At 45.6% G+C, this 144,179-nt stretch overlaps 1 protein-coding gene and 1 long non-coding RNA gene across 10 annotated transcripts; one reads left to right on the top strand and one right to left on the bottom strand.

Moving 5' to 3' along the window:
* The first annotated feature begins 44,706 nt into the window (after window positions 1-44,706).
* Window positions 44,707-123,338, top strand: cdh8 (cadherin 8). Of its 2 annotated transcripts, none has more exons than XM_029145499.3 (12): window positions 44,707-45,277; window positions 50,117-50,647; window positions 79,522-79,816; window positions 98,722-98,841; window positions 102,945-103,112; window positions 103,198-103,385; window positions 107,509-107,756; window positions 113,549-113,685; window positions 116,319-116,440; window positions 117,174-117,291; window positions 120,820-121,071; window positions 121,276-123,338. In XM_029145499.3, exons 2-12 carry the CDS (start codon window positions 50,390-50,392, stop codon window positions 121,761-121,763), a joined length of 2,394 nt encoding a protein of 797 aa, XP_029001332.1. In that variant the 5' UTR covers window positions 44,707-45,277; window positions 50,117-50,389; the 3' UTR covers window positions 121,764-123,338. The 2 variants fall into 2 exon arrangements, with proteins under 2 accessions (XP_029001332.1, XP_029001330.1); XM_029145497.3 differs by having other exon boundaries at window positions 44,708-45,277; window positions 121,270-123,338.
* Window positions 47,680-50,080, bottom strand: LOC114852828 (uncharacterized). 8 transcript variants are annotated; one of them, XR_008694159.1, is made up of 7 exons: window positions 49,793-49,807; window positions 49,274-49,337; window positions 48,815-48,915; window positions 48,633-48,730; window positions 48,350-48,495; window positions 48,130-48,220; window positions 47,680-48,011 (listed from the first exon to the last, which is right to left on the bottom strand). It is a non-coding gene; the product is annotated as an uncharacterized LOC114852828 (long non-coding RNA). The 8 variants fall into 8 exon arrangements; XR_003785453.3 differs by having other exon boundaries at window positions 48,633-48,733; window positions 49,274-50,080; XR_008694161.1 differs by having other exon boundaries at window positions 48,633-48,733; window positions 48,820-48,915; window positions 49,274-50,080.
* Window positions 123,339-144,179: the final 20,841 nt, after the last annotated feature.

Genomic DNA, 144,179 nt, shown 5'->3' with positions numbered 1-144,179 from the left:
GAAGTGCCAGATGCTCACTAAACATTCTCAGGAAGCAGCCCACCCGCCTGCACTGCAGCGGGTGGTCTCCCGATCAGACACTGGAGGCAGAGCGACCCGACACCAGCGCATGTGTCATCCTCCTGGTTACGGCGCCGCGCGACTCCGAGCTTTATGTTGTGCGGTTCAAAAAGTTATTTATACTGCACGTTCCCCAGGCCGCGTTTCCATCACCATTATTTAGGCCATCGCTATAATTTATATCTCATTTCTGGCTGTCAGTCTGACATTTTTAATAACAGGCAACAATTAACATGTCATTGACTTACGAGCCGTACGGTAAACTTTGGACCAAGCACTTGCACTGTACAGACACGTTGCACTGTGGCATCAGGAGACAGGCAAGGTTCAAAGGCATGAGGCAGGAAGTGCATGGTGTAAATGTATATACTGTATAGCTTACTGTATCCTGAGGATACTCCTGTCAAATTGTGCAAATTGCAATCACATCTTTTATTTCTGTACAGATGTGAGGCAAGAATTATAAAATAACACTTCTTCACTTGGGTTTAATCATTATGCATAAAAAAATAATAATAATGCCGCATGGTTTGACACCGCGTTGACTTTAATTATCTCTTTTAGCACAGATAGGGCTGAAACGGAACGTCTGCCTTCTAATTCATCCGCATTGTTTGTGTTGACAAGACATCCGCCTGATATCTGCAGACAGCCGGCTAGCCACCGCTCGCTACCCGGCAGGGACAGACTAAATAAAGTGGAATCCACACACTGCTCGCTCGCACTGCTTCCGCGGCTCCACATGTGGTGGCCAGAGATAATTCCTCCTCGAAACAACATACAAATAAATGCAAACACAGCTCAGATGAGGGCGCGACTGTATTTTCTTTGCCGTGTTTTCCCGTCACCGGGTCCACAGGCTATTTACCCAACAGATATTAGACTGTGAAGGCGACGCATGGACAGTACGCAGCCAGCCATCGCCTGCTAGTGTTCATATGTCACATTTCATTCACAATAGGCATTTAAATACAACGAACCAACCAAAACACTAACCAATGAGCACACATGATAGGTTTGACTAAATAATAAATCTTCTAAACTGCTAGGATTTTTGCAATTGCCATTTAACCAATATTTTAATTGAATCCTCTTTCAGAAACTGAAGATTTAGCGTCTGACCTTGTTCCAGCTGATCCATTGAAAATGCCCAGTGACATTTAGTCAAACTTATATCATAATACTATATGCTGCCTAAGACAAAACATTCTTAAAGCTCCTGTTTTGATGCTGATTTCTTATTTTGCAATCACAAAATGCCTCTCGCTGCCATTTGGAGCAGGAGACGCGATGATGCTCAGCTTATTAGGTACGGCTCGAATGTCGTTAAATGGATATTGATTTCTGCGTTACCAACGAAACGTTTTGCAACAAAATGCCATTCTGATAGTTCTATATCTTACAGCATCGCATTTAGACATAATACATCACATAGTGCAGGCACATATCCACAGCTGTGGTATTTGCTGTAAAATCTACTGTTATTTAAACCTACACAAAGAAAAGTGGAGTGCGGCTGCTGAATTAGTGGAATGCTGCTTTTATGCCGTCTCCCTCCTTAGCCTGTCATTCTCCTCTCTTTCTCTCTCTCTCTCTCTTGGGTGTTATTGTCAACACCGCTGTTAACTGCCATTTTGCTCGATTAGTTGTTTTCCATACAGTTCTCATGCTCCCCTGTTTTTCTCGGGCTCAAGTGCTATTAAAGGCAATGAACACTCGGCGCCGCGTGTTCCTTTATAAAGCGCTCAGAAATGTTTTGAAAAGTGCAGGACGAGTGTGACTCAGTGTGCGGCGCGGCGCGTTCCTCCACTGACAAACACGACACGGGGGAGGAGGGGATGTGGCAGACTTTGTGAAAGTAAACAAAAATAAAGAAAATAGAAGGAAACAAAAGAGAAAGAGAAAAAAAGCAAAACATGTCATCAACCGTCTGGTGGGTCAGGTTTTAATGATGTGTTAATACATTGCCCGACGTTGGCTTGCTGTTCTGTGGAAATTAGCATCACTGGAGCATGCGTGGAGTTTGCAGATAGGCAAAGTGGGACATGCGTTTGTGGCGTGGAGGTGCAACAGCAGGCAGCAACAGACGGCCCAACCTTCGGAGTAAGACTACATCAGGCCCGATAGCTGCTCCTCCACTGATGCCCGTTTCAGGGCAATCTGACATTTCAAAATGAGAGGAACAGCTGGATTCAGCTTTTTGTTCTCCCCCTTCAACAGAACATATGAGCAGTCTGCCTGTCTTCATTAAACACAAAATGCCCCAGTTTCTGGTGGGTGTGATGTAATCCACCGAACCTTCACCTCAGATCGTCTGACTGGTCTCCTCCTGATGGTGGGAACGTCTTCATCATCGGAATGCACATTGCTACCGTGCCCCTTTGGTAGCGCAGCATGGTGACAGGACCCACAGCTCAGCCGTCGGGTCAGAGGACCTCTGGCTCACCGAGCGCCACCGCTATAACGCACGTAAGCCGCGTCTCTAATTGGCTGAACAGCTGCTTTCTAAATACGTCTCAGTGTCTCTCTCTCTAATGCATCTTTGGTTCGTTCTAAAACCGGGCTTCATAAATGTCGTCAGAGATGGAATTTATTTCCTACTTACTGTAAAAATTGGCTTTTGTGTGCCTCATGGCCCCAGCTGCAGCGCCACGCTGACACTTCATAACGTAGCACTCATACAGTTCTTGACAAGCAATTTTCAACTATCACATTTCCTGTTATAGTACAGTGGAAAACCTAAGCTGAAGTCTGTGCGATGACAACTCTGTGTATGCTTTATACAGCTTTATACAGGCCACAGATGAACCCGCGCGCTGCGGCTCAGGGAGAAGTAAAAGTCGGTTGGTGGTTCAATTCCCAATGTGGGTTTGCCCCAACGAGGCTCAGCTATCCTTGTTTAAGCGCTGTTGGGTTATTTTCTGTGCGTGAATGCAGATTGTTTGTTCTTTAATCATTCCTACAGTACAGTTGGAGCAGCAGAACACTGTCTGGTCACTGTCACCACTGTTCTGTACCAGAGATAATGTTTCATCATCCAAACTCTGATATTTCCCAAACTGTTGTGATTTTTTTCCACAGTCTGTCATCTTAACGACCTTAGTGACAAAATTCGTCTTCTTGCTTGGAGTCAAAGCTTAAAATCCTTAAATTGTTTGTGTTGGCGGATTGATGACAGTTCAAGACTGTTCAGAGTTGCTATGAAAACTCAACCGTGGGGAAATATATTTTACTTCCTTTTTTCACTGCATAGTTAGATATTATTATATTTATATATAACATATAAATATATTTATATATATTTATATATTTAAGGATAAGAACTTATTCTGAAGGAACTAGTTAGTTATGAACTACTAACTGAAGTGTGTCAGAGGACATAAATGTAAAATCAATTCACATTTCATTCATCATTTCTTTATTGAATTAAGGTCATTTCTCAGAAACCTTTTAAAGTTCATCTGCTTTCACATCTGCACATGAATTAAACAACATGAGGGCTGAACCTTTTTTGGGTTTGTATGAGGCTCATGTGGACGCAATCTAGAATAGATTTCCATAGAGAAGAATCCTTCTTTAGTTGTGAAAGGGTCGACCCCAATGATTCCGGATGCACGCAAGTCAAACCTGGTGTGGGTTTGAATACGTTCTGGGAAGGCCTTTCTAGGAGAGTGGCCATCGCCTACTGTGCTGTATCCAGAATGGATACAGCACAGTAGGCGCTAGCCTAGTCGGCTAGCTAGCCGCTAGCCGACGCGGCGCCCTCGGTGTCCGCGATGCTGCCGACACGAACCCAGGCCTTTGTGATCCTGCATTAGCTACTGTAGTTACACGTCTGCTTTGTGCGGCTGCGGTGTCGGGCGGCGCTGGTCAGGTTCCAGATGAGATGACTTGAAAACAGGCTCGCGCACCTGGCCAGCAGAGAACGCGAGGGGAATATGGAAATGGGCCGGGCTGCAGAGGTTATTTGGTGTTTGTGAGATGAATGAAATTCTCCCCTCTCTCTTTTCCTCATTTTCCCCTCCTCACATTTGTGTGACTAGACTAGTTAAGTCCCTGTCACTCAAGCTGCCAAGGTCTATGGGGCACCGGAGCGAGGAGCCGAGTAATATGAGAAAAAGGGGAGAGAGAAAGAGAGGGGAGAGAAAGGTGAGAGAAATTGGGCCAGGGATGATTGCAAATTGTCTGTCTAATGGCTGCCACCCAGGAAGCCATTTCAGGTGACTTGTTATCCGTCATGAAAGAGGCAAACCTGCCAGGATCCCTCTTCTCACTCTCACTTCTCAGTGGGCCACCGTACCTAACAGCTTCGGGCTACCACCGGTGACCTCACCTCTTACAAGCCCTCTGTCTCCAATTTTAGATGCCTTTTCTTTTCCTCTTCCCTCTCTCCGTTGCGTTCGCCGCGACTCCCACTTCGCCTCGTCCTCCCCGCAGTGCGTCTCGCTGGCTCTTGCTCAGCAGCTGTTGTTTAGTGATAGATCAGTGAAGCAAAAAATGATGCTGGGTATAAAAAAAAGAGAGAGAGAGAGAGAGAGAGATCTTGAAGCAAAGCACAACCTCCCTTTTCTCAATACCTATTGTTCTGCATTAGCAGTGAGTCTTTGGGGATTCATTGAAAGGTAATCATTTGTTACTCAGGGGCACCACGTCTTTCAGGCACCGATGATGAAGTCACCTCAGAGGTCCACAAGTGACAGAGAAATCATTTGGCTAACCGATCATTAGCAAAACCGTTAATTCTAAGCCTCTTTAATATTTCCCTAGAAGACAGTGTTGATGGGTGTGTAAATATATTTCGGTTTTTGATTCAGAGCAGTGTGTGCGGTGGAAAGATTGGCGATAATGCGCTCACCATTACCAGGGTAAACATCCCACTGATCCCTTCACTGCCTCAGATTGACGTTGGAGAGGGAATTGACATGCAAGCCGAGTCTGCCCAAAGTTAATCTGTATGTGCACCGTATCACGTGGATCACAGCTTGGAGGCAGCTAGCATTAAAAGGAACCTGTCAAGCTAAGTGTGCTTCTCAACCTTTCTGCCATTACGCTGACATGTTTTGTGACCCGTGAATTGAAGTCTTGTCAGGACCTGGTCATTTTACCAGCTCTCGACACCGACGGGAGGGGGCTCCCAGTAAATCTGCCTTTTCCCGGGGAAACGCTCGCTCGCCTCCTATGCACAGTGGGAGATACTGATTTGTTTCCGCCCGTATCCCTCACTTGGTCAGTTCGTGATGGCTCGAGCGCTGGGTGAGGAAGCCGACGCAAGGCTTCAGCCATTAGCGCTGACGAAGGGGGGCTGTTAATCAGGTCACATGTCAAGACAGTATCTTGCTTGAATATTATTATTATTGCTGAAGCTTTTTGCTATACAGCCATGGACAGAAACATTATCATAACTTGACATCAGCCTGAACTAACGTGTAAAATAAACCTGAAACTCCCAGTGTCTACATCTGTAATACTGCCCTCAATATGCTTTAGCAGCTCAGCTTTCAGCTACAGGTCAATCACACATTTTAGCATCAAAATCCCCCCAAAAACTATCCAGAGTAGGTATCACACAGGCCCAGTGCCATATAATCAGCCTTCACCTAAAGATCTTTTTCGAGCCAGCCACACTGCGTTAGCCTCTCTGGGGATGGTTAGGGAGCATGTTTTGATGCTTGGGGCCTCTCCAGGCGTCTGTCCTGTGGAGCCTGATTGCCTCGCAGCCCCCGCTCTGTGGAGAAAATGACGTGGAGGTGCTCCACTCAGGCCTCTCCGAGGCACAGAGCCATCGCAGTCGAAGTGGAGCCCTGACCCCCAGCGGATTTCCAATGGATTTTAGGCGTCGCAGGCAAACACACAGCTGGGGTCCAAACAAACTCATCAGAGCACTCCAGATTTGTGGCTCCCCCATCGACCCACGCGCCCACCCACACAATCCTGCCTCTTGCACACTTTTTCTGTACTCGTGACAAGCAGCCGCTGCCTTAGAAACTGACTCCACTACCTGCCTGGAGATCAGAGTGACAGAGGAATCGGGATCTATCGCCACTTTGGGTCATTTTCAATAAAATCAACTCTGTTTTCCTTTTGTTTCGCGAAACTCGTGTATTTTTTTTCCCAAAAACTCCCAAGGGCATAAAATTATTACTTTGTTTTCTTTCATGGTTTCCTGCATGCTTTTGTTCTCTGTCTCTCTCTGCCTTCTCTTCAGTCCATGGTGGGTGTATGTTTGTGTGTAATCTTATTTTTGTACAACCCTGTGATCACAGAGGAAGAAGTTCACCTCACTTTCCAGTGAGAATGTGCGACAACAAAGAGGTGAAAGCTGGAACGTGAACTATTATTATTTTTCATGGACACCCTGTCTGCAAATTGATTATTGTTCACTTCCCAAATGGACTAAAGAGAAAGTGGATTTGCGCTAAGCCAGGCTTTGTCACTTTTCAGTGCAGAGGTTGATCCGGTGTCTTTGGGCTCGAGCCGTACATGTGAAAGTCATGACTACATGTCCCTGGCAAAGTGGCTTTAGGCTTGGCAAGGTCTTAGCTTTTGTCCCATAGAAGTCAGGGGTATTGATTCACGCTTGAGGTGTCTCTCTGTGGAGATTGGCTTGCTGTGCTAGCATTATCTTGGGTGGCAGTGTATTCATAGTGTACTGAACAATGGGGCTGAGGGACGATGCAGCTAAATTGTTCTGAATGACTTTCATAAGCAGCGGGGGCCTTTGGGTTGTAGGAGAAAGCAGGTAATAAACTTTAGAGGGTACCGAGTACAAAGAGACCTTTTTTCCATGCTCAAACTTCTCTCAGGTACTTTTTGAATTATCACAAATTGACGTGCTATTTTATTTCTGCCTGAGTTCCACAAACGCTTAATACCAGCAACTTAGCAGGTAGCAGGTCAAAAGGGCCTGTAAAAATATTCACCCTCTGTCGATTTACCTGAACTCTTTTTTGCAGTGGATCAAGAAAGAATATGACACACTCCTGTCAAAGTGAAAACAGATCTCAATTTGTTTATAAGCTGCACTGCAAATACAAAAGGAACAATACAAGGACCTCTATGGAAAGGTTATTAAAATGCAGTAGTTGGAGTGATGCCTTCTGAGTAAATAACTGAATATCAAAGTACAATTAAAGCAATCACCAGCAAATGTAAAGAATAAAGGGAGAGTGGCGAGGGATGCGACTGAACATCGCTCTGGAAGCAGTGATACGGTTTCTCATTCACCCAGTCTCACACTGGTGGCAGAACTGCTCTCCAGCATATCGGCTACAGCTCGGGGCAACTTGGGGTTCAGGTTCTGGCCCCAAGGACACTTCAGCACATGGATGGAACCCCATAGCAGTACTGTATAAGCATATCCTCTTCTTTTGTTATGAAAGCGTTCCTCCTGTCCAAATTATGGTTTGCTGAGGGCCAAAAACTGCATGGATTCGTGCTGATGCCCTGATATAACTTTGCAATTCTGGTGGCGATACAGATGAGCACTTTCTTTATTATTTTAACTTGTGCAATAAAAGTAATTACTGAAGCTTGAATCTGCTTTCAGTGCCTTCATATTCACTATATCGCCAGCCGTAAACCCCCCCACCCTCATTATTTAGAGACACTGCGGAAGATTAATCTCACCTTCATTCCCCCACTATAACCTAAACTGACCTTCTGGCAAGTCTAACATGACATCCACAGAATGATGATGACATTAAAGACAGCATTCCTCATAGAGGATCTTCCAGTTATTTCCATCTTATTAACATGTCTTCATCTCTGGAACATTGCTTGTAGGCTGCCTTAGGCGGGAAAATAAAATTGAAAGAAATGCAGACCAGAATAAGTTTGAAAGAAAAAACAATTTTCTGTATGTTTAACAGTAGATGTGCAGCTGATCTCCACCTGTGACTTTGTCAGTAGTTCCTGGGTCACGCACCAAAATGACCCAAGCCACATAGTTTAATGGTGTAATTAGATACAATCTTAGATATCAGCAACGACACAGTGCAGTTTGAAAACTGCCCAAAGTGTCTTAAAGCTTGACGGCAATAAAAAAGTGAGAGTACTCAAAAGCAGGATCACCATAGAAACAGATGAACAGCTCAAGGTGAGCTTTTCACACAACAGAGCAGGAGAAACAATGCTTTGTGGAGGTGGAGAGCCGAGGTACATTCTGAAGTACGCTGTACAGCTCACGCTTGCTCACCATATGCCTCCGATGGCTGCATCCTCCAGCTGAAGGATTATAAGTGTGGATACTCGCTTTACCTCACCTGGACGTGAGCTCATGTCGCTGGAAAAGCTATCGTTTTTATAGGTTCCTTGGCTGAGAAGCTCCACCGGCGTCTTGTTGATGACATGACCTCCAAATTCATCCGCATCATCCATTATTTATGTGAAATATAATTCCACTGCCTTTATAATGAACATTGCCTGAATAATATGTGTTTTTTAACTCTACGTACTTTTACAAAAGTTATTAAGGTCACAATCAATGTAGGATGGCTTATTTTATATTGTATGCAATGTTTATTTCGCATCTACCGTGAGAACGTATTTCTGATATCACAGTTGTGGCTGTCATTCCCCTGAACCAGGGATGTTTTCTATAGGTGCAAAGCCACCTCACAGCAGCGTAACCCTTTTGCCCTCCAACCTTTATTTGCACCAACATAGTCTGGAAGTCCAGACAAATAGGGGTACAGACACTGTAGCTGTGGCTTAGTTTAAGGCAGTAACCTTTGAATGTCAAAAGTTTAAAGTCAAACATTTGAAATAAATGCCTATTACAGCCCATCTAGTAAATGTCATGCGTTTCTGCATAGCTGGGGTCACCCAAAAGAAATATTTAATTAAGTTCCCTAAGTGTTTTCAGTGCTAGGTAGCCCAGGCTGTGGAGCCAACGGTGAAAGGAGGACAGGAAGAATAATTTGAACGTGAAAACACACTCAGTTTTATGCTCATGCACCTGCAGAGCAGCAGATGAGCTTTTTGGAGAAGGTGCAATGACTTTCGTCCCAGAGGCCTCATATGGGACTACCTGGTGATAGAGCTCAACGGGGATCTGGGGCTGCAAAATCATTATGCTTTGAATCCAATTGCGACTATGCATTTCAGCCTTTTCACTCGGTCCTATATTATGCGGCATGCGTGTGTGTGTGTGTCTGTTTTTGTGTATATGTTTTGCTTTTGAACGGCCGATCAATATATGCACCTGCTGAAAAAACAAGATCTGAAAACCAGCCGCTGCTGAAAAAGGCCGAATGCGCCTGGAAATACCTGAAAAGGCAGTTCTCCGTCTCACCGGCGATTCACGCGATGCCGTACGGCGCGGCGCATGTCAGGACGCGGCCGCGAGCGCGTGTCGGACTGGCAACAGCACCGCGATGCCTTTTAAATCTGAGCTGTGTTCAGAGAGGAGTAATAACTCATGTATATGAATGTGGTCTGCTGAGTTTACGGGGAGGCTTTTGAAGTGAATTTAAGTTTTTATGTTCTGTCTTGAATCAATAAAGGTCTTGGCCTTTGTTTATCCGTCGAGAAGCTTTTTGCTCCCTCTACACAGACGCCTTAGATGTACAACTAAAATACTTTCTCTGTTCCACTTCACATCTCTCGAGTCTTAAGTCAAAAAAAGTAGTTTTATCTCCTTAAGATGCGTTTAAAGTCTCCTTTCAAAGGGATTCTTCAAGTGCTTGTTTAAACGCTAACATGAGCCATGACCCTTGGAGGCTTTCTCATAATGAGCAATAAAGGTACATCAAAATACAGAGGTGTCACTTAATTATAGGTCACCTGTTTGTTTGGAGTCGTTTTGTTCTGCCTAAGTATTTAATACAAGTGTCACTGCCCACATCCACAGATTGTATTATTCAAATCACAATAAGGAGCATATTTAGATTGAGATGTGACTCTAGGGTTTGCAGATCCACGGCGGTACCATTTAATAATGACTTTATCTTCTTATTATTCGCTTTACTGTGTTATTATGCTGTTTCCACGCTCTGTTATTTCCAATTCTCACACTCTGTGGCAGCACGAGTGTGAGAATGTGCAGGTGTGTCCTGACACCTGTCGATCAACTTGTCCCCATGCAATCACTTGACTGACTAATGGTGCGGCCTGACAAATAATAGTGTTTACGCAATGTTGTCGCACCGCCATCAGTCTGCACAACTCACGCCGTGTCAGCGGCGCGTTGGCAGAGGAGCCGCAGCAGGTTTCAACCAGCGCGGGAGGAAACCGGGTCCCAAACAATTCATAGGTCACCGGCATTTAGGAAGCGCTCAGACTTTAATACTCGCAGAGCTCATGTGTGTATATGTAAAAAAATACCCATGCTGCGGTGGTGGCTGTTGTCTGGGCTTCTCTGGCTTCCTCCCATAATCCAAAAACACGCAGTCAGGTTAATTGGACAGTCTAAATTGCCCGCGGGTGTGAGGAGTGCGACAGCGAGTGGTCGTCTCCCTGTACATCGCTCTGTGATGAACTGGCAACCAGTCCAGGGTGAACACCGGCCCCCAAATACAGCTGTGATAGGCTCCAGCACCGCATGATCCTTGAAAGCAGTGGTTTAGGTGATGGATGGATGATTTAACTGATGCTGTTAGACGTTATGATCAGCTACACTCTACAGACATGGTACTGTATAATATACAGTACTGTTTTAACCAGACTCAAAAGATTCCTGTGTAATTGTGGCTGAAGGTCAATAGGTCATTGTTGCCGTGTAAAGTGGTGCCTGGTGCCAGAAGAGGGGACATTTTCTACATTAGTTTATATGTGAAGCGGATATTTCTCATTTGGGGAAATTACAGTGTCCATCGATGGCCAGTGACCTACAGCACTCACGTGTTTTGTGATTTTCAGGTTGGTAGCTTTGGTCGTTTCTACATGTTTCTTTTGTTTATGATGTTGTGCTGAAGGGTTTTTAATTCAAATATTTTATACATATTTAAACTGACATTTAAAAAATAAACGCTTCTTCTGACCCGAACCAAGGTGAGAATAAAATGCCAGCGAAGTGATCCCAAATGTATCCCACTGTAGGTATGTATTTATTTAAATAACACAGCAGCAACCGTGTATAGAAGCAAAAATGCCACCGACATTACAAACCGTATAAACATAAATACACAGTTGTAACTGTTTTGTTTTATCTACTACAATCGTGCTCTAAAACCTTTAAATGTGATGAGAGGCTGTTAAAAGCTTCTGTCAGAGTCACAGCAGCAGCAGCATAAGTATAAGTTCAAGTTATAAGTTAAGAGGTTTATTCAATTCCGGCTTAAGTGATTATTAAACTACTAACTTCCTGTGAGCATCCATCACTGCACCTACAATTTCATGCGTAAAGTATCTAATTAATAAGTCTGCATTTGTGCTCACCTTAACAATTGACTTGGCTTAATTTCCAAATTAGCAACCTCATCATGGTCCATGAACTTGTCAAAACCCGTCACCATTTTGATTTTCCAGTCCAACCACACTGTTATCAGGAAAGTACACGCAACACTGAAGCAACTGTTTGGAAAAATAAGAAATAAAACCCCTGCACATTGTGTCTATATAGGTTATTCACTTTGCTCATTATGTTGCTCAAACTATTTTTCTTCCCCTTGATCCTCTTTTAATGGCTATAAAAACAAATACATCAACCTGGGCTGTTTTCGCCAGTGTGACATCTCATTTGTTATTGCAGGAGATTGTAACTCAACCAAAGGCTGTGACATTGATAAAGACTGATTTCTCACATGCTTTAAAAATATTGTTAGTACCTGTGGTTATTTGAAGCTCTGTGCCGAGGGAGTAGCGAGCATCAGATTGTCTAATAGTTCTTTCATAAATGAGAGGGAATTAAGCATTTAAATATGGAAACTTACCTCGGGGTCTCGACTTGTGAACATTTGTTCATTTGAGCACGTTTGACAATTTTGCGACTGAGCCTTAGGTCAGATGCTGTTGTTTTTTTCACTGCAGGTGTTTATACACGAATGTCAAAACTTTATTAAAGACTCGCACGTCAACGATGAAAGGCTCGCTCATGCATAAATTAATCTTGAAATATTGCACATATGGAAGATGTAAATGGCAGCGCAGGGGTCGCTCAACCCGTTAGCAAACACTAAGTTATAGTCATTAGACATATGATAATAAATCTGTGTCACAGGAAATATTCCTAAATGCAATCTACTGTGTGCAGAATGTCCAGTAATTTCTTATGCAGTGTTATGTGTTTACAGTAGTTACTGTATGAAATGCTACAAAAGATTTTTTTGGCATTAGTATTATTGGTCCTGTCGTGGAGATTTCACTGTTGGCGTCTAGAGAAATGTTTGTGTTTGGGTCTTAATGAGATGCATTTGCATTAAACACATGCAGTGGCAATTTCATTAATATGCAGAAAGAATTTTGTGGTCACACAAACTCAAACCACAATGTTCAGAGAGCAGGTTTAGAGCGTCTTTATATAATCCAGTGTTCCCATACACGGTACTTGTTGGATCTTGGATCACACACATAATATGTTTTATTTGAATAAATCAAATAATATTTGGCTCTAATGCAGTACTGGTACAGTATATGTCCAAATACTGATGCTGTTGTTTATTTATCTATTACGTTCAAGTTGTCATGTGTGCGAACTGCAACATGTCCTTGTTGTCATGAAGCTTCCCTTCAAGCTGCATCCTCTGTTAAAAGGTCCTTACTGTCCACTCATGGTTACTCTGATCAGTCAGTATGTACAGTGCTGTATGTTTTAGTTGATGCTTGAAAAACCATTAAACCTGGACTGAAGTCTCCACATCCTTCACAGCTCCAATGCTCAGAATCTGTTATTTCTGGAAGAATGCAAAAAAAGAGCGCTCATATTTTGTACTGTAGAAGATGATTGACAGATTTAGACACGCCACTGATTCCATGATGATCTATCTCTTGGGTCTTAACTCTAGAAAAAGATTTTTCTCCTTTTGAAGTATTTTTGTAAAGTTTGAGCGTCCTGAATCAAAGTGTTCATTACTTATTTAATAATTTGTTGTTGTTGTTGTTACTAAATCATAGGATTGTATTAAACGTAAAGCTGCCGATTGCTGATCTTTGTCAACTAAAACGATGACCATTCCTCCCTCACACAGCACAGCAACATTTGACGTTTCCCAAAATGCATTTTAAAGACACAGATGTACAATAGCAACTTATGAAAATAAGCTGTTTTATGAAGTGTTCACATATTGTCAAGAAACAGTAATCTAGAATGTCAGTTTTGCCTTTGATGTAGTGTCAGACTTAATCTATTTTCGGGTTAACACATGCATCCGCATCCACATCCTTTGTGGATTTGACTCGTCCCTGACTAAAACTTTTATTTGCTTTCGCTGGAGAGGAGCCTCGTTGACTCACCAAGACCTAAACGCTTAACAATGGCCAAACAAGACACATATAAATATATAATGTGAAAACTTTGTACACATTTGCAATCTACGTTAATATTAATACAGCGTGAAGACGCTTGTCTCCCATTGAGCTGCATTAGTGCATAGACAGGTATGATCCCCTCCAACCCCACAATACACCCAGACAGCACTAATACGTGTAAGACACATTAGGACATTATCCTGAGGATCATTGCGTCATTATACAATCATCATCTGTACGCTAATGCACTTGTATATGCAGCGTTAGGCCATGGTCTGCTACACAGGACAGGAGCCTTTCATAATTGATACCAAACGTTTACTTCCAGCCCAGGTGTGTTGCAGGAAATAACCACTGACCCAATTACAGTTTGCATCCAGCGTGCTTTGGTTAATTTGTGTAAAAGCCATAATTGCTCCTGGATTTATAATTCATGAACAAGGGCGTGGGGCCCTGGCAGAGCACCAGCATCTATTACTCAGCCACCCATGAGTGCATCCCGCGCTCGCTCCGTGCAGGCAAACAGTAAACACGCGCGCGTCCGTCCCACACACACGACCCGCACGAAGCTGCAAACGCACGGGGCCGAAAGGGCTGCAGATGTTGATATTAAACGTGATAAAGATTAGGAACTTGTAGTTGCCACGAGCAGATACTAACGCGTTTTGACTGCTGTGTATTTTTTTTCCTCCTACAGGTGCTGCTGCCAGTAAAAGATTGGCAGCTGCTGGGGAGTCAACGTGCCCCTTGTTTACTGCGTTGCCCATGCAGACGAACCAGCACTACATGCTTGAGGCTCGCTCCGTTTCTGTGGTGGTGGAGAGCAAACCGACAATGTTTAGCAATCACTATTTATTTCTTCTCTTCCACACTCTCCACTTACAGTAAATTGCTAACATAATTTAAGTTGCTGTTTTTCTTTTACATAATGTTACATCACAACACCATTTAAATATCCCCACTTAAAGCACAACATCTACAGTAGCTGTACTTCTCATGCAAAACATTCTATAGATGTTAATTACTAGCTGTGACCTTCATCAACCTTCCATACAGTTTTATTCATAGCTGAATATTCTAAAACCCCAGTAATAACAATGTATCCTACTGTATGTAATGGTATTGAACAACTGTTTATACTAAAAAGAGCTGATTAAGTAAATAAAAATAATAACAAAAATAAATCTATAAATTCTGAAGTATATTTCTTTCTTCTCTTTAAGTGCAAACACTTAAAACTAATCAGCAGGTTTGCAGGTAGGTCTCCTAACAACTACATTTCTATACAGCTGCACTGCAATCACAAATACGCCTTTATTGGCCACATAATTCCAACAGACTGGCATTTTGGTTGACAGAAATATTCATCTGCTTTAATAAATGGATTATTAAAAAAATGTTTTTTTTCATAGAACTTTGTAGTTTTGTGACTCCAATGTGTGTTATGTTTCCTGTAGCACCCAAATGATTCAGACTATATAATTCACTGTATCTAATAGCTGTTGTAATGATGATTACATTACTCTAAAATTTTACCATCGCATCCCTCAATATTTGCAGACCAGTTATCCAAAGCGATGCTTTTTGTGCCGTTCTCATGGATCACGATGCCAAAGCAGTCGATACTGAACCACTCGTAGACCAGCTCCTCAGAGAGCTCTGCGCTCTGACTCCGCCATGAGCAGGACGCTTCTTTCTCACCACCGAATCCAGTAAACTGGGCTGGGAGTGCTTCCTCTTTCACGGCCTCCTCCGGGTAATCTTCTATTCCATCAGCGGCGTCCTCATGTGAAGCTGCTCCCTCAGGCGCGCCCGCTGTACGTTCGGGCCCTGCAGGGCACGCTGGGGATGATTATCCTCAGAGACTCCTCGCACTCAGCCGGCGTCTGATTTGTCTCTTCATCTGCTTGTCAGCAGGTCAACACTTTGCTGCCAAGAGTGTGAGACGCTCCCTCCTACTTTACCACCCAAAGCCTCCGAGGTCGGCAGCTGGCCTACAGACAACAGACACTCAGCTCCATCGCCACAGGTAATGTTAATACAGTAATCATTTACATTTACTGTCAACTCTCCATCCATCTTCTACCGCCTAATCATGATAACTACAAATTCTAGGAAAAAGACACATGTCCTAGTAGATAACAAAACATTGCATCGAAAAAAATCTCCAAAAAATAAGTCATTTCATTAGAGCCAAGCTATTTCTTTTGGCTGTAAAATAGCCTGGACAATTCTTAATTCACAGAGGACTTGATAACACCTGCAATAAGAAGTCACAGGCAGCCCTTCGATCGTTTCAGAAGTCAAAATGCAAATCAAAAGGACCCTTGGTGTCAACAACCTATGAGCACTGTGCCCCACAAGCCCCAAACACACACACACACACACACACACGCAGACGCACACACGCACACACACACACGCACACACACACACACACGCAGACACACACACGCACACACACACACACGCAGACGCACACACGCACACACACACATACACACACACACGCACGTACAGAAAGCTAAAATCTGCTTCATTAGTTAGAATTCTCCCTCAGTCTTAATGAGCTATGATGATTTATCTCTTCCTGGACGGCAACCTACAGCTGGAAACAAGATGCTGTCAACTGATTAAGTGTTAAAGAATAGGAAATAATCCAATCAAGTCAAGTTGTCACATAAAGTTTAGTGTGTGCTTTTATTGCGTGATCATGGGAGTGGCTCCAATTCATTATACATCATGATAAGCACAGTTATACCAAAATTAACTCCCAAACTGCATTTGTTGCCTAAATTATCAATTGACCTATATTGTTTCTGTGACTTTTTTTATATATTTTGACAATGGTTTAACAAACATTAAACAGGTCGCACAATTCCGAAGGACATTTACTGTATAAACGCATTTCCTTGTGTTTGTATAACTTGGACTTGGTTCTGTATTCAGTGTCCTTGTGTTTTACTGCTAAATGTGCATCAGACACGAGGAGAAACTGAAGTCGCTGGTGCAAATTGAACATGGACTGTAGTGCTGTAATGCCATTACTGACTATTGAGTTGTGAACCGAGTGAATCTTGCCGAACTTCTGCCCCATTAATTCACTGAGTATGTGTAAATATCTCCCGTACTCCCACTCAAGCATTGTGAAAGTGCGAGCTGCTGAACACTCGGTCCCTCACGCTGTCCTTCCACAGTTCTCTGCCCGGCGAGGTCCCTGATTTTGGTCGTCTGCAGGTTCGCCCGGTCCAGGTCAAACTGTATCCGCAGCGCTTTCAGTCTGCGACTTTGCTGTGGTATTTTGACAGAATGGGCAATCAGCGCGCGCCGGCTTCAGCCTGGCCGGGGGCTGATTATATACGGCATATCACAGTTAAATGGCATCCTCGTGAAAATGATGAGGACAATCGCGAGCGAGTGAGAGAAAAAGGGAAGGAACAAATGTAGAGGAAAAATGTGTAAAGGATTTTAAAGACTCATTTGTCTGACTCCTTAATGAGCGGAAGCGGAACAAAGACCCCGGCTAATATTCCGAGGGGTCTAATTAAAATTAGGTGTGATCCGATGGAGGAAGGAGCCACAGAGGTGATTTTAGTCACAGCCCAAAAGAGACCGGCTAATTAGGGAGAGTGATGGCCTTTACTTGGAAATCGCTGGAGAGTCACAGGGCGCACACATTGTCCACGTCCCCCTGGCCTGGCACAGAGATTGTTGCCATCCTCCGCTACAACCGGGGCAGAGGAGGGAGGACGTTGCGGGGGGAGCGAGACGGGAACGCCGGGCGGCGCCGCGGTCCGACTCCATCGCCCCTCACCGGTGCGTGCCGGAGGCAGACGTCGGCTCCAGCTGGAACCTGCTCTCCGGCGGCACGAGGACGTCCGAGACTTCACCCTCCGTCCCGTCATATTAATAGAAAAACAACAGGCCTAAAATGAATTAATTAGATTCATCCTCGCCAAATTTGGGCGTAATTCCATCTCAGTGCTCAATCGGGATCCCCCCTTGGCTGCTTCTCATCACTCGCTGTCACTCTCATTGATGAAGAAACATCAATAGCTATTTGTCAATGTGAGCATTATGTATATGAGCTATCAGGTTCTCTTTTTTTCCCCACTGGCTTGTACATGTTCATCTTACCTTTGACATTGAGGGAATGCCATCTTGTTGTTCTTTATGACACTGTGATAGCACTTGGCCTAATCTTAATTGATGGTGCTGTGGCTCATCTGCTAAAAGCAGCCTATATTTATCTGCGTGGACTATATGTGCGCACTAATAGCAATTGCTTTCTCCCGCCTGTCCTTGGGAAGCTGCCAGGAAGACTGCGAGGGGGCAAGAGGAATCATCCTGATGTCGCAACACCGTCGGGCACTAAATCATCCTGTTCGTAATAAAGACGCGTGAAAGGACCACAGGGTGCGAGCACGCCTTCACAAACACGCAGCCAGGCCGCGTAATTAACTGTGGCACTTTTGCTTTATTTAAAACAGAGGAGGTAAAATGTGCATCACTGAGTAATCCTACAGCGAGACCATGCGAGTTAGAGAGAGACCATGGCGAGATCTAGAATCCAGCCAGCTCTGCACTCACACACAGTAAGCTACTGTATAAAAGTGGGGCTCCACCATTGACATAATGCCTTTTCTAGCCCCTCACCCTAACCCTAACCTTCACAAATAAAGGCAGACGTCAACCTTTGCTCTAATCCGAACCAAACCTCAATTCTAACCTTAGCCCTAAAATCACATCTTGCCTCTTATAAAAGGCCTTTGAAGGGCCCCACAAGTGATCATAGGGCCCCACTTTGGTAGAAACTCCGATGTAACCGCAAGGACACACACACACACACACGCACGCACGCACGCACACGCACACACACACACTATCTAATATGACCAGTTAGATTCCACAGGCATCACAGTTGTTTCACAGTTCCTTAAATACAGTACAGCGACTTCAGTGTGTATGTGTGGAAGAGACTCATCAACCTTACTAAGTTATTTACATGAGAACTACGAACTAAGAAAAAGTTTGGTTTGAGTCCATATTAACATCACAGGTATAGATGCAGCATGTAGACTGCAATGTACTGTATTTAAGTTAATATAAACTTAAAAACGTTTCTCATTTCAATGGAGTTAGATCAAAATTGAAAAAAAAAATTCTGTTACAATTTTCCCCAAAACTCGTCTAGTAATGTTCTAAACGTTTTCATCTTGCTTGGCAAAGCTGGCCACACGAAGCTTCTCCCGTCCTTCCTCTGTGAAGCATCACCTCACGCTCCGCTTTCCAGTCCAACTCAGACTAATGCAGTCGCTGCCTCCACGGCGGCGTCGTCCAAAGTGCTCACTTAACTCCAGCGCACCCAGAACACCGCCACCTATCTGCTCACCCACTCCGGCTCCTGCAGCCACTTCTCTCTGGTCCGACGCAACCAACCTCTGCCTTCCCAACCCACAATGCATTTGATTCAAACCTCTCCCCATTAGTCACACATCTCTCCAACACCACCCTCCTCCCACCTGTCTGACCTGGTCCGCTGCCTCGGCACCGCCCGCGGCCTCCGTTCGGCTGATGCCAAGCTTTTCTCCAGGACCAAGCACACCATCTGGAGTGATGGGGGGGTTCTAACGGTGTCCACATTCATTAGAAAATAATCTCACCATTATACAGTAGAACAGTTTGGAATGATCGATGTAATGAGCCCCTTCTAAGAATTCTACACTTTCTACTTCTACACTTCTACAGTGCCTCCTAATGTATGTGTTTATCTTGTTGACAAAACTGTGTTTTCAAATGCTTAAAGCTATTTCTTTAGAATAAAAAACCCAAAGGTACTGTATGCATCATATATTATATTCTCTTTAAAGAGTCAAAGAGACACTTGGAACTGGAACACTTTCATCAATTTCGTATAGCTAAAAATACAACATGTGCATTTTTTGACAGGCTTTTCCATCACCGTGAGTTTCTTTGACAATATGTCATATCATTAGCAAATTGTCACTTCAAACCTACAGGTCCAGACTCTGTTCAAAGAACCACTGTACTGTGCCGCACTCTAGAATCACTCATGCGGGACCTGACGTGCCCAGTGGCTGGGATCTGACAGGCTGCTGGTGCCACAGCAGGTTTACAAAGACCTCCAATGAGAAATTGATCTGACAACCATTCAAGGGTAAATCATTTCCACAAGTTAATTACTTTGGAAGAGAGAGAAGAAAAAAAATTAACAGCAATGAAACTCATCTGTGAGGAGTGTGAGGGCCAGGTCTGCACCGAGGGCACCCCCCACTTACACCTGGTGGACAACACCACCTCTGTTTACAGATGATCACAAAAGCTGGATCACAGGTTATGTTAATCAATTAGAAGTACACTGAAGTTCATTCATGATTTAAGGTTAACTGGATTATCAGATGATTGGTACTTATGACTTTGTCGCTTGTGTCTGATGGAAAACCAAGTCCAAAACCAAACAAACATCCCTATTTTCGCGTGTGTGGCTTACTTGATGTAACATATTTGCCTTTTAGCCCGGCAATTTACACATTGTCTCTTATTAGATTTGCGCATTTTAATAAAACCATGGGTGAACTCCAATCTCCTCTAAGTGACTTTAATCTGCTCAGATTAGTCAATTTGTGCCACGCGTGAGTATAATGCAGTGAGAAGGGATGCATTTTTATGGATAAGTAGTCAATAACATCAGCATGTTACTGCCACAGTGCTCCTTGGCCGGGATCCAACCTGTTAATACCATTACAACAATACTGGTAAAAGGCCTGTTGGCTTTGCAAATTGAGCCACTGCAGGCTCCCTGGGATCTGATTGGATTTCCCCCAGTCCTGCGGCCGGGAACATGTGTTCCTGCGATCCCCAGAGCAGCTGTCAGTTTTCCGACGGCGATGTTCCTCGGCACGAGGGGGAAGGAAAGAACAGAGAGCGGGCGAGCGAGAGGGAGAGAGGGAGCGAAGCACCCGTGGCTATTTACAAAACACTCATTGTTTTATCTGTGCGAGGCAGTCAGGGGCCTACCCCGTCTTCTCCACCTCTCATTAATCAGTGACAAAGCCTTATTTAAGTGCTTGTTGTCCTGACCTATTCGTGACTGACGTTGGCATTTAAGAAATACCAGCGATGAGCGCCGCGGTATCTGCAGGCTGGGCGGAACGGCAGGGTCTGCGAGCTGCGTCGGTCCTTTTTTTTTTTTGTTTGAAGCAGAGCCATTAATATGTTCCTCCACAGAAGAAGCTGTCAGCATGGCCCTCCTCATGCCCATCAGTCAGCAGGTGGAGGAAGTTCACTCCGGGTTGATGAGCTCAATGGGTGATCACCTTGTGTAATGAGAACGACTGAGAAGATAGCAAAGAGGAGCGAAGCGGAGGCAGAGAGAAAGGGTGAATCACCTGTACGGAGAGATAAAGGCGGGCGAGAAGAGAAGAAGAGCGAGAGATGTGGAGAGGAGAATGAGTCATCTGTGCACAAAAGCGGCGAAGAAGAGGAATAGGTGCGAAAGAAGCGACGCCGAGAGGAGAGGAGCAACGCGGGCCGCCGTTACGGATGACGCGGCGACGGCAGCGCCGATGATTATTTTGGCGATGAGGTCGATAATTCCCCCGACTCAACAAGTGAGCCGGGGAAGCGGAGGCCCCCTAAATACATTGAGCTGGCAAAGGTCAACGTCTCATAACTTCCCCTCCTGACTCCTGCACGGCTGCACATCAGTCAGCCAGGCTTCATCATTAACACGTTCTCTGTCAAGGCTTTATCACAGGTCAAGTTCAAGTACGCTCCCGGCAAATAAAAGCACTTCATAACTCAGCCGCTTTATAAGCATGACTGCGTGATTGACAGCGGCATAAGTGGGTAAGCGACAGCCGAGATGGATGGGCGAGGGGAGCGGAGATGAGTAGGAAGGCAAATGGGCAGATATTAAACCTAAAGAGAGGCTGTAATGCAGGAAAAAAAGCCCGGTAAAAGACACTGCTTTGTACGGTAGCACTTCAGTTTGCAGCTACAAAAGGATAATAATGGGCTAAAAATCTAGAAACAAGAGTTTTTAAGATAACACAGAGTGTGTTATGGATTTATACAGTAAATACACCAGTGATATCTGGATAAGAACTAAACCACTCATTCATTTCTTATAATAATAATCATATATAAAATGATGCTATACAACTAATTAGTTAATCAGGTAGTCACTGTAGTTAATTAGTTATTTTAGACTTTGTAATGTTTTTCTGTCTATAGCCCATAACAAAACAAAAGCTCACTTTACTACCTGATTATATTGATATGGCAGCGGCCCTGGCTGTGCCTTAGCTTCCTCGGGATGCCTGGGGCCATGCGGTGCACAGGGCACAGGCATTCTCCCCGAGCCGTAGCAGTAGCTGGCAGGCTTGGTTGCACCAGGACCACGCTCTTTGCTGTCACTCTCATCATCATCGTTACATAACAGCGACCGGACATGCCATGTTTCATCGCAGCTTTCTTTGCCTTCACTTCTTTCTTTTTTTTGACCACACGCATCCATCTGTCATCACTTTCTCTAAGTACGTGCACACAGGAAAGAGAGTCCTTCACTGAGAAACTAACAGACACACATTTCCAGTATAATTTCTGTAACTGAAGTGGATGCAGACAGTGTACAAGAAAGGACAACAAAGAACCCATGCTTAACTCTGTGTATCAATACTCATTTACTGTAGGCCGATATCATCATTGCGGGCTTAGAGTAGATATAAGTGTTTTTCTTCAAACACTATTGACTTATTGCACTTGGACTGCAAATTTAGCTCATTTTTTAAATCGCTCTAAGCCCTTTGATTTATAAAAGAAGACACATTTAAATAAATTAGAACGTAGTCAAAAATCCAATGGAGGAGTAACTGGATTTAAGAAAGTAAATGCAGTAATAAAGATCCAGAATTACTCTACTTAAGCCGTTTTGCGTGCATGTGTGCCTCGCATTATCCTTAGAAACAAAATGCGCAGTGATGTTTTATTTACTGTACAGGCGTATCCTTAACATCTTTACACACACACAGATGATATGGTACAGGTTAGCTTTTTTTTCACATTTTGCACCCTTTCACATCAAATGGCACCATCTCAGGTTCAGTCCAAACTCCACCCAAGACAAACTTGGGCCAAACTTGCAGCTCATTCACTCTGTGGAGCTCACCTGATTGCGATAGAATCCACACGGCACAGCTATTACACTCAAGGGAGAAGTGTTCATTTGTTGGATGTTCCGACCCACGCTGTAGCCTATTTTCTTTCCAGACATGAGGGCCATGTTCATTGCTGCAGTTGCAAGGACTTAGAGTCTGTGATTCCGCTCATCCAATAGTGCGTACCTTTTCCTTATATAACTGTATAAGCTTTTTTGCTAAGTTAATGGCAATGCTGCTGCCTGCATACTGTATGTGGCGTGCTCTACATAAGTGCAAGTACAACAACAACTATTGTTGTGTCTTTCAGAAGTGCACTTGTGACAATTCAGCCCTCCAGCCTTTGGGGGTGCTCTTGTCTCTGTTCTGTCTGGTGTCAGTGTTTGTGGGGTGATGTCATTACTGTTTTGATTCCTGTTTGTTGCTCTTGTACCTGTGTTCCTACATGTATATGATTTCCTGCCTTTTGCAGTGATTTGGAGTTTGTGTAACTTCAGTTTGTGTGTTTAGCTTTTCGCCTTTAGCTTTAGATTTATCATTTGCCTTGCAGTGATTGTTAGTTAATGGGTTTTGTTTTTATTGCTTGTGTTCCTTATTAAATTGAATTATTGAACATGTCTTTGTCGTGCATGTGGGTTCACACCCTTCTGTCCATTGGTCTAGCCACGGCTCCAGGTTGAGCAGGCCTCCAGTTAGTGGGCTTAATATTTCCCAGTTGACCTCGATTAGATATAATCTATATGTTTAATTTACTTAGATTTAATTAATAGTCTAATTTAATATTGGGATATTATTTTCTTTTTCAATATTTGCAATGAACGTTCGCAATTTTTAACTGGCAACATAGAAAAATGTAAAACCATTGCAACATTTGATAGAGATCTGATGTAAGCAGATGCTGTTTGGTGCTGGTGAAGAGAACCACTCAAGTGTCTGTTGCACTGTTCTCGCAGAACAGTTCAGGGGCACAGAACGCTGCCTACTGTAGCGACGTGTAGAGATGTCTTTTGAAATCTGAAGTGGACTTGACTGATTCGCAAATTGAACTTCAAGTAGCTTGATGATTTACTGCTCCAGGCTTTGGTTCTACGAAATGAACAAAGCCTTCGTTCGCCTCAGTCTTCTCTTATGAGCAATCGAAACTTTAGAAAGGGGAGCCTAAGAATAGAATCCCCGCGAACAGATGCTATACCTTTAATCAACAAACATGTCAGCCTGCTGGAGAGATTTCAATATGCGGTTTATTATTTTTTTAAAATTCCTTTTAAATGCTTCAGTCGAATCTAATCTAAATTTTAGAAAATGAGGCTGTCACTATTCACAGCTGAAATAATTAACAGTTTTCTAAATGAACTACAGACGAAAATGATTAAAGTAGTGAGAAAGAAATGCTAATTTCCAACTGCTGCCTCATAGCTGGTACATGACCAGTTTGGTGCGCCTCATCCCCACTCTTTCTCTCCTAAAGCAGTAATCCAGCCCCACCCCTGCTGGGTCCACTCCCTCACTTTTTTTTCCCACGGATCAGCCCCATGTTGGTATTTGGAAACTCTGCTTGTCATCTAAGACCTATCACAGCAAGGCATGTCTTCCTGCCAGAAGTGAATATTAAAAGATGTATGGGAGATAGGCGGATGGGTGATGGAGGAATAGAAACAAAAGGGGCAGAGAGAGAGGAAGTGACAGAGAGCGCCTGCTAATGTCAAGCAGGGCTGAGTCTTCAGATTCAAACAGGGATTTTCACATTATGATTCTGCAACAGTGTATTGCATACTTCAAAGACCTTATTACGACGCTCTATTAGCATTCACACTGCCATTCACATTGCCAGTACAACACCTGCATAGGAAACAGAGGCAGGATTTGCCACGAAGAGGACTAGCTGGGGATAATGCCGGGCCAGATGACTTGGAGAGGAGGATACTTTTCAGAGCGAGGAGTCACAGGACTTGAATTGTAATGAGCAGCACTGTGTGAACCAGGCTGTTATGATGGAGAGGCCGTCCGATTTGTAAGAACGATCGCGCTCGTCCTTTGTTTTGATGTTTGTTCAGATTGTGCACCGGAAACATTTTGCATTACAGGTCTCAGGTGTCTATAATTATGCTGTGTAGCTACAGTAAAGTGGTGTGAATGTGTAAAAGGTTCATGAGTTAAGTTTCTTGAGTGTGTCAAGAAACTTCCTGACAAATAACTGTGATCAGCTAAAATCATTGTGTCTGTGACATATACATTACTGTTATATACAGTATACATATACTATACTTTAGTCCTAAAGTCCTCCTCCTCAGTTACAGACACGCAACAACAGCGCAAATCGCTGTTCACCAACAGCATTTCACTGCTGAGTGTCTGAATTTCCGTGCAGGTGCTTCCATTTAGCTCTAAGGCACATAGGGCAAAAATGTATTTTATTGATTCCAGTGTAATAATTTAAAAATCTGACACGAGACGGCTCGGGTTTTGTTTTCAGAACTGATGATGGTATTGGGTACGTGATGATTACTTGCCTTTGTTACAGAAAATTTCACGCTGTGAGGCTCCAGTATGTGCGCTTTTCACTTTCTTCTTTCCAGCAGGTCCTGTGACAATAAAACTGATTTGCAGGGACCATGAGAAATGTAATTTTCTTTATATTAATAAAATATTCCAGAAATTAATATTATGTCTTATATATATATATATATATATATATATATATATATATATATATATATATATATATATATATATATATATATATATTATATTTTATATAATATATATGTATAATTACCAGGGACTTTAACAAAGACATTAAATTTTTCATTTTATTAAAACATCAGCCAACATCTGCTATTGCCACTCATACAGCAGCTTTGAATCAATTTCTATACATGTATAAGCAGATATAATAATAATACTCACACTGCTATTCAGAATTATTCTTGATGAGGTTACAAATGTATTTAAAATGCATAAAATTGCCCTTTGATTTTATAAATCTAAAGTCATACTATGCAAATTACACTTACTGTACTTAGCAATGAATGAACGATGACTCGATCTCGATTGGAGTCATTTGGAACAAAGGAGCTTTTTAGATTAAAGCAAAGGTCAAAACATTTTTGTTTCAAGTTCAAGTTTTGAAAAATTTGGAATGTGTTTCCAGTAAACTCAGCACTGTATTAATTTGCTACATCTATAACACAAAAATATTACTGTATATGGCGCTGAACTGCTCCTTCAACCAAAAATGAAAATGCATCCCACACAGTACACTACCTTCATCATCTTTGAAAAATTAAGCTGACAATAACACGCGGTTCAATGGAAAGCAAACATGTGCATGCGTAATCATTTCAATGGCATCTTTGTTACGTGCAACATCCACACTCGCGTCCAACACTGTCTCCTTCAGTTGTGCACATGCCATTGTGCTCTGTCTGTTTCCCACCAGCCTTAGGACATAGTTTATTCACTTCAGCGTGCTCAAGCTGCCGATGAAGGGCTTTTGATGCAACCGCTCTCTCATGCTACACCCCACAAGCTGTTTGCTATGGTTCATTAGCTTTCTGTTGAGTTGACTGCTAACACTTGATATTGTTGCAGGCTGTTCATTCCACACATTTCCAAGTGTTGCCCACTAGCAGAGCAACACTGAAGCAAAAAAAAAGGTGCCTGCTTTTATAACGGGACAAATGTTCTGTTCTCTGAGTGCCAACGGAGCCGAAAGTTCATCAAGAAGTATACATTGCAATACATTCCTATGTTTGTTTGTTTGTGTGGTTGATTGCTTTGGTGGTGACTGCATCAAATATGAGAAACTAGAAACCAGAAACCTTTCAGGGAGATGAGAGTATTTCAAACCACAAACAACAATAATACTGCTACCCTAATAGTGTGTCTTCTTTTCTAGCTGCAGGAAAAGAAACAAAACAAAAACCTGTAGGACGTATTATGAATAAAACAATAAACTCATATGATAACTGTATTTAAAATATGTCTATATTTAGCACTTGCTGCACAGCAACCACTCTGGTCACACAGTTAACTTCATAACAACTTCTACAAATTCTCTGAACCAGGTTCCATAATGTTTTCATTACTATAGGTAGTCTGCTATGTATGTTAAAACCCTAATTATGTGCATACTTATGAGCAGCTGAGTGGGAGAAAATGTTCACATCAACCTCCTGCGGTCGCAATTTGCAGAAACAGACAAATCAAGGATTCCGCGCCACGTCTCTGAAATCTTTCACTTAGACAGAAGAACTCGGAACGCGTCAACGCGCCGGCGTCAGGCCGGGCCGCAAAACCGCCGCCTTCGGCACCGCATCGAGTGAAAATTCAATATTCACAATGACACAGTTGATTCAGCCGTTCACCACAAGAAAACAAACTGTAATTTGGTATCGGGTCGCTCACCTCCACGGATTATGGATCTTTTTCTTTTATTTTTTCAGGTTAACTAAACCAGCCTACGGCAAATCATCTCATGAACTGTGATCAGGCGGCAGCACATGGCCGACAGCAGGCAACAGATATCCAATCTGGCACTAAACACACACAGGGAGGACAGTAGGGTGGATCAATATGGCTGCTCGGAATAACTACTACTGGGCTTTTAAAACAGATTGCACTCCTAAATGGATGTGAACGTCCACTCAAATACCTTCCAGTGTTAGTCAGCGCGCACGCTTGGAATGAAAGCCAAGAGTTTTCCATCATTGTCTATCACTCCTATTAAACTGTTAGCTCTGTTCTGCCCCCCTGGTGCATTTAAAGGAGACTGAATTAGTTTAGCTCACCACGATTACCAGCACATCCAGCCCGAAGGCAGCGATGAGAACAATCGGTCATTGTTTGAAACATATGAAGCGTCCCTGCAATTTATTGGGGCGCATGCTGCATGTACCTCGGTAGCTGTTTCTGCCCGGAGATACAGTCCTGTAGGTGAGTGGCGTAGCAGCAATGGTATTATCTTCTGCTGATGTGTGAGCGGCCGCCTCGACAAGAAGAAAGACACAGTTATCAAAGTAGAATGAAAAGAGAGTGGGGGCGAAAAACAAAAAAAAAATGCCTGCAAAGTTAACACAGGATGTATTGCAAACGTTTTAATGAGTCTACTCTTAATTAGTGCCACAGGAAATCGATGGCTACACCAAATGCTTGTCATTAACAAAGGAGGAGACAGCCGACCCGTGGGACCTGTGCTGAATAACTGTTTTTCTGTCACGTGCTGCTGCTAAGGACCAGAAGGAATGTGGAATGACGCGCAACGCGCGTGTGTGTGCGTGTGTGTGTGTGCACGTACACGTGTGACACCGGCATCCTGCTGAGCAAAGCAGCGCATTGACATTTGTAAAGACTGGGGCTAAGTTAATGTCTGGGAGATGTGGGAAGGCCATGATCTATAATGCATTAGCCTTTTACCGTGATTCGTCATTTCTATTTCACACCACACGTGTTTGCGTCTCCGTATCGACGACACAAATGGTTTATTTTTACCCGGTGTGTTACGTCAGATTCCAGCTCCCCTCAAAGTTCGTCTGCTTCTATTCGCCTGTTGGCGCGCGGACACACATTTCAAGCGACTTACATCGTTCCTGCCTGCGTGACAGCAGGCTTCCAGATGTGTTCCAGATGATTCCAAATAACAAAAGCCAGACTGCTTTTCATGCCGCGTCCTCATCCTCTTGTTTACGGCTGAGCAACAAACGTAAAGCGTAAAAGCGCTCCAGTCCCTTTGCCCTTTTCTGAATGGCGCCACTTGAGAAATGACCTCGCTGCGACGGCTTCTGAAGCTCCGGACCTGCATGGATGCGATGTACAGCATCAGACCCCAGTGACAGCGGCGGACATTTTTTTTTTTTTTTCGTCCCACATCAAAACTCCTGTGAGTGCGAAAAGCGTGTTAACTTTTTTACATGGGATATTAAAAGTGCATCATCCTATAGCGCCGCTTTGAAGATTAAAGTTAACTGTCGTGTTATTCGACATTACAGTGGCTGCGTTCATGCTCGCTGACAGCATAATTTATTTTCATCAGGCTGTGTCATTGTCGGCTGCAGGTGGAGTGCAGCCCCTGAACGCGGCGCCTTAGACTTCCCCAGCGCTTGATTGGAACACATAAGTTTTAAAGGGCGGGGGTGGGGTGTGTGTGTGTGTGGGGGGGGCGAGCCCTCTGACTTTGATGGATTTCCGGGCAATATTAGTCAGCGAGCATGTATCCCTCTAAGCTGCGGTGGAACTGATCGAGGTTGACCAAATAATCTGCCAATTCCCTCCCAAGAAATGCAGAGACGACAAAAAAGCGTCTAAGTCTCTCAAGCCCTCATCCTCGAAAGCTGGATCAGCAGTTGTGTCAAAAAACTCCCCGTTAAGAGGACAAGATTTCAACTTTGGAGAAGGTGGTGGGAGGATTTGCAATTTCATGGTCTCACTTTTAATTCATGTTTAATCACACAATCGTTTACAGGATCACAGACTAAATGCTAATGGAGTGTGACAGTATCGTTAAAAGAATCATGAACAAATGTCACACTGTTGGTGTTGTTATGCAGCCTGAAATTAACTGTCACATCACTCCCTTAAGCCCCTTATTTATTGTTCAGGTAATGAGTCAGTACTGGAGAGCATTTTAATGTTTGTCTCCGAGTTGTGTCAGCGACCGGCCTTGGAACCGGCGCTCGCTCATTCATCTCACTTCATAGAGCTCCGGGCTTCCAAGGCCCATAAGTGCTGGAATGGATTGTGTCAATGTGTGTGTGCGTGTGTGTGTGTGCGTGTGTGTTTTCCCGGCAATATATTCAATATGGTTTATGAAGCTGAGGTCTCCCCAGGTCACACGAGAGCAGGACATGAAAGGCGAGCGCTCGGCCTCCACTTCACAAACAAGCTGTCCCGACTTCAAACGGGTGGCAAAGCTGCCCCACATTCCTTCTTCTCCTTTTCACTTCCAATATTCAACACCGTTAATGGCCGCCGGCGCTCTCCATCTCCCCTCTCCACCTGGCAACGGGAGCCGCGCTCGCAGCCGCGGCCAAAGGTGGAGCGAACCGTGACGGCACAGCGGTGGCGGTGGCGGCGGCACGCGCTCGGGAGTCAGCGTCGTCGCCGTGGATTATTTTTACCTCAATATTTGGCTTTTTTTTCACACAATGGCGATACTTTTGCAGGTTTTACAGTTTGTTTGAAGCCATTCAGGGCTTATTTATCTTCACTACCACACTGTTGCAGCTAAGGAACCACACACTCATACATCTGCTCTCACTAATAATTACCGACTGGAAATATTTCCGCTTCACTGCAAACGTTATTTTTGAATCTGGGAAAAAATTAGACCTTCGCTTTAATTTTAATTAACGCTTGATTTGATGAATTACTATTAGTGGTATCATTGGTATTTGTTGCTGAGAAGAAGCTGTGATAGGAAAACAAGCCTCAGAGCCGTTCTATTAGAGCGTCACTACAGTCCCATGACTCCACAGCACACGCAGTAACTCCCTTTATGTATATCTGTCTTCATTTCGTCGCTTTCAGATGTGCAGCCACGCAACCAAGTTCTTCTAAAGACCACAGGCTCTGCAGACTTACTACAGGCTGGAATTGAACGTGAAAGGACTTCAAAACACACGTGGCCGACATGTAAGGCCCAAGCGTGGAAGCTTAAAGAGGAGCTGACTCACACAATCACAGAGGAAAGAAAAAGCCTTAAATAAATAATGCCGCTTTGGATCTTAATCTGCGCCATCCGTTTTTTTTTTCTTGCAGGTTTTCTTGATTTAAATAGTGTTAAATTGTCAACACGTTGCCCTTATTTAGCCCGGTGCCACACGTGCCTCTGATCTTTAAAGTGTTTTCAGCCCCCCGATTTCTGCCATTACAGCCATTCCTGCTCCTCATTTGATTCATCAAAATCATGTAATCAGAGAGAGAATTCTAAATGAGATAAGGATTAAAAATAATGAGCCCTGCCTGGAAATTACTGCCTCCATTGCTCCAGTGCTCTGCGTGCTGTTCGACGCTGGCCAACAGCTTCCTGCCTTGCTCATGGGGTCCACGGGCAGTGTGTGTGTGTGTGTGTGTGTGTGTGTGTGTGCGTGCGTGCGTGCGTGTGTGTGTGTGTGTGTGTGTGTGCAAAGGCATTTTCTGGGTTTGTTTTCCTGCTCATTTACCGGAGGAGCATGCAGGCACACACACCTCCCCCTGTCTGCCTCCCACCCTAACCCTCCACTGCCCACCCACCCCGCTTCCCCATTTCAGGCCGTTGCATTGAGCCCCTCCCGCCGCCCTCACGGTGCCGCCAATTTCCCTGGAACAGCGAGTGCAGACTGGGCAGCCTTCCAGGAGCCTTTCTAAAGCAGCTGAATATTCATCTTCATTAGGGGTATCACCACCCCCGCTCCGTCCAGGCCTGGGTCCTTTTAACAAGGAGCAAGTGATCCAAATGGAGAGGGGGGTGGGAGGGTCAGACTCGGAGGGGATGGTGGTGGGGGAAGGTTTTGTTTTCCATCGTTTTCATACCTATCTCTTGTCCTCAGACTGCAGGACAGCTTTGCCCTTGTCATACAACTTATTTTTAGTATTTCCTGTTTTTGTTGTTGTTGACAGAGTAGGGAGAAGCCTGTTGAATACCAACAACAGGGCTGAACACTCACGCATGACGAGTCCTTTTCAATGATGCCATGAATGCTAATTAGATCCATAACTGTTCCCATCAAAGTCTACGCAGGTGAAGTCACCCTCATAGCATATTAGCCGTATAGGTAAAGGCAACTCCCATGTGGCATCGTCCAAAACCAAAAAACATGCAAAAGTGCAAAAAATCAATTAAAAAGTAAAGTGCTAATTTGACCTGCTAATTACCTCGCTACCTGTAGGGGGGACCAGGTGTTAATGTCAAATACCAAGGTTCCCCCAGAGACGTCTTCTGCGCTGTCGCTTCTAATCTATCAGTCTTCATCCTTCATCCAGTTGAAACTGGCTAAAGAACAGGAGAAACCTGTGGGTCAAAGTTGAGTCAGACTCAAGGCCTGAATGTGAAATGCCACTGTTCCGTCCACTCTGCTTCCTCCCACTCCTCCTCCCCATCACCTCACAGTGTATTTGCGCTGTACGGCCGCGTGGCACCGACTCGCCTCCCTTTGACTCCATTCTCCTTTTTGCTTTTCCATCAGGCAAACACAGACAGCTCCTGCCACATTTCTTCCCACACGAGCTGAGGCAATACCAAAAGGTGAGGTAAGAACCCTGCAGACCACTGAGTGGAGAGCGAGGCATTGCTACCTCAACCGCTGTCCTCTTGTTGTGTGTCTGAAGTGTTTCTGCCTTCGGTCTCCTTCCAAAATAATGTTAGCCTCAGTGCTGTGACAAATGGCCACATACAGAGGAACAAGAATTACATTACTCCAGTGTTTCTGTGTGTCAAGCAGTTTCACAGCGGTTTACACCGAGGAGTACTACAGTATATTTGCAAAAAGATATGAAAGAACGGTAGCAAAAAGCAAAGCAGGTCGAATTGAGTCGAAGTGGCGCCAAGTGGTGGCGTCGCTCCTGGTTCAGTCGGGCCTTTTATAATAGGTTGCATCATAATGTGATCTGCAATATGTTGCCAAAAATGTAACAGCAGCTGTAATTCTGTGTCAGCGTGACTTCACAGGGTCTCCATTTGACAAGGACTCCGTGTGAACACGTCATAGCGTGCGAGTATCGGCCACAGCGAAGCCATTGTCCACCGCGAACATGTTGTCATGCCAACAAGGATAGCGACAAATAAATAAAATAATACAGCTTGTTTAAAATCAGTCATCCATCTTAAGAAAACACAGCATTGTGTTTCATCAAGTACGAGTATGTTTCTTAAGGTAGTAACAGTTTGCTCCTCTGCTGCAACCCTTTAAGGGCTTGGATCATTCTTCGCTCCGAGAATTCCACAAAAACTGCCAGAAGTGTGAGATGCCTGTGGCGTCAGACCAGCATGCAATACTTCAAACTCATTAAAACCATTACAGGGGAAAAAAGGTGCATCTCGCTGCCTCAGAGGCGCCTCCGCGTGACGGCGTGGAACTCTACGAAGATGCCGTCAGATGCCGGAGAACGTGAGCGGCGCCGCGACGAGCGCTCGCCGGCACAGAGGGCGTTCAGGAGGCGTTCAGGCGTCCGTACAGTAGGATCTCGGGGCGTCCCGTCGACCCGAGGGCGAAGAGCCTCGCGGGGCCCGGCGTCACACAACAGTCCCAGTGTCGGGACGATTTCTCGACTATTGCAGTATGTGTGTAAATGTTACCCCTCTGTCAAGAGCAATGGAGAACTTCTTTAAAACACGAGACTTCACACCCGAGACGTTTTCTGCCAATTACATCATTTATTTCTCCCAGTTCTGAGTCTAAAAGGGATTTGCTCTTTTTCGCAGATATCCCCTGATGCCTGTCAGATTGTGCAGCAAGTCTCTGCCTGAGCCATTTTAATACAGCCCTAAAATATACATCACAGCATTGTTTAGACCTCCTCGGACACTTATTGGCATGATGTGTCAATGCTTTATTAAAAGGTCTGCCAGACATGGTTTCACTCGGCCCTGGCTGATAATCTTCATAATTACAGGTAAAGACAAACCAAATCACAAAGTTTGAAGGTTTGCATAGTTTTTGAATGCTGCATATGATCAAAAACTTTGTTGTCTTAACACGCTTGACACTGGAAATCAAGCCCTGTTTACCCCAAAGCTTTGTGAACCTCTGCTAACCGGGGACTATTTATTCTTTTAACACAACAGGGCTGCGTTCGCTGTGGCCAATTTTCTTCCGACTAAGTCTTTACTTCCTCAAAGGGAATTTTCTCCTCCTCAGTGAACAGCCTCCCTCTATGAAAGTATGATAAAAATTGTCTGTGACAACCGCCACTCAAACTGAGCGGCCCATAACGACAAGGGAGCCAAGAACAGTCTTAATACTATTTATAAAGCTCCGAAATGGCAGGGTTTGCAGGAAAGTGTGAAGGAATAAAGCAGGGTAGGAGGTGGCGTGTGTTTTTTTTTTTCACCCCAAAGCTTCTTATGACCTTAATGTTCCTCCAGTCTAAACATAGCCCCACTCCAAATACAATGGAGCCTTCCAATTCAGCGCCGCTCCTAAACAAGAATGCATTTTAATCGCTGTCGCGATGCAACGTTCCTCTTTGTGTTTAATGGAACTTTCCTACTGATAAATGCACCTCTTCCCGTCGTTCATCACTCTCGTGTTGACATTGTGTTCATCATCTTTGTGGAAGTATAAAAGTTCTCCCCATTTCCGCGCCGTGCGTTCATTAATTTTTCCAAATGTAAAATTCCTAATCCCAAAAATAGCTTTATCCCGCACACCATAATTTCAACTCTTGACTTTAAGGCTCCTTACTTTTTCCGAGAGCACAGCAAGTGTTCAGTCCTACAACATAAGAAGTCCCGAAGGATTAGCCAGATTATTGAATCACGGCTTTAGATAATACCATCAGTTACAGTTTACTTCTGAGAACAGATGCAAAAGGGGGCAATATGGCAATGTTGTGAATGTGCTAATGATAGCAGCAGACTTTGCCTCTGAAGAAGCAGATGCGGTGAAGTTTGAACAGCTGTCAAACGTGATGAGCGTGACACAAACGCCTGCGGTGGAAACCGTGGGACTTTTCCTATGATATAGCGGCCTACACACCAACCGAACCCGCCGCATGATAAATTACACTAACTGTCAAACACCTGGCGTCGTCTCTTTGAGAGGAAATTGAATATAATTCCAATCAAATGCCACATGAACAGGTGAAGTAAGTACAGGGGCTTTAACAATCAAACGTATACGTCCGTGGAGGGACTCCGCCCTTCGGCGCGACTACTGTATCTTTGTCCCTCGGCGGCGAGCGGCTAATTTAAGATGCACATGTGTCATGAGAACGCTGTGTCTTTTAAGGGTCGCTTCACACAAATCACAAAACATCATTCATCACTCAGCCTTTTGTGGGACTTACTCGAGCAGATAATTCCGGTTTCGCGCGCCGAGATTTATGCCTCCGCCCCCAAACAACGGAGGTGACTGTAATTTGTGCCCGTGGCGCTCTGAGCCTTTTGAAATGACATTTGAAGCGTGCGAACAACGCTATGTCCTTCCAGAACGTCCACTTCCAAAGCCGTTTTCAACACAGAGGTCCCTGTGGGATGTGACCGCACAAACACACACCTCTTCAACCAGTAGCATCCTGTATGAAAGAGCAAGCAGGTATAAAAAGTGTGAATGTGTTTATTAAGTAGAACTATGATTACTATTATATTATTATTTTTACTGTTGGACATTTATAACCTATATAGACTTTTCATATTATATATTTTATAGAGTTTTTAAATTTAAAGCCTGTTCATTGACTGTGCAGACAGAGTAAGCAACTGGCAAATGATTCTCCTTTTATCACATTTTATTGAAAAAACAATAAAATTGACAATAATTTTATTTTGTTGTTGGCAGCAAACAGATATGCTGAACTTTGCAGAACCAGAGTTCATGAATATAGCCAGTATATCTAATTTCATATGCTTCATTAAAGATAAAAAAACACAAGAGGGGGTGGGGACTCACGTGTATTTAGGAAGCTTGCCAGCGTGTGTTGAAGCTTTCCGATGCCTGACTCTCCTTCACCTCGCGTTCCCCACTTGACAATCTGCCACCGCGGCGGCCGCCGCCGTGTTCTGTTACAATTACAAGATTAATGGACAGGGTGGATTTTGGTTCACAGGAATTAATTGTCTCATTTTACTCCTGCGCCCCGACAGATGAAACAATCAGGGCAGTAAACCTGTTGGTGATTCCTGTCAACAGCAGCGCAGATGCAAATTAATAGGCGCTCAACAGGCCGTAACTTTACGGAGCCGAGCGGGCGGGTTCAGGATGTAGCAGATACAGTACAAAGACCCAGACCAACTCACTCACTTCTACAACAGTGTTTACTATTATTAACAAATGCATTGTTATAACCCCCAGCAACTTCAAAATCATCAGTCTCATTCGGCTGAAGCTCCGATGTAAAATACGCCGGCCCAGACACCGGCCTTGGTTCTTACCTCCACGAAGGCTAATGTAAATCCTTTCAGTCAGAGTGGAGTCTAAAATAATCCCCCCTCACAGAGAGAATCTCCAAAGCTGGCCAGCAACCCGCACTGCAGTGTCGGGGAATGTCAGGGATGCTTTGAGCCATTTTGAGTTTCCAGTGATGGATATTGGCAAACAGCTTGCCTCTGTGAGTAAGGATAACCTTCCATTTGATCAATCTTGCACCCGTCTCTAAGATTTTACCCTCCAATAAATCAATAGCCTAGATGTGTTTGTCCTGGTGCTTTCCATTCTCCTCCAGGCCCCTTTTCCATGCGCTCCTGTCCTCAAGTGCTTTTCTTTCCTTTAGCCAGTCTCGACATGTCCCTTTGTAATTTTTTTTAAATCCACCTTTTAATCTCGTTAAACCCGATCTGAAGGCAAAGGTGCGATTTGTTTCGTGTGTTAATTTGTCGTGATGTGGTACAGTATTTGTCAGTGTTTATCATGAAACAGTACGCCACACTTGGCTGTCTGCTTTGGTTAATTCTACAGAGAACAAAGAAAACTTTCTTCCCGTGGCACCAGGGGAAATCTCTCATTGGGCTGCATATGCTGAAAGACACTGACAACCAAACCGAAGGAGATTTGATTGATCGTTGGCAGAAGTGACTTTTCGCCGTCGCACAATGAAGTAGGGCACCGAGAACCACGGGGCTTAGGGTGTTAGCCATGATATGTTTCCATTAAGAATACACCAGACTTCAAAAAAACAAAACATTTTTGCTTTTAATTTCATGTAAGAACAGAGTCATTATTTTGCAATACTCCCAGGAACAAGTTTGTAGATGCTGCAATTAAATTTCTTGAACAAAACACTTTTGTTGCGGCTGTGCGCTCCCTGCAGGATTTGCAGTCGCCTTCGTTCTGTCGTCAGATGCAGTAGACGGGGGGGCTGTTTTCTAATGACTTCAAATAATCTCACAGAACGTTAGCCACATATACCAATGATTAATTAGAAGCTGGAAATCCCTCTGAGATCGTAGTGCAAGCAAAGCAATGAGGTCGTCCCACAGTTGCCAGGCTGCTTGTCATTTCCAGCCCGTCTTCAAATGTCAGGTGCGCCGCCAAGGCTCCGCAAGAGACACGTATTGTAGATACATCGATCAGAAAAGCTTTACTTAGATTATGGCTTGTGTATCTACACAGTGACACACTTACATGCACTACTTGTTGTGTGCCGCTGCACATTAACTTTCTGTTTTGATTCCTGTAAGCTCAGGCAGCTCTAATCGTATTCAGTCAGATTTTTAACGAGCTGGGACCTCTAACGAGCTGGGACCTCAGGCCTCTCCGGTAACAGGGTGCTGGTCAGTCGGTCGGTCTGGATGTGAAAACAACACTAACCAACGGAGACCCGGATCGGTCGTGCTGCTAGGAATCAAGTCAGTTCATCTAAAACTTAGAGTGACACACTGTCATTCATCTGGAGTTGACTTTAATGTGATTTCAATAGGTTTCAAATAATCTTTTCGCTGGGGCAAACGTTCTGATACTTGATTATTTATGTAGTAGTTTCTGTACTGTACTAGTTGCACATTGAACCCGCCTCCTGTTGCTGCTGAACTGGTATCATCCATAAGACTTCAGAGCTATTTAGTCTTACTGTCACAAAACAGGCAAAGGAAGAGCTGGGAACAAACCTAAAACACGAGGCCACAGTAACACAGCTTTCCATGTTACTTTGTTTCCCAGCGTAAAAGATTAAGAACTAAAGGCAAAATTCCTGAATCTCATTTCAGTCAATTATAAACTGCTTGCAAGTGATGGGCAGTTACAGAATGCTTACTTTTTGATCATATGGTTCTTTGGATTTGCTGTGATAGTCAAGGAAACGCAACTATGGGAATCCTTTGGACCGAATAACCAAATCAACATACAGATTGATTCAGGAATTCAAGAGCGTAAGAAATGCACCAGAACCAGGGCTGGAATGAACCAAAAAACACTTCTGCTAAACAAAAATGAAAACAAACCCGGAGGACAGATGTTACAAGCTCGAAATAGAAAATAACAAACAAGAAGGACCTGAACTATGGCGTGTAGGGAGAAGCTGAGGAGCTCTGTGGTCCAGAGTGTGGCATAGTGAATGAGAGAGAGAGACAGAGAGCGGCTGGCAGAGCCATCCTAGCATGATTAGTGCAGTATCTGTAGTTGACATGGCCTTGCTCCTAACACTCCACCGATGCCCAGTTTACAGCAATACCTTTTTTGACGTCACGCTATAAGAGACATTTAGCTTGTCTTGTGTACATTTTGCACACGTTGTGAGTTCAAATAATTTGGAATAATATAGAGACCATAAACTATCAGAGTAGTCAGGACAATCTTAACTCTCTTTAGCATCGAGACCGAAAAACAAACTCAGTCTGTCTGCAGTCCCTGGTCCAACCATCTTGCCTGTGTCCAGTCTCTGGTCCAACCATCCCGCCTGTGTCCAGTCCAGTCCCTGGTCCAACCATCCTGCCTGTGCTGTGTTGTTGCTTGTTGTTGTTGCCGTGCTTCTCTCTCTCACCTCACCCCAACCGGTCGAGGCAGATGGCCGCCCACATCCAGCCTGGTTCTGCTGGAGGTTTCTTAGAGAGGGAGTTTTTCCTCTCCACTGTTGCTGTCAAATTGTAATTATAGGCTTGCTGTATGTGGGATCTTTTGGGTTTAGTTGTGTAAGGTCTTAAACCTGCTCACATGTGATCACGCCATTGTTCAGGAAAGCCACTGTGATTAGGGGAAACACATATCTGAATGTCTGTGTAATAAACCAAAGCTAATTACTTCATTGGGACAAATTTAATTATATACAGTAACATACATTGATTGGAATCATGTAATATCATTGTACACAGCAAATGAAACAGTCTGACATCAGAATGTTTCACAATGTACAATGCAATGTGTGTGGTTTGTGCAAAACTATTATTGGCATTGTAATTATTGCATACAGCAAATCTCATTACCATTACATTACATTGATATCTCACATTTGTTTTAACTTACATAGAATTTATTGATTGTTCTGTCCCCAAAGTCTAACTTTTCAAAAATCCCCCTCCTTCAGGCTCCTGGATGCTTCCACCTGCAGGTCCAAACTGTCTTTTGACGCTCCCACGCTTGCTCCGAGCCTCATAACCATCTTTGCGTCCGTACTTTTACTCCATCCTATCAGCGATGAGGTGCAGGGGCCTCATTCCCCGTCCACGGCCTGATGACGAATGGCAGAGCTCATCTCTCATCCCCGTTAACCAAGTGGCTGGTCGCCTTAATGAGCACTATTAAAGGTAAAGTGTCATTACTGCAGCACTCTGTCTATTCATTACAACCATCAATGTCTGTTGATGTCTGTCTTCGTCTAATCATGGCACTCTTCTGCCGGCACTTGTCTTCATCTATAACCTCCCTCTTACGTTATTTCAGATTAATGCCAAATTATTTCTCTGTTGCCACGTTGAGGCTTGTGATTGTATCCATGCGCTCGTGAGGCGTCCGCGCCGTCTGAGAGGCCGGCGAGACTGTCTGATGGTGATAAATAGAGCAGGGTCACAGACGGTGAGTATGTTTCTGTAACCAGCTGACCCGTTTCTATTTGCGGGAAACATTTGGACACGAACCAAACAAAATGGTCCTCAAGGCACATCTCTCTACAAAGTTCTTGTATGTGGTGACACAAAATAAATATCACCTTACAGTTCCACCTGGATATTGAATTAGTTTCTTATTACTTGTCATTTTTATTTTAACAAATATAACCTATTAGCAAGTTTCACAGTTGTTTCTGGGAACTTGGAGGCATCCATGGGGAAATGACAGCTTGGAGTAAGCACATCAGCAGAGTGAGATGTTACACAATGAAGATGAAGAGAGGACTGGACACTGACGGTGAGCACAACTCTCTCCATTACTGTATTAACTTTCTTGTTGCCCCGTAAGACTGCCGCGGGAGACGAACCGCTCCGCTTTCATGCAGTCATACGTACGACGGTTCATATCCAACGTAATTGGTTTGAACGAATGCACAATAACTTTCAACCGGAGGCTGCTGTATTACAACGCGTATGTAACAAATGACATCGATCACACCTATAACAACAGATTGTTTTTTAGATGCGCCGGAGGCTCCGGAGACGTCGGCCACCGCTGGTCATTCAGTTCAGGCTGAAGCTCAGCAAACGGGTGGAATGGGCATATTTTACATGTTTGCCTCAAACTTGCTCCAAAGTGTGAGATGTAAAGTAGAAACACATCTGCATCAATGTGCATGTAAATGGGTTAGAGTTGTGTTCGACACAGAAATGTGTTTGTGCAGTTTCAGGACTAGATCCTAAAAATGCCGTCCACTTCCGTTTTTCTATTATGTTCTTTCCACAAGGGTCTACGTGCATCCCAGCAGAGTCTATGGCCTCTCGGGTACATCCTGTCGCCACATATAGACACACACCTACAGGCGGTGTGGGATTTAGGTCCAGTCAACCTAATCGGGTGCCTTTATACTGTTGGAGGAAGGAGGAGCGCCCAAAGACAGCTCACCAGACGCCGGGAGAACAAAAGCTCCACACAGAGAGGCGCTTGGGCAGCGAACCCAGGACTTTCTTGCTCTACATTTTCTCCAGTATTCCCAAGGCGTCCTTTAGTAGTTTAAACTCAGCAGATATGTTTTGCATCAACCAAATTCAAGGCAGCTTGGTGCAAATTCCTATGTGAAACTAAAGTATTCACTACTGCAAGCGACCATCCTGTTGGTTAGCTAATGTAGTGCACTATAGTATATGTAGGTGTTATTTCTGAAATGAACATCTAATTTTAAAAATAGAGATATATATGCTTCAATTCTGAATGATGCAAGGTGAAATTAAAATAAATAAAAAAAATAATAAATGTGTTTTTTATTTATTAAAAGCCAAAACATTTTCTCCACCTGTTTTGCAGTTTAGGAAACAGCTATAATTATCGTAATTCTTTATTAATTATTTTCTGATAGCAACATCTGCTGATCAGCCTTTTTAACTAGACAAACAAGGGCTGTTCACTGCCTAAAGCAATATGTATTTTTAAGGCAGCACACAAGCCTAATTCCATTTACATTAGTCTTGTCTAACCTTCTCGTTGCATGTTTCGAAACTTAAAGTGCAAATGTGAGCGCATAAAAAAGCTTAATGTCAATTTGTGGCGCTCTGGATTCTTGCTGGTGCAGCTCCTCAACCCTGGTTATTCATTTGTCCCTCCGTCTCCTCTGCGTCTTCTTACACGCATCCTCTAATGAAGCAGGAATGGAATTACTGTTTGTTATATCAGCGGGGGTCTGAGGACTGTCCTGCATAATTGGAAAGTAAGTGGAATAGATATGTGAATGTGCATAAATAAGCTCAATGTAATTAATGAGGACCAATGATTCGACTGGTGATAATTAAATCTGCCATGTTTTTCAATTTGCATGATTAAGATGTTAGTTAACGTTATGTTGCACCCACGTGTTACAGGTTGTTCATTCTCAAAATGTCAACATATCAGAATTCTCAACACTGCACTTAATTATCTTCAGTAGCTTTAAAAGTATCAGATAAATCAATTAACTTTAATCTGCAACCAATTAAAATTTGACTTTTCGGAATGTTAATGTGACACGCGCTGTACTTATATCTTAGCCCGCTCAAAGAGGAGTCACGCAAAGTTTCTCAGCGATTTTGTGTGTGTGTGTGTGTGTGTGTGTGTGTGTGTGTGTGTGTGTGTGTGTGTGTGTGTGAGGTATTATCCGAACAGGAAGTGGTTAAGCAGGAGAGATCCTTATTTTTTTCCTCCTTCTTCCTATTTTTACCTCCTACTCGACTGGAATTTAAGTTTGACTTTATTCTGCGTTTTATGATTCGAAAGGGGTCAGAAGTGATTTGCATATTTTGACATTTTTAACAATTCGCCGTAGCTCAAAGGAGGATTTTAAAGCACCTCCTGAAATCAGCCGCAGCCGTTTAGAAGGGAGCCTTCGGAGGGAAGTGGCCTGGGTGTTCATTTGTGCCATTAACATTATACTGTCTCGTGGAGAGGGCAGCGCTTGGCGGCGGAGAACAATGGCGATTTCTCAGCCTTTCATGTTCAGCAGCCACATATCTATTGAGGAAGGACTCTCGCTGAGATGATGCTTTAATGTTTTATTGACCAGGACATGGGGACGAGGTAAAGAGGTGCATGGGGAAAAAAGGGAGGAGGACACTTGGGTGAGATAAGACACAGGACTCTCCTCCTCCACGTCCTCCAACTCTTCTACTTGTAAACTAATGAATGTGGAAGGAGCGAGAGCATTAGTGAAACACGTTTGCCACCGGAGGCGGACTTTCAGTCGCTCGATCACCTGGGAAATCCTGGTAAGAGGACGTGAACGAGCACGGGTCCCAATGTGCTCAAAAGACCCAGGATGACTAATGGATTTATTTGAAGTCCAGCCGCAGTCTTATCGCTGACTAGAACCCTGTGGTTACAGGGATACAGCTGCTTGATAAAACCGTACAGCAGCCGCTGCTGCATCACGGCGCTGTTTCAGGAGACGCCCGCTGCCGAAGAGGCGCTGTGTCAGCGTGTTATCTGAGTTTAGACTGGAGGACGTGTTGGTCCACTCGCGCTGGAAACCTGAACAGATAAGACAGACGCTGATTTTCACAGGGCAGCAGGGTTGTGGGTTTGATTCCCGAATTGCTCTTAAGATTTCTCTATAAGGAGAGAAGTCTATATGTGTGGCCCTGTGATAGACTGGTGACCCCCCACCAGGATAAGCTCCAGAGTGACCCCTACGAGGGCAAAGTGGTAGAGGAGCGAGGGAGCGAGAGCTTTTCACAGCGGAGACGAATGAACACGAGTAGGAAAACGCATCCGTATATGGAACTGTCATCAAGGGCCCTCTTTTCAGGGAGGTAAATGTTTTGCAGCATATGTTGCGCCAGTTTCGGTCGCGTTGGCCAGTTGTTGCTGTCAAAACGGGGCTAGTGGTCACACAGCGGGGGGCCCTGCCAGCAGCAGACAGCAGCGAAGAGGCAGCTCCAGCGAAGGACGGGAGCAACATCAGGCTAAACGCTGCTCGTCTGGAGCCCGTTTTAAAGGTGGACGGCTCATGGAGATGAGCGATACGCCGTGAGTCGGGACCCGGGCTGAATTAGGTGGCGCGAGATGTGTCTTTGAAGGCGTTCAGCTTTGTGTCCTCGCGGCTCAAAATAGCCCGGTGTGTGAATGCCCACCAGTGCACGCGGGCCTGCGCCTTAGATGATATGTCAGCGAACGAATTGCCCACAAAAACCTCTAAATCAAGCGGGCAAATCTTCATATAGTAACGGTCCCCGCGGCGCCGTGCTGGGGATTTGTTGTGGTTTTTTCAGAAGTGGAGGTCCGTGGCGCACACTGCAGCGGCTCTGTGATTAATACCAATGACAAAGCAGTAACTAATGATCGATGGAGGATGCTCGGGTTCTAAAAGACCATTTCCCCTTCACTTACTTTGCCTTTTTTTTTTTCTTTCAAAGCCATCTGATTTTTTTTTTGATCACTGGCAGGCGCCACGTCTGTGGAATTAATCACTAATTTAAAGCCGAGACCCTCTCATTTGCACAAGACTATGCTCACAGAAGATTTGAAGTGATTAGTGAGTTTGAGATTCACCTAATGTCAGTGCAGCGTTTATTCTGCCTTTTAAAGACTGTTCCGTGAATAACATTAATGCAGACACAGTTTTATTGCTGTATATAGTCTCGCATCAAGAATGAATTAGGGCTTTTAAAGTCTGACACTTTAACTGTACTGCGTGAGGCAGCGCTCTGTGTGTGTGTGTGTGTGTGTGTGTGTGTGTGTGTGTGTGTGTGTGTGTGTGTGTGTGTGTGTGTGTGTGTGTGTGTGTGTGTGTGCTCGTGACTGAGCGAGAGGACGATTGGGCAACATCTGAAATCTAATTACACCATCCCAACAGCTCCCGTTGCTCACACTTTGAAAACGGGGCCCTGATTTCGAGCGAACACACAAAGCGCTTTCTTAAAATACATTTAACTCTGCCCACGCGCGCGGAGCAATATCCTTGTCCATCAATAAAATCATCATTCATATTGACACTGCATGAAAAACATGGCTCAACGTTTACAGCCTTATGTATTATGCAGCAGGAGCTTTTAAAGGAGATGATTGGAGAACTCCCATCTGAATCACAGCTGCAACATCAAAGCGCGAGTGGGAGGAAAATTAAATGGTACAGAAATAAGTAATGGTAGACTTGATGTCTTTGCTAATTGGGATCTCTGGCACTTGGGTCAAAAGGCCTCGGCGAGGCAAAGCTAAAGATGAGCGGCTCCATTGTGTTGCGGGCATGAGATGCAACGCGGTGCTCTCAGACGAACTCTTTCAGTCTTCTGGCAACGCTTATTAGCGCTGAATAGGAATGCTGTGTACGTGTCATGGAGACGCGCTCGCAGCTGAGAAAAAGACAAAAAAAAAAGCGTCCTCCTGCAGTGACCATCCTCTCCTGTTGCTCTGATAACGCCCCCCCCCCTCCCATCCAAGCCTGCCTGATGCCAAGTATCCGCCCAGCGCCGACACTAGAGGGCTCTCTCCACGGACAGCAGCGCTGGCGCCCTCTGCTCCCGCTCGCTCGCACACTCCGCCGCACTCCCACACAGGCGCACGCACCCGGCGCGCGCGCGCGCGCGCGCGTGCGCGCAGTGACGAGCGTGACCTTTTCACTAACAGTCTTAATAGGGCCCCGCGTAACACCTCCGCGGCTCCTTGTCTTTGAATAGCGCGAGGGTTTTATGCGCAGGATTTTTACCCCTTTGAAATGCGCGTGTCGAGAAAGCAAATAAATTAAAAAAAAAATCTGATAGTTCTGTACTTCGCATTGTGCCAGCAGGAGCGCGGTGTGCGCGCGTGCGTGCGTGCGTGTCCATCTGTTCGTTGCTTAACCCTATCGAGTGGCTGCGTAAATGAGCAGCCTCGGCGTCGGCTTCCTGCTCGCCTGGCCGCTTTAATTTCACTAATAACCGAGGGAAGTGACGGCCAACTCACGCGCCGTTGCCTCAACAAAGAGAAGAGTTGTGCGCAGAACACACGCACGCACGCACGCACGCACACACACACACACAGTAATGAGAGGATTTTACCTGCGCGCACCTATGTAACGTCTACAGCCATGGGCGGCAATGTGAGACGATAACCTTCGCGCGTCCGCGCCCGAACCGAGCGGCATGCGTTCATTTGTGCGCCTGTTGACCCGGCTCCTCATCAACCCAATGAGCGCCGTGGAGGGGAGGCTCTCTTCGCCACCCTGCATCTCTCCACCATCTCTTCCTCACTTTTCCAGTCGGCCAGCGAGCCTGTCGGAGCTCCCAACTACAATCCCAACACTGTCACTGCGCCTTGACTAACTGCAGGAAGGATTTCTAACGTCTCGCCTCCCCGCTTTAAGCTCATTTCCCCAACGCCTCGAATCAGACGCTTTGGACTTTTTTTTCCCTCCCCTGTGCGTATTTTGAAGGAAAAGGCGATGAAATGGTGCAGCAGCAGAGAAGAATGCAAGTCTCACTTGTAAGTATAGACGGATAACACGATCTGTGAGCATAACCGGTATCACTGATGTATCCCAGCGGTGTTTTCTGAACGGGGTTTCGCGGGACTTCTCTGCACCTTTCTCCGTCGCGGTGCTGCCGTGCATTTTGTCGGCGCGGACACGGAGCGACGGAGCAAGTCCACAGAGATGTCTTCAACTTAGGTCATCTTTCGCATTTCACTTGCTCCCGCCGCGTGATAAGTTGCACGAATAGCGGTCGTACAGTGCGTGCTCCTTCATTCGAATTGCCGATGCGCTCCGGTGCCACGTTTTGACGCACTCAGGTGGAATGGCTGGAATCACAAAAGGTAAAAAAAAAAAAAAACTTCAGAGAGATTCGCGTTAATGCAAAATGTGCTGCTGATAATTGTGGAGCCGCAAAACGGAAATATCACCCCCCCCAACTTTCTGGGTGGATTTGAGGTTTGATGTCTGATCAGCAGCGGAGATTGTGGAGTGAAACGCTCCAGCGTGCAGCTCTGCTACCTTGGACAGCTCCTCCGCTGCCGGCGCTCGGTTCTCGGCTGATACGTCTGCACCGGCTTCGCTCTGGCGAGGAGCTGTCCTGAGCTCGTGGTGCTGAAATCGCTTGCTTAGTCACTAACCTCTAATAATGCACTAGAATCGTAGCAAAATAAAACCCAAAACGTTTGAATATTCCTTATTCATAGACACATTTTACGCGTACTATCACTTTATATTTTAACAGGTTTATTTAGGCTTTTACTATATATTCCTCCTATTTTTATTACTCTGGACTTTTGAGTCTCCAGGTCGGTGCCTGCACTCGGAAAATGCCACAGTAACTCGAATCTCTCCACACTTTATGATATTGCTGTTGGCTTCGGGTGGAATACGTTACAGCTTATTGTCCTTGAAATTGCACCGGTGGAACCATGTATTACTTCACACCATGTGCAATAAAAGTTACTCGAACCAGCAGTGACACCGTGCTGAAAGCCAGCCATTCGGTGCTGTGATAGCATGTCCACCTGCATCAGTTTTCGCTGAGGACAAGTAAAAGGGAAAACCAACCTTGCTTTTTTGTGCCTCTGGTTTTGCTCTCTGGTTTGTGAACAGCATGCATCAGTGTGTTATACAGTTAGAGACAAAGTGGAGGCTGCAGCTCAAACTGTTCCTGATTACAGGCTCCTTTTAGATTACATGGTTTCTTTTTAATCTCACAGAGCTCAGTTTTACTGTTGTTTCATCTCCATATCTTCCAAAAAGGATCGTTCCTTTGCTTATCAACAAAAGAAGCTGTGTGTATAATGTAAAATTACAAACTTAATTCAGTGATTAAACATGCCTGAATAGCTTCACAATGATCTGATCTGGATTACCGGTATCAGCGAGTCGCAGCGCTGTTGACACCGTGGAGTTCACCTGCAGCCGGTCCTGTCGCCGCCGCATGCGTGCGCTGACACCCGAGGAATGTGACTCGCACGTATGACGGCGCCTCACGCGGAACACGCTGTGAAAACATTAATCATAAGGAACGTGTAATTGCTCCAAATCTTTCCAGGATAATCCCCAGAACAACAGATTAAAGCAAGGCAATCTGATGGCGAGGACTGAATAGCCTCGGAGTACAGACATACCCATTTGTTGTTAAATTGCAGTGGCACAATATGAAAACAAGATTAGAATAAAGGGTTATGTCTGCGACAGATAGAGCATTTGTAATGATGAAGTGACATCTTCACTTAATATCCTGCGATCAGTTTTTTTCCCGTTTCATTATCTCTTTTTTATCTCTTGTCTTGCCTTAAAAACAGATTTTTTTCATCTTCCCCCCTCGCCCTGGCTGCCTCGTCTGATTTGTTCAAATGTGTATTTGTCCCCGCTCTCCTTCCTCCTGCCTCCCTTCATCCTTTCCCCACCTCCTGACAGCTCCCCCACCAGACTAAAAGACAACTACACTCAAAAAAAAAACTTGTTGGATGAACATAATAAAATTATGGAAAGTATTTCCATCTAATTAAAATGCGTTAAGATAGCAAGAAGCTATTTCGCTTAGTGAACCAAATGTAAACAGGGTGAAGCAACATGATATATTCATGTTAATGTTACCTAATGACCATGGGTCAGTCCCACTAATGTTTTTAGGGTTGATTGAACATAATTTTCTTGGGTTATTTGATCATGTATAATATTAATACTTGTTACTTTATTTTATAGGGTAGTAACAAGTTAATTTAAATTAATTAATAAATTATGCTATACTAACACAACCAATGTAAAGTTATCAAATGTTTTGTGCCAAGATTAGCTTTTCAAAATTACATACAAATAAAGTAATCTTTGAAACAGTATTTCTATTATGCAAACTAACATATATCCCCAGCTGGTGTGTAGGTTGGAGAAGACACAAAGCACATTGGATTTAGACTGGTTAGAATACTTTATAAGCTTCATAAAAACGATAAAACAGCTTTCAAATGTCAAAGGCAGCTACAAAATGTCACTAACATCCAGTATTGTACATACAGCATTGGGCCAATATTTCAAACAACTTTTAGTGGAGGGTAGCTGAGGTTGAGAGCATATAACAAGAGCAAACAACAACACAGCAAGTGGGACACTACCCAACTCATCCAGGACTTGAAACGATGACTACATCTTCAGGGTCATCATCTGCCTCTGCATCTTTGTGAATGAAAAAAACTTCAAGAATTGTCTCTATCATGGCTTCTTCAAGGCGTCCACGATCTGAAATGTAAAATTAAAAAAGCGGATGATGTTATATAACACTTCAACTTTTAAAGCATATATAAATCACTTTGAAATTTTAAACTTACATGAAAAAAAAAAAAAAAAACATTCTTACCATCCATTATTTCACAAGGTTGCCAGGATCTTCATTGAGGAACACACACTGGGCTTAAAGGATGTACTCTTCTGACATCAATGGAGTTAGTCTTTAGGACAAACAAAGTAATCACACAAAAAACAAAACAATTTTAATCTATTTTAGGGAACAATTTTTATTCAATTGAGTAGCTGTCACTAACATATTACGACATAGATTTTTTTTCCCATCATCATACCTGGGTTATGGGAACCATGATGCTCTTAATCTTTTGTCCTTGAATGCCGCCTTCCTTGCCAAACACCGTTTTCAGGTCTGAAGAATAACCATCCAGCATGGAGAAGAACTGTTGCAGCAAACTGTTGTAGTCCTCTTAAATTTATTCTTAAAAAGAAAAAAGTACACAAGTTATCAATGCACTGAATGGCAAATGTGTAAACAATACTTTGATACATTTTAATATATTTTGTTTGTCTGATCAGAATCACATTGTATATATATAGACATATTTATTGACCAACCTCAGAAACACAGAAGAGAGCAGGCCATCTGGTTTTGAACTCGGTGATGAAGGGTTCATCTCTGATAACTTCTTGCCTTGTGTTTGCAATAGTCGTACCTACTAGAAAAAGTCACGCTGCACTCCTTGCATCTCCAAATACCTTAGAGTCTATTTATCTTATTTCTTTTCATTCCCTCTTACCTTACTTTTTCTTAAACAACTTGTGGACATGTAGACATCTGGAGCGACACTAGCAGATGATTCCCTTTCCTGCTGTCTCTTCTCAGCTCTAGAATGGGACACTTTCACAGAATGGCCATTGGAGGTAAACACCAAGAGACACATTTTAGATGATAAAGAACACGTTTCAAGTCAAAATAGCTGTAATAAATTAGGAAATCAATTATGTGCTGTGAAATGAGTACACAATCTTAGAAAAAGGTACAAATGTTAAAGCTTAATTAAACAAATACTTGTGTAAGTAATTTGATTATTTTCCTTTACCGTATGAAACAAATAATAGATTTATGATAATACGATATACAATGCAAACAATATGTAGAGTGAAATAACTCAAACACCCTTTTGGTAGGTTCGTGTAAATTACCTCAGGAAATGCATAGCATGACAGCACATTTCTATTTAATGTTCATGGGTTACCTTTTCAGTAGGGCAAGTCTCTGTACTTCTGTTTTCCGTTTCCAGTAGTTCTCTGCTCTAACACCTGCGGACGGAGAGTATATGTCAGAAAATATTGCACCAACCTGAACAAATGCCGCTGACTCGTAAAATCCTCGTCGCATCCAAACCGACCGAGGGGCAACGCTCATGTCGGTTATTTGAAATTTGAAAATCCCGCGCTCGCGCGATGAACTCGCATTGGAAATACGTAAAAGTCTCACTCCTAACTGAGCAAAGATCGCCGTTTAACGGCTATAAAATAATATAAAAAATTACAATATATATATATTTTATTGCAGATAAGCTTATTTAAAACTAGCACGTTCTCAGTGTTGTACGGAAGCTAGCTAGGTTAGCTTGTGAGCACAGGCGCAGTCACATAACACGGATACGTACTCTAGCTAATTAAACATCCAAAATGCTAAAGGGCACTATATATAGCTACTAACAACATTTCTGCACCCATGCAGTTTTTTATTCAATGGACGTTAAACTTACCTTCTTGCACACATCATGAACAGGTGTTTTCCTTTACGTCAGGATCCTGAAGAAGCGGCAGTGCCGTAGTCCAAGTTGTGAATTTGCTCATTACTGCCACCTTCAGCTCTGGACATGTTGTTGTCTAAACCTATTTTTATTACGTTGAGTTAACATAAAATATTGATGTAACCTGTTGAAGTTGTTACATTTACGTGATTTTATTATGTTCAGACACAAAACAAGAATTTATATTGTTGAAGTTGCATGTTAAAATTATGTTAATGTAGCATGCACCCAATCCAGGTTTTTTGAGTGTAACAAACTGTGATTGCTCCCTTATAGGTCTACCCCTCGGAATAACGCCAAATGGATGCTGTGCTGAGTGCCTCACCCCCTCACCAACTGCTATGGAGGCATGCCAAGCCATGCAAGTGACCTTTATCACACCATGAATGCACGCTCTGCCGTTCAAAGAGGACACAAGTAACCTTTTCTTGTTATCTAAGAAGGAGCTGTTGATCTGACGAGAGGAGGGGCGGGGGGGAAACAAGAGAGCGAGAGCGAGGAGAGTCTCGTCGAGCAAACAAACAAACAAATAAAACACACAACGACAGGATGCCAAAGCGGTCCGAGGAGATGCTCATGGATCTGTGGATGTCCTTGCTGCTGGTGTGGATTACTTGTGTTCCCTGCGTGTCTGTGACTCCTATCACAGGCCAGTCCAAAAGTACACAAACTGGTGGGTCCACAGCAGTGGCGAGCGGTCTTGGCGAAGGACAAAGATTACTGAGCCGCGCCAAGAGAGGATGGGTTTGGAATCAAATGTTTGTGCTGGAGGAATTTTCTGGACCCGATCCAATTCTAGTTGGCAGGGTGAGTGCTGTGATTGTCAGCATTATATTAAGCTTGCTTATCGTGTGGAAACATTAATTCGGTCATTTGAATGCTCCATCCGCTTTTTGTTTTTTTTTTTTGTTTTTTTTCCCGTTTCTTCCCATGTGGGCAGTGGGAGGGTTTTGTTGTTGGGGCGGGGGGGCAGATATGTGGGGGGACAAGAGGAGACGGAGGCGAGTCGTAGCAGTGGTGAAGGGGATCACAAAATGTTTTTTTTTTTTTTTTGGAAATGATTAAACATCCTTCAAATAATGGTGGCGACGTGTTCTGCTGTGCTGGATGTCCTTGAAATCCAAGACTCTGTGCAGCAGTCACACGGTGATCACAGACAGCTTTTCGTTGTAACAACTCCCTCATTTCCCACTCTCAAGGAGGGACGCGTGGAAAAGGTCTACTTTAGTTCTAGCCGGTCCTTTCCTCCGGTTCGGCGTCTAATGAACAGAACTGTAGGCTAATCCTGTGGCCAAGGGCCACCTGCTCCCTGGCCTGGTTGGAGGCGCCGGGCAGGTTTCAGGGGACGGGACGGCTCCTGGCCAGACCGGCCAAAGCAGCTTGTTTGCAGCTCATTGCTGGGACTCACCTGGGGAGAGTCGGCCTGGCAGCCGCGCTCGCCCCCCCCCCCCCGCTGAGTGCCACGCAGCCGCTCTGGAACGGGCAGAAATGCAGCCCATCAAACACAATATTTGATCTTGTTCACTAATAGGTTTTGTACACAGCGTTACGGTGCCTTGTTTTTGGGAAATTGGTGAGTACTCATTTTTTGGTTAATCACATATTCATCTTTTTTTATTTCAGCCACCCGAGTGTTCAGAACTGATGACACTAAAACAAAAAGCTGGTTCTATTTTCGTCGCGCTGAATACACAAGTCTCCCATGGCCCAAGTAAACACTTCCACTTCCTCTACTCACCTTTTATTTTTTTTCTTCTTCTTCCAGTCATATTGTCATATGGCTGCATCAATTAAACATTTGCCACCATGTGGGATTTGCACCTGTGTTTTCTAAATACCATACGAACACAAAAACGCCGTTAAGTGATGCATTAATTTTTCAGGCGAGTCAATTAGGCAGCCTCTGCTGCATGTGACAATGCTCATCGGAAGGCTGAAACAAAACAAGCACTCACCAGAGTTACGGTGACCAAACGTGAGCTTGGAATTTGAAGGTTAGATCGCGGCTGCAAGATGCTGAGCATCAGCCTCACTGTTACATATTTATAAAAGCTTCCACTGGAAACATGGAAACAAACAAGAAACGCCTCGTAAGCAATAATCAGCTGTGGAAAACTATGGACCTGTTAAAGCCATATATATATAATTTTCAGCAGACTGTGAAAAGAGAACTAGTGGCATTAAACAAAGCTGCAGGTCTGAGAGTGTGTTCTCTGAAGGCTTCAGTTAATGTTATGCAACACAATTGACTGTATGATAGGTTAGTCATCTGTATCAGCATTGTCCTGTTGCTAAATGTTGAGCATGGAGGCTGGGGAAACGGGGGGTGGGTTCTTTGGACCACGAGAAGTGCGCTGATGATGGGTTGTGTTCACTGCAAGGTTAAGTGCTCATGAGTATGCCTGGCAGAGCAAAGATAAGTCCCATGTTAACACATGACGCATTGGTTTGAGAATATAAATCTGGCTGCCTGTCCGTCCCTCTGTCTCCTCTCCTTCCTTCCCGTTCTCTGTGTTTCTTAATTAAAAAAAAAAAAAGAATCAAATGGGTGGGAGGTGTGATTCAAATAGGTCATGCAGCCCAATGTGTGTTTTGCACAATTTCCTCCGCCGCGTGTGAGGCCGCCTGTGTCTGCGGATGTGGGCTGATTATCAAGGAAGCCCAGGCCAAGATTGGACCCGTTCCATCCCATAGTTTTTTTTTTTATTGCTGGCGCTCCCCGGGTTTTAATTATACTTGCATCCCCAATCTTTGTCTGTGACCGGGCTCCCTTCAACTACACCAATATTGGGATTAAGAGTGAGAGATAGCGTCTGTGCCACAGAAAGAGATTGTGCCATCGATTTTTAATGGCGCGTCATTCTCATCGTCGTCTCCCAACGCAGGCTATTAGCATAAGCGCGGGGGGGAAGGGGGCGAGGGGAGGCAGCGGCATAGAAGAGCGAGGGCGGCCACAAGCCGTGACGGCACCCTTCCCTTTTGCTGTTCTACTTCAGCGCATCGTTTCTTGACATTGTGATTCACTGAGCGGCGCGTTCGTCAGCCCCCGTCAGTCCCGTTGGCGTCGGGGAGGCAGACATGCAGTACTTGTTAAAGTGAAACGGGCGAGACAGCTGCGGAAGCTTGTTGCTCGGCTGTAGCTTAAATAAAAAAATAATAATAAAAAAATAAATAAATTAATAAAACACACGGGACGCGGAGCTGGAGAGGATTTTAGGATTACTCATCATGAGCCAGGCATGGTTCAGAAATAACCTGTCATTAGGAACAGAAACAGGCAAATGGAGTGTGAAGGTAGACTGAGGGGACACGAGCTCATTGTTGACGCCAAGTGGAGATACCACTCGAGCGAGTAAAGACTCTCATGCAGCGCATTGGAAGGCGAGCAGGTGGTAATTTTAGCCAAAGCAGCTCTTGATTTACCATTGTCCCGTCACAAAGGGATCGTAGAACAAGCCCAAAGCCCGGCCCGCTCAGCATTAGGCCGCAACTCCTGCAGCATCAGCCGCGTTCCCCCACCAGCCTCGCTCTTCAATCAAAGCTATTTCAATTATTCAGACATACAAAGAAGAAAACTCATTTACATCAGGCCATTAAAGGCAAAACACAGCCCCGGAACAAAAGACAAGCAGCGAACAAATTGCTGTGTTTGCACTAAAGAGAAATCGGAATGTGTTTACTTTGTAGTGCGCAGGCAGATTGATGGGCGGTTAGTGCCGGAACGTCTCGCAGCTTCACACGTCACGTTCCCAGAGTCCTTCGCTTCCCAGCGATCACGGGGGGGTCGGGAATGACACATTGCATTCGGCTCCGGCCACGGAGCTGCCCGCGCGCTCCCCACAAAGAGAATGGGTAATCGGCCATTAATATTTATCAGATTCACACTGAACGGCGAGATGGCGAGAACAAATACGGACAGAGGCAGAGCTTTGATTACTGATTCAGCAAAGAGGGGGGAACGGAGAGGGCCGCGGCCCAAAGGAAGAGACGGGGAGAGAGAGGATGAAGTCGTGTGCGTCCTGGTCGAGGGAAACAAACTCGTTCCTCCCAACAACTGTTTGACAGGAGCTCCGGCACCGAGGGCCCCGCGCGTCCGCACTGAGATAAGTGGCGCTGAAGAACATTTGCTGGTGCCGACTCGTCTAAAATGTCCCAGTTCTTATTCCTTCCATTTTCCACTAGAGGTGCATTCACATTAAAACGATAACAGATCGCATTCACAGTCTTTCCAAAAAATTATTTCCCGAACAGTTTAATTAAAGTTGCTCCTTCACGGCTAATGCGTTTGATTTGCGAGTCAGAGTGGAGGTGTTGATTCTGTCTGCTTAGCTGCCTGATCTCGACCCGTCGTCTTTATCTGGAATCATTTCTTGAACCCACTTCAGACCTTTTTGTCGCTTTCTGCACTTTGGACCTCAAGTACAAGATGTGGGACACCGGTCTATAAATACTGATGCGAGCCGCTTCTGCTCGGCTGGATCGCCTCTCAGTGTTTGTTGCCCCCCCCCCTCCCACCTCCACCTCAGCCCATCTCTCTCTCTCTCTGTCATAGGGCGATTATGGTCAGAGTGGCTCTCGAGCCCAAGTAAGCTTGCCTCCAGGACCGATGGGGTGTGGTACAATGACATTGTTAAAATTCCTCCAAGTGCTCGGCTTTGGCGAGGCGACGCAGCGAGGCAGAGCTAAGGCGAGATTGAGTCCTGAATGCAGCTGCCAGAGCAGCCTGAGACTGCCAGAGGGCTCTAGTGTTGCTGGTTAACAACAGCTGAGAACCTGATCCCGGTCCTTGACTGAGTCGCGTCGCCGCGGCCCCCTGATTAGCGAGGATCCCCCACCTTAATCTGCATTTACTCCGGCTCCGGCAACTGAGCCGATATCTGGCTCTGCCTTTGATTGATGGATGAGGAGTGGGAGTTAACAAGAATATTAGTCGAATTATCGCCAGTGATTGATAGCCATTATGACACATAAATTATAAGCACTGGCTCCGATATAATAAATTCTGAAATGTGTCCCAAATTAGACACAGGTTCCACTGCCATAGTGAGATGGTTTAATCAGAAAGCTGTCATTAGACGGAGGGAAGGAAAGCCCTCAGTGTTTGCTGGAGCTAATTTCATTCCATTTTATTTCTCACACCCACCACAGCTCCTGGAACACAGCTTTGGACTCTCTCTACAGGCAGCGCCACAAAGATCCATATTGAGCCTAGCAGCAGCTCCTCTGTCTCCTTAGATCTCCATCCCCTCCCCTTTTTTTTCTGGCCCCTCCTCCTCGCTCCTCACCTGCGCCGTGCATCACCAGCGTCGGCAGGACCATTATATCAATGGGCCACGGTCACAGTCTCCCTCTTCCTCTCCAATCTCTGGCTCTGTCTGTCCCTCCCGGTCTGCAATAAAACACCGGGGCCCAGCGGTGGCTCTGATAGAGCTGTGGGATCACATTAGCGCTGCCCTCAAAGAGCTTGACAGCTTGTCTATGCTCGCTTTGTGTTGCGGCGCCCATTAACAAGCTGCACATGCGTGCGCGTGTCATGCGCCGCTCCATTTGGGAGCGTTATGGACTAAAAATGAGATGAGCGGACCCAGGCCCGGTTGGAGTATATTTAGACGGTAAACACGGCGCGTCCGCCAGGAGCTGCAGCCGCTGTGTCTTTGCAAACATTTGCCGGAGCGTCAGCGCTTATGAACGATGTCTCTGTAGGACTTGAGGCCTGAAATCGGTGGTGTTTTACATTTACAGGTGATCCCACACTAACTGGTGTAATTACTTGCACCAACTATCTTAAATGTTATTGCCAAGTGATTCCATTCCAACAGCAGTGTCACCCTCATGTGTCATCTTTGCAACACAACTCCTTTGTCTCTTCATCAACACCCACGTCTGCCTCCCATTGTCCCGTCGTACGTTTCACACGGCGACTGTCGCATTCAATCGGCTACTCGTATTTCCATATGGGAGCCCCAGAATCGCGTTCGGGCCGTGTCACGTGAAGCTCTCCAGTGTGCGCGCATCAGCTGCGATGATAATTGAACAGGAGCGCACATCCATTCGCACGGCTTCAGAGTCCCTGAGCAAAATAACGAGCCGCCGCCATCGCTCACATCTGCGGCTCGGCCGCGATTAAATCCGCGTAGCAGCGAAGTAGCTGGCACGCGGGCCGAGCTCCTGCACGGGTTCCCATTCAGAGCAAACGGCCCATTTACGCTTCCACCTCGGCCGGAGTTGGCACAATTAGAGCGCTCCCATGTTGGTATGTCAGTCAATGATGTGAATTTCTTTCGGCGGAAATCCAGGAAAGCCCCTTCCTCTCACTGTAGGTCCAACCCCCCCCCCACCTTTGTAACAGCCCTGCTTCCCCTCTCTCATCTCCAGACTCGGGCCTAGTCGGGCCGAGGCGGAGCGCTTAGCGGGTTAAACCGTTTGGCGCTCGGCCTTGAACTTTGCTCCAACTAATTCCCAGGAATTAACGCGCTTCACCTCCAATGTTTCGCTCGTGCTTTGCTTTAACTATAAACAACATCGCCAAACAAAGGAGTTTGGTTGAATGACAGCATTTTGGAGCTACCACGGTATGTTGTTTGTTTTTTTATTTTTTTATTTTTGGTAATTTAACTGGGTCAAACCTCTTGGCCTTTGTGTTGTGCTGACATTTAAATGACTGTTAAGTTCTCAAACAAAACATGGCCTGTGTATAATTATATTTTAAACAGGCGGTGATAGACGACTAAATTAGAGCAGCATTAAAGCGCCTGGTGTTGGACACGCTGCACTTGCTGTACTGGACTGTGGTTCTGCCCCCCCCACCTCAGTCAAAACACTGGCCAGGCATCAGTAGCCGTAAACGAGGATGCAATTATTCAAATCTGACTATTCAAATCAAAAGATTATGATTATTCGAAACCTGCTAATTGGCCCTTGCCTGTGACATCGCCGTCGTGGGCAGAAGCCACAGCGGCGGCGGCATCAGCAGCAGCGGCAGCAGCAGCAGCAGCAGCAGCAGCAGCGGCAGCTGAACGCTCCCGCTGCCTCTGCCAGCGAGCCGGTGTGGGCTCCGTGCCTGGGCTCAAGTCTCCGCGCGGCTCCTCTCCTATGGATACGGCCCAGCGTACGTGAAATGCTGCGGGCGGCTTATCCGCGCGCCTCTGTTCCCGTGCGCGTCCCATCAGCCAAACTGGGACTGCTGGAGTAATCTTGTTAAGAATGGATGTTGTTATTCCGCCACTGGATGTGCATTTGGCTGCGCGCTTTGGGAGCACTCGTGGGCTGGAGCGGAAGACACAATGGGCTGGGAGTGTTGGAACGGCCGTGGGGGTGGGGGGGGGGGGCTATTTCTGGCACTCGGATGACAGTTCTCAACCCTCTTCTCCTGTCTCCTGCCTCTCCTTCCTCACCCGTCCCCTAGCACCTCCCCGCCTCCCCCCTCACCTGCCTCAGACAACATAATAACTACAAAGTGTAAACAGTGGATGTGACATTTACTTGAGGATCGGTGGCTTCACCTATAACAGGTATTAAAAAAGATGATTATCATCACTGATGAGCAGAAGGCAGAAGGCTGCTCACCTCAATCATTGAGTTGACAACAGACACACACACACACACACACACACACACACACACACACACACACACACACACACACACACACACACACACACACACACACACACACACACACAGGATGAATCAATGGCTCCCTCCTTCCTCTCAGTGGAACCACTCCTAACTGTGGTATCTGAGTGCCAACAGACTGTGGCTTTGACCTTTCTCACAAATGAATTATTTCGGTTTAATGATCCCTTCTGCAGAAAGAACAAAAAGATACCTGAAATAATGGGTAGGAGTGGAGGGGGCTTGGCTTCTGGAGGGGGGGTGTAAAAGGGCAGCACCCATACAAAACCCCCATACTTTATTTTCCATCTTACACAACAACCTGTGGAGACACCTGTATTCAGTTAATAATGCCTTTCCCTTCCTGTTTGTGAGCGGGTGATGCATCCAACTAACTTTGAGAAAAGAAAAAAAAGTAGCAGGTGGTGATGACGAAGACGCTCTTTTCAGAGCTGTTGGATGTTTTTTTTCCTCCAATGTTTGATTAATTCTCATTTTTTCCCATCAAATCAGAAAAAGGGGAGGAATATGGAAAGGAAATCACTGGTGTGTGTGTGTGTGTGTGTGTGTGTGTGTGTGTGTGTGTGTGTGTGTGTGTGTGTGTGTGTGCGTGCAGACACATGAAAAATTCACAACGTTATAATATAAAATCCAGATGAATCATGAATGCTTAATGGGAATCAGGGCCGAGCGTGCGGGATGTTGAAATTGTTCTCAAAGCAGCGGGCGGACGTTGACGCGGACGTGGACGCGCGTCCCCCGTCTGTCTGATGCTTCGCCGCCGTCTCCCTCCCTCCCCTCGCTCGGCGGCGGCGGCCGAGCGAGGTGTTGAGGGACTCTGAGCGGAGGATGCCAGTAACATGTGAAAAGCTTTTAGGGGCAGGAGGCCGTCCGTTATCGAGGTCTGGCTAATTGCCTTCATCCTGGCTGTAACTGCTTGTTGTGGCGCTCGTGGACTGGACGCGCACCACTGGTCTATCTGATGAGAGATTAACAAATCCATGCTAACACCCGGTCTCCTCTATTGAGTTTTAATGAAATGCAGAGTTCCAAGAAAAACTTCTGCCGTTATGAATAATAGAACGTCCAATTAGTGTAACATTGTCACAGATGAGCTTTAAGGAAGGCCAGACGGCCGTAATGTTGGGGGAGTGGGAGCATTTAGCGGAGTTATCATTGTCTGAGCCCGCTGCTCGACGCCTAATGATGACTCAGCAGAATGAAGCATCGAGGAGTAGTTCCAGACTATTGGGCCTGTTTTCACGTTTACGCACAAACCCGGCGGATGCTCCCGCTTTGAGAGGAGGACGACAGCATTGTGCGTCTGAGCTGATGAAACTGAGCTGCTTGAGAGCAGCCATGGCTGCAATTTGACCCGTGAGCTCCCATTGTTCCCTACTCCCCACAGAACTCGTCTTACTGTGAAATCGGACACATTTCTGCATTTCTCAGTGAAGAAACAAGAGCTGTTGTGATTTACCATTAGCGCTCCCAACTACCCCCCCTCCCCCGTCAGCTTGGCTAACTAGTTAGCTAGGACGCGGACGCTCAGACAGCCGGCGTTTGAGCGCGTTCCCGCTAGAAGGGGTTTTTCTGATCATGGTAAATGAACACCTGCTGAGTCACTGGCGGCACCTGCACAGTGCTGTGTCCAACACATTATGCAAAGGAGGAGGATCTAGCGAGGATTAGCTGTTCTGTGTTCCTTTTGGCCTGCTGCTGAGGAGGTAGACCCGTAAAGCCGCGACCAAACCTCAGCTCAGCACAACACACATACAAGAGTCAGATACCAAACTCCCGGTGAATTCCAATCTCCGGTTTATCTTTCATGGTTGTGATAAAAACAAAGCTAGTCACATTTCTGGGGCTGTGTCACACATACCGGATTTCTAAGTTTATCTTTTACAGGGTCGCAGGGGGCTTGGACCCTGTCCCAGAATGCATTGGGCAAGAGTCAGGGTACTCCCTCACTGTCGCTGCCAATCTATAACAAGGCTAACACACATTCACAACACTTTCACACTCACATTCACACCTACAGGCAATCTCGAGCTTCCAGTTCAGCGAACCTGAATTCCTATGGATGGAAACCAGGGCAGACGCGGACGGCGCATTTGAATAATACGAAGACTCAACGAGCCGGTGTAAAAACTGCCGCCCAAAATATTGTATGTCATTTTTGAGGAAATTCTGCCTGAACGCTGAGCAGCGGAGCCAGCATGTGTAAATACGGTTCAGATTTCACAACAAACGAAAAGGGAAACCCCCTTTGGAGTCTCATGAGATGACTCCGCTCGCCTGCGAGAAGAGGAACACTCTGCCAAATGGCACCGTGCCCTTTTGTGTTACTTCCTCTGCTCCGTCTGCGTCACGATGCCGCCGCGCCGCCGCTGTGGCTCCGCGAAGACGGATCCCGGCCCCCGACGGCTTGTCAGCGAGGCAAACGAGCCGGGGCCCGAGCCCGGAATCCATCGCGGCGCCGTCCGTCTCCATCTGCGCCGTTTGATCAGCATCTCTGCCGGCGCGGGAACGCGCGGCCTCGTGAACACATGAGCGCCCGCGCTGTCTGCGTCTCGCCGAGTGGCCAGATAAGAAGACATGACATTATCTGTGGGCGCGTTTGTGTACGTACGCCAGCGTCCACACATACACACCTGTGTGTTTCTGTCAATGTGTGTGTGTGTGTGCGCGCAGTCAAAATGTTAATGTCATATCTGTCTTGATGACCTTTTCTTCCTCGTTGATGCCTGGTGTTTTGTTTTTTTTATAAATACCGCGCTGATATCTCGGGATGTGTAATTACAGCACCACAGCAACACGCTGCCCATTTATTAGCTTCCTGACAATGGCCGTCCTCATCAGCGCTGAGTCCAGTGTGGGTTTTCCTGTGGGTGAAGCTCCTCTGTTGTCCTGTTTGCGCAGCCGAGTCCTCAAGTGCACTAAAAAGTCCTCACCCACGTGATAAAGACGACGGATAAGGTTTGTGATGCTGCTACTATTTATGGGGCATTTAGCTCGACAATAACCGCCGTATCCATATAGCGCCATTTCATATTCAGTTATTCATCCACAGGAACTTCTTAGGGATGATCTCCAGGGATTCATGTATGGATCACAGCCAGTCCTACACAGATGAAAATAGAATCGAGGGATTTAACTGATCAGCTCCCTGAGTGTGCAGTATTACCTTAACAAATACCACATCGGATCAAGGCAGGATTCAGACCCAGGTGTCCCAAGCAAGGATTCCATACACGCCTACGTAGTGTGTGTGCTAACGCTCACAATGCAAAAGCAACTAGCCTGTGTAGCGTCACCGACGTGGAGGGGAAACTCACGTCAAAAAAATTGTGTATCGCACATAATGGGATTGCGCTTTGCACCAGCTTGGAGTCAGTTGATAAGAATCTCGTTCCCCAGGTTCAGCGTCGGGGATTAGGGCAGAGGCCGTTTGATCTCGACGGTTTTGCATAAAAATCACAAGGCTCCTGAATCCTGTAGCAAAGCAGCTGACTTAGCTAATTGGGAGATGCAGCCTGCACGCTGGGATGGACTTGTAGCTCTGTGTATTGTCCTCAAGATGCCTTTGACACCGCTGCTGCAATTACAGTAAAGTCAGAGTGCTGTGTTAATGATGCTTTCAGAGTGGAGGAGAATAGATGGGTGTTTTGAGTCATGGAGCAATTGATGCACTGTAACCATGCTTTCAATAGAGGAAACACACACACACAAACGCACACGTACACAAGTCCTTGCTGGGTTTTGTGAGTGCAAATAACATCTTATCGCAACAGGCAATCAAACAGGAAGCTGAACTTATCCATCATCAAACGGGAGCTGTGGCGTATGGAAGCATATCGCCAAATGCTCCGGAGCTGCTGCATTCAAAGTCCCCTGTGTCCACATCGGATACACGTGCACCTTAGCAGCCAGCGCAGCAAAAGCATGGAGGGGTGTGCCAGTTACGGAGCATAATTGGTACTAATGACCATTAAGAGTCTAGTTTTCATCCTCCAGGGGCCATAGAAAAGGCCTTTAGTCTTATCAGTTGATTAGAAGCAAATAGACGGGGCCGGATCCTGCATATTAAGTAAACAGGGGGCTAAAACGGTGTTACTCTATCAGGGAAAGGCCTAATGGAGTGGCAGGGAACTCATCCTCTGCTAACGCGTCAGCTTTGAGAAATAGACAACCGCTCGCAGAGTTCCACGCTAAAAAGCAAAAGCAGGAAAAAACAGTCCCTTTAATTTAGGCCCTGAGCTTAAATGGGTTTCCTTGTGCAGTCAAACGCTAGACACCTTTGCGCTGCTCTGTAGTAGAGGCCCTTCTGTTCTTTCTCTGCTGCTATCCAACTGTCAGCAATGGCAGCAAAGTTGTTTTTTCCCCCTCTCTCTCTCTCTCTCTCTCTCTCTCTCGCTCTCTCTCACTTTCTCCCCCTCCGTGGATTCATTTGCATTATGCAAATGAGCAATTGATATGGATCTTCTCCCCTCCGATGAACATTTTGCACAGCAATTTGCCAAGCAAGTAATTACTTATTGACAGAATGATATTACACAGGAAATTGTTGTATAAAATGGCAAACTCATCTCATTGAAATGGAAATGATACGAATAACAATAATAAAATTTAATACATTTAAAACAAAATTAAGACTCATCAGTTAAGTGGACGCGGGTTAGGGAGACTTGTGTTGATCACGGCTGCTCTGTCAGCGCTCCCTTCGCGGCCACCTGTAGTTACTCTCTGGGCTCATAGCTCCGCATTTTAATTAATTCCAAACATTATTAAGAATACAAATTCAAAGTCTCACTCGGCTGCGCTACGCAACGTAGTCGAACTGCGGGAATATCAGCAATTATCCATATTGTGACAGAATATTTAAGCTGTTTGTGTAACCTGCATGTCACATTGTGTCCTGACGAGCGATAAAGCTATTTGTTTCCGGCGCTTATCGCGGCCGAATGGAAGATTTAGGGGAACGGGCGTCATTCCTCAAAATGATATTTGAATGAGCAGAAATCTGTCTGTAGCAATTCATGCCCTTACGCTGCATGAAGCGTCTTCAGTGTCAGTTCACCAATATGGAAACCAAAGATACTGTACAGTGCAGCCACATTTACAGTAGCTTGTGTCAACAACAGATTGATCAGTTATGAATCACAAAAGCTGCATAAATGCATTAACATATCTAAGAACTACTGTAGCCTCTATTTGAAACAGGCTGAAAACTGGCAGTAGCGCATATTTAAACTCGACACGGCAACGTCAAGGCAACCAAAAGCATGCAGCACTGCAACACTTGGACCCTTAGTAAACATGAGTCACTCAAGTCAATAAAGCAATTAATATCAGTCCAGCAAGATGAGTGGTCATTTGCACAAACCCGGACCTTCTCTCTAATTATCTCATTTATAACGATCTACGTCCTTTTGTCTATTTTCACCTAATTGCAAAAAAAAAAACAACGACATAATTTCCCAGTGCGTAGTTTGCCGGTGTGTTTGCGTCAGCGCCATTCCAGCTCTAATACTGAGCATCCCGAGAGATTGGCACCTGGAGGAAAACAGAAAAGGGAGAAAGAAGGAGAAGAAGAAGAAAAAAGCCAGTGTGCAGCTGCATTTTCTCCCTCAGTAATCGAATCCCTCAAAAGGGGTCCATTTTTCTTCATCTCCCCAGGTCCACAGGACCTTTAAACAGAGCAAGGCACCAAAAGAAGGCACCATAGAACACAATTATAATTCCAATATAGTCTTGTAAAGAAAATGTAAACAGATAGCCAGCCTGCAAAGCTGCCCCCATTTTCCCAGAAGACTGGTAATAAAGTAGAAAAGATGTAATACTGGAAGAGGCTTTTTACCCCCTGTCCTTTTCTCACTCCAGAAATTGAAAAGTGTGCCTCTCTGCAACGACGCTGGGAGAAGAAGGGATGCTCAGAGATTTATGAGAGATTTAAAGGGGAGACAGAGGAGGGTGGTGGCGGCGGCGGCGGTGGGGGTTTTGCCAGCGGCGTTAATGCGGTTTTGCAAATGAACTCTAATGCACAAGTATTGATAAGAATAAATGGCGCTGTGCAGCGGCTGCTGGATGCTCTCCCTCCACCGCACCAACGCTGTGTGTTTTGTCACGGGCTCTTTCGTTCCTCCCGAGCCCTCCAGACTCTGAGGCGGGACACAAACAAGCCACTTTGCCCTCCGGAAATGTGAACCAGAGCAAATTGGTGGGAAATTTTGATTTGCAAGAGGCTGCTTTCGCGTACGCAAATCTCGCAATTCTGCGGGCGAGACGTTTCTATCCCCTAGTTTGGCTCCGTCTCGAGGGTAACATTTATTTTATGCCTGCTTGTTTTTTTTTTCCCCCCCTCTGGTTTATTTTCCAATCATTGAAATGCAGAGAAAACAGCAATGCAGTCTTTATGATAATTGCTCGGCAGTGTAATAGTTAGGTCAGGAGCCATCCCAGTGGTTATTACAGTCGAAGGAATGTGGTCGCAGCTGCAGGATGCACGTGTACACAGGTTGAAACGGCAAAAACCCATCTCAGTTCCTCACATTTCCAACCTGTGTGTTTTTGCTGGTAAAGCCGGGGTGAGAGCTCGTGTCCCGACCTTTGGTATTAAAGCAGGAATCCGGTCGAACGCAGTCACTCACTTAGCCTGGAAGACGAGGCCGGCGGAGTGGGCCTCTCCTCCCCGCCGGGTGTAAATCACACGAGGGGAGTGAGAGGCGTGGAGGCCCGTGCTCGTGGGAGCATGTATGAACGCGTGCGTGCCCCTCGCGTTGCCTTTGTATGTGCACAATCTCAGTCTTGGCCAGGAATCAGTAAAGCCCAGCAGGCTGGGAAGGCGTAGTGGAGGGGGGGGGTGACAGTTTAGTGTGAGGAGGGGAAATGGCATGGTGCTGCAGAAGCTAGTCATCCGTCTGCTGTGACACCCAGCGTGCATGGAAGATGTCCCCAGGACTCGGCAAGGCAGAGAGGAAGTGTGTTTGTGCAGAGGAGTGGGCGGCGGAGTGGAAGTGTCATCCTCTCTGTAAGTGTCACTCTGTCTCTGCGTCTGAGTCTGTCTGTTGCACACGGACAACGCGAATCCACTTCGCACCTGCTTTCGTTTTTTTTTTTTTAGGTTTTTTATGTTTTTTTTTATACATATGCAAATGCACGAACTTTTATTTTGGCGGTTTTCATTTTTGGTACGGCGCTTTACTGCCCCGTCGTCGCTGAGCGCTGTTGCACTCAAACACGAGAAGAAGATGACGGAACCTTGAACAAATTAAACCTGACCAAAAATATTGAAAAACATTCCAGGACTGCGGTTAATTTCTATACAGCAATTGCAAATTCTTCCGTCGAATGACTCATGACTCTGTTGGATATTAAGCCAAGAAAAGCACATTTTCAGGCCCAATTAGCTTCTTCCAGGTACAAAGGTAAACAACGTTGGTAAATCTCAGTCCTTGGGATGCAGAAACAACAAAAATAATTCCTTAATGGCTACGCTTGATCTCACCCAGGGACACTGGGATGGTGCAGATAGTGGATATACAGTACATAGCATTTTTATGCACTTGCCATAAAATAGTCTCAGTTTTGAAGTATGTTTTCAGGCTCAATACTCAAAAGTGGCGTCGTGACTGTAATAACCTATAATATAAGTTATTACAGTCACATGAAGCACATGAATTAGCACAATCAAAGGGACTGGATCTGGGGCCATGTGTCGGACCGATGATGGTGACAGAAGGAGCGGTTTGACAGCCAGTCGAGTCCAGATTCCTCCTCGCTGCCGTGACCAAGTCAGACTGAAGTGTCAAAACACCTCACACTGCTCCTCAAAGCCCGGCCGGGAAGCAGCGTGTCCCACGCAGCGGCACCGGGGCTCGGTATCGGCCCAGCGGCTGCCTGCCTGCAGCCGGGCTCACGGCGCCACGTCCCGCTTCCAGCGAAAAACAGCTGAGTAAACAGAACGGTGGAGATGGCGGTGATGAGGCCTGATCTTGTTAAATTCTGCACCGGTGGAGAATTCCGCCCTGCACCCGCCCGTCATCCTTTGCCTCCTTCACAGACACTAGTCTATTAGTGGTGCTACCTACAGTATCGAGTCTCGCGGTGGGCGACCCGATTGTGTGAGGGAGCAGGACAGAGAGAGACAGCGAGGCTGCGGGTCGGAGCCAGACTCGCTGGGATTTTAATGGCTCCCGCGTGCCAAGCGTGGTCCTGTGGCCCCGGCGCTCACGCGGGGCCTAATCAAAAAGCCCACGGCGCGTGAGTGACAGCATCAAAGTGCATCTGCATAGCGAAAGGAGCGCGCCCAACTTTGGGACCTCTTCACAATTAAAGCGCTGGCTGGAGTGGTTTTCTCTTTCTCGTTCCGCGCGTAAACAACACTAGCGCTTCTCCCGTTCGCCTGTGTTCGCTTGTGTACATTATTCCCCAACTCTTCCGGAGGAGAGGCCCAAAGGAGGAGGAGGGGGAGAATTAAAAAAGAGAAAGCTGAAAATATAAGAGAAGACGCTCGGAGAAGCGCTGGAGAGAACGACGGAGCGGGTGAGAACTGGATTTCACACCAGTACTGTTTGTTGAGCGTTTTAGTGCTGCTGTATGTCAAAAAAAAAGAAGAAGATGTGCAGAGTAAAAACATCTTTGTGGAGTACGACAGTGTGAGCAGAGCGGCGGTGGCCGACACCAACAATCAAACACGACTTAATTGATCGTCCGGGTTGAGACGTTTCAGCAGTTTAGGTTTCATCAGATACCATTATTTTGAAAAACCATTAAAAACCATTCTCCCACAGAGACCTTAAGAAACGGCCGTGATGAAAATGTGTTTGTCAGACTCGCGGGCTCCGTCTCCGTTTCGCTCCCTCCCATTAGCGGATTGGCTACTCAACTGCTGTTTCCTGTCAAGGGAACTGCAAAACTCGGCACGAGCCAGAATGATGGAAATTACTTTTCTGGCTCCTCTGCGTGGCGCTCGTGCGAGGCCAGAGGAGTATTTCAAATGTAATTGAGTTTGGTGTGTTCACAAAGGCAAAATGGCGTGTTCTTGACTAAAATGATGCACATTATTTCGCTGTGGGACGCGCTGCCAAACTTTTTAGCACAGCGCGAGCGTGTTTACTTCCATTTTGTTTGTGTGACTCCCGAGCTTCTGGATTTGGCTTTGATGTTATTAGGACCCGAGGTCGCGCACAGTTTTCTGGCACTCGCTTGATAGATGCCTTTGGGAATACAGCGAATTCGGCTTCTCTTACCTGCAGCATAATGTCAGCGACAACCTGGAGGAGCGAACGCGGAGTAAAAATGCTCTATTTGTCACCGGCTCCTAGCGGCCGTTTCTCCTACGCTGTGATATTGTTTGTTCCTTCACCCGCCCGTCGGCCCCGTCAGCGCGGGTCAATAGGCTCCACCACCGCCTTTCTGCCTAGGTAAGCGCTTTTGGCCCGCGTCTGGAGCGACCGTGCGGACGCCGGGCGCCGCTGGCGGAGCCGAGAGGGTGTCGGACAGTGGTTGAGATTGATGAGTGTTTGGCCGCTTTGCCTGTGACCCCGTCGCATCTGGCAGGAACAAAGTCATGCAGGTGTGACAGCCAGCATCCATCTAGCAGTCAGCTGTTGGAGGGGGGGGGTCTCACACACGCACACACACACACACACACACACACACACACACACACACACACACACACACACACACACACTGCAGATTGTGTTTTCTAGGCTGTCTCATAAAGGCACACGGCCGCCAAACAGGGCAGGCGCACACACACACACACACACACACACACACACACACACACGGCTCGCCGCCTTCCTGGCAAGCGTCAGCATGTGTCCTTCCAGGAAGGAGTCGTTTTGCGGCGCTGACTTCCCTCAGACGTCTGCGGGCGCTCGTGTCTTATTATGGGAGACAAATGGCACGTCGCTGCAACGCCGCGTCCCGTCTCGTTAGCCGCCGACATGACAAGCGGCGTCGCGCCTTTCATTTAATTGTGTCCCCTTCTCTGGTTAAACAGGAGCCGTGCACACACACAGCCACACGTTGGGGATGTAACATGTTGATATGAGGCAGATCGTGCGTTTCGGTTCATTCATACATGCTGTTGTCTGTTGTGATAGAGGCTTTTAGATATAAACACATCAGAATGACAGGAGGGACATTATTTGTTTTTCATAACCACAATTAGCATTAATGGACATTGATTGTTTTTTTTCCTACTGATAAATGCAATTTTAATACTTGGTGTCAAATCTGACTTGTTTCCTCATTAGGTTAAAACATTTCACTACACAACTACTTCACAGTAAGAATAAGTCTGAGGAGGTTTGGTTTAATAATAACAAGTTACCTTTCAGCCTTTTCCCTGTTTGTTTCATGCCATATCCCTGGATCCTCTCTCCCAGAACCCCAGATCCTTGTCTTCGCAAACAAACATGCACAGGTTGTGGTTCCACGGCTTCTGTTCTATCTGGTATAAACTGAATTTTCTATCAGGTGTCAATAATACTTCACCTTAGCTTGTGCAGTGGCTGTTTAGCTTCTCCAAGGTCCAGCTCTAAGCAGTCTGCACTTCACTGGAGAGTGCAGGTCACACTGCTCCTCCTGCATTTTGTTGGTGAATCTTTTGGTATATATGAAATATATATCCTTACAGTATATATACAAGAGGGGAGGCACAGCAGAGAATACAGAAACTGACAGGGTGGAAATATCAGTCTCTCCTGACCCTGACGCCATCTTCAGATGATGTAGTCACGTTCTGAACGGACTTATTTCAACTAAAGGTGTACGTCTGAATTGATAAATTCAGACGTACACAGACGAGTTGGTAAAAAAAAAAAAGTATTTTTTTGCAGAAAATCTTTTATTGTCCACGATGGTCTCTGGAGATCATTTGAAATACTGGCTTTTCACGACAGATATTCACAAACCCAGTCTCAAAACAAGCCCCCCGGAGCCGTGTGGCTCAGAATAGGCGCTCATAATTGGCAAATAAGGCCTTCAAATACAAATGACACGTTAGTAAAACATCATGCAGACATCACGCCGGCCCGCTTTAATGCGCTTGGTGCTGCTCCAAATTGTCCCGTAAATAACTCGGCGCCGTATCAGGCTGATGCTGACATTTAAGGAGCGGGGCCTGAAAGCAGTCATGCAGCTTCTCTGTGCAGTAAAAGCATCTCTCAGCCGGGTGGTCCACGCCACCATTGTTAGAGTGCCTTACTGCGTGGAGCCCCAGGGTACTGACCCCCCCCTCCTCTTACTCTTCCACCATCGCCAACACTACCCCCCCCCCCCCCCCCCCCTTCCGTTGGCATGGAAAGCCCCCGTGAGCCTCCTCTCTGATGTAAATCACAGGTAGGGGAAATGTGAGCTCGGCTGATGCACCGGCGCTGTGCCGTGAAATCTCTGTTGACATTACCGACGGGCAATTCCAGAAAAAGACACGGAGCGGGAGCGGGAGAGGAGGAGGAGAGCGATAAAGAGGGAGTGCGAGCGCGGGAGAGCGGGATCGGAGGAGACGTGAGCAGTCACTTTTGACTTTCCTACTTTTTTGACTCGCTGCCTTGTCTTTGTCTCGCGGATGATTGACCGAGCTCAGCGGGCTGTGTGCTTTCATCCCCATTCGCTCATTGAGATTTGGCATGTTTAATGATTTTGCCCCCTCCCCCTTTTCATAGACTGACACTGAGGAACTACCTGTTTTCCACCGGTCTCACAAAAGCCCCTTTAATTCGGCGGCTGCATCCTACAGCTCCAATGCCCCGCAGGCCTAACCTGCTTTCTTGCTTCTCTTTGCGTAACCTTTTAACAGACACAGATTGATTTCCTTTTCTAGCTCTGGTAGCTTTGTTATATGATCACAAGGTGTGAGAAAAGTCTGGATAACTTGGAAATGAAGTGAAAGAAACAAGGGAATCAGGGAAATGGGTTACGAGAGCCAATTCCCTCGCCCGCCTCTCCTTTTTCAAGCACCAAAATGAGCCATGAATGGCTTTTTCTTTTGTGTATGAAAATATTTAGTTGTGTTTCATCTCAAGTGCCACACTTTAGATCGCGCGTCGTGCTGTTCCTTGGTTCTGTTGTGTTGCCTTGGCGCGCGGAGCCAATGGCCCCGTTCCGCAGAAAGAAAGACAGGAATATGTTGGAGATTTGTCTAACGCAGCGGACGGAGGCTGAAGGAGTTCGTCTGGGAGTGACGCGCTCGTCGCTCGCCCATGGTGTGGAGCGAGCGAGGGAGAGAGAGGAGCTCGTCGTCGCAGACGTCGCATGAAACGGGACGCGTCCGTCTCCTCTCCCTCGTCTGCGTTTCCAATGCTGATTGTTCCTTTGTTCTCCTCCGACTCTGCCTCTCTCTCTCTCTCCCTCTCCCTCCCTCTCTCTCTCTCTCTCTCGGCTCCGGGCCTGTGTTCCAGGCGCCGTGTGAAGCGCGCCGGGCGGCATCATGACACACTGGGGGAGCGCCTGCGCTCGTAGCCGCCGTCCACTCCGAGGTGATCTGACATCTTAAAACGATGCTCCGCGCAAACGCACATTCGGTCGGACAGGCGCGTTGACGTCGCCGCCTGTCCAAGAGACCCCCTCCTCGGCCCCCGACCCCCCCCACCAGTCTGAAGCTGGCTGCCAAGTGCTTCCGTGAAGAGGATGGCTTAATTGTTTCTGCCACAGCCATGCCTCTTCTTCATTTTTCTCCCTTTCCTTCCTAATCCCAGGGACGGGAAAATGGAGCTGTTATTTGCATGTCTAATGATACTCGATATCACAGGGCCTCTCAAAGGAGAAGGCACAGATGATTATTAATATAGCCAATGAAGCACTCATTTGCGCTGCCTTTTGTTCTTAGGCCTGAGCAAACGCAGCTTTTCAATACCTGACTATTAAAAGCTGCATCCCATAGAGAGGCGCGTTAGCTTTGAATGAGGATCCCTCTCTCCGACTGTTTGGATGCTGGCATTAGCTGCAAAATGATGCTTATATTAATAACGTTGATCCTCTAGGGGTCCTAATTTTAAGTTATACCCTAATTGTTATAACAGTCTTCTAACTTTTGGTGGTATACAAAGGAGCCGCCTGCAGTAGAGACTGGCTATGAGAAAAGCAAAAGTGCTTAGCCAAAGCTGTCAGAGCCCATTATTGAAGTCTCCATACGGAAACGTCATTGTATATATGCAGGGAACTTCACCAGCAGAAATGCATGGCTTCCCAGCAGTGGCAGGTGGCATTGAAACTGGATAATTTGCAAGGTTTCTCAGGTTGAGAACAATGACTTTGACAGCTCAAACAGCCACTGTGGAGCACATCTGCATTTTTTTTTTTTTTCGAGGGAATAAGTCCCTAAGAATGATTCCGGCACTGCATGTCTCCCAATTATGGAAATTTCTGTACAGCTCTATAGACCGTATATGAAACGCTTCTCGAAACATGCTGATTGAAAAGCGAAGGAAAATATCAAAAATGATTTTTATCCCTGGAGGTTGCTCTTTTTTGACGATTATAGTCAAACACAAATTAGCAGGTGATGTCGTGGAGGTTCCTTGTGACGGTTTAAGACCATGTGTTTGCAGGTTTCTTCAAAATGATAATGAATTAACATTAATCAAGTGATCTGCCTAAGAACATGCAACATCACTGCAGCACTTATTTCACCATTTTATTGGCATTTTGTAGTGAGGACGATATGAAACGTTAATTGATTGACCGATTGATCTCAAACATTTATTGACGATAAAGAGGTGACTCATCCTCATATCTAGTCAATTTTTGGTATTTTTGCTGGGTTGGTACATTTGGTGAATCATCAGACCACTCAACAGGATGCCAAGTGGTTAGAAGTACACGGTGTATCTTTTCTGTAGTATTTTGTAGTTTTTCTCATAATAGAGTAAAAGAAAAATACTTGAACAAACTTAAACTCAATGGAGCTTTTGCTGTTTTAACGTCTTTGTGGCTCATTGGCATGAAAATAGAGGAGAAAAAAATGCATCTCCATAAAAAGTCCTCCCATCACTTTACTTTGAACTTTTTTAACTTCCTCCGTCACTTTCTTCGCTTTCTTAAACATGAGCTCCGACATCTCCGCCGCGCGACTAACGAGTCAGCGTGCGGTGATTGCGACATTTAACAAGATCGCGGGATCCGTGTTTGACAGATGAGTTTGTGATCCACATCAACGCCCGTTTGCTCAGTGCGAGCGAAGAAAGGAAAAGAAAAAGAGAAAACGAGTGAGGGCGGGAGGGAGGGAGAAGGGAGGGGGGGAGGCAGACGAGTCGCCGAGTAAAATGTTGAAATATGAATTACAGACCCGAGCAGGACCATCTGGACCGAGAAAACACACATCATAGCGCAGAGCCGGCACATTGAATTAGACTTGCTACGGGATCCATCTGCACCTCATGAAATCAATCTCATTCCTTGATTTGATTAGGTCAGCCGCACAGAAGAAAGAGAAAACTGTTGTGGTCCTTCATTAGGCTTGTTTTGTTTCGCGCCGCTCCACACTCACCCACCTTCGCCACGCTGTGTATACTGATGAGTTTGGGGCCCACAGGTAGGTTAATGACAGTAGTCGAGGTTAATGCTAAAAAATCTCCCTCTATTTAACACACAGCGTGCGCGCCGCGGCCCCCGTCGCTGAGCTCATTTACACTTTTCCACGGTTCTGTCGCCTTATTGTTCCGAGCGTTCCTTCCTCTCTCGCTCCCGTTCCCTCCTTCTTTGTTTCTCAAATTGCAGGTTCGCCTTGCAACAGCGTAATTCGGGCTGCGGAGCTGTTTACAGGACACACACGGAGCTGCTGTGAATTAGAGAAATGCATTACACTGGATTTTTTTTTTCCCCTCCTCATTTTATTTACCTCTGAGTTGTGCTGTCGAGGGCTGCGTCGGGCACACACCACTGAACAGGCTGATTGTCTAATGCTCTCTTGTTCTAACAACAGCGTATAATGAGCAGGGGACAAAATCCATAGTGAACATTCCCTGCATACAATAGGTCATTCTTGAAGTGAACAGCCTGGATGTGTTAATGCAGAATTGTTTTATTTTCCTATTTCAGATTCTGTCTCCGTCGTGATGCTCCCACTCTGCTATGATTAAAAAGCAGCCGCACTTACAAACAAAAGGGCTTTTCATGGGTGGCTAAATCTAATTGTCTTGGCCTCTCGTACTTAAGGTAGCTGCTTTGACTTATTGACCACAAGCAGTAATGTGCCGGTGGCAGTGAATGCAGCATACAGTATGTGCCACTGCTCAAAGCCGGACACATTAGCCCTGATTGACCTTGGTAGAGATCACACACACACACACACACACACACACACACACACACACACACACACACGCACACACACACACCACGGACAAATCGTTTCATTTTTAATTCAACTCATTAATTCACGATTGCATTAGACGACAGTAACACAATAACCGACGCTCGCAGACGACTCGGTTCCAGTAACGGGAATATAAAGCTGGAGGATGTGGAACGTGGAGAGGTTCTGTGTTGATTGTAATCACTCTACCTTTTTCTGAGTGGCGATGGCTTCAATTACAAATCTCCACCTTTGCTTCTGCGTGGGTCACGGCGCTCATCTCACCGCCATTGTCTCAATAAAGGCAGAGTGTTGGCGATGATGATGAATGAACAGGAAGACATGCAGGGCTCCCTTGGCCTTTTCTGCTCCTTTGAGCATTTTTTGACCTCTCGGATGAGCAATATTGATTATTGCTCTATTTCAGCAGATGACCAATAATCGCCATGGATTTAATTCCTATGTGGCCACAGGAGGAGGTGAAAACAAACATGTTTTATCCTGAACTGAAAGAAAAATCCATACTTGTTCACGAGAGGAGTAAAGAATTAATGAATCGTTTGAAGCATGTACTTAACACCTTTAAAATACGCCAAAATTGCTACAATTTCTATTTCTATACTTTTTCCCATTTTCTTTTTCACGTTCCAGCACCACTGATGTTCACTATATGGTTTTTCTCCAGTAAATCTGTTGTGGTTCACACCAGAAGGGGACTTTTCTGTCCAATTTGATAAAACGGTACATGCCATGAGACAGACTGGAGGGAAAATGTTCCCAAGAATAGCTAAGTGTATCATATATCATGCATTGCGCCATCTGTTCCGTACATTCAAAATGTTATTGCAATATTTAGAATTACAGATTATTCATGTAGGTGTAATTAACGGAGTCGAAATCCAACAAATGAGACGAAGTTCCGATTCATTTCCAGTCGTGTTTGAGCAGAATCTATCTGGAGTAACTATTTATGCTACGGTTGCCTCAGGGTGTGCAGATGGAAAATTAAAAAATGGTGGCTCTAATTTTACCACTTTTGGCAATGGATTAGCCCCTGTTGACTCCCGATTGCAGCGCGGAGCCATCTTGAATGAAGTCTTTAGATTTATTTCGCGGGCCTGTGTCGCTTTGACCAGATGAGGGGAACTGGGCCATGTTAACTGGCTGGACTGAACAGGGAAAAAAAAAAAAAAGGTCAACATCTGGCTCCTCCAAAAGGTGCAGGGTGAGTTCGTCCACACAGCGCATGGCCTTGGGGTTGCCATACATTTTACATAATAGCATGCAATCTGCTGCATATTTAATGGTTAACATGACATTTCCCTCCCAGTACGACTGCCCGGCACGGCCGCGCAACCGCAAGCCAACCCGTCCTATTTGCCGCATCAGCTTCACAACAGCGATGCATTATGCAGCGCGTTCTCATGCCGGTTTACATCATTCCGTACACTGAATGTCACTGAACGTTACACGTGCACTTGTGCAATAGTTGCAGTGCTTTCCACTTACCGCACTTACTGCATGCGCCGCGTTTAAGCACAATCGGGAGCTACTTGTTTCACCCGCCGCACTCCCACTTCACTACGGTTCAAAGGGAACGCGTTTATGTCCACATTCCAGCTCGAACCCATTATCTGTTGCTTAAAGGTGACTTCACATCGCTGCAGCCTGTTTCTTGCCGCCTGAGTCATATTTGGGGATTACACATATCTCCCTCGGCGCAGCTACACCACAAGGCCCTGGGTCAGAACCCACCCGTCAGTCTCAGCTCGTCCCAAAGAGACGCGCAGCTCAGCCAGCTGGTCCCAGACTAAAACCAGTGGAAGCTGGGGGAAATTTAATCTAGTGACCGTTTGTGCTATATACAAAACCTATAATTACATTTATTGCTACATAAACCTCCAAGGTCACATATTTCACAGTAATCCTCCCAATGAATTCATAAATGACCCCGGAGGTTTAGTTTATGAGCTTTAGGGCTGAAGCACCAAGTTATACAACCCCACAGCGCTTACCCAAAGTTGCATCAGTGTTAAGAATCTAATTATGTCATATGTAATAACGGCCATATCACTCATAGTGGCCATTTTTCAGCAGAATGGGAACTTTTTGAGTGGAGCACCTACATGGAGCCGTGGGTGAGGACGGGTCAGCTGGTCTGTCTCTGGGCAGGAAGCGATGATGCACCGCGTGTCCTGACACCTGTCACTCACGGCCGGCGTTCTCATTTTTCCACCCGGTGACCTCCGGAGGTTTCTGTATTTTATTTTCTGTATATATAGAAAAAGGCAGTGAAGTAATCGCCCCCACACACGCGCGCGCACACACACACACACACACACACACACACACACACACACACACACTAAAGACTAAGCGAGGCGGAACGTGATGCCGCAGCTGCGCGCTGATGTGCAGACAGAAGCTGACGAGCTGCATCACAGTGACAGCGCCCCCCCCCCCCCCCCCCCCCCCCCCCCCCCCCCCCCCCCCCCCCGCCTCCCTTCACTCTCCCCCCTGTCGCGTCGTTCCTCCCGGTGCATAAATGGGAGGACCCATCGTCCCATCCAGCGTTTGCCCTGACAAGAAGCAAAATCATTAGTTCCATCTGCCGAGCTACATATGTGAGGACGCGGAGCCGAGGCCCTTGGCGGAGGAGGGGCGGGAGGTGGGTTGGAGGGGGGGGGTAGCGCCTGCCGACTCTTCCTCATTAGGACACCGTGATTGTTCAAGTGATTGCTGTAAAAGCTCATCTTGAGCGGGCGACTGACATATTTCCTCCTCCGCTGACAGGCTAAGCAGTCCCATGCAGCCCCCCTGATTGGGAGTCGTGGCTGGCGGTCGCGGTCGCGCGCGAGCGCGTGAGCGCGGCCGAGCGCTGGCGCGGGATAATTCCTGCGCTCGCGCGCGGCTCCGTTCGTCATTGCGCACGGCGGCTTCGCGGCGCGCGGACGTCTGTCTTCTCACCAGCAGCGGCAGCGGCGCGACCAGGAAGGGACTCATTATAATAACACAGCGCATTGACTGCTGCCGTTATTATTTCTTAGTGATTGATTCTGTTTACGCCGATGCAACGCTACAGTACGAGCACCGCTTACTATAGCACCGAATGGAATAAAGCTGCGCGCGCTGATGGCCCCGTGGTTTGTTGCAGTACGAGCCTATAGTAAATGTCAGTCAAGTTTAACAATAAACCGGGACCACGCGCTGCGCGTCTAAACAAGCACTCCGTGTCCAGAACTCTGCACCGCAGCGTGTCGTTATCCATCATCATCTTGTTTTCTGAATGCCACAGTCAATGTCACTGATTGTTGGTGCTGTTTTAGTTGCCCAGGCAACTCTGTTAATGACAGGGACCCGTGGCAGACCCCCACCTCCACACACACACACACACACACACACACACACACACACACAAAAGCATCACCACAGTAACTGTACTCTCTGAGCGTTTGTGCTAAAGCTAAGGCGCGAGGCGTTCAGGGGAATCATGGCCGCCGACTTCCCAGAGTTCAAGTGGCTGACGATGGGGTGATCGAGCGCCCGGCGTTCCCCTCTCGAGCGGAAAGCACGCGGCGTGTCATTTTCCTAAAGCAGGGGGATTTATTCACCCGCCTCCTTCATTGTTAACTTTTTGGCCAGGAATGCGGATGGCGTCCGCCGCCCAGGCAGCCAGACAATGTAGTAACATAATTAAGGTGTCAACTGTTGCGGTTCGTCCACGAGGAGACAAATTAGCGCGCTGAAATGGAGAAGCAGCGTCGCCGGTGCCTCCCGTCGCTTCCGTTGGTTCAGTTTATCCTGTAGCTGTATTAACAGCAGCTTGTTACTGTGAGTGCTTGAGCGAATGTGCTGGGTTTTGGGGGGGGTCCAGTATCAGCCCACCCGCTTCATGCCTCATCACAGTCAGATCCAGAAAGCTCCTCCTCAGCGCCCATATTCCACCTTACACTCTACGCACGCATGCGGCGCCGGACGGCTCGCTTCCTGACCGGACAATCTGTCGCCGTCGCTAATCAGCCGCTAATTTATAGATATATCGCAAGTCGCGGCGCAGATATGAGAAGAAATGGACAAATCGGTTTGCTGATGCTGATGACTTTGTTCAGTAAAGCTCATTTCCCTTCCGTTCTCTGCTAAGCGGCGGCATCAGTCATTCAGCACACAACGGAAGCACTATCTTTAGTTCAGCATGTTCTGTCCAATTCTGGGTTGTTTTTGTTCCACCTTGAGCAAAAACCCACCGCGCCGAGACCCCTTTACTGGATTTGGACTCGGCCCTATCCCCAGCAAACGCTAAAGAGGTTAGCGTGTGGTCAAAATGTGATCTGACAGCAGCAGGTTCTCACAAAACGACTACTTGACAACACGTCCTCTGTACAAAGTGTGAAGCCGTGTTGTGTTTTGCAGGAGGCAGTCTGCAGTGGCAGTGCACCAAGCGGTTCTGTTTGGTACATTGTCAGGATAATTGACGTAGTTATGAGCAAATGCCAACTGTGAGGTTGTTCCGTGTTGCACGGCAATGTTTCAGTCGAAAGGAACACGGTTTGCTTCTCGGCTTTGCTCGTTCAACTCCACCTTTGGATCGGTTAAACCAGTGAGCAGACGCGAATAAACACGTGGCTTGTTGCAGCCTTTTTAGGTTCATTTGAATTAAACTGAGGATAATGAATTCTTAGTTGTTTAATAGCCTTTAAAATGGCCATGTTTTGTCCAATTCTATTACTTCATTGGCCATTTCTGTGTGCGCATTAGGCCGGATTTCCTTTATTGAGATGCAATATTTACCTGCGTTATTATGAACTTATTAGTCGTCTGTGAGCTGTTTTGAATAGCATTAATCAGTTTATGAGTGTGGCTGCATACAATCGTTTATTGACTGATTAAAGGACGTGCCTCTTGAAAGAGGGTAAACAAATGAGAACGCTTCTATCACACGAATAGGCAAACGGCAACGGTGCCGTTTGACACAGCTGGGAAATGTCCAAACTGGACTGGATGTTTTTACTGCACTTCTGAAGGACTTGCAGTTTGTACAATGACAACTGAGTTTAGATATTTGGAAATACAGTGTAATCGAAATATAGTTGCGAAGGATGAGTGTTTACAGTAATCTACCACTCTTTTCCAAGAGCAGCAACAAATGTCACAGTTTAACACGTTTTACCACAAAACTAAAACTGAATTTGACAGGACACAATAACACAATAAATACAAAGAATATATTTTTGTTCAGCTGACAGTATTAGTGTCAAGTAAAGAAGTGAAAATGTCAGTAGCAAAGTACACTGGCTTTAAATGGTTGATGTGCAGCTAAGAATATATATGATACTATGAATGGCACAATCAGAACCATTATGCAGGCTGAAACCTTCGACGTGCCTCAGACACATCACACTACACACAACAAGTCACGTATAGTGTAGAAAAAAAAAACAAAAAAACAATGACAGCCCATCATTAATTTCAGCTCATTTAAAGAGTTTCTCAGTGTGCAGGATGTTGCGAGGCATTTGTGTTAATGAGCCACATCATTCATGTGAAATGATGGCACAATTAGGAAAACAAAAGTGCAAGGTGTGACAATTTAAGCGAATGTGCTTTGTCAGTGTCGGCAAACAACACCTCGGAGACAGCATATGCATAAAGCCGGCTTACAGCAACGTTGTAGGGGGTTTGGAGGTCAGGATTTCCAGCGGCAGTCGTTTCGCCTTGCTATTCCGCACCCTAACCGCGCTCCCGCGGGGATCTCCGCCGAGGCGCTGTGGCAGGAAACGAAATGAAAATTGCTGAATGCAGATGTTTTGACACGTGCCCCGCGTGGCCTGTAGCTCAAAAAAAGAGAGGAGAAGAAGAAGAGGAGGGCTGCCAGCCGGTGTCACTGCTGCACTGAGCCCGATTGGATCTGAAATGCCCGGTTCGGTGCCGCGCTCCTTCTCTGTAAGTCTCACCTTGGGGATCAAGAGGCTCACGCGAAAGGTGACTTACAGTAAAAGAAGTGCTCCCCGTGTTTCTGCGAATCGAACGCGGCCTCCGTTGCATTTTACCGCCTTCCGCTTCCTGTCTGACCTCTTTCTGTCCAGGTCGCTCCTCCTGCCGGTGCTTTAACGGCCCTGTGTGGCATCGTCAGACTCATTACTTCTACTCAGGCGATGCGGTGCGAGGGAGCCAACCATCGAGCCTAGCGCATAATTCGGCTTTAGCGAACTAATGAAAGTGCAATTACAAAAATAATGAGGAACGCGCGGTATCGTCCAGTAACTTTGGGGCCAGTTATTTGTGAGCATGAATCATCACGTGCAGCGCTTCCTCTTTCATCTTTTTCTTATAAATTCCGATACCATTCTTTTCTGGCCTTATGAAATTCACGTTCGCAGCAATTCTAGCTACTTCATTTTGGAAATTTTCATACTTCAGGGACCAATATCCTCCACAACGCGTGTTTGTATGATGTATTTGTAATGCATAACGAGGAACAATGTAGGCTAAGGTCCATTTTCTGTGCTACTTACAAAGTTATCGTCCCCAGTGGGCCTCATTTAGAAAAGTGCGGGCTATGTTGAGCCATGTTTAGTATCCCTGCTTCACTAAAGCACAGCAGCAAAAGCAGCACATTAGCTTCATGTTGTACACTTATATGCATTTATGTAGAGTACATGGTCGGAAGCGTCCAGAATGTGCTGAGCCCGGCAACTCTGCACCAAGCTTTAACTGAATTTCTCTCTTGTTTGTTTGTGTTTCTCGCTCCTTTCCATTGCAGCTCCACACGGACTTGGATGTGGGCAGCAAGAACATCAAGTACGTCCTGGCGGGCGAAGGGGCAGGCACCATCTTTGCCATCAACGAGCTGACGGGCGACATCCACGCCATGAAGAGGCTGGACCGAGAGGAAAAGGCCGAGTACACGCTAACAGCCCAGGTCATTAACGCTGACACGGACGAGCCGCTGGAGCCGCCGTCCGAGTTCATCATCAAAGTCCAGGACATAAATGACAATCCGCCACAGTTCATCGAAGGCCCGTACCGAGCGTCTGTTCCAGAAATGTCCGCCGTTGGTGAGTCACGACAGGCCGACTTCATTTCTGGGCTCGGCCGCGTGCCGCAGCCTAATCAGCGTGTGAGATTTGCAAGACGGCCGATCTCTAATGGGCTATCGCATAAAAATAACGAGCGAATAAGGACAAGCGGAAATGAGGAGGCATATTTACATGCTTGTCTGCTACGAGTATCTGGGCAAATGAAAATGCAGAACTGATAAATCAAATGGAACCGCCAGGACTTTGTCCCGTGCCCAGTGCCTCTGTGGCTGCTGCTGAACAACTGGCGTGAACGTCAACACACGCTGACGCTAGCAGGGCCGCCTGATGCTAATGTTACATCCTCTACAAAACAGCCAGCTAATAACACACGAACACACGCTAAGCTGCTCCATTTTGCTATTCCCCGCTTTGTAGCAGGTTAAAGGTCATGCTAACTGACAATGTGGACTATTTGTGAATGTATGAATTTTTTATTGTTTTTTTTTAACATTTTTCTCGCGTGCAGCCAGTTATGCGATATAGAGTGGATGATTGGTTTGATCAAACATTTATGTGATGATTAGAAATCTCAGAGCATAATATTTCATGCCCCAAAGAAAAAAAAAGTCTGGAAAAGGCAAAGCACAGAACAAACAGCGTTGGACTTGCTCATTTTGTATTAAAGACTTTCAGAAGCGTACATGTGACCGTACTTCCTCCCAGTCATCACTCGCACACGTTTCAATTGAAAAAATCGCACATTAACTCGATCAAACTGTTAGCTCACCTCACTTAGCTTCACATCAATGACTGATGCCTATTCCTCTTTAAGGCTCTCCTTCAAGCCCGCAAACAGCTACACAAACCACTGCAGACGCTTCTCGTTTACCGTATGCTAATATATTCATGTATTCACTCTCTCACGTACAGCCGTGCATTTAAATAACTACTGTGCAATGATCACATAATTCAAATGTATAGCTCATCTAGAATAAGCAGGAGTCTGAGTGAATCAGCACAATGCTGCTTTTCTTGTTGTTGTTTTTTTGTCCTGCCAGCGGAGCCTCAACGCTGACCTCAGAGCAGCAGGAGCCTTGTAGAAAATGCATCTTTCCGTAGCAGGAAGGAGATCAGAGAGCATCTTTATGCCGTTTTGACATTGGCGGGGTTCAAGCAGGGGTGCTGAGGTCTGTTGTTAGGCGCGATGTGCTTGTTATCATGTTTCCTCATCGAGCTTCCTCTTGTTACCTGTCACAAAGACGACATAACACGCAGGGGCAGATGGTGCCGCGGCGCGTAATGGAATCCGTTTGGCGAATCCCATCTGCAGGTTCTCGAAGGGAACGGTGACTCCGCTTCGGCTCCTCGCGATCGCCGCGGCTGGGCCTTATTAGCGTCTGCTGCCGCCGCGGCGGCGGCGGAGGCAAAAAGGAACAAAACACACTGCAAAAGTATCCGTGTAAACACAGAATAACAGTGAACTCTTGTTGTCTGAACTGTGTTACTTGATCCCTGCTGCTCATTGTTTTGGATCTCAGTTGAAATGTACCGTGGCTCTCCAAGGGTTTTTGCTAGTGCTGTGCGGGGACAGCCATAGTGAACGGGAGGAGAGGAAAGTGCCAGTTGACAGCACTCCGTGATTTGCCACTGGGAATAATGCATAAGAAATGGAAATCGGCGTCTCTTTGTTGATTGTTGTTCCCTTTTGTCACTACTGATTAATTAAACATTCGCAAATGCTCAGTTGTTTGCTTGAAAGGCTTTCTCTTCCTGCAACTAGTTTTCCTCGTGTTAAGTTTTCATGTGCTGCGGCATTATGGGAAAGAATCAGGCGGCCCGGACAAACAAATAATAAGTCATTCATCTCGCTCGCCTCATATTCATAAATCACCCGTTCCTTTACCGCGGAGTTTCATCTGTATCGCGCCGAAATGAGAATTCGCGCCGGACTCGGATTAGGGGCCGCGCGCTGAGCGGTGGATAACAAATAAAATTCCACGGGAAGGAGCAGCACACGATGGGAAGCCGGGGAGCAGAAATCTGCGCATCAACGAGGAGCATTAAAATGTAATTATGGCACATGTTAATAGATGCGGCGTTAACATCTGGTATTGAGTTGAGACAGTGCTGAGTGGGCTGATGCATTTCTGCTTAGCGGGACCATGCTTGCATCAAGTCAAGGATCTGCTACCCACCATTACGGGCTAGATGTCCCAATGATGTCATTGACTCACAAAGCTCGTCAGTCCCGCTCCAGGCTTCATCAATGTCTCAGCAGCTCCTCCCTTATCGGGAGTGTATCCTTGCGGTATCAATGAGACGAGCGACAAATATCGTCACCCTCCTTTTATCTGTCAAGGACTAAAGCTAGATAGAAAACCCCCTCGGTGAATGTCACTATCCCTCATAGGAAGCGGTCCCCACAGCCGGATGAGATATGTGACATAGGCCACAAAGGTTGCCGTGTTTCCTGTGTGCGGAGGTGCATAGAGGTTAATGGGAAATGAAGGAGAAAGACCTTTTGTTCTTGCTTTAAAAGGACTGTCCGGAAAAAGACGTGTGGCTTTCTGTGACTTTTCTTTTTTTTCTGACTTTTACTTTATGGTACCTGAAAGCTGAGAATGAACACAGCTGCCTTTGTAATTGTTTAGCACTGAGGATGTGAGGAGAAAGGATGGCAGCTGGTCTGGCCAGTCAGAACGTACAGTACTTGGATCTTATGAGCTTATGGTTCTGCCAGTGGGGGCTTTGCTTCACTGTACACATGTGATGCTATAGGGGAAAAAAACGGTTTCTATAAAATATCAGATTTTCAGCAACTAGTAAAAAGTAATGTGTTTTTTTAAACCCTTAGATTACCGGGCGTGTTCATATTAGCTGTGCAAAAACCCAATGCAGCATTTGAATTCATTACAACAGCGATGCAGTCAGACATTCAGCCGACACACAAGCAAATAGAGAAAGCCCATAATAAAACAATAGAAAAACTGATATAGCGATTAGAGCCACACACGCACTTTGGCTAAGGTTAGAAAAGGATTATAGTAGTGAGCAAAGGTTAATCGTTAAGCTAACAAGTCACTGCACATATTTAACACATCACAGCGTCGTAATCTTTCTTTAACCTCAGCCAGGCCCCGTGAAGGCCTGTGCCGCAGACACTGTATTATTGGATTAGAAGAAAACAGTGCAACAGTAAAACTATTCACTGATATGTTTAGTTTTAAGAATTTGCTTCCTGGAAAAAATCACACCATTAGTTTTATTACTAAAGCTGAAACTTCAATATTTAAATCAAATAAAAGTGCAGCTTATAGCCACATACAGTTCTGTATATCATGATATATAATTGGTTTGTTTTACTGTCTCTGTTTGACCAAGGGCTGTGTTTCCTCTAATTCAAACCTTGCTTCACATCTCTTCAAGAAAAGGGACTTTGTTGCCTACTTGTTCAAACCCGGCCATGATTGGAATAATAATTCATGTGCACGAATAGCACAGATCTCACAGGATTAGTAGATCCTGTTTTCCTGATAATGGGGTCTTCGACTTTAAGGCCAGTACAAGCTGACAAATTCCCCCCCGTATGTCTGTCGGCCATATGCTGGAATTATGAGGCTCTGCTACCCTTCTGCAGCTAACAAGGGGGTGGTGATGTAGCTGGAAATTACAAAGTCTGCTCCAAGTGACGCCTCAGGTAATTAGGAGGAGGTCGCGGGACCCTCCCTCCCGCGCCGGGGGGTGGCGCGAGCGACAATAATTGCCACACGGCGAAACAAACTTGCCGAAAGTTGTTTTGCCGGGCGAAGTCGCGCGAGAGGCGCCCCGGGAGTGTCGAGCTGTGAGTGCGCTTCATTATCAGGGCGATTAATAAAGGCGCGCGTCGACAGATGGCCCGTCTCCTCTTCGCGCGGCCCGTGCTCCCGGAGACCCCGGCAAAATGAGTACCTGTACGGAAGCACGGATCGCTGCCAAATGTGTCAGGATCTGCTAAATTGGAGCGCGGACGCAAAATTGAAGTGACATTAATAGATTACCTGGAGTTGATTTGCATTTTCAGAGTTATTATGGGTGTGGATAACGGGACTAACAGGCACAGCCGTCTACGTGGGGCCTTAATGATGTTTCTGATTACGCTCTCATCACCGGCGGCAGCTGGGAAAATAAGTAAAGGCTTGTCATCTCGGATTTGGACGATAAACGAGCAGACTTGATCAAGGGGAGCCATATGGAAATGAGCAAGACGCGGACCTGTATCAGAGCCCGCCGCCTCTGCCAACGTGCAACGGGACGTGATTTCACGCCGGCGTCGCGCTGATCCCGCGTCACGGAAAACGCGTGTGATGGAGCCGCGTGTCGACGTGTCCACCTACTGTATCCATCCATCTGTCTGTAGCCGCCGATCACTGCTTTACACTTACTTTCAGCCATCTTTCAGATCAATACGGAGAAAGATGAGCTATTTTGAGAGCATTTCATGCTCCACTTGAGCCAGATGTTCTATAAAAAAATCCTCTTCCTTGATATACCTAAAAATATTATTGGGCTTTGCTGATGTTGCAGTGAATCTGTAACATGTTTCAGCTTGGAAAGTCTCATTCGCCGCAGTATGCTTTAAACGCAGTTTAACTTGTGTAAACCCTCGCAGTATTTCAGGGTCACAGCAGCCCACATAAGCGAAAGAAGCGCATATATAGTGCATCTTTTATCTGGCATTTCTCCGCTGAGCTCGGAGCGCAGTGCTGAGGGCGAGGGTGGCTGGTGTTTGTGTCTCTCTCGTCTCTGATCCTAAACTCTGCTCTGCAGCTTGGCAGATGGACCAAGTGGCAGGGGGCCCTTGGCCCTTTAACACAGCGTGCAGCTGGGCCAGCGCTGGGCCGGGGCACATCTGACGGGCAGGCTCCCGGGCCGGGCCGGGCCGGGCCGGGCCTGGTGAGAAGGCTGGTGGCTGGACGGCTCGCGGGCGGAGCTGGGGGGGGGGCGAGACGGGGTCAGAGGAGTGAACCTGGCCAAGGCTTTGACTCTCTCAGGCCTGTCCAACCTGCCAGGCGGCATGCACGCCAGCCTGCCCTTTCTGTGTTCGCGCTAAATGGGGAGAGGACAGGCCTCCGAGGCAGAAAGGATTTAACTGACACGCTGGAGTTTCTCTGTAAATAACCTGCTACTCTTATCTATCTCACCTCATTTGGCAATAGCATCTGTACTGCTGTGTGTGTGTGTGTGTGTGTGTGTGTGTGTGTGTGTGTGTGTGTGTGTGTGTGTGTGTGTGTGTGTGTGTGTGTGTGTGTGTGTGTGCGTGGGTGTATTTGTAGCTTGTTTTTATTCACCTTTGTTTGTGCCTGCGCCTCCTGTCACCTGTCAATAACCCCGGTGACTCGCTCCTTCTCGCGTGTATACATTTGTGTTTTCCACTTCTCTCGCCTGTAGCTACAACCGGCAGCCCGTAGAGTCGATGCTAATTCAGCATCTCCTGTGTTTCACACCGAACCCTTACGAAGTCTATACAGGGGGAATAAGGACAAGTCAGATATTCCCTTAGCGACAACATATGTTGTTCCGATGTGGGGAAAAAAAACAACTAAACAAAACATGCACAGTCTCAGCTGCTCAATATCGCGTACAAATGTGTATTATTAATTCATCGAATGTTATTTATTACCCAACATATCTCTAAATTATGTATGTAACATCATTAGTCATTGGTCCAGATACAGTAATATAATAAGCCATTTAGAGCCTCCTGAGGCATTATGTTTCCTCCAGATAATGTGGGCAGATATACATGCACACAATGTATATACTGTGTGCGATTGCCTGCATAACTCATACGAAACCAAAAGCATAGCGTGTCTGTGTTAACACTCACTCATAAAGATGGTTGTTCAGGTGTAATTTATCCCCGCTCCCCTGTGTTGCCCACAGAAACACACTCTCTTTGTAAGTCCCTGTGACCCCCCCCCCTCCATCTTTTGCTTTCATGCACACACTTTTTGCTCTTCTTTGCTGTATTTCTCGCTCCCTCTTTGCTTGCCGTCGCTCCCTTTTGCGAAGCTAGTGCCCTCTCTCTCCCCCTCTTCCCTTGAGGGAGAACAAAAAAGTAGCCGGCTTCTAGGTAATGAAGCCCTTCAATGTGATCTGCATAAGATTGCCTCCCTTGCTGGCCTGGCTGCCTTGCCCTGATGAATAGCAAAAGACTCTCAATGAGAGTAAGGACACAAAACAGCCTTCTCCAAACCCACAGTGTTGTTTCTTGAACAAAGTCACTTCTCTTTTTTTCCCTCTTTCTCTTTTTTCTTTGGCCCGTGAAGTGAAAGGAGGGGAAAAATGAGAAGGAAGGAGGTAAATAAGAAACAAAGTTCATGAAAGGGAAGGTCAATGAGAGACAGCGCGTGTGTATTTGTGTGTTGGCGCATGTGTGCCGATGTTACGTGTCTGCTTTTGCAGAATGCGTTGCTGCGCCGAGTGGATGCAATTAAATGGATTTCATGCAGAAGGTACAACAGTGGTACAATAGGACACAAGGGAAGCAAATGTTGACAGCAAATTTTGTTTGGCTGGATGTTTTGGTTTTTTTTTATATCACATAAAGGCTACAATGTTAGAATTCAGACCTTCCACATTCCAGATTACACTTCTATTGTACAGAAAGTTTTCGGCCGCTCGTGACTCGCTTTTCGCTGGGCCTGTTCTCGCATACCGCCGATCATTGGGCCGGGGTCAGTCAGTCAATCCGAGAGTGAAAACAGCAGAAACACGGCCGACGTGGGGGACTGATCCGGGTTCAGCGTGTCAGCTGAAGACACACCGGCTCCCGCTGTCTCTATCTGTACAGTGTGTCGCACAAGCCAGTATTGTTGTTCTCATTGACGTGGTTCATTCCCCTGTGAAGCCAATCCATGAACCGGCTGCGTGTCCCTCAAGTGTAAGTAAGATGCTGTGTGTGAGTGTGTACTCAGCATCTATTCAGCGCCCTCCTGAACCAGACTTAATGTAGCTGCATCGCAATTATCAATTCGTCCTAATGGGTTTTATGGAACTAGTTCCTGTTTTGCATTAAAAACAAAATATTGTGTACTTTTGCTGCGTTTCAGTGTTCAAAGTTATCAAAAACAGAGATGGGCTCCATTAGCGCAGAGTGTAGCAAAAATTACATAAGGCAAACACTTTGGTTGAAGAAATAATGTGGTTTTGCTTGAGGGTTTCAAAGGTCCCTGTGAACGGTATTTGCTCTCGCGACGTGACGGTGTCGAAGCATGCGTGTGGTTGAGAGCGAGCAGCGCGTGTCATTAATGGTTCTATGGCAAGCTCACCTGCATCTGTGAAGTTTGTCGCGACCGTCACCTGCATTCATTAGGCGGGTGCGTAGCACACGGCGGCAGACGGGGGTCTGGTGGAGCTTGCCTGAAACAAAAATATTCTCCCTCGCTCCGTGGTACAGTGCGCCACTCACTAATTGCCTGTCGTCCCTGTGTTCTGCAGATGACACACTGAGCCGGGATCATTCACTGCACTGTCTTTCCGCGGCGCCGCCGAACTGTACTACATGTTCTTGTTTACAATTTTTGTGGAGAGACTTTTTTTTTTCTATCTACTCTGTCGTCGGTGTTAATTTATCTGCCTCTGTGTAAACAACAACATCTATGCAATTTTACAAATTAACTTCGGGATGAATTCATTAGTGGTGATTAAGAGATATTTTACAGACTTTATGCAACCAAAAAAAAAAAAAAGTTGCGTTTCAAAGAGCTGTGGAAGTGATCTAAGTTTCTGATGTGTGGGTGTATGTGTGTGTGTGTGTGTGTGTGTGTGTGTGTGTGTGTGTGTGTGTGTGTGTGTGTGTGTGTCCTTCTCAGCTGTGTTACATATCAGCCAGAAGTGACAAGGGACTGCTAAAGTCATGCTGGTGAGTGGGAGGTCCTCTCTGCATCACTGCTAAAGCAGGCAAATGAGGTGGGGGGTGTAGAGTTTGTGGGGGGGGGGCTTTAGTTCACACCTTCAACTTGGCAAACGCTTACTCATATCTGCTAAGATGCCAGGATGCTTCCTCGCGCACATTCGTCAGGGCACAGCCGCGGCCCACCTTTTAATTATTAAAGAAGAGGAGTTGTGGATCTCTCATGTTGTTGTAAGGGCCGCTCCTCTGACCCCGTCTCCCTCTTTGCATCCGTTTCCCGCTGTGTCATGTATAGTGTGTTATTCCCACTTACCCTTGTGTGTTTTTTTTCAGACAAGCAAAGTGCTTTTGTTCCATAGTTCTGCAGCCAAAAGTCAACAACAAAGTGTGTGTGTGTGTGTGTGTGTGTGTGTGTGTGTGTGTGTGTGTGTGTGTGTGTGTGTGTGTGTGTGTGTGTCTGTGTGTGTGTGTGTGTGTGTGTGTGTGTGTGTGTGTGTGTGTGTGTGTGTGTTGAAGGCTATGCACTCTTGTCATGCTTCGGGTGATTTTACCGCGTTGAGCAGCAAGAACAGGATCCCCTGTGCTCATTCCCCCACGTCTGCATTATTAATTGTCTGAGGTACCGACCATAGCTATTGGGACCCTGCAGGCACGAGCACTCCTACCTAAAATTAAAAGCCGTGATTGCATCCTATTGAAAGACATAATAACACTCTTTAAAGTTACATTTCGCTCAAGCAAAAAAAAAAAAAAGACTGAATTAATTTAACTGCAAGAGAAACCAAGCAAGGAAAAAAGGGGCACAAAGAGGAAGAAAACAGGCTGTGAAAATATCTTTATTAGCTGTTTTCTTTCCTCGCATGTGCTGATGCTTTTGTGTCGGTGCACCTTCAAGTGGCCACAGCCAAGATTCATGTGGCAGGATACAGCCGGTGTTGGAGGGGGATTGGTCAATGCGACACAAATGGGGGTGGAACACATTTATCAAGGTGGCAGAGATTTGAGACTAGAAAGGCCCATCCAATCAGCGGCGGAGAATAAAAGAGTGGGGGGGGGGGGGCATAAAAGTCGGCACAGCAAGGTCATTTGAAAAAGAAGCTGCTAAGACGAGAAAGATCAAATCTCCAGTACAGGCTAGCAAGGTCCCGCTCTTGATGGCTGTTCCCATTAACTAAAACCCTCCACTGACTCATATACGGTCGCCTCAGCTCCGCAAGGCAATGAAGGAATAATAAAAGAGAGAAAAGCCGAAGTTGGGCCATGCTTTTATTTTGTCATCAAAATGTATGGGCCTGCTCGTGCTTTATTTTGTTAATCTTTCCATTGTAATTTCAAATAGTCAGGTTTTATTGTGCCTTGGTTCTGAACCCTCCTGCCATCCAATCATCCTCCACCAATTATGTAATAAACTGCAGCACATTTATTCTTATTAATATTTTATACTCTTGACATATGAATTAGGCAGTGTGTTCTTTGTCTGACAAACTAGTCAAACGTACCTGATCCCTTGGCCCTTGGTTTGTTAGTCGCACATCCTCCCAAACCACTTGGTTTCTCTCATTACTCTGCTAAATGTGCTGTGACGCCTCGTTCGTTCATTCATTCAAAAAAGAAAAAAAAGGAATATTCTGCTAATTTGCGTGCCACATAACGATTACGCGCGCCACAAAGAAAAAAAAAAAATCTGCCGAGCTTCGGTTGTATAGGAACGTAACGCGCGCGCGCGCGGGCGTGCTCCTCCCCGCGTGCGCCCTGGAACGTTGGCGGCTGTATTGCTCTCAGGGTTGCAGTATGGATTTAGTCAGTCTGAGGTTTTACCACAGTCACAGTCTGTCGTCCACACGCACACACACACGCACGCGCAGGCGCGCGCGCACACACATAAAGCCGAGCGCACAATCACACAGGCAGTCGATGCTACAGCAGGTTTACTATGTCACACTGGGGGCTGCTGTGTAATTGGGTGGATCTGCTCTCCAGCACGCTACAGAGATAGCCCTTTAAATTTTCACTTCACTTCAGAGAGTGTAAACAAACCTTGGGATTACTTGGGGGTCTAAATCCACATTCCAGCCCATCCGTCGCCCTCCTGTCATTCTCCTCCGCGCCTTTCTTCTCTCGGCCACTTACTCCGCCGGAGACGGGGCGCTCCGCGGACGTTCGCTCATTATTCTCAGCGCGCTCGCGCGTCGGCGTGTCCCTCCGCGTCCTCTTCCGCGTTAACAAGTGTCTGCCTCCGCCGCGCAGCGCACAGGTGGGCTGCGCGCGCCGGCCCGCGCGTCAGCTGGCGCGCGCAGCAGGCGCGTGTGTCTCAGCGTACAGTATGTGCCGGCGCAGGCACTTTATGTGGCAGCACGCGGCTGTCTGTCTGTGTGTTCCCTGTGATGGATTGCTTGTCAGGCGGCGGCGTAGCGCCGCTCTCACCGGCTGACGGAGACATTAAGTCACCAGTCACGTAAACGCAGCGCGCTTCAACGTTCCCCTGGGGAAATGCGTTAACCCTTCTCAGTCCGGGCCGGCGTTTTTTGGATGATGGAGTGTGTTCCTCAGAAGGGGCTCACTGGTTAAAAAAAATAAAAATAAAAAAAAAATAGGCCTCAGTTCGTTTGGGTTTGGTGGAGTTCGGAGCTGTAATGTGTTTGTGTGGGTGGTGTAGGACCTCTGTCACACATTGCTTTTATGGGCCAATTGCTGGAGTTATGGGGCTACAAACTGTGCGCCACCACTTTCACTGAGAGGCTCCAGGCCTTGTTTTTTTTTTTTTTAACCTCTGCAGGCTGTGAGAATTGAAAATATGTAACGGAGCGAGAACATCTTCTCGCACCGCAGCAGCCTGGGGGAGTTGTTGCTGTTGTAGCGAGGTAGGACAACGTGGCTCTGCTTCGTCTGTGGAGCTGCTGCTTTTCATGGAACATGAATACAAAAGCCTTTAAACAAATGGAATTGTTCTATCATAAACAAAAGTGCTACCTGGAGTATGTTCCTAAAATATACCGTAATATTATATCTGCAGATCATCAACAACCTAAAAGCTTCTTTTCAAAATGTCCGGCAAATAAGGTTATGTCTCGGGTTAAATCGTCCAGAAGTGAGACCTGCTGTCCGTCCATTCATGCCCACGTTGTACTTTTCCCTTTTTGCGCAATGACAGCTCGGATCGGTTCCAGCGCCCCCGCGACCCCTAACAGGATGAGCAGTTTAGATAATGGATTGATAGCACGGCTCCACTCACTTCAAGGCAGCGATAACGGGGTCAGACAAAGCCTCCGACACTAAAGTCTGCCATGTGAAATGCCCCAAACATTTCTAACTCCGACCGATGGTGTCACCTGTTCCTAAGACTCCAGAGGTGGCGGCGCGCGAGGCGGGTGGCGAGGACCGGTTATGAGGCCTTTGGAAACAATCATCAGCGCCGTAATGAAAGATGAACCGATTCGGTCGCCTTGGAAACATGACACGCGACGTACAGTACGGTTCTGCATACGATCCCGAGGCCCGGTTCACGCAGGCACTGCTATTTTGGCGACAGCCTTTACATAACTAATTCATATCTGCTCTTAAGTAATAGCTTTGATCTCCGCTGTTCGCACTGAGTCATGGGCGCCGTTGATGCATTAACAGCAAGTTTGTTTCCCGACTGCGGCTGCATTTCTCTCTTTTTTTTTTTTTGCTTTATGCTGAATCGTGTCCTTTTTTCCATCATCCGAGGAGCATAATTCACACTAAACGCCCTCGCCCCCGTGGCAGAGTTCTCAAATTAAGCAACATTTTGTTCATTTACCCGTGATAAAGTTGTTCATTAGACAATACACTTTGCCTTATTCTTTGTTATTACCTTCCCATTGTAAACGCCTTGGGAGCAATTAAACATGTGAAGTGCCCAATTTTCCGTCCTTGACTTCCAGTCCTGAACTCTATCTGCATGTTGCACACATTTCCTATGAACTAATTAAAGTGAATCAATGACACAACCCTTTAAAATGGCAGCATATGTCACAGCCATCAGCAGGGAACAAAGGACCCTCTTAATTATTTTGTTCCCGCCGTTCCTGTAAACGGCTCGTCAAGGCGGCAGCGCTCAGCGGCCGACTCCTTGAAGGGAGGCCACGTACGCACAAACACGCGTATTGTGTACACGCGCACGGACGCCGAACCCCCCCCCCGCCCGTTTCCATGGGACAGCTCACTGTCTGTATTATAAGAGAGTAGTAATTGCGCTACAGCGGTGACAGTGAAAGCACTTAAAGCGACGGTCCCCGTACTCTTCAAAAGTGCAGCATCCCTTATCCGTCGCCTCCCTGGGGAACAATTTCTCGGATGCTGACAGCCACGTCTTACGTACACCCCGCGTCTGTGCCTACTGTAAACTATCCTTTGACCCGTGTTGCATGTGGCAGAGTGTAATTTTGAGCGCGATGTAAACACACGTGTCTAATTTTCTCAGTGTGTCCCCTACTGTAGCTTTACGTTGGACGACCCAGGGTTTAGCGCTAGCTTGCGTCCTGTTATGAAGCCCGATGGCCTGAGGGGGACTTGTAATGTGAAATACTTATATCTTCCTGATATGAAATATCGCGGCCTGGGCTGCGTATCACAGCAGAGCTTGGTGGAAATGGTGACAAATGAAGAGGGGGGGGGGGGGGTGCTGCTTTGAGGCCGCACTGGCGGATGCCAAAAGGTTCACACGTGCCAGTTGTTTATGAGCATGCTTATTTGTTTAAGGGTTTCCCTTAATGCCCATCTGCAGCCTCGTCATAAATGCCCATCTGCAGCCCAGGAATCTCAAACTGGCCCCGACTACTGTAGGCAGAATCAGCTGGCGGAGCTCCAAGTATGTCATCTCCTCCTCCGAGAGAATAGACGGACGGGGACGGACGGACGGACGGATGAAAGGATGCCTCGACACGCTTGTTTTCCCCACCTCGTTACAACCGCTCCCGTGTTATCGAGAGCTTGGGCCCGCCACGCTGCCGCGCTCTGTTTCTGACGCTAGCCTGCCTCGCGGCGCTAATCGCCTCTTAATTCGCGCGCTATCCCCGGTACGTGCGCATGCATTTTAATGGAATAGGTGGTCGCGTCCAAAAATAGTGCTGGCGGCGCTGCCGGGAGAGATGGGCTGTCAGTCTCCCCCGGCTTGATCATGAGCTATTATCTTGCCTGCCCACAGACAGGAGAGAGAGCTACACCAGTGTCTATGTGATCATAATCAATACATAATCACTTTCCTGTCACCGCAATGGCGCCGTCAGGGGACAGCCCGGCCCTGCAGACCAGCCATCTTAGGAAAAAGGGGGATGCACGCCATCTTTCTGACCTAGAAAAGCAGGAGGGGAGGGGACTCAGTGGAGGCTGGAATCATTTAGCCATTGACGTGGATGCATGATTACGTTTTTACTGCACCCAGGTTCATTATGTTCGTTTGCAGCGCGCTCTTAAGAAAACCGATGAGTAAAAAAACATTCGCCGACCAACAGGGCAACTGGCTCCTGGCTAATACCTTGTGACAGGGAGGACGAGGAGCAGTGGCTGTCTACATCCAGACAACATCATTTATTACGTGGTTTCACTGAACAATTCTCTAATTGCCCGACGAAACTGGCATCTGGTTTACATCTATCAAGAAGTCTGGTTTTGTTTAAAGCGATCAAATCACTGCTTATAGCAGTGGATGTGGAATGTTGTATAAACACACATTTACATGATCATTTGTGAAACTAGGTCACATGACTGTAGCATAATTGAGTCTATATATGTGATCTAGTAAAACAGTAAGTAGAGGTAGTATTTAAAGGACTAGTCAGCACAAACATCAGCACTATGTCGTCTCCAACTGCTGCTCCAAAGTCATTTATTTGCTTTGAATTTCCAAAAACTGTGGATAGCTCACACATATGTGACTGTTCCCCACCCACGACAGGCTTATATCATTCACAGCTTGCCGGCTTGTGACTGTCTTTGCTATTATGCGTAAAGGCAAACGCAATATCGTCTCCGGTGAATAAATTATTAAACAGCTCTGTTTGCTCAGCGCTCGGCGACGGCGGCGTTTTGCGTTTTCCACCTACTGCCGACATCCGCCGCGCGTCGTCGGAAAATCCTTCTCGTCTCCGCGAAAGTCAACCCGGCGATGTCTGCCCCGACTGCAGCGATAGAGCATTCTGTGCTATGCACATCCGTGCCTGTCTCCCTGTTTATTTGCCAGTTCCTCACTTTTCTTTTGACCCCTGCCGCGTGGAGCCAGTCAGTCGTAAACAGTGTTGTTTTACCCGGGTCGGGCTCGCAGTAGGGCACGGCTAGCCCTCCATGCGCACCGCAGCTCTGCCCATACCTCAGCCATATCGCTCCTCCATGGCTCAGTGCCCCCATGCATATGAATGCCCGCCGTCTTCCACCCTTCACACTCCCCGGCCGGAGCCGTGAGACGTGGACGAGCGTCTCGCATCCCAGCAACAGGAAATGAACTGTAATGAATGACGCGCTGCCACGTGGTGCTGTCGGCCGAGCATCCTCTGTGGAGACGGAAAGTTTACTGTGAAAAGGTGAATATATTCGTTCTGACATGCATTGATGTAAGACTTGCAGATAAAGTGCAGTGAAGTGTTTCGCATTCCCATTTCCCGGCTCCCTGCAGTGATCGGTAATTGTCTGCGAGCGCGTCTGCGTCTGGCGACGACTGGGAGCCACAGTACATATTTATGACCTTCTGCTGTTTGATTATCCTCGGCATATTTCTAAGGAAATAAGCATGTTACACATGTGGAACCGTGTTGGGGGATAATGCGCTATAGAAATAAGCTGCAACGTCCTTCCTCGTCCATTGTGCGTCGCATTAGGCTGCACCCCCCCAATTTATCCCCTCTCTGGCTCAAGGAAGATTCCTATTGATTTTCTATCACTAAGCCAGTGTCCAGAATAAATAGGAAGTGTGCGCCCTATTATTCCTGTCACTTGATAAAACACAAGGCCTACCCTCGCGTCTTTATCGCCGGGGTCCTTTCAGAAACTGCCGACCCGATCGCCAAAAACTCCACCGCTGTAAATTTGGACGTAAACGCCTCACACGCGCTCTAAATGACGGCGCCTTTGAAAACGTTGGAATTATCGGTGTGGTATTAAATCCTGTGAACTTAATGAGATTACACTTAGAGTGGGAGCGACGCCTGTATTCCCGTACAAGTTTAATGCGTGTCACCCAGCTGGTTACTGCCCAAACCAACAGAGGGAGATTTGCTTCCCCCGGAGACGCTTCTGTGCAATCTTTCAGCGCGCGGACATCTGCCGGATAGCAGGAAAAAAAGGAAAAAGACGAGGGACGCGCTGGCAGCTACATTTCAAGCTCCTTTTCCACAGAGAACCGGGCGTAAGCGACACCTCCCAGGTGTTAAAAGCTCACGACTTCGTGTCCATGTACTTGTAGGCTCTTACGCAGCTTTTGTCTGCGTGCGGCGTCCATTCATTTTTCCATCCCTGGAAGTTTTGTAGGTGTTTTGCGGGTGAAGATATTATTGTAATCGCCACAATGCTACAGGCCTCAAACAAAGGCGCTGAGACAATATCCCTCCTACCGCTGCGTCCGCGGGCCCACCGCCCGGCCCACAGCTGCAGCGCTTTCCGCAGTGTCCCTGAAATTCCTGCACATCATCAAGAGGAAGGACGAGCTAATCTGCGGTGATTTGAAACGGGACCAAAACACAGGCTTTCCTAATCCCTCCTTTTTTTTTTTTTTATCGGAGGTGGTGAGGAGCATTTTACCCCTGTGGGAGAGACGGAGAGGGAGCTATTTCACGCTCCACCAGTTCCACTGTTTTTATGAAGATTTTCTCCTACCCTCTGCTTGCCCCACTTCAGTCCACAGTGTAACTGAATTCATGAGGCAACAGTCAGACACCTTTTAGAAGCGCGACAGTACTTTTCATAATTAGGAATGTGTAGATGGCTGCCTCCCCCCTCTGTAGTGGTAGTAATTTAACTTTAAGGCCGATAAGAGCCTGTATCTCTGAATAAAGGGAGGTGCAATTTCCTTGGCTGTCTCTCATTTTATTCGTTTGACAATGGGCAAACATTTATGGCACACGGGATATAATTTGCTTCCCGGCGTCGCTGCCTGAGCGCCCGCTTGGATTACTGCACACATCAGTGGGATATATTTCACATAATAATGTTTTTTTTTTTACATTTGTCAACCAATTTATTTGGTCATCTGTTTGCTTTCCGGGCACATTGCAAACGTTTTTGACATAATGCGGTGTTTTTTGGAGATAGGGCACGAACTGCAGTCACGTTGCCTGACGAGGTGCAATGCACTGCAATCAAAGCGACCTTTAAACAAAACGTGCAGCTTTCAATGACTGTAGTCAGTGCGCGTACAATAGACAGCGTGTACCGCCCTAACACGTAAACTGCCCTAATGTAGTCACTGTCTATGGCGGCGTGATCAGAGTGACAGTTCAGTGGATTAAGGCGGAAAATTCCAAGGCTATCAGCAGCTGACGTGAAGTTTCGCCTGTGCCCCCACAGCAGGAGCAGAAGAAAAATAAAATGAGAAAAAAAGAAAAGCTCATTGATCTGAACGCGACAGAAAGCACGGGGTGTAACAAGCGATATGAAATTTACAAGGTAAGCTCGGGCAACCCAACAGCATGGGTCATCATAAGACCATGAATTACTAGAGCCCCTCTGTCTCTGAGGACCACTTGAGGCTCCCTCACTGTGAAATAATTGGGTTGCAACAGTAAAACTGCTACTCCAGTTAGAGTGCAAAGGTGGCTTTTACTTTGTTTTGCTGGTACAAGACCACAGACACAGCGGCGGCTATTAATCAATTGTTGTCATGTGTAGCTGGTAACGTGAGGAGGGGAGCGGGTTCAAAAACAGCATCATGTGGATGGATCAAAAGAATAAATAATAAAAACAGTTCTTAGCGCTTCTCCGGTTTGCTGCTGTTATGTCATTGTGTTATCGCACGAACTGCGCGCTATTTCTGAGACGCGAGCTCCACCGCTGTTTGTTGTGCTGCGGTTAGTCATCACGCCGGCCGGCCACAGGGTCAGCGGTGGGTTGCGTCCGGCGCTTTTACAGAGCCAGTGCAGATGTTTGATCACAGCTGTGCGGATCACGCGCCGCCAAGCATTTCGTCGGCGACGGTGAGACGCGCCAACCTCCGAATTCCAGACCTTTGGCGCCGGCGGCGAACGGGCCTGAGCCGCGGACGGGTCTGAGCCGCGGACGGCAAAGCTCGGCTCCCTTTTGTTGTCAGGACGCCTCAAAACATCTTCCACAGAAACAATTAGCACATCATCTGTAGCTTCCTGCCAACGTGTTGCTCACTGTCAGCCTGTCAGCTTCGTTCCTCCCATTCTCTCGCGCTCTCTCTCTCTCAAACACACACACACACCGTTTTCTCACGCTGAGACTGATGAGGAGCTAGGTCACTGTGAATTAAAATGGATGAGCTTAATTGAGTTAATAGTCTCTTTATATTCAGTTTTTCACAATTTTTTTTTCCCTGATACCTCCTAATGGAGCCATGAAGGGTGGATTGAATTGTCACTAATCTGTTTCTGATTCGCCTTGAGCGTTTGGCACAGTTGCTGTATTGATGAAGGTCCTCGCATACATTTTCTCCGAACCTCATAGAGTCTCTTTAATAAAGAACCTCATTGCTGCCGCGTTGTTGCGCGCGTAATAGCTAATTGCCCCGGCGCTAAAGGAATAGCGATATCCGATTAGCATTTTAAGAATACACTTGCCTACAGTCACATTAACACAGCCAAACTTTTAATTGGGCAAACTCTTTGGAGAAGGTAAAGTGTTTGCTTTGTGCGTGAGCGCCTGCAGTTCGCTCAGAGCAGCGAGGGCCGCGCGTTCCAGCGCTTTACGACCTTCAGCCGTGATCTCCGGTGAGTTGAGTCTGGCCAGGAATTGTGAGAGAAATGGAATGTGGCCTTCAGTGGAGGGTCTGCGCTCACTTTTCCCGCTGTCTTGCATTAAGCGCGTGACACATCCATCACTGTCACGTCGCTTTGCACGCCGGCTTCCGCGCGCGGCCCGAAACCTAGAGGAGGCGAGATGACTAATCAGCGCTGACACGACTGGATTGTTCGGTTATGCCAGACACCCATTATAGCGCATTTCATCTGAACTCATGTCACATTTGCCTCAAGTAATTGACACTTGACTGGACTGGAACTGTACACATGAGATTGGAAGGCGAGTTGAGGGGCACGTGGTGGCGCATCGGCAGCGTTTGGATGATTGTACAAAAATAAAACGAGCATCAAAAACTCAGAGGTTTAGGGTTATTTCATGATTTATAGTTTGTGAAAAGAAAATATTTATTCACCCACTGACAGTGATAAAATCACTTACTAGCTTTGCTTTGAATAATAAGAATGTCTGCAGTGTTTATGACAAACTACTTTGTGCCATGTTGTAAAATGTGCTGTAATATATCTGAATTACTATTCCATTTTTACACATTACAATTTTAACGCATGAGTACTAATTTACACATTTTTCTGGGTGAAAACTGGATGTGATGATCAGAAAGAGCTGCGGTTCAGACGATGTCATTAGGAGTTCATGGATCGGATCTAACCAAACACATCTACAGTATACTCTGATGAGACTAAACACAAAAAAATGGGAGGTTTAACAGTAATTGTAAGATTGTAAAATAAGTACCGCATGATCCACTGGGACACTAGAAAGAGAAAAAAATGTTGGTAAAACTGACCCAGTCTGTTTCTCTTATTGCAGTTGCACCAGTGTGAAATTATTACTACTGTATATGAGGCAACGGGTTAAAAAACGTACAACATTTACAAAATGTATGTCTTAAAGCACAATAGACTATTGGATACATGTTATATATATCAAGATCATTCAACCCAGCTGGGTTTTGAACAATCAGACCCACATTCTGTGAGGTCCAATCGTTACTATTATTACACTGGGTGAGCTCTTTCCGTTCAGCTCTCACTTCCAGCAATGCGGTGCTGATTGCCTGTGAAGTTAAAGTTCGTAATTCTGTCTCCCCGTCCCACAGGTACCCCGGTTACCCGGGTAACGGCAACAGATGCCGACGATCCGGTGTACGGGAACAGCGCTAAACTGGTCTACAGCATACTGGAGGGGCAGCCGTATTTCTCCGTGGACCCCAACTCAGGTGAGCGCCTCCCTCCAGCCGTTGCTGGGTCAGAGTTTTAAATCGTACCCTCGCCTTCGTGACGCGACTCCCTGCGGCCGGCTGCAGCACAACTAAACGCTCCACACGCAATAATACAGACGTGCGGTGAAATCCCTCTGCCTTGGAAATCGGAGGAGACACTAAAGCAGGAGACCACAGGGCAGGCTACTCAGCGGGGCCCTTTGTGCTGTTATTCATTGTTTGCCTGACAAAGCCTGACAAAGATCTCTGCGAGATCGAAACGTTGCTTCATTAAATTTAATGGGAGCTATTAATACAGTGTGCAAATCCTTTGTCTGTTTCTAACCAGTGGAGAGCATAATGTATTACAAAATGTAATGAATGAACACCATGCCTATAATGGGACAAAGGGACAGGATTATTTCAATGGTCTTTTTCTTCTGTGCAGGGTCAGGGACATTAGGACAGTGTCTTTGTTTAAACATTGCTTCTTTTCATTACCTGCTTCAACTTAGATAAACGAGCCCAGGAAGTCGACCCGGGTCAAGTGGTGCGATCTCACAGTTTGAGGTGCAGTAAATACTTCCAGATGACACGCGTCCTGTTCTACTGTACATGCACTTTGAAACGCTCCTCCTCCGGCAGAGTCACAGCCCTGAAGCCATATTACGAGTCACAGTCCACCTCCTGGAAGTTTTAAATGTTCGCGTATGTGCTGCCACTGTGCAATTTAAGACCATGTAGCGTAATTTCAAATTTGGGGCCTGTGAATTAATTAGGCTTTGATTAAACCCACATTAAGGGCTGATAAAATTCTCTTTCTCTTTGACAGAATGAACCATTTAGAAACACATTGTTCTTGGGAGAACGAGTACTGAGGAATGAAAAACAGCCAGATGACAGGCAGTTGGATAATAGAGAATTAGGTGAATTCCATTAAGTACATTATTGGATGACTGGGTTGAAATATTTGATTTTTTTTTTACTTTAGCTCAACTGTGACATCACAAAACAATCTCAGGTATTCTGATTACATGAATATGCAATTAACAACCTTCAGTGGCAGCACATAAATCCCTTAAGCTGCCTAAAAGGCTGGAGGGTCTAAACAGAGTAAAACATGTTTGACTAATGCCTGTACTGTATTTACATTTTGGATTTCCATTGCTTGATATGTATTGTGGTCTTCCTGAGCTCTGTAGATGACAGCGGTGGCTGAGTGCAGGTGCTACCGGTTGCTCAGGTGGAAGTGCAGCTTCCTCACCTGCTGGCCCACCTGGGCTAAACCTCCCGCCGCCCCCGTGAGCTAGATTTAAGTGTGGTTTCTGAGAACCACATACCCTGCCACATTACTATTCATTAAGGCATATTACACACTATGTGCGCACGCATGCCCCTTCTATTCTGAAAGCCCGGGGACAACGTTACACAGACAGTGTTGGTTGCTGCTTTAAAACGAACGTATCAAGAACAGAATTTTAGGTTGCAATAAAGCATCTGTTTTTGGATTATCGCTGCGAGAGGCTGCGTTTACCTCAGGCTCCCTGGTCCGCTCCTTTCCCCACACGAGCCTTCTCCAGCTGCACACCCCCTTCAAAACGCAAACAGAACACTAGAGTGGAAACCTGGACTACTGGGGGCTCTTTAGTTAAATTAAAAAGTAACAATAAAACCACACGTTGTAAAAATGGAACATGAAAAGGATATAGGATCTGCTTCCTATGTTTCAGGTTTGGGTTGTGTATTAGGCTCTATTATAAAACTCTGCCTGTTCTACTACCTGTAGGAGTCTGCAGAATGATATCATATGTGTGATATGAGTGTGATATGATATGAATGATGCTATCTGAACGCCTTCAAATGATGTCATCTTGAAGGAATATGAACCAGCATGTCCTTTTGTTTTAAACTATAGTGGGATTATAGTACTAAAATAAATCATAAGCGAGTACTACACAGTTATTTTGTGTAGCTTATCTGATTATCAGACATTTTGCACAGTCAACAATTCATTATTACGTGTACAGAATCATAGGATTCATATAAGTTGAGCTTTGCATTTTTGGATCAGCTGACTGCTTGCCCTAAATGCTAAATGGGCCAGCACTCACTGTGCTGTGGAACATCATTGGGTTGGAATTCAAAATAATAATATTAATTAGTTCTTCCTTTCACAAGGCAAAGTCTTCAGCAGCGTCACCATGCATAAAGTTATCTCAAAACAGATTCCAGATTGAATCTTTAATTGCTTTTTCAGCTGACTTTTTAGCATGTGTCTGCGAGCAATATGATTAAATAATGGTGAAATTACATTAATAAGAAATGAGATGGAAATCAACCGCTCACAATTTGGAAAACAGCGCACAATAAACAAGCTGCAAGAAAGGGACTCTCGGAATTTATGTACATAATAAGGATCCACGCGTGGAACTCGGCGCGTCCAGGCCGCTATAGGCGTCAGCGGCTGGAAGCACGTGGAACGCGGCTGTAGACACCGGACACTCTTGGGATTAGCATTCAGGCTTTGTGCGGTGGCGAAGCACGCTTGCAGATGGCTCATTCAAGTGAGCCAGATGTTTTAATGAATGTTAATGAAAAATGAAAGGTAAGGGGAAAACAACTATTAGAATGCATTTGACACGTATAACGCCACGTTGGAAATGAAAGGCGTTCACTAAATAAGTAAACACCATGCCCGATTCATCACTTGGTTAATGGTCGGTGGAATAAGAAGAAGAAAAAAAAAAAAAGAAGCTGAAGCAAATATCTATGGAAATGAGTGTTTGCCTATCCTCCCTTTTCAGTGATTAGGAATTAATTTGAATAATTAACGATGATCAACACAGATGAGAGTGTTGCTTCTAATGCGATGACTGAAGGATGCTTATCTGTGTGTGTGTGCGTGGAAAACAGAGCACGGAGTGTGAGACTTGTTTATGCCACTTTGGTAAAAAATACTGTTCATACATGTACAAAATATCAATTTATTGTCAGTGGGTGCCTAGTGAAGGTCCTAGAAGTGCAAAAATACTACAGAAAGTTACAGTTGATTCAGAGCATTGAAAACACATCTTAATTTACTTCAGTTCCTTAATCTGACTTTAAGTTTTTATATTGACCTCATTAGTTACTTAAAAAGTTGCTTTTCAGTCATTACTGTTTACAAATAAAAAGCCAAGAAGCTCCTGTCCGACGGTTGTGGAAAGATGTGATGTCCACATAAAAAGGCTTTTATACTGAAATGTGGATTAATTAAACTATCTGAACAATGATTCCTGCTCTTTCCTCTGAAGCCTTCTTGCACATGACGTCAGCTCACCGTTGCATTTGAAACTGGTCGTGGCGCTTCCTAGTCGCCTTCACATCTCAGATCATCAGGTTTTTTCAGATCATCTATGTTGCATGTGACCCCTGAAAGCAAAACCGACCCTGAAATTGTGCTACATCTCAGAGGAAAATCTCTCTCTAGACAAGAATATGCAGCCCCAGACAACACCCTAACCCCTCCCAAGCTTTTCATCATGGCAAAGCATATTCTCATTGACTAAGGCGGCTCAGGACCAAGACAGGGTGTCATGCCAAAGCCTGGCTTTTATGAGGGGTTTTATATTCATTTGATGATCCTTCGGGCCTCTGTTTCCTGAGTGGATTATCCGTATGTGCCGGTGCTGAGCCCTTTTTATATTCAGCGCTGTGGCAGAGTCAATAAGGTCCATTCTGCATACAATATTCAAGATTATACAAGACAGACAGCATAATTCACACTCAATCAGAATACAAATGACTGCAGACGGCGGAACAATATATTCAAAAACAAACACAGCTGATTTTCAGTGCAGAGGCTGGATCAGCTCTGACCACCTAGCTTTGCTTGCACAGAATGTGCTTTTTCAGGCTAAACCTGCAGGGAATTCTTTACCTCGGCTTAGCGTTGAGTCCCCATTTTGTTAAATCATGCTCTAAAATAATTCATGTTATAGCGTCGACTGTGGAAGGTGCAGTAGTGCGCTGCATCGCTTCTTCCTGCGCTTTCTCGCCTGGGCGTCGTTACGATGATGTGTAGAGTGTATCAGTCAACATTACATTGGCATTAATGTGTTGTGAACTGTCTCCACGTCTAGCGACCATAAAGATTGCGCTCCACGGGATGGATCGGGAGATGAGAGAGGAGTACCTGGTGGTCATTCAGGCAAAGGACATGGGAGGTCACATGGGGGGCCTGTCCGGAACGACAACCGTCACCATCACGCTAACGGACATTAACGACAACCCGCCCAAGTTCTCCAAGAGTGAGCGACTTCACAGGCCCGGGAAAATAAATGCTACTTTAAAATAAAGGAACGTTGCCTGATGCTGCTGTGGGCTCTCCTCCAGGTCTGTACGAGTTTATAATCCCTGAAGACCTGCCGCTGGGGAAAATGGGCGGAAAGGTGAAAGCAAATGACCGGGACATCGGGGAAAACGCCAAGTCCACGTACAACGTCATCGAGGGCAACGACCAAGGCGTGTTTGAGATCGTGACGGACCCGCAGACGCAAGAGGGGATTCTACGACTGAAAAAGGTAAAAAGTTACAGGCCTGTCTCACTTTGTGTAATATTAGTCATAAGTTTCCTGTTTGTAATTTGTGTGGAAATTAAAGCTAATATAGCAAATCTGTGAAAACTAAGAGGTTTTAATGTTTTTACTGACTGTCTTAGTTACAAATTATAGTCTTTCTTATTTAACTTTAACCGTCTAAGCTTAAGGCGGATTCCTAGATGTTGTAAATTGGTTCATTTCTAGTTCCAAACTTTCTTTTCCCCCCAAATTAAGTTTTGCTGACACCCACACCAGCATCACCATAAGAGCAGATGGAACAGACGCAAAGTCGCCGTTGTTTTTTGAAATAATTGAGCTGGAGTTTCCGAGCGCTGGTCGAGGAGCAAATTCATCTGGGAGCTTTTTGGATAATAGCAGCGCTTGCTTGAGGGCACATCAGCAGCGGCTGTTCAAAGAACCTGAGAGCGGTCGTTAGACACGTTCGTCAGGCTATTTCCAGGTGGATCCTGAGGCCGCGTCGGAAAGTCTGCCGCTCCGAGCTTGAGGCGGACACTTTAGCACGTAATGGCACGGCGCTTTGTGATGCTAAAATTAATGGCGTCGCCTTCGTCGGATATTTTTTAAAAAGCGTGGCAAGGGCTGAGACACACGCTTCACGTGGCAGACATCAAGTACCCCCATGCCCATCGTTTTCAAGCCATGCAATTCCGAATCCGCTCTTTGTTTCAATAACACTTTGACCTGAAGGCAGGTTTAGACGCAGCAGATTTTCAAGGACGTCGTTGGAAATATGAAAAAAATAGCAAAGCGTGTGGTTTATGTATGTGCATATTCTAAGTGTACAGAAGCTCCTCCTGGATGGGGATGTTTGCATATATTGAATCCCACAGATGATTGATGGATGGACGTTCTTAAGTCTTGAGTCATGGTTGGTTCCGCGTCAGGCCTGAACCGGCTGTACATCACTCAAAGGCAGAGTGCCATTTTGTTGTGAAGCAAACCGGCGTTACCCCAAGGACACGTGCTTTGACTTTGTCAAAGTGGGAACAATGAACTGAGTGGGAGGTGGAATATTTAAGAGCCGAGGCAATCTGCAGAGACGCCGATGCGGCGTCACTAAAGAAAACATCGCTGCTGGAGAGCAAACCCAACACAAAGTCATAGAATCTCGAAGTGTTGACAAAGCAAATGTCAGATGTGTTAGTCTTTTAGGCAACCTCCACTTCAGTGTCCCGCGGCGAGCCTCGCGCTCCGCTCATGCTCAGCTTTCCCTCGTCATGTGTTGGGAACGTAACAACGCGCGCTCGTGCGTTTTTTGCATTCCTGCAGATGCAAAGTGTCACGACTCAGGATGAATTTTAAAGAAACCGCTGCTGTGCGTCTCCTTTCTGTTCTATATCAGTGCGATTGTTATCCTCCAACCGGGGAGACACAACCTGAACTCTCCTCTAATGCACCCTGTAGCTGTTAACAACTGTATTGGTCTATAAGCCGTCATCTAACGCGGAATTCAAATTATTAAACATCCCTCTGCAGCAAGGTTAAAACGTATTGATCTAACTGAGGCTGGAGAGACACAAACCAAGGGAGAGATTCTTTGCTGTTTGGGTTTTAAGCTTTTTATCTGCCAGCCCCCAGGCCTGTCAGGGGATGTTAGTGGGCTGCTGAGCTTTCACCCCTGCAGCCATGCTGATCTTTGAAGTCTCTAAAAGGCCCGTGCGCGCACACTGATTCGACGCTAACGCACGGGCGAGACCGGAGAACGGGGCGGCGGGACGCGGCGTTGTCGTGGCGATAACCGATGTACGCAACATGCAGGTGCATTTCGAATCTGAACCCATTTCCTTTAGCGCTCACAAAGCTTCTAATAATCAGCAGTAGCTGTGTGAAAGTAGCACCAGGAATACTAATAACATCCAAAGCCCCGCGTTCCTCGGTCACACGGCCGTGTGCTTATTGAATTAATAATTTGAAAAATTCTGTATTTTGATTCAATAGCTGGAACATTATACTGGATTAAAACAGCTGGCTTAGATGCTTTATTTGATTCCATAATTGATATTGAAAATTATTTTAATGAACCCTAACTGGCCTAATCACTGAAGCTGTTTACCACTGTTTTCCTTAAACCAGTCGAGTAGATTTGATATAATTAAATATGCCGGCAGCAGCGAGAGACCTCCCCCCTCCCCTTTCCTCTCCCTTTTAGGACACTGGAAACGAACATAATGAGTTGTTTCTACACGCTGCCACGTGGGAATAATACTGGGATATCGCGGGGCAAGGCGAGCCGGCGGTGGCGGGCCACAACTGGGGCGCGGCGTAAAAAATGCCTTTAACAGTCACGTGAAGGTGACTGCGTTCGATTTACAACTGCACAGATCGGACCAATGCGCGTGTATTTAGCATCAGTCCCTCCGTGACCCTCCTTTAGCGCCTTTGAGCTAATTGTTTTGGTGTCGGAGCACATGCCAGTATCAGGCAGTTACTGGAACCCAATGTTTAAAGCGCTTAAATGGCTTCATATTAAAACTCCCTTCCCCACTTTCTCCATTTCCTCCTAATCATTTTGACCACCCAGCCACATCCTCGCACAGCCTCCTGCTCTCCGACCGGCCTCCGAATTAAAGTCTGCTGGCTCGAGGACTAGCCACACTATGCACTTCCTCAGCACAGAGTGTAGGATTAGAAGAACAGAAAGGAGGGAAAGGACGAGTGGTGTTTGGGTGTCAGCAGCGAGGAGATGTGGAAGGAGGAGAAGTGGGGGAGGTTAATAATGAAAGTGTTCCAAATAAGATCTTCAAGCGTGGAGGAGTGGGGCTTTGAGAGGCTTCGGGGGCTTCGGTCTGCTACTAGTGTCTTGATGCCAGGAGTGTGAGAGCGCTAAAGTCAAAGCTCCGGGTCGCCTTCTCCGTCCCCTTGGCCGCTGCTACTGTCTCACAATTGGACTCTGCGCCTGCTCTCCCCCAAGAGCTCTCAGCACTGGCCCCGTCTGACCTCAGGGACACTTTCTCTCTCTTCCTCCTCCTCCAACTGAATACATTTCTCGCTTTGTTCAGCTCCCTCCTCGTAGCCCTCCTCTCGCCACAAGCCGGCTCCCGTCCCCTCAAGCGGCAAGGCCCCGTTTTGATTTCCCTATAAATCCCGGTTATGGAGCGTGGAAGTGACTTGATCCCATTATTTTAGCAGTATCAAAGCGACCAGAGGTGATTCCGAATGAAATTGTGACAGTCTGGGGCGTCCTCAGAGATGCCAAGAGAGTAAAATTGTGACTCTCCTCTTCCTTTTAAATATTAATGATGAGCCATCTGTAGAGGAAATGCTGTATAACAAGTGAAAACAGGGATTAAACAGATGTGTCAGTCACACACAACACGTCCCGCTGAAAAACATTTGTATTCCCCTTTTGAAGAAATTATACCTTTTGTTAATAGTGTTGACTCTTTCTCTGAGCTACTGTAGATAATATGACAGTATGAAAACTATAATAATCGGCTGCGTAACAGGCAGATTTATGTGACAGGAACAAATCTTCAGGTTCATCGACCTATTTGTGATTTGAATCAAAACGATGATCACAGTCATTGTGTTTGCTGAAGCAGACAGACCCCACAGATGGTATTTGTCCTGCTACAGTACTGTACATCCCATAATGACCATGTCTTTCTACCACCCGCTTACTAATGCCTGCGTTCGACGGCTTCCAGGCATCTACATAAGTTTTCAATGCTCGCCGGCCTCTGTATCAACAGCGCTGAGCTTGAGAGAAGCAGGTGCCATTTGCTGGCGGGCCACAGCTGGAGGGAGAAATCGCACATCTGGACGGAGGTGTTGAGGCGGGCGCGTTGCCACTGCGCTGCGTTGACCACTCTGCGGGCGAGTGTCAGAGCTTTGGAAGACAAACCCGGAATCCAGGCGTGACGCGTCCTTCGGTGGCTGAATGAGCCGTGCTGCCGCATTAACATTGGCGCACGCTAGCGGTCTTGTTAGTGGGGCACCACAACTGTCGAGATGAGATATGAATAGTGCCCGTGGGAGTTGGTGACACGTTGGTGTTGTTCAACCTGATGTGTTAGAAGGTATTCTCCACCACTTGGTTGTTAACAACTTTAAAAAAAAAAAACCCTTCTGCTCTTTGTTTCAGCCGTTGGACTACGAGAGCAAGCGCGCCTACACTCTGAAAGTGGAGGCCACCAACATCCGCTCGGAGCTGAGCAGCGGCGGGCCGTTCAAAGACACGGCCACGGTGAAGGTGGTGGTGGAGGACGCCGACGAGCCGCCGGTCTTCTCCAAACCCTTGTACCTGCTGGAGGTGAACGAGAACGCGCCCATCAACACGGTCATCGGGACCGTCACCGCCAGGGATCCGGACTCCAGCGGGAGCCTGGTCAGGTACGGGAGTGGATCCGGTCACGTGGGAGCAACAATAACTTCACTGCCGCTGTTCAGAGCTGGGAAAAGCGCTTTAGTTCAACTTCCAGATGTGATGGAGAGAATAAGGTTAACAAATGAGTCTTTTCAGACTATAATGAGTTGTTTTAATAAAAGAGCTGACAGTGAGGCATGCAATTAAATCTCTTCATGCTTGTGACCTTTGGAAGCTGTGGAAGTGTCTTTGACAGGGAGGAAGCAGCTCAATAGTTGCACTTATTTCCACAGATGTGCAGAAAAACTTTGTCTCGCGACGTGCGATCTGCCTCCGCCCGCGTGACTTATTCTCGGAAATACCACAAGGGCACCTTGAGGGGAGGTTATACAGGCAATTTCTTTCCCTCCATCTTGGCATTTCATTAATTCTCCTGCGACTTGCTGACCACATTCCCGGGACAACACTCAACAGGTTGTGTGTAATTGCGGCCTGGGCTCCGTAGATTGGCTGAAGCTACAGAACACGGTGGCTTCTTGCTACTATCGTTTCCATTTCTTCCCCCCTTTTTGCGGCGGCATCCGCATGTTTAGTGATGATATTAACTGGATGGATTGAACCCTGCGGTGCCATGGTGTCCTTGCCCTGGTAAAGGAGAAGTATATTTCCTGTATAATAACACATTTCGCCTCACCCTGTCCTTATTTTCCTGTCACGGGGCTCCTGTGTCAGTCAATGACAGTGTGTGTTTTTGACGGTGATTGAGAGAGAGAGACGGAAAGACAGCTTGTCAAATTAACTCTATAAGTCGAACGTATCATTAAATTTAAAAATCTCAAAATAGCATCTTCCTCAGCATTATGTGCCTTGTTAATAGCGTGCTGTTTGACAACTTCCTTGTTATTTCCTCCTTTAGTAAGGAGTAAGTGACTACATAATGAATAAATGCAGATGGAAGCCCCCCGCTGACACGATGGCTTCACACTTTTGATGCTACCTGACTTGTCCACATATCAACATCCTGTCTCGGCACTTGTTAAATTTTTGAGCATGACACAGTTCACCACTGAGGCGCAGGCGGCCACTGCGGTGCAGCGGGTGATTTGGAGATAACGCTGCCGCTCCTTCTTTCGCTTTGTCCAAAGGTCAGTGGCTTTGACTCACGGTGTTCATTATGTGTTTAATCAGTCATTTAATACCGGAGGAACTTATTATTTTTCACAATGGATTGTTGCTTGAGGGCTTTGTGGGACTGTGGAACCAAAAAAAATAAAAAAAAACACACACACACACATGCCAATCAATGAGACTTTTATAAAATGTTCTCAAATTTTTTTTGATTCACGCTCAGGCTCAGACATTCGGTCTTATACTCAGAAGTACAAAGGAATAAATGAAGTGCTGCATTAATGCCCTTGCACTTCCTGTAAAGCTACTGATCATGAAATGGAAAGGAAATGTATTTTGTTAAAACACACAAAGTTTGGGCCAAAAAAAATATTTCCACTTCACATTTCAATCATACTTCTATATATATTTTTACATGTCACCCTGAAATAATTGAAATAAAATAACAATTCAACAGCGATGAAACTGTATTAGTGGTAGCACATAGGATCTGATTGACTGGTAAAGCCCATGATCAATGCTGTGTTAATCATAAAATGAACTGCGTCTGAGCCATTTGATTATTAGTAACAGAGTAAACCGGCGGCGGCGCGGTAAACGCTCTGCGGCGCCGTCTGAACGGGCTCTCGGGTCGAGCAGGCTGATTAGAGCCGCTCTCTTTGTCAGAAGCCCACCCCCACCAGCGCCTGCATCCAGACCAGACCGAACCAGTCTGAGTCTGAAGCACTCAGGGGCCGAATGCTCTGGTGGGCTGCTGTGTCCTCTGCACTCAGGAGACAAACAAGCCCTTAGCTGTACTTAATGCACCCAACCAACAACGTTTCAGGTGCACTCCATGAAATGCTCCGTCAGTATTGCTTCTCTCCGGAGCCTGTGCTCTGTCATTTTCTACCTGACTGATCACACATAAAAAGCAATGTGACATCTGGCAGTCACCATAGCTGCCTGACACGAACTGCTGGATTTCATAGAATCCAGTGGCGGCGGATGTATTTTATTCCAAAATGTTGATACTGTGACAGACGGCGCCGAACTCCGTCTTGTGTAAATAAGGTTTCGCTTTACAATTCCGCCTGTGTTTTCTTTTCTTCATCTTATTGTGGAGCTAAATTGCAGGAATGTAATGGAATCTCCGTAGATTGTTTCTTTCTGCAGGCTTTTCTTTTGTTTTAGCGGCGCTGACAGCTGATATGCTGCACACAGTAATACAAACAGACGTGTAAAGGAGACGGCTCCGAAATGAGCTTGAATGTGAAGTCAGGGAGGCGCAGACTTTCTGTTGCCAAGCAGTTGTTTCTGATGCGGAGCGCTAATAAAACCATCACCACGCTAGGAGCACCTACACTGCAGCAGTACACGGCCATAAGACGCACGGAAACGCGACTGGTCAGCATTCGAGGGACGGCAAAAATTAGTCCTACATCTGTGATTGTCCCCGTGGATTTACTGACCTAATAAGAAGCAGGAATGTCACACAGGCATGTTGTTCGGAGAGGGGGAAAAGCATTTGCTCTCCATCTTTTTGCCTCCTGCCTTCAGGCACTGAAACAATCGAATTTTCACGTGCTCCCATTGTCTGTACGACCCACCGTTCACGTACATGAGTGTGTAAAATAGTTTAAAGTAACATATTTCTGTAGTGGCTAAAAGGCAGCAGCACTATCATGTCTATGGCTGATGTTAGCACCCACGTGCTTGCTGTGTTATTGCAGGGGTCATAGTGATGTGTTTAGAATCAGGTTTACTGGTCTTAGTTCTTAAAGCAGAGAAATAAAGGCTCATCCTCACTAATACTACTACTACTACTAATACAGTACAAGTTGCAATTTATCATGCATTTCTTTTAATCTCAGACTCTACAGATTCATTTGACACGGCAGTAAATGCCATCAATGAACAAGGTTTGTGCTGGGACATCAAGAAACACAAAAGTTCAGCATGTCTGGTCACTAAAATGCAGCATTCTTTGCCGCTTGGCAGAAATAGAGGACAGATGGGGGAACCAGCAACAAGAAGAAACTAGTGTATAAACATTGTCTGTAAAAAGCAACCCAGACGTCTTTGTCTAGATAATGGGTTTGGTAGAATTTCTTAGAAATTGGAAACGGGGTCAAAGCGTGGAGCCAGTGTGCATCACATCAGGAAGGGAAATTGCAGTTCTGCAGTTTGGCCACTAGGGGATATTTTGGAAAAGCTCTGTTTAAGCAAAACTAGTTTTATTCAGGACGATTTTTGGGTTACGTGACTTAACTCAGACGTCATGTGAGCGCCTTTTACTGACATTAATCTATAAAACCTGAGCTCCTCTGTGTTTTGCTCGTAGAATCAATCATTCTCAGGCGCTCGTGATCACGATGCGGATCTCGTTCGACGGCCTCGGGAGCAGCGCGGGCTGTTCCCTGGCAGCAGACGAGCTGCCACAACGAGCGCGGTGTTGATTCATGAACGGCTTTAACGGCGGCCGCCCGGCATCTGATACGTCTTAAGCGGAGGAAATAGTTTGACACACTTTATGTGACGGAGGAGAAAAATCACTGGGTGGTTCCTGTGGCTAAAGAGACACAGGACTGTCACCTGCACAAACTCAAGCAGAGAAAGCATCCAGGTCCTGTTGTTTGATTGACAGGCGATGTGTGTGTGTGTGTGTGTGTGTGTGTGTGTGTGTGTGTGTGTGTGTGTGTGTGTGTGTGTGTGTGTGTGTGTGTGCCATTAATAAACCAAAACATGTACATGAATGCAAAACGGAAGAACAATCTGGCTGATTGCGACCGTTAGAGATGCGTTGCGTGCTCTGCGGAGGTGCAGCCACTGGTGCGTTCTGATTTTCCTTGAGTGTTGTTATGTTTGCTGAAGACAGAGGCTGGATATCTCTGGCTGTCTGTTGCATCAGTCGTTAGACAGCTACTGTGCTATGAAATCTCTCTGTGCAACGCTTAACCGCCAGACTGGGGTCAGCGTCGCGCTGTTTAAAGGCCGTGAGCGCCGTCGACGGACGCGCTCCCTGCGTCACGCGCACGTATAATGCTCCATATATATATATATATATTTTTCATTTGCTTTTAATTCTCTTCACATCGCGTTGTCAGTTTGAGTGACAGGTGGCAGAACATTTCAGGGTCTGTCTCCCCGCTTCCACGTGAGCCTGTCAGAGTTTGACTGCGATCCACTCAGTCTACGGCAGAGAGGCTGCTCCCAGGTGGTTTGCTGCTGTCTGCCTGTCTTGAAAGTGCTCTGCGTCTGCAGGGCAGGAGAGAAAAGGGGGGAGGGGGGGGTAGTGGTGAGGGGGGGGGGGGGTCCTCATGGACCTCTCCCAGCCCGGCGTCTAGAGGATTTTACACCATTTCATCTCAAAAATGGAAATGTCACGGCTCGGTACATCTTCCCAACAATTGGAATCTGGGCCAGTGCTTTATTTATTTCATTCCCTACCATTCTTGTATAAGCAGCATGCTCCTTCATATAAATAGTTGTTGTTGTGACTTTGTCTTTGCCTTTTTCCCTCTCCACTCCTCCTTCCGTCTCTCCGTACCCTTCCTCCCTCCATCCGCTCTTTGTCATATAAATACTCCGGGGCTGCTGCCAACAGGTCCGTGCTGATAGGGATGAGCGGGTTCCTCGGCGAGATGGTACAGGACCCAGGGTTGGGGGGTGGGGGGTGGAGAGGGGTGAGCCGGGCGCCTGGTGGCTGAGGGATGTCTGTCTGGGGAAGGGGGTGTGGAAAAAATTGGATAGGGGGATTGGATTAGGAAGAGCTTGAGACCCAGCTGGATACAGAAGAGAAAAAAAAATACTTTCTGACTGTTAGTAAGAGTGAGACAGTGAGAAAAAGGAACAGGGACACTTTGTCCTGGAGGTATGGAAATACTTGTAATTAGCTCATGTGAATCACGGCGGCCTTGTGTTTTGGGTGAGTAGGATGTTTATGACAGTCACACATAATGGCAAATGAAACGTGCGAAACCAAAGATGACCCATAATGACAGATTCTTTTTCAGTCGGTTCTGTGTGGGCTCGTCCCAAGAATTGGCGGCGCGCGCGTTACAACATGAAAGAGCGATTTCACAGCTTCAAGTGGCATCGGAAAATTCTCTTTTATGTGCATTCCAATTTCACACCCGCTGCTGGATTTTTTTTTTTTTTTTTTTAGCTTAATGTCTTGCCACTGTGTTTTTTTTAAAGACCGTCTGAAGAAGTCAGTGTGTCAGAGGCGAGGTCACAGAGGAACAGAGCCGGGAAAGGATACGAGGCTAAATGAGGCGACTCGATTAGAGATAAAACAACTGTATTCGCTACAATGGTTCAAGGTCACTCATAAACAAGCGGGTCATGGGCCCGTCTCCGTTACATCCATCACCCTTGTGTTGTTTTACCTTGTTTGTGACACACTGCCGTCCTAACTCATTAATGCTAAGCCTCTGGGAGCCATTGAATGTTGACAGAACCCAAACTGGGTAAACAACACCCCATCACTTAACCCAACATAAGTACTAATGGCCTCTTTTAGCAGGAGGCTGCCGTGATGAAGATAAGGGCATCTCAGACGCTGTTCATGCAAAGGCTTTAATTATTCCTCAGACAATAATTATTGATATCCTACCGCTATAATGGGAAGGAATCTACAGGTTCCTCTTGATGGATGATGGTGACTTTTTGAGTTATGGCCTAAAATGTGCTAAATGCACTCCTGCAGGTACTCCATTGATCGGCACACGGACATGGAGAGGCAGTTCAACATCAACTTCGACGACGGGAAGATCACCCTGGCGAAGGCGCTGGACCGCGAGACAGACATGTGGCACAACATCACAGTAACCGCTACAGAAGTCAGTAAGTGACCTGTCCTGACTCTGGCTTCCTCCCGCTGAGCTCGCGCGCCGCCATGAATCCCAATGCCCCTGTTTGACATTCATCGGCACGCGAGGCCGAAAGAGCCGCGCGGCGACGCCGGCGCCGTCTCTCTCTCCTCGGCTTCGGAGGTCGGGCCGAGTCAAAGGAATCATTGACCTGCTACGCACAATCCTCTGTTGAACAGTACGGCGCTTTGTAACGCGGCGCTGCTAATCGCTCTGAGGGTATGGCACAAACAATTAGCATTTGAGTCCACGGAGGCATTAAATACGTTAATTTGCTGAGTTTTGATTGAATTAAACAGCTCAGTAGTCAATTTGTGGAAGTGCGAGAACATTAAGACGTATCAAATAAACAGTTTTAAAGACATGCTCCAGAGTGGATTGCTCCAACGCCAGCATCCATTACAGATTAAAGAACATCTGCGAAGCGCAAAACTCACTGACTACGTAGAAAATCTTGCCGGCAGAGCTACAAACAGCTCAAACCATATGTAAGGCTTTATTTGCATACAGATTGTTTCAGGGGGGCTGTATGTTGTGATAAAGCTTAATGTACCCCTTAAAGCTATTGGAATAGAAATTTACACAGCTTGTAACTTTTTTTTTTCCCTGTCCTCTTCCGCTCTATCTCCCTCTGTCTCATCCTCTATCTGTCCCTTTTTTCCCCCTCCTTAATCAAAGGAAACACACATTAATTGTCAGAATAAATGAAAGCCCAAACACTGTCATAATGTTTTGGCCGTGCAGCACAGACAAATCCCGCCATTATAGCAGCCCCGGTGGAGGAATTGAATGTGTCTCATTTGATAAGCCGCTTGCCTTGTCATGTCTTGCACCCATACATTTAAAACGAGTTTCCGTGCCTCCTGGCAAAGTAACTGCGCTTCGAGATAGTGGCATCTCTGAGAACACCTAATAGGAATTTGCCAAAATAAAATATGGCAGTTTTGCTATTCTTCACGGGCGGGGAGGGGGGGGGGGGGGGGGGGTCTTCTCTGGCGTGAAGAGGAATGGATGTGTTCCCACTTCTATCCTGATGCCATTTGCCACCCAAACGGAGGCGCGTTCTGCTGCCTCGCACCAGTTGACATCTGACTAATCAGATTCTATTCCCTGTCTGCTGCTGGGGAAAGTCGCTTCTGTTGAAGGGGGGTGGTGGGGGGGGGGGTCTCTGTCTCCCTCTCTCCTTATGCCCCAATCCATCTATCACTGTCTATCAGACTGTCAATTTCCACTTGTCTGGCTGTTTACCTGCTTCTCAACTCGTGTCCTGGACCACTGGAGGCTTTGAATTCACGGGTCCTTCCGTCCGTTGCTCCGTGTTTAGGTTTCATTCAAAACATAGAGGAAGAACAAGGAAATAGAACAAAGAGGAAGACTCTAGTTCTAGACGGCTTAATATGTCTACATTGTGTTATTCTTGTGTGGCAGTTTTTGTTTTTTTTTTGTAATTCATAATTAATTTAAGCCCATGCAGTAATGGAAACCAGACTTTTCAAGCTTTCCTTAAACGAAACAAACGAAATGCTGAACACATCATTAATAAAATCCAGCCAAGTTCAGGTTCTCCACAGCTCCACTCGGCAGCTCACGCTGGCCAAACGATGGCGAATGTTAGCAAGCTTTAGATAGATTCTGTCAGATTGATTAATGAGTACACTTGCGGATGATTTATTAGTATTTTCTGATGGTGCCTTTAAAGCATTTGGTTTTAGTGTAATTACCACACAAGCCTTGTTTTAGCAGTCTGAACAGTTCAATCTGTTTAAATAGGATTAAGAAACCAAAACTTTGATAAAAAGAAAAACAATACTTGCTATTGGCCAGTGACTGAGTCCTCTCGGGGCCACGTTAATAGATAATTGCTTTAAAAGTTGGCATTTGCACCACTTATTAATAAATACAGCCGTTCTCTGGGCCACTCGAAAGGGACTGTCAATTACGAGTGATGAATAATTCCAATCAAAATCTAATCTAATTAAACTGCCTTTTATTGTCTTTTTAGGCTTCAGTTACCAATGACTCATTAAAATGCATATTTTAACCCTCATGTTTTAAACATTGCCGTGTACAGGGGATTTTCAAAAGCACTTTGAATGGGACTTTTTTTTCTTTCTGTTGCCTAGAATCCTGTTTTGCATTGCTGAAACCAGCTGAAACCTAGATTGATGTGGCTTATCATCTGTCCTCCCATTGGCTCAGGAAATTGAGGGAGAAATGAAGATGGAAAATAAAGGAAATTAAAACTAGGTTACAGAATTTACCTGGGATTTCATGTGTAACCTCGTTTTTTGTCTCCTAGATTTGTATGTACCTCATTGTTTTTCTTCTCTTTTGTTTCCTTTTCTATCTATCTATCTATCTATCTATCTATCTATCTATCTATGAGCGAGGAGCTAGTCGATCGATCGAGCTATTATGGGAGCGATGCGAGGAGCGAGCGAGCGAGCGTGCGAGCGACGAGGAGACGGGGTAGCGAGCTAGCGAGCGATCTATCTAGGCGATCGATCTATCTATCTATCTATCTATCTATCTATCTATCTATCTATCTATCTATCTATCTATCTATCTATCTATCTATCTATCTATCTATCTATAACTGCATATTAGAAAATCACAGTCAGGTATCGAGGGCAATCGTGGCCATCAGAGTAATGGACATTAACGATAACGCTCCTGAATTCGCCACCGAATATGAGGCCTTTCTGTGCGAAAATGGAAAACCTGGACAGGTAAGGAATGAAGTGGCTCATTCATCAAACTGGTGATCTATCACTTTCCTTCTCCCTCTGCCTTTATTTCTCCCTCTTTCCCTCCCTTCTAATGATCGGCCACAGTGAATTATAGCCTATTTATTTCACTACAGAGGAAGGAGTGCGGCTCTTTTTCCCTGCAACAGTCCTCCCCTGACACAGTGCGAGTGGAGCAAAGGGGAAATGAGAGCAGTCAGGATTGATCAGAGTGGATCATAATTCAAGACTTTCTTTCATGTCCTCATCCAGATGGCACAATGCTTCCCCAAGCCAAAAATCCTGGACAAGTACTTAGCATTCTCCTTCTCATCAGTCGACCCTATTCACTGAACCCGCATACATACAATGGGGAGCCTTATTGAAAGGCGTAGAAAAAAGTGAACGGAAGAAAGGGAAACTGTCCTGCAGGGCCTGAATTCTAATTTCCAATCAATCATAAAGACATACAGCATGATAAGACCTATGATGACAGATTAACAGATAGAGCTGGGAGCCTGAAAGTGTGCCAGGCTAGACAGGACCTCATTGATAATAATCTCAAGCTGCAGGAATGAATAGGGTATATATTTCATCAGGTGTGATCCAGCCAGTATTACACTGAAGCAATCTGCAGTGGCAAAAACACTGTAATGAATAGGCTGTCTGCTCTAATGGCTCTCAGCCCTCCTCTCTATAGCTTCTATAGGTTCATGCCTGCGTGTTCTCCACACAGGTGATCCAGACTGTCAGCGCCGTGGACAAAGACGACCCCATCCAGGGACACTACTTTGACTATCGCCTGGTCCCGGAGATGCTCAACAATCCGAATTTCACCATCAAAAACAATCAAGGTGGGAGACGAACGGAGACGGAGGCCACTGAAGTTTCTGTGTATTTCTCCAATGGCTTTCCAGTCTAATCTCTAACCCACGGCGTGCTCGCCGCCCTGGAGACGAAATCTGGTGGATCAGCGTAGCTCACAATTAGCAGATGTGAAATTGTCTGGACACCAGCTTCTTTTTTACTCCCCAGTGCGTTTTGAGGGAAACTAAATGAATGGCATCCAAATGGCTTTTCCTGGTAGTCTCGCAGCTCAATGTAGGGTGACTTCCTAGGAGCTGTTGCAGCGTGGCAGATGGTGCGAAATTTATTTGCTAAATACGCCGATTGGTTTATTTGCTGTTTCTCCCGTCTTTATTCAGTTCCTCTTCCCCAGCAATCCCCTCCATAGCTGGCTCTGAGCAGGCTGTGTTCACGGTGATGTTGTGTAATGTTTTCAGCTCGGGGCAAAAAATTCTTCATATGGCACTAGCCTTCTGTTTCCATGCAGGGGCTGCAGGCTTACTTACTGCAACTGCTGCCTAATGGAAGAAGAGTCCATAAAAATCAGGTCATCTAACCATCTTTTGATTTGGAAAAAAAAATACATTAGAACAGGTACATTAGAAGAAAGGTGGAGAAAAAGTAAAGTAATAATTACGCAAACGAGGGAAAATAGCTTTGGATTTGTATCTTCATGCATCTTAGATTTAAAAAAAATACTGTTAATTTTTCTTTTTCACGTATGTGGAAAATTCCAGCTAGAAAACCCAAGGAGCTATTTAACAGTCTCAGACTCACTGCTAAATACTCAGCCTCAGCTGTGGATCAACATTAAAGTGTCGAATATATGCAAGTTCCTGAACCCTGGCTTTTTGTTAAGAGGAGATTTAATAGTTTCTTAAGATGATGTAAGAGATAAAACCCCCTCTAGAAATGTTTCGCCAGTTTAGACGCAGCTCTGCTCCACTTCAAACAGGCCCAGAACCCCCCCCACCACCACCACCACCTCCCCCCACTCACCTGAATCTGAGGACATATACGTCGCGGCATATGTTTTGCATGCAGCACCCACCACTTACCCGCGGTCCTGCTAATTCCGAGCAGAGAAACAAAGCACATCGCCCCGGTATCGTAAGCACTCGAGCGACTATTTCTATCCGAACGCGCAGCTGCGGGAGACACTCCAGTGGAGAGCGTCGGGCTCCTGTATGCCTCTGTGCGCTGCTTTTGTTTACGATGATGAATCTAATTGTAGGGATTGCGTAGTGGAGAGGTTAGGGGTTGCCCACAGTGGGGAAAATGGGTTGTGACCAGCTGTGTGCAAGATATCCAGCACTGACGACGCTGCTCAGGAAGTGAGGCTGCAAACAAAGCAGCATTGAACTCTGTTGAGATGCTACCAGAGCGTTGTTGTATAGAGTGTTTGGAAACTCTTCTTTTACAAATAGTCAGTTTACAGTTCATAACTTTATTTTAACACTGCTACAGACAGCAAAGTCCACGTCGTCTCTAGTCTTCTTCATATTGTCTTCAGATTGAATTTACTGATGGTCTTTCCCGACTCACAGCAAGCAACACGCAAACCCTGAAGATTCTCACATCTTCATAGTGGAGCTGGATTTTTATCGGCATTTCAAATTGGACGACTTTTGGAACTGTCTGGTGCGAGATTCGAAGTCGGCGCTGTAATTGTCACTGAGCGTCTTCTTTAATAAGAACCTCCCTTTGTAAGCCACGTTTATCATCTACTTATGCAAGCTTGCCTCTGTGAGGGCCCAGCCAGGCGAGATTTCAGTCATCGTGTACCCCGAGCTTTACCAACCAGAGCCAAGCTCCAATTTCTAAAAAAGAAAAAGACTCCTCTTCCCCCCTTTAAGCGATACAGTAAAATCTGTGACTGTGAAAAGGGATTTTTCAAGATTTCATTTGGACTGCAGCAGTTACAGCGCTCTCTGATAAGTGTCTAGCAGGTTGAATGTATTATAAATAAGTGAGACAGGAAGAATTAATTCATGTCTGTGTTGTGGGATAAAACACGGCACCATTTTCATAATGCATTTGAACAACAGCGCTGCACACTAACATCAGCAGGCAGAGGAACGCTGTCACCGTAACAACAGCCTAGACAAAACTGGACCAGCACCGATACCGCCGCGTCTTTAGCTTATCCGAGTCCTTTGTCATTATAAAGCATTCATGTCCCGCTGCTTTAGCAGTCGTCAGTGTTATGTAGCTTCTCACATAATCTTATGCGACTTCACAGGTTCAGGACGTTTTTAGATGGCTGGTGTCACTTCTGCTGTCACTACTGTCACTTGGAGCCTCCTACATATTAAGTTATTTATAGCAGAACCTTAATTCAAATGAGCTTCTGCTTTTGTTATGGCGATGATTAATAGTTCATTGTACGTTGTGTTTTCATCAGGATCCATCCGTCGCTAGATTAAACACTGCTAATATTGCCCAATATATAAAAGATTCTTTATAAAAACAAAAGCCAAAAAAAAAAACCACTTGCAACGGCGGTGAGTTCAGCCTGTTTGAAGGTTATCGGCACAGCTGTCTTCCTCTTTGAGGAGCAGACTCCTCCTGTGGATGACCTGACGGGCAGAGATGTTCGCTTCTATTTTTACCATCAACGGGTGCCAAGAAAATAAAGATGACCCGTGTATAAGAACAAGACCTCGTGGTTCACAAAAGTATAGTCGAGCCTATGAACTGCTGAGTGATCCAAATGGAGCGCGACGCGGCGGCGCCCGCGAAGCGTCGCGGTGACACTCGTGAGAAAATAAACCTGAGCATATGTTCACATCAATTACAGATTGTGTGGAGCAAATAATTCCATCACGAAGCATTCCATCGTTTGATTAAGTTTGCCCTGTCGACGGGGGGACGCTTCGTTCTCTCTATAGCGCACGTGTCGCCAGATCCCCAAGCCCCCCAGCTCCCGCTCAGACGGCGAAAGGCAAAGGTTACACTATCAGAAAGTCTCGCACGTTTCCCATAAGATCAGCGGGAGTAGATTCATATGGGAATGCAAGCGTTTGATAATCTGCGCGCGGTGAGGAGAGCCGGCTAATGAGCAGACAGCTTCACAGAAGTGTCATCAAAGAGCAGCTGGCACCTTTCTGGGTCGACATGTGCCATCTTCTAAGTCGGTGTCGCCCGCCGTGGTCCCTTCATTTCTTCAGTGTTCAAACCTTAGGGGGGGATATGGTGGAGCTGGGAGAGGACGCGGGAGGAGGGGGAGGGGGGTGCTGCCTTCCTTTAGAATTCCCCAACTGGACTGTCAAGAGGAAGAAAGGTGGCTGAAATCCATCTGCAGCCCTGGAATGTGAGAACGCCAAAAAAAAAAAAAGGTCCAGTGACGACTGATGTGAAATTAGTTTACCCTCATGCTGCACTGATCTTCACACAATTTAATAATAGAACTTCAGTCTGTCGCCACTATGAATAATAATGGCTTTTTCACACATTTTTTTGCAAAAAAGAAATAAAAAGGGAATCAAAAAAAAAATTTTAAAAGAACCATCTCTGGCTTTACCTTCCTCTGACAGACAATTCAATCAGCGTTCTAGCCAAGCACGATACCTTCCGACGACAGAAGCAGGAGATGTATTTCCTGCCAATCATCGTGACGGACAACGGGAATCCACCGATGAGCAGCACCAACACTCTGACCATCCGGGTGTGCGGCTGCAGCAAGGAGGGCATCGTCCAGTCCTGCAACGTGGAGGCCTACGTCCTGCCCATCGGCCTGAGTATGGGAGCGCTCATAGCCATCCTGGCCTGCATTATACTGCTCTTAGGTGAGGTGTTTCTTTTTTTCTATTTCCCTGCATTACTCTTACCTTGAGCTGGTGTAAAAAATGTAGATGAAAACTTCTAGAATCTGACCTTTGCGAATGATCTAACTTGCACCGACAGAAGAATCCACTTGTCAAAGCTTGACCTAGACTTCTTCCTCTCTGTGTTGCCCTCCCATTTCTTCTCTTTCTTTCTGACAGTAATAGTAGTTCTATTTGTGACCCTGAGGAGACATAAAAACGAGCCGCTGATTATTAAGGACGACGAGGACGTGAGGGAGAATATCATCCGTTACGATGACGAAGGGGGAGGCGAGGAGGACACGGAGGCCTTCGACATCGCCACGCTGCAGAATCCAGACGGCATCAACGGTTACTTGCCGCGCAAGGACATCAAGCCCGACCTGCAGTTCATGCCCCGGGCGGGCCAGCACTCGGGCCCCAACGGCGTGGACGTGGACGAATTCATCAACGTCCGACTGCACGAGGCCGACAACGATCCCACGGCCCCGCCCTATGACTCCATCCAGATCTATGGATACGAGGGACGGGGGTCCATCGCTGGCTCCCTCAGCTCACTGGAGACAGCGTCGTCAGACTCGGACCAGAACTATGACTATCTCAGAGAATGGGGCCCGCGCTTCAGAAGACTTGGGGAGCTCTACTCGGTGGGCGAGAGCGACCGCGAGACCTGACCCTTGGTCTGTTAGGAAAAAAGACCTTTCATATTTTTTTCTTCTGTTCACATACTTGTGTATTAAATGCTAGGGGGTTTGCTGGCTTTTAGAAACCGGTGTTTAAAAAGAAAAAAAAAGTTAAGTATAAGGGAGGCCACCTTTTTGTATTCTTCTTAGAGTGAGGTATAGCAGTCGTCATCCACTACGTCAGGCGCATTGTACTTGTTGAGCCAAACAATGTCTTTATTAGGAGATCTATGATACTTGTGGAGTGTAACTTAGATTCCGTTGTGGAGTGTCTAGCAGTATTTTGGGTGTTAGTCATTTGCTGTGACTGCTGGTAGCAGTGAAAGCCCTGGGACTGCTGGTGGTTACCCATCGACGGGAAGCGGCGGATCGGCCGGATCTCCAGGCGGACGCCGTGCTCCGCGGGCGGCGGGCCGGACTGCCGCAGACGGACTCTCGTGTCACATGGACGATGTGAAGCAGGCTGACAACGAAAAAGCAATATATGGTCTACATTACAACGATGAATGTATGTATGATTTGAAAAAGGCAAAAAGACAAACGAGTATTGGCTTTAAGGTGAATTTGTTATCATTTGATATGTACTCTGGTGGCCACATTTATAAACTATCTAAAGCCCGGAAAAGGCTTGCTTTATACAACTCTTTGTATTTACACGCTACTGTGTTACTAGCCTATAAAAGACTGGAGCGAAGATAAAAAAGAGAAATGTAGAAACTCTGAGGCCTTCTTTTTACAGAAGCAACGTTAAATACAATTGTAATCTACTGTTTTTTGACAAGAGACGTTGTCGATTCTTCATTACTGTTCTGAGTTTTTGTATATCTGTTCCTGATTCATTCCTTTCTGTGCTGACAATTTTAAAGTGAGTGTGTTTAGATGAGTTCACATTCAAATGTTTCTTTTTCTTTTCTCCAACCACTTGAACACTGTTCCATAATAGCCAAACTATACTGTACCATGAATTTACCGCAGTTGCTGACTAGATGTAAGCAGGTGAAACCAGAGCTGGACGCTAACGTAACAATCCGGATGGTCTAAAAAGTTGGGGACTATGAGAATGACACGTGCTAAATCTATGTAGAAACACAATATATTCCGAGTTACCGCCAGTGACCATCTGAGCACAATGATCCAATTGAATCCTGGATGCAAAATCTCATTTAGGAAACGTTAGCCCACGTAAGACAAAAGATACAGACCATGTGCATATTGTGCTTACACTGTATGATATCAATAAAAAAAGACTTGTACTGTACATAGAGTTACTGCTAATGTCATTAGCTTTCAATGAGGTGGTAGGTTTTGTCTCTGCACGTTAGCTCTTGCACATAATGAGAAGTTCAATGGCACTACAGCTGCGTGCATACTCAGTTTGTACTGATACAGTATTATGGCAGTTCTCGGTAGACTAAACAATATATATTGAATAGTCCTACATGCAGATCATATTTTCTACTGTGCTTTAATGCTTATAAATGTGTATGTTCAATTATTTACTCCCTGTACTGTAATCTAAGATACCCTGTATTGTTTCCTACTTTGTGAAATATATTTTTATAAATACTGCTGAATTGTTGTGGCTTTCTTATGAGAAGTAACCGTTTTTGTTTTTTTTTAAAGTTGCACTAAATTTTGCAGAAGCCAATTTATTCTTGTGGATGTGTAGGTTTGTGTATAATGTATTTCTTAGGGGGGAGTTTGTGAAAATCAAACCATCTCCCCTTAGGAACCTTGTTTTATTGTTTTACTCGATGCATTTGAGCATAAAACTGCTGCCGCCCGTTACGAAGCAGTTGCCAGTGCCCCCTGTCATGAATTTGTGGGTGTCGCTCGGTGTCCTGTTTGTTCTCACCAGAGAAAGCGAAGAGCGCGACTGAAAGCGGAGAGACGCCGCGTGATTAAACTGCAACATTTCATCACGAAACAGCTCCTAGAAAGCCTTGAGAGTCACACAATCGTATCCAGCAACGGAATCTGAGCCGAGCGCTTAAAAGGCGCTTGTGGCAGACTGATGCGTCATCAGAAGCAGCCCCGTAGCGTTAGATTTCCCATGCTGTTCCTCACTTAGTCACCTAGAATATTCTGGCCCTCAGCTCCTCGGATGCTATAAAAGTCTTGTTTTTCCTCCTGCTGCGGAAGGAGGAAAGAAAATGACTTTTAACCCACTTGACTCAACATTCTAATATTACAGCTGTAAACTGAACCCGCGCCCCCCTAAAAAAACAGCACGAATATACAAAAACACATCGACAGGGAGGAGGGGAAAAAAAGAGAAAAGTCAAACGCTTATCTCTTTTATTTCCCCCTTTCCTGCAGCTTTTCCTCGGCTAGAAAACCTTATTGATGTTGAAGGCTACCTTTCATGCCTAAAAAAGCAGTTTTCAGAAAATATACTGTCGCGAGAAAGTGGCTTTATCAGTTTGGCATTAGGAAGTCGGGAGAACTTTCAGAAGGATGGGGCCGACGGGAGGACTGAGCGCGTCGCGGCCCCGTCACGCTGACTGGGCTTTAGATTAGGCTCGCGATTATTCCGAGAGCTGCAGCTATCACTCGGTGTGTCATCATTCAAGATACGTATCTTAAATAATACATTGTCATTAGATTGATGCGGCCTAATCTGCTGTCAGTCATTATCTATGCGTTATCAAAGAGAAAAAACTAAGCTCGGAGACGATTGTGTATTAATCCTGATTTATTATTCCCACAGTGTGCTCCCAGAGATAAAAGTTTTGCATGAGAAAGGCCTTCATTATATTAATTAGTCTGGGATGTAAACAGGAATGTAGAGTTACAGTAATACTCATCTGCTCTTGTTATTTATTACATTTTTTTCATGAGCAAAGGAGATTAGATATAATGCAATTTCCCCCCTTTCTTGCCTTTATTTTATTCTCCTTTCTTTTTTTTCCCCCTTTCTTTCTGACATTGTCTCCTCTTTGTTAATCTTGTCGAAAGATTAGACTTTTGTTCGCCTTCATCTGATACTGAGGTTTCTCATAAATAACAAAAGCTGTTGATCGTATCAATTACCGACTGCGCCTCGCTGAACTCAAAGGCACAAAAATCTCCCAACCGTCTTCGCCTGTACATGAAGCCTATAGCGGCTACGGGACAGCGATAATGTTCCTGTGGCATAAACAATACGGATTCTTGTCAAACGCATTCGAATTTCAAATTTTATTTGATGTCAGGAACATCCCAAGTCTCATCCAACGGGTTCCACGTTGGGACCTAACCGTGCATCCGCCTCTCCCAGACTTGTACATTTTGGAGACGATGGCAAACCTGAAGGCTGCGATCTTCATGCACACGACCCATTAGCGGAAAATCGGGCGAGGAACACATTTTACAGACTGATATTTCAGGCTAAATGATAGCACAAATTGTTTTGTGGAACGTGCGACCCCGGCAGGTCAGCGTGCTCATTTGTAGTCAATCCCGGTGCTCCCTGCGCTCGGGGCTCCCACCGCTTTGTATGGCTGCGGGTCTGACAGAGGTTGCCGAACTGAACAGTAAAGCAAATTATCTTCTCACTTTTGTCAAGTATTGGGAATGTCCCTCGGGTGACAACCTTGCACTTGTTGTTCCCTGCTGATATGCGCCAGATTTGCGAAGGCAGACCGGTGGCTGTGCCAGAGATTGTAATTACCATTGCCTGACAGAGATGCCCTCAATTACAAACAAACTTTGCTGCATGTGAATATAAAACGCCGACTTGTGTTCTGGATTTCGAGATATGGATATTGTGGGTTGGTATGTCCCACACTTCTCTTTTTTCTTTCCGCTATTTTGCATATTTATCATTGGGCTGTTTTCATAGCTGACTCCAGCCCTTCAGGGGGCCCTAGAGCGAAATGAGCAGTTGACCCCTGCTGACCCTGTTCCTACCACTCTGTGTATTGCATATGTAAGCATACACAAATACACACACACGCACGCACACACACACACACACACACACACACACACACACACACACACACACACACACACACACACACACACACACACACACACACACACACACACACACACAGCAGATTAATTATATTTTGTCCAAACCTCCAGAAACCAACCAGTCCTCCTGTGCAAGGAGCCAACCTGGCCCCACGTTTTCCGTGCACCAATCAGCTTGTGCTAATTTGATTAAATACTAATTCATTTAGCAATATGCACCACGGAGGCATAATATCAACAGAAGCAATAAACGCTCTAAAACTAGATTTTCACACAAGGGTCCTCTAGAAGTAAAAGCCTCAAGTTTAGTTAATAATCCAGCGGCTGTAGGAGTTTTTATATGTCAAACTCTTTGTTTAGCATTCCTGAGCAATCCTAGCAGGGGGGGCTTCTCAGTGCACCTGAGGATCAAGCTGCCTCCGCCCCCCCAGTCACGTAATGCTTCAAAACGAGCGGATGGTAAAACGACAAAGATGTTTGTTTCACTATTGAATGTGAAATATATTGATATAAATATTGACTGAATACTGATGCGTTGTCATTAAAACAAAAACAGTTGGTAGTCCTGCAGCTAGATTTGAACTCACAACCTTGATATTACCATCACACTGTATCTTACTACACCAACATGCTAAGATAATCAGCAGTGGTCAGTATTGCTTCTAAATTGCAGGGCCCAACCTCACATTTATTCACAGGGCCCATAACTGCCAGCGGCGCCACTGACTGTAGCCATGCTCCTGCTCCCTCACTGCCAAAAACTCTCTTTTGTGAAGATCTGCCATGACCTGCAGCTGTGCCATTTCAGTGTGAATCTAGTAATTACCAAAGGTAAAGTACAGTAAATGTGTTTTGACTGGAACACTATGCATATGTAGACCGCATTACATCATCCTCATTGTTTTTTTATATTGTTTACTGTAACACAGTCTGGGAAGTTTGGTGCTTTTGGCACCAAAGCCAAAGTGGCCCATAAACCAAATTAGCTTATAAATAAATAAACACAATACATTACTTCATTTTATTCTTACACTTAGATTATTTTAACACAAGGAGAAGATAATGGTGTGACCTAAAAATGTTAATAAAACTGATATTTGTAGTGCATAAATAAAAATAAAAAAAAGCAAGCAAGTCAGCATGCTAATCTGCTGCACTAATGCAAACAGTACACGGATGCATAAAAGCTAAGGAAACGGGCAACGTGATATGTGCAGACTAAAACAAAGTATCAAGTGTTACTTAAAGTTGAATGAAGCATAGAGCCCTCGGGAAGAATGAAGAAAAGAGATGATGTATGGGCCTGGTAATTATAATCAATATAGTCCTCTTAAAAGATATTGTATTTCTTCTGAGTGCATCCAATTTGTCATCAAAGTGTAATTTTTCAGTATCTCGGTGGTGGAAATCTCAAAGACTGCAGATAAAATCCAAATCTCAAGGATAATGAAAAACCACGAGAGGTGAGTCACACAACATGAGCTTCTCTGATCTTTGTCAAACTGTCCTTTTAGGACTCAGAGCCTTTCATTTGTTGTTATTGAAACACAATTTACATGACTATGAATTAATTAAGTTAACACAGGGTAAAACAGAGAATGCAGTGGATTGTCCAACATCAGCAAAAAAAAAAATATAAGGATGTACAGTAGCAGACAGCAGTGTGAACCGCTTTATCTCATTCACATGTTTTAGTATTCAGTGTACATTCAATTATTATCAGCAGTCCATATAAACGACTGCTAGAAGGACTTTACATAAGTTAAAACAAGTTTTCAAACAGGTATGTACAGTAATTTAAAAAACAGAACCCCTATGCAATTTCTCCCAAACAAATAGTTGTGTTATGTTTCCTCTCAAGAACAAAGTCCCAGCAGAATTCACAAATAAACCTATTTCTTCACAATATGAATTTATTCACTCATTAGGACTGAACGGATTCGAGCAGGATAACCTTAACTGCAACTTTTTTAATTAAGTTCCATCAAACAGTGTTTACATGTCTAATTTAGTCCACTTTGATCTTCTGAGGTTGCTGCGAGAAATGTTCCAGCATCACAACAAAAGAAAATCAAAGTAAACAGTGAGATCAGGTGCAGCTATATGTAGAGGAATAAGTGGTCTCGTCTAAACAAAGGATAATGCAAATCACCAAAGATTAAAGGCAGCCTCTCTCAAAGTTTGTTTCCGAGGTGGACAGAGATTTTTTGGGGCCCATTAAATGTTCTACACTGAGAGGAAATCACACTAATGGACTAACCAATCTTGTGTTTTCACCATTGGTCACTGAACCGCCAAACCACAGAAACACCATATGGTCCCAGCTGCTGGTCTCATTCATCGTGCAAGCAGTTTTCAAAGTTTGCTTGACATGAAGGACAATGTGGGCAAAGCTAATTCAGCAAACATCGACATCCACTCAATCCAAAGTTACAACTTTTTTTTTTTTTGGCAAAAAAGCCTGACAATAACGTCACGTGTTTTAATCTAGCACACAACACACAAAGACCTATTTAATGAAGAGCACGTGGACTCCTTGTTTACTTTCTGCTCCAGCGTCCTCCGCTGCGGTGCAGGTGTAAATGAAGGTGGGTGTGGGCCAGTAGGAACTTAATTGTCCCAGCATTGTGGGTGGAAAGTTATTGTTTCAAACCGCAGAAGCGCTGGCAGCGAAGGAAGTTTAAAAAAAAAATAAGACATCCTGGCGCAAAACTTGTCATTTTTTTCACCTATTAGTTTTAAGCCACAACCTTCCCCAGGAGGAGCATTACTTCCACCCAGCGCAGACGAGAGGAATCAATCCCTCTGATTACACCTTTAATTCAGCTGCATTGCGTTTTTTTTTTTTTTTTTTGTGCTGTTGTTGTGTTCAGCTTTCACTGGAGTAAAGAACAGCTCTTGTTTTAATTCGCTGGTCACTAACACGCCGGTCCTAATCACGCACCATGGAGTGTATAATTGACCCTCTCTTGCAATTAGCATTAATTAGCACCTCTGTTGGTGGACGGCGCAGCCGGCTGAATTGCACCGTTGCCGCGACCGTCCTTCCGTTTCTGCGGCGCACCGCTGTCTCAGCATCCGCCAAATAACTGCCGGAACCCGAATGAGTCCCCGTCGCAGCTGCTCGTGGGATGAAGGAAGCTTCACCCTGCTGGACAAGGCTTCACCCTGCTGGACAAGGCGGCCAGCGTTCGGGAGCAGATGCGTGGGGCCGCGTCTGGATGATCTCTGCTCCACGACGCGCAGTGGAAAGCCATTATGCGCCGCGTGGCATCGTGGGCCACTGCTCGTCGGAGGAGCGCAGTCGAGGTGCGGACTTAAAAAGAAATCAGTGTTGATGAGGGAAAGCACACAATAGTAAGTAATGGTGAGGTAATCGTGAGCTAATTGTCCCTTACTGAGCACATCTCTGTGGGATGCTTCACTTTATTGGAAGGGGACAGAAAAAAGGTAACTAATAAGATAGTAATGATCTCTTATTGGTTATGTGCCATTGAGCAGCGGATCCGGCGGTAATCAGGACGATTCACTGAGGTGGTGGTCAGTAGTGAGTGTGTTCGATGCTTCCTGTATACACTCTACCAGCATCTCAGTATTGTTATATCAGCTACTCAAGTTTATAATATGTAAAGACTTTTCAGGCACAAGACTTGGACCCACGTTGCAGCATTAAACCGGGACGCGCCTGTGATGCGTCTTTGAAATGTCTTGTTTGTGCGGAGATCATTGCCAGATAACTATTCAGAAGTGCCTTTTGCTTTTAGCTTAACTTACTCGTGTGACAGATGGGCGCAGTTTGCTAAGTGGGGCAACGCTCGCGGAGTGAGATAGTTTAGGCAAATCAAAGGGAAGTACATCAAAAAAAGAAAAAAAAAAGCCTCTTCTGCGCGGCAACTTATACGACGCATTATCTGAATTTAAACAGGAGCAATGAAAAGGTGGCCTACTTGGATGTAGGACGTCTAATCGTGCAACAAAGCTGCGCGATTGTTCTCGCGCTGCCTTTAGTTTTTTTGCCAAGACAACAAGACGTAACTTCGCAGAGTACAGGCCTGTGATGAAGCCTAATGCCTTTCGCCATCTCCTGTAGCGCCATCGCGAAGCTGACGCAAATTTCCTTTGAATGGACTTTCAGGGAAATTGGTGCAGACACCCGCAGTCACCCTCAGGTCAGAACATTCATTCCCGTCTTCTCATTGATTGGATCTGTACACACATTCCATGGAGGTGTTTTATTAGCGTATGGTTGCTCATATTGTAGCCTCTGATGGGCTATCAAGCTCTGCCAATAATCCTCCAGATAAGAGAGCGTTTTTGTAGAAGCACAGAAATATTTGGAGGTTTACTACAATGTGCATCCATAAACTGGCCAAACTCTGGAGAGGAAGTTAAAAAGTGTCCTTTAACTCATGATTAGCTTTACCTTTTTGGTGTAATAACCCTTTTCTTAAACATTTTGCAGATAAATTAATTATGCATTGTATAGGTGAATCTTTTATGTCCTTATTAGATCTTCTGTTTCAACTACTACTGTATTAAATTATGGAAACACTCACAGTATTTTTGTATATATTGATGGTGCCTGGCTTGTAATGCTGTTTGTTTAAATCTAATATTCTTTCATCCCAAATGTATTATTCATCCTATGAGATGTTTTGATGTGGGGGAATGAAAGCGTTGGCAGGCTTCTCTGTGTAAACCCTCAGGTAAAAAAAAAAAAAAACAGAAAAAAAGACTAGCTGCTAGACTCTGTTACAATCAATGCTACATTCAAATCCAAATCAAAGCATCCAAATATGTATTATCTGCACGTGTGTGAGGAATAGATCTATCTCAGCCTGTTTCCATCTTCCTCCCTCGCTCACATAAACCTGCATGTTCATCCCCTAATTGATGCTTCACTGAAGTCATTTACTTGCAGCATCTCAGCTATGCACGACGTGATCCACTGATGCTGGTGGCTTTAAGGAGCGCGTCAACTCCTGCGAGCTCTCGAGACGCCGTCTCCGTCGCCACCAACCTTTGATCGTGATATGCATATTTCATGACCAATGCGATGTCAATGAGTCCTAGACTAATCCACCTCGGAGCCAGAGGGAGCGCGCCCAATGATAAGGGTGAGTGAACTCAAACAGACTGAGATAAATATTGTATTTTGCGGGAGGAGGGAGCGAGAGACGCGGCGGGATTGAGGGACACGAAGTCGGCGGGAAAGATTTCCAGGAAGAGAAATGTTTAAAGAAGCAAGGGCGAGTCAGGGGAAGAGATGGAAACCTAAAACCTGCGTGAGAGATGAGCTGAAACTTCTGCTTGTGTCCTGACACCAGCTCGAATCAAACCTCTTATTGACTCATCCCGAATCCATGCATCATTGAAATCGATGAATTTCCTGGAACAACTGTTAGTTGACGAAACCGAGTGAAAGTTCAAAAATGTGCCTTTAATCTTTTATGGCAGCCGCATGTTTTAATCATTGCAAATGTGTTCTCGCCCCCAGATCATTCATTTTCCAATATAGCAACTGGAAGACAGATCTAAAGACGCCCCGGTGAGCTGGCAAAAGGCCGATATATCGTGCAAGGCACCGGCGGGGGGTGCAGGAACCGAACCGACACACTGTACGGACATGAAACTCATTGACAGGAAGGACACATTTTCCATGGTTCTCCTCCGCCTGACTCAATTCCATTCTTTTTTTTTTTTTTAATACTGGAGCTGGAGCACTTACTCCAGTTTTGCATTCCCATGGAAATGTGTTCTACCTTTTGATGTAGATGATCTTTGCCTCAAAGCGACTTGTTCCAGCCCTTTGGAAGTGATGTGACACCGGATAAATGATTATAGGGTCCTCCAACCCCTCTGGCTGCGCAGGGAAGAGGTTATGTGTTAATACAGGAAGAAAGGTTGTATTTTATGTCCAATGATTAGCCTTCTAAGACCTAATTATGTCCCTGGGGTGGCCGGGACTCCTCTCTCCCCTCCTCGTCTTATAACTTATAACCCCTTTTCTTTCTTTTCCCTTTTTTTCCCACCTCCTGTCTTTTGTAATCAACCACCACCACCCCTCAGTCCAGCTCCCTCTCCTTTCGCTTGTTTCAGCCACTAGACGCTCCAGATTCCCTTCATCATCAAGATGACCAGTGTGCATTCAAAGACCCTTCCCCAAGTCCTTTAACCCAAATACGTCTGAGCCGCCTACAGGGGTGTGAAAAAGACAGAGACAAGAGAGGGGTATAAAATGAGCAAACAAGTAAGGGAATACATGAACGCCACTGATTTGTCAGGAGAAATAGAGATGAAGAAAAAAAAAAAAGAAAGAGGATGAAGAGAGGGAGGGAGAGAAATGATTTCCACTACACTGAAACCTTCTCCCCTTGATTGTGCATCAATTCCTGGCTATCTATCAGCTGCAGATGGAGGAGACGAGAAGCAGATTCTACATCAGCCTGACATCTGAATAAAACATGTTTCCTGCTTTACAGTTCAAGGCTGCGACAAAAGGCGGACAGAGCCCTGAAGGTGGGGCTGCCACTCAACACCTGCCAGCTTCAGGGGTGCGATAGTGAACGTCCAGTCGAAATGCGTTGGCACGATGAACCGTGGCCCTTTGTAAAAGTTCAAAGACTCTAGTTTAGGTCTGTTGAAGTCAGGTATAAAGTGTTTTAGACAAGTTTTTTTTTTTTTTTTATGCCCCGTATAATCTATATCACTAATGTACATGAAACAACAAGAGTGTTGAGTAACTGCAGTGCATCACATACAACACAACACAACATGTGTTGGACGCAGTCAAACTGGATGAGCCCCTGCGTCACATGTTGCTACTTCAGATTGTGGAAACGACGCCTGGTGGTAGAAATTAGACTTTGCATCTTATCCTGCAAAGATACTGCAGGAGAAACGCATGTCCACTCTAAGTGCCACATACACAGTATGTACATATATATGTGAACAGGTGCACCAGATGTGCGATGGGAAACATCCAGATGTGACACAGCTCATGGCGTGTGGGCGTCACGTTGCCGTCATTTGGTTGAAACGTCATTTTGAGGAAAGTCTCACCTGCGTTGATTTTGTGCTTCGGATCCACTTCCTGCCGCGACTCCACACTCATTGGGTTCAGAACGAACCTGTGACTGAGTGGGCAAAACATTTTAAGTTGTGCACTGTGCATCGTGAGAGGAATTCTCGTCTCTAATGGAAAGTGAAAGGGAAATGCATAACACTTGTCTGACACAAATAACATGAGATGAAGCAGTGATAATTGTGGTTTGATTGCCTTTTTTTTTAGCTGGAATCCGTCGATTTGTCTAAAGCTGGGGGTGGGGGGGGGGCAGTAAACACTGATTTCAGCCTGAATATAACATTCATCACAGTGATCAGTGTATAAGGGCGAGCGACGCACAAGAAAGCGCATGAGAAACAGTTTAGCTTCACATTTAAATTTTAATTGTGCTCTCCGAGGTCTAAATGGCACACTCTCTCTAAATGCAGCTCGGGGAGTGTGTGCGGAGGGTGGAAGTACTAACTGATTACTTAGATGACTGCAGAATGTGCCGCGAATTGGCGCGTCGGGCGGCGGAGCAGAACCGAAGAGCGCGTCCGCTGATTGGCTAAGTGCGCTAAGTGCCTCTGTCTCCGCGCCGCGCGGCTCTCCATGCAGATACTTTGCACAACAGATTTCGGGTTGTGTGGAATGCGTCTGTTTGTGCGTGCGCGTTTCATGGGCCTACTACGAATTCACGCGAAGCACTATTATTAGAAATGCCACAAGGTGCTGATTTGGAGCAGTGTTTCTGATGAATTTGCATCTGCAGTGGTCATTACCACTTTCTTCTGTTTCCAGGCTATTATTTTGACTTGGAGGAGACTGTAGGAAATTACATGGGTGTGAAGGAGGGGGGGTTCTCAGCCCTGTTTTTATGCTCACAATGGGAGCACTCGCATGCACCTGCTTTTTATTTACAGTACAAACGACAAGACAGAAATTCTAAAATCGTCTGAAGAAATGCTGCAAAATAATGTTTCGGCATGAAACAGGCACCTGGAATGTTCCCTTCACTGAGGAGACTAAAAGCAGTGATGGGTTTTCGAGACAGCTGTGTCAAATTTATTAATCAAGAAACCAGAAATTAGAAATTTGTATTAAACATATAATTGCTGTTTCTCTGGCAAACTGCAATGAGGCTCATTGTCCTGGCGTGACCAAGCGCTGTGATTTAACTGTGCTACTGTAGCTGATCAGTCATAAATCCAGCATCTCTGTCTGCCACAGTGTTATCGCCCTTAAATAAACAATAATGACACAATATGGCTCAAATGTTTAGACTTAATTTTCCACAACCCTGCGGTTATTAATATTCCCGCGTAAGCACAGCTTAATGCGTCCTTTCTCTTTCTCTGGCTCTAATTAAATGGGCTAAAACCGCCTTGTGTTTCACTTTTATGTGTTTCAATTTTGTCAGCAAGTTTTCCCACAACGCGCCCATCTGACTTTCAAATGATAAATGAAAATCTTGCTCTTAGTGAAGTAATTCCATTAAAGGTCCGCATTATGGAAATAAAGACAAAAACATACAATATGTAATTCAATTTCCTGTGTTTGCTTTCTCATAGGGGCCACAGTGGATGAGACCATCTATCGAGTTTACTAATATTTAAGTGCCTCGTCTTCCCTGAAAACCACATTACACGGTGCATAAATGAAACATTTGCATTGAGCCATTTCTCTAAAATGTATTTGCTTTTCACTTTACTTAGCCTGCATGAATTACATATTTGGAATTTATTCCCACAATAACCGAATCACCGCACCCGCTGAAACACCGCCGCGCTCTCAGCGAGGGCTCATCTGGCTCGATGAAGTCAACTCTTGTGAATTTCCAGCTAAAAACCTTGCTGTTATTCAAGCGATTGATGAAGCCCACCGTGTGCGTTTGAATAATGTGTGCGACATGACAGAGGCCGGTGCCAGTGGGTTATTTCCTTGTTCCTGTGACGTGTTTGGCTGCAGAGGTGGCAGCCTTTCCAGGGATATGGATCCCGGCCTGGGGAGATGTCTCAGCCTCGCTGTGGGATCATTATTCCGATGGATAAAGCGCTGTTATAAATAGGTTCATGGAGTTCCTGGGCAGCACACGCTTTGTTTTCAGGCCGCACCTATTTGTCTTATTGATCTAGATATGTGTGGTCGCACAACGGTTAGATGGGATGGCTGTGATTTTAACATCCTGCGTGATTTGGAAACATTTGTTGCTTTATTCCTACAATTTAACTTTTAAAGCTCCATAGAGCTTTCATAGCAACAGCTGATCACCAGACTGTTTAATAGAGAATGTGCTGCTTCTATACCATATAATTAGCCAAGTCTGACAGCAGGCAGCTGTTTTCTGACGTTACCTACACTGTACATAGCACAAGCAGTTGATTCACTTGTTGAAGTGAGATGCCAAATTTAATGTCTTTATGATGAATGCAATGAATAATTTATTAGCTATAGTAGTTAGAAAGTAAACGTTGGGTTCAGATATTACTGTAACACTTTCTTTCACTTACCTGCAACAAAAAAAAAATGCTACAGTGCAGCAGCATCCTGTGCTGCAGATATAATGAAAGAAAAAAATCAATGTTGGTATCCCATGTGGTCAATTATACAGTATTTTGAATATATATTTATATGTGCACACATATAAATGTATATTCAAAAAATAGATAAACACACACACACACACACACACACACACACACACACGCACACACACACACATAGATATATATAATTAATTATGAGAAATATTGCATACATTTGCGTTGTTATCAACCTTTTTCAGCTGCAGATTTAAGGACCATTGAAAAAAGACAGAACCACTTGGTGGTATTTGTAGAAGAATACACTTAGTATAGTGAAAATCCACCAGTGTGTAGCAGGGTAGGCTAATTTCTGCTGTGCTGCATGTTCTTGGTAAGGACTGAAATCACAGATGTGCTCTACAGGGCTCCACATCGTTACACCGGCGTCAGCAACTTTCCCTAGCACCTAGCATATGTGGAAACTCAGCCTGGAATGCATCCATGAGGAAGAGAGCAAAGGAAGCTTTGCTGACCCCAGACAAAATCAAATGGAGGGAGGTGAGGGATGAAGAGAGCGATGGAGAATAGAGCGTGTGTGTGTGTGCAGAGTGGGTGGATGCTTCCATTTTCTGAGGATTAAAATGTGGCTGTAAAACTTTAATGATTCCCTGTCTATTGACAAAATGACCACAATACTCGCTCCTACTTATCCACTTTCCACAGATCACACAGTCAGAGTTGCACCGTGTGCAGAAGATTATGTAAACCTATAAACCATTATGGGAACACATGAATATATATATATGTTATGTAACATTAAATGGAAAAATGTATGAGTGATGATTTGTGCATTTATTTCAAATACAGACACTTAAATAAAAGCAAATAGAGAGAGAACTTTATGAAATGATAATTCCCATCACTGTAAACACAGACAGTATTACTTAAAAAAAATTGTATTCATTTCAAGTCAGTTCACTTCACAGTCGACTCTATACAGCAACAAAATCTAAACACTGCACAGGAAAAAAAAAGAAAAAATAGATTATACCGTAGTTCTAAAGCTGTGAAATGTCTAAGAAGCAATGCTCCAGTGCTGCTTGAGAGACTTCACCAATTAGCAGTAACGCCTACAACGAGATAATTAGAGTCTACATGTACCTGCATCGCCTTACGTTTGCTCAGGCAGCCACTGAGAAACCTTCCCACTGTGATAAACTGTAGCTTCTGAGCTCATGCCCCCCCCCTTCCCCCCATAACCTGCATTAAAAGTAAAATGGGTCCCACCGGTCACAGCTGTTATTGCCCCCAAGCTTCCATCTTTAATAGCAGCCAATGAGCAGCCGTTTTCATTTTCATTCCGTGTCCGTGACCAGACTGGCCAGGAAATTGTCTTGTGCTCTAATGACGCCACAAAATGAAGCGGCGCACTGGAGTTTAACAGATTGTAGCGCCAATGAAAGGCGGGAACTAATAAAAGTGCACGTGGGCACAAAAAAAAACAACGCGTTACTGTGTTTGTGCGTGAACTTTCTGTTCCGCGGGCCCTCGCGCACAAATAAAGCGCGTTGGTGAGCGCCGCCCCTGTGCGAATGTGAGGGAACAGTGGGGGGACCGGGCTGACCTTTCGGGGGGGGACCTCCTTCACTGAAGCTGTCCTGTAGTGGTATTTACATTACCATTTCAATGCACTGCCAAGCCTGGCTGGCAATAAAATATTCAGCTGACCTTTAAGGGAAAAAAAAGACTTAGTTAGAAGCTGTCATATCATTTAACCTTAAGACTGTACAGTGTAAGTGTGAGCTGTGTCTCCGTGTGCCCCTCATTACTGGCCACACTCTGACAGAGTGCTCTCTTTAACTGAAAGCAGGCCTGTGGCAAAAGGACTCACCCCCCGTTCCCAGCGAGAGCCATTTGTGCCATCCTCTGCCTCCGAACAGTCAGCCACCAAATTGAAGTTCCAACCCCACGTCTTATTGTCATTCATCTTAACACTTCTCTTTTAAGTATGCATGAGATTTATATACACAGAGAGCAGAAGCAGCACTTGTATTTACTCCCTCGACCTTTTCATAGTCGAGAGAGTGTTTTTTTTTTTTTTTTATTTCTTCCAGCCTTCGGGTTTCAAATTCTTTGACACAATATTTACTTGTCCTCAGCCTCGTGTCACGTCGCTTTATTTGAAAGCGATTCACCGCTTTCAGAAGATAAAATGAATTTAGTTGGAAGTGTTAAAAAAAAAAGACATAAACAAAATGGAACAGTGGGTTGAAATGAACAGCAAGCTCGCAAATGAACGCACAGCTCCACGGACGGCGACGAGTGAAATGAGACGTCGCATTCAGCCGTTTGACTGACAAGTGAACTTTGGGAAGTGAAGAGCAGTGGAGTCACAGTAATAATGGCTGGCTTAGTGTTAACAAGAGAGAAACTGAAGGTAGCGCTGTCGTGATGAAGATACTGAATGAGCATTAACGTTGTTCCTTTGCTCCTGCACAGGGTGGTGAAGTCAGAACATAGAATGAAAGATTTATTCAACAAACATTTAATTTAGGCCTAAAATTCAGAAAGGTTATTAGAATTCTGAGTTAAATTAAATTGGCTTTAATTTATACCATTTAACTGATCCAGTGTTAAAAAGTAGTGAATTTAAATGTCATTAGACTCAAACATCACAACAGTAAAAGCCTGAGACAAGCCAGGCTTCATTTCCACTGCTCTAGTTTACTGTAAATGGATGTAGGCACATTAAACACCTGTTGCTATATTAAAACTTCTGTCTTCCCCGCAGCCATTAGACCTGTCAAACGCCAGATGTAATGCACATTTTAACGGCGCTTCCAGAATAACTGTGAAATGAAATGCTAATTCAAAATGCTAATGTGGCTCCATCCACTACAGTTATCTGTATAAATAATGAGAGTGAGACACATTGACAGAAACAGCTGGTGGCGCTAATACTCTGGTTGAGTTTCATTAAACCATCGCAAATGATATAATTAAGCTAATGACAGTGACATACCTCTAGTCAAGCCTCAAACGATCAAAATCGATGGAGAATATCACTCTTGAAATATATAGCTGACCTTAGACCTTAATTAAATAACAACAAAAACTGAATGAAATATTATCTGTTACAGAAATAGGATCATAAACATTTGCAAACTCCAAAGATATCAGTAGGATCCTGAATGGGGAGCTAACTCCTCAGCTAAGGATGTTATTGATCGGTGGAAGGATGGAACAAACCTCCTCAAACCCTATGATACATCTTATGTCGAGGAAGCAGAGGCAAAGGACTCAGAGGTGGACAACCGGGGTGGTTGTCCTTCTTCACAAAAAGGGGGACAGGAGAGTGTGTTCCAACTATAGAGGGATCCCATATTTCAACCTCTTGGTAAAGTGTATGGCAGGGTCCTGGAGAGGAGAATGTGGTCAATAGTCGAACCTCAGATACAGGAGGAACAATGTGGTTTCCTGCCTGGTCGTGGAACACTGGACCAACTCGACACCCTCACTTGGGTTCCTGAGGGTTTGTGGGAGTTTACCCAACCAGTCCACATGTGTTTTATGAACTTTGAGAAGGCATTTGACCGCATCCTCCGTAGCATTCTGTGTGGGGTGCACTGGTCTCTGTACAACTGGAGCAGGAGCTTGGTTCACATTGTAAGTAAGGACCTGTAAGTCGGACCTGTTCCCGGTGCATGTTGAACTTCGGCACATCTGCCCTTTGTTACAGGTTCCGTTATTTTTTTTATGGACAGAATTTCTAGGCACAGCCAGGGGCCAAAAGGGGTCTGGTTCGGACACTACAGGATTGCGCCTCTACCTTTTGCTGATGATGTCATCCTGTTTGCTTCATGGGACTGAGACGTCCAGCGAGCTAGTTGAAATAATGCAGTCTTACATATCGATGAATGGCAGTAAAACAGGTATTGCTTAAAATAGGCAATGTTTTTTAGAGACAATTCACAACTTTAGTTCCATAGAAATGCAGTGGCAGATTCTTTATTTAGTTATTGACTGATCCTTTCTATTTTATTATCTGCTCCCATACTCCAAATGTTGCTGTGACTGGATGGCAACTCAAGGTACAGACCTAGCCAAACGTAACCATATCTGCTGAATGGAGTTGTCCAATGTAAATGCTTTGGTTCAGACTCAGAGTTGAGTGCGGTCTCACATAAAAGGAGCATGCGTTGGTGGTACACGGAGACACATGCTAATGTGTGCACACCACAAACACACAACATATGCAGAAGGAGCGGTACATTCCAACATGAAGCTAACACACACACACACACACACACACACACACACACACACACACACACACACACACACACACACACACACACACACACACACAGAGGGGAGAGAGAGAACCCATCTGCTTGGAACAAACAAAATGGATGTATGCCCTTTGGGAGTCCTAGCAAATGAATACTGTTGACAGAACAATTAGCATCTTAGAGACAGGATAACCTTTACTCAATACATCATCGTTATTATTCTCGACCTTCATTCTCACGCTACACTGTGGTAACCCTACATTCGTTCGTGTGTGTGTGTGTGTGTGTGTGTGTGTGTTCGTATTTAGAAATGCGAGCTTTGCATGGTCGATCGTGTGGATGAGCAATCTTCCGAGGCTGTGGTTATGAGTGTAAAGAACAGTGTGGAGCTGAGACCCTGAGGAACATGTGAAGTGTTTAATGCGGTGAAACAGGTGCAGCGAGACAGAAAGGGCAGCCTAGCCAGAGCTAGTAGGTTAGTCACACTCTGACCCTCGCATCACAGAGCTGGCAGCGCCGTGGGCAGAGATGTACAAATAGCTTTTTCCTTCCTCTTTTTTTTTTACTCTGCCACTCTCATCCACTCTCCGTCGCTCACATACACATTAGCTGATGATAACCTCCCGTTGGTAATCTGATGTGGTTCTTGGATTCCGTTTTTTTTATTGTTTATTGTTGTGGGAGGATTTCTCGAAAGCTCAGGCCTGCCACAGGGGACAACCTTCAATTTAGGAGAGTCTGGCTTATTGATTATCCTGAGCCCAAAATGTTGCTGAACGAATGGCTTCACTTTGTTTCCAGTGGGTTGTGTCTACTGCATGCAATGTTCCAATACACTGGACAGGTATAGGAAGTCACCTGGCCACTGCAGATGTCCAACATTGAAAGGACTGCAGTGTGATTCCTGTAATGCTGAGTGTGACATCAAAGGTCTCAGGGTGGATTATGCTTGTGAAAGTGAGTGAGGTTGGCGGTCTGTGGCTGTAACCCACCTCTCACCCAATGACAGGTCGACCAATACGAGAACCAGCGCTTCAGAAAATACTGCATGTTATGATGTTTGTGGCGCACTGTCTTAATATTCTGGAAACATGTTGGTTTATTTGCAGTGCAACTATGATACATATGTAGAAAAAAAATTGGAGAAGATGGATTTGAGCTCCCTTACATTTGGTTCCATCCCTGACATCACTAATGAGGTCACAGGTTTTAAAGAGGAAGCAAATGGGTGCTTCATCCTTTTGTCTCTCACCTGGTGAGTGTGACTCCAATTCCTTAACCCACCGCCTGCACTAGTGTGTGTTTGAGTGTGTTTTTCTAAGCTTGGGTCAGATATTCTTAAATATGTGACGTGTGACCTGTTGGGCTCTATGGGTTTTTGTTAAAAATAAAGTGATACATTAACGACTAGGAGACATTATTTTCTTTAGCCTAGTTTCCAGTCAGAAACCGTAAGACATCATCTTTACTCCACTAATAAAGGCTTTGATGCAGCACCGCTTGGTGTGTGTATCCAGCACACTACTGTATGTGATGATATTGCTTTTGAGTCTGTCACTTAACAAAGCTTGATGTATTGATCCACCAATGGTGGGATGACATTTTCTTTGCTTGATGAATCTGACTTGACACTGCGATCTCTCCTCTTTCTGCCTCCTCATGTTCATCCACTTCTGATGTCTTGCTTCCATGATCACAGTTACCACATAATCACCTGATGCCCTGTTGATCTTTTGAAGAATTTTTTAAAAGTTGTATTTGTCCCATTGCGTCCCATTGACCCTGAAAATGAATAATTGTTCTATGAACTCTTTGATGGAATTTGTTTATAACTTATTTTTTTTAAGCAAACATCTACATACACGTGTGTACAACACCCTGTAACAAGAGTGTGGTAGCCAAATAATGGCTTCCTCCACTCAGCCACCTCTGTAGACGTGTGCGCGACAGAAACGCACACAAATGGTTCAATTGACAGCTCTATCATGAAGTTATTCCACATTATTCACCATTTGATTAGTTTTTTCCTTTCATGCAGACTGATCAATCAAGTGAATGGCCCATTCCCGGCTCAACATGGGGCACCCAGAGGAAATTGGGACTACAATCATTGCTTATTGCACTGCATTAATCTGGGAAGTACAGATGTATGAATTCAATTTTGGAATTTACTTGTGTTGAGCGGAGAAAAAAAATACATACTGCAACTGCCAATGAAATACTTATTGAGCTTCGCTTCAGTGTAATTCTATTGAGGACTCTTTTTTTTTGGCTTATTTGTCCTTTCAGGATTTGTCATAACAAGAACAGCTTTAGGGAATACATATCTTAAAAGCAGTCTCTCAACCTTTGGACACAACACAATTTCTTTGGCAGAAAAAAAACTCTGAGAGACTGGTAATGTGATTCTTCTGAGTATATTGATTTTATCCACTACTCCAGGCAATTGATTTACTTGTGAAAGCTTCCCCAGCATCATGTGTCGTTTATGCAGCATTTACTGCAACTACTTGTATTTATTGGAGCCACTGATTTACATTTCCTCGTGTCAAACCACCCACAGGATAACTTAAGCACATAAGGGTTGCAAACTGGGTGCCAGTTACACTCAAGATGTTGAGTTGGCTGGGAAAGCTGAAAGGCATTGTTGGGGAAGATGAAAAACACTCCCCCGGTCCCCGGATGGTGCGAGCGATGAGCGCGCTCTCGCCACAGTGCATTTAAAACGGGGCTAAAAAAGAAGAAATAAACTTGGACCGGTTAAAGTTCAAGGCGGCCTGATCGTGGCTGGCAACGTCTCAAGGCAGAACAAGCCGATCAGCGCTTGGAAATGTGACTAAATCTTAAAATGGATTGGAAGCCAGGAGAAGTTGGCGTATAAGTGGCATCCAGGGGGACTGCAGGCCCACCCCCACCACCACCACCACCACCACCACCCCATGCCTGGCCTATGATGAGATTTAAAACGCGGTGCATCCGACCTGTTTATCAGCAACTTATCGCTGATATAAAAAAATGTACTTTAAGGGATTTGTGACCTGCCTCGATCGCTGCCCTCCTTCAGCCTGTTGATCGAGCGGTGTATCGCTGCCAATGCAGAGCCACTTACCCCCGTATCGCGCTCAGAGCCGCCTCCGCGCAGAAATGTGGAACCACCCAGACATGAAATGTCATAAACTCATTTGTGATATTTCTCTCTTAAACTGAACATGCAACAAAATACTGGGTAAATACAGTCGGGGGCCATGCAGCCCATGTACAGCTGTCCTTTTTGTGTATTTAATTTCACACACATTTGCACAGGGAAATTACATTTTACTTATCTTATATAGTGGAGGACCACAGGTAAATACTATATTCCAGGATTTTCCCAGGGATATTGAAACATGGACATGACCCAAGACATTTTGCGCTTTCTATTTTCACAGGTCCACCGAGACACTGACAATGACAGGAGCAGAACGAGGGGAAAAGGAACTCCACATCATCATACAGTATGAGGCTCATTTGCTGAAACCAGAAATGTTTAATGGAAGATTTTCTTTACCCTATTAGAGTATGCGGTGTTCATACCAAGCATGGATATGTTTATATGATACTAAAAACACATGAATATGAAGGCATTACACGCAAATGATACTAGGCTTCCAATTTCAAAGATCTTGGTTGAGGTCAATAGACTATATATCTCTAATCTACACTTCTTCTCTAGGATTTCTCAGCTTTTTGGTTTAAGCAGCATGACAACTTGGGTTGTTGCAGCACGGCGTACAGCAGGTTAGCATAGCGTAAACCCTGCAGACTGCATGGCCTCCGCACTGAATACTCCTCACCATATGTGGGAACGGCCCCTAACGACAGATGCAGGCCGACAGCAGGGCATATGCACAAAAACAAATGTTAATGATGTGTGATGATTGCCGCAGCAACACGCGGTGGTCATCACCGTAGAAGCTTTACCTGAGTGTGCTTCCTCAAAGCTAAGCACGTGATGTGCAGAGGGGTGTTATCCATCGCTCTGTGCTTCCCCAGCCAGCGGTAGATGTGCAGATGATCTGACAGGTGCTTGAACCCTTGTTAACCTTTGATAAACCATCATGATTCAACATAATAAAGGCAGTGAGTACTTAGATGTCAGTCATTCATCATCTCACCAGGTCTAAGGATTATTTTTGCTGAATTCAAAGTAAATGTCACGTTATGATACCTACACAGACTTTAGAGACACGAGGTAACATAGCCTGAAGTGCACGGACTGTACAGTGGCATTACTGTCTCACAGATTTATGTCAACGTGTTAGCAGAAGTGTGAAGAGCATTTTACCAACAGAAAGGTAAGTGTGATTTTAGCAGCCACTGAATGCCTCCATCCATTAACATGCAAGGGAGCACAGAAAACAGCAGAGAGACTGACATTTACCTTATTGTAATGTTACTTTGAAATGCCACACGTGTAAGTGTGTCTGTGAGGGTGTGTGTGTGGGTGTGTGTGGGTGTGTGTGTGTGGGCGTGTGCGTATAAAGACATGCGGCGTGGTTAAGTGGTTAATTGCTTCGTTGGATGAACAGACGGACAGACAGTCATG

Source organism: Betta splendens, chromosome 3, assembly GCF_900634795.4.
Source record: "Betta splendens chromosome 3, fBetSpl5.4, whole genome shotgun sequence".
Classification (NCBI taxonomy): domain Eukaryota; kingdom Metazoa; phylum Chordata; class Actinopteri; order Anabantiformes; family Osphronemidae; genus Betta; species Betta splendens.
The sequence above is the reverse complement of the archived record's forward strand: the minus strand, read 5'-3'. Positions and strand labels throughout refer to the sequence as shown.

Bases quoted from the DNA above. Each gene is read 5' to 3' on its own strand.
- cdh8 (XM_029145497.3), top strand. From the start codon at position 50,390: ATGCCAAAGCGGTCCGAGGAGATGCTCATGGATCTGTGGATGTCCTTG. The intron at 50,648-79,521 runs GTGAGTGCTGTG...TTTCCATTGCAG, and splicing joins ATCCAATTCTAGTTGGCAGG to CTCCACACGGACTTGGATGT. The intron at 103,113-103,197 runs GTGAGCGACTTC...GCTCTCCTCCAG, and splicing joins CCCGCCCAAGTTCTCCAAGA to GTCTGTACGAGTTTATAATC.